The 144,179-nt window shown below is 43.3% G+C and overlaps 1 protein-coding gene across 1 annotated transcript; it reads left to right on the top strand.

Annotated features, from left to right (window-relative positions):
• Positions 1 to 32,976: 32,976 nt before the first annotated feature.
• LOC147434269 (uncharacterized) lies at positions 32,977 to 94,707 on the top strand. Its single transcript, XM_086490822.1, has 10 exons — positions 32,977 to 33,260; positions 33,330 to 33,473; positions 52,838 to 52,963; positions 53,419 to 53,701; positions 53,862 to 54,012; positions 90,859 to 91,106; positions 91,528 to 91,606; positions 91,689 to 91,824; positions 93,521 to 93,852; positions 93,932 to 94,707. The coding sequence occupies exons 1-10, from the start codon at positions 33,211 to 33,213 to the stop codon at positions 94,174 to 94,176; spliced, it is 1,794 nt and encodes a 597-aa protein (XP_086346948.1). The 5' UTR covers positions 32,977 to 33,210; the 3' UTR covers positions 94,177 to 94,707.
• Positions 94,708 to 144,179: the final 49,472 nt, after the last annotated feature.

Below are 144,179 nucleotides of genomic sequence, written 5' to 3'. Positions count from 1 at the left end.
AAGGCGACGATCATCCGTGGAACCTGTTCCTGGAAGGGCATAGAGGGATCTGATGGAATCTCCAAGATTCGCCGCCACGACATATTCTGATGGCAATGTACTCAAGACTCATGTACCTGCCGTCACATTACTTGCAGACATTGGAGGAGGCCTTCATCATAGGTTTTTTCAAAATCGACTCAAGAATCTTTCATCCTATGGCGAAGGACCTCAAGGCACGGTACATAGCATACCTGCACACATTAAGTGAAAACCCCTTCAGACACCATCAAGAAGTCTTGGAGGCTGTACTCCGCAATCGAAGCTTTTTAGCAGAATTTGCCTCCTTGGAGACCCATCAACGACCAAAGCTCTAAACATGCACGAGGACGTGCAAGGATAAGGAAGGGGGAGTGTTTGGCGGACGAAGCCGCGGTTTCCAGAGAAGGAGTCACATTTTTGTGGGAAACCCTTGTAAAAATTCTTTTGTAAGAGAGCATCTCTAAGCCGAGAACTTGTAAAAGAATTTATGATTATTTTTCTCGGAGCAATTGTATATTAGAGAGCCAGTTAGAAGTTTAGGAGCTTTTGGCCGGACAAGCCATTTGTAAAGACCTAAACTATAAAGGTCAAGTTTTGTAAGTTTGAACATTATCTTTTTTTATCACAAACTGAGAAGACAACGCACGTTTGAGAGCTTCCTCTTGCTCCAACTTGTTATCTCCGCTACTGTGGCTACGGTAATCCGAAGTCAGATTCGTTTATTGCATTGTGTTCCTCTTACTTTGCTCTTCCATTCAAGTGTAATCATTCAAGATTCAGTGTAGGTTTTCAGCTACATGTTTGGAGCCTTAAATCGCTATTTTGAGTGCTTATATGCATATTTTATGTTGTTTTGACCCTAGGAAAGGCTTTAGGGACCTTAAAACGACCCTTTGGGATCACATGTTCATTGTTTTTGCTGACTTTGGGATGAACGATTGCGATCTTTGTACCTCTCCAGAATGCTGTGACAGTGATAAGATAGGTTCTAAATAGTCCCATGTAGCTCCCCTTCAAGTTTCGTGCGAGTCTGACATGGTTTGCATGGTAAACGGGTGTGATGACTGCAGAGTTGTGTAGAAGGACATAGGCAGATTACTTGGCTTTAGTGCGCATGATTTGCTTGCAGAGTTAGTAGTTGCATCTCATTGAGTTCACTTCATTAGGAATGACAGCCTCGTGAGTTTCCATGCCTCATCCTGGTCGCTTCCCTTCTATTTGATATTTTATGTTGATGCGTGAGAGCTATGCTATGGACGTCTGTTGCGGTGACCCGCAAACAACCATCAAGGTCTCAAGGAACACAAAGCTTGTATTGTACCAAGTCTCTCTTTATGGGAGAAGCTATAATACAAAAGCCTTTTGGAGGGGGAACCGGCTCCACATAAATTCGATCCTCAAATGTTGTCAAGTTCTCTAATTCTTTCTCTTGCAAATTATTGTTCATGCCAAGTTAATCAAGTATAATGATTATGTTGCTACCTCTAATTAAGTTCTCCCTCTATTTTCTCAAAGAATTTTCAAAAAATGGCTCACTATAGTTTTCTTAATTCCGTTATTCTTAATGTTCATAGTCCATTTATGTTACAGATTATTACTTGAAGCTTTGGGACTAAGGCCTCACTCATTTGGTGGCTAAGCTGCCTGACTCTGACTCTTATGCCATGTATTTTTAATGGCGACTTGGACATACCAATTCAAGGCCAAAAACCTAATTCCATAAGTTCTTGGAGATTTGGGCCTCTTTCAATGTACTGATCTATGGATGTCACCATTTTTTCCAGTAGGTTGGCATATTTTGGCTCCTAATGCTTTGTTTGTCGAATGTCAATGCTATGTTGTGAAACAGGTCCTACGATTGTAGTAGTGACTGATGGAGCCTGTGCTTTGAGAAGCGATTGTAGATGGTTGTGGGTTCTTTGTTATTTGAGTTTCCAATATCAATTTTGGAACCCACCTTGTCTTTCGTCCCTGTGTGACCGTCTTTTGCATTTTCTCCTTTTGCTTGATGACTTGATGGACACTAGGATTTGGTATTCAGACTTGATGATTACCATCGTAAAAGCCTTACTTTTGCAGTAGATGACGAGGTATCCATCTAGAGGTCATAGCACCCTCAGCTGTGACTTGGATGTTGGCTCTTCCTTTTTATTTTTTTCCTTTGGGTGGAGCCGTTTGTTTTTTGACTGATCCTCATTGTTCCAGGTTGAGCTACAACCTTGGGTAACCATATTTGAGTGTCACCTTTCATAAAATCCTTGTGCTTCGAGTAGCTTGACCGGAATCATCCGTTGCTGCACCCTCGGGGGAGGGGGGGGGGGTCACTTGATAATTATGTGACTGTCACGTGAGTGCAGTAGAAGGGATCAATTATTTTTCCTTTTTCTCACATTTGTAAATCATGCCCACCAAATTTTGTGATGAAAATGTCTAAGACTTTAGTTCCCATGTGCATGATTAGACTTAGTTCCCATGTGCATGATTAGAGTAAATCCAAGCGGGAAACACCAACAAACCACAAAAACTGATGAGGTACAAAAAATAAAAAATGAAGTATAGTGTTCGCGTATCCATGATGAAATTTCTATCAGGGATATTACCCAAAAAGGTGATTCATACCATGCTTTGGAGCAAAACAAGGAATTAAGTGATGAATGTTACCATGACACCTATGAAACCCAAGCATACGAGGAGCTTAGCACAGATAATGAGAAATAACATGTAGTATAGGGGGTCCTTATTATTAGCTAGACAAGGCCTATATAGGGCATGGTTGGGTGGAAAGTGGCATGCTTAAAGCTCAGGGAAAAGGGGAGTTATGGAGGAGGGGGAAAGCAAGGTAGCCTTGCATGAGATTTGCATGGTGATGCATGCTCATTCTCTCTCTCTCTCAGCGGAGCCACAGGAAATAACCCTTCCATGGCGAGTCCAACCAAGGGCCAGACTCTCTAGGCACAACCTCTTGAGGGGAGAAAGGACCTCATGTTGGGGTGGGGCTGTCGATCGATCGACCTGCAAAAATTATCCACATGCAAGCTTGATGGGTTTGCTACAGCAAGCGGAGCAAAGTTTGTTTCTACAGCACCTTTGAATTATGACTCAGCAAGTGCTACCTGTTGTTGTCTTCTCCCCGCAGTCGGTGACAATATTCGCCATCGCTGTTGCAAGGCTTTTTTTCCCCAAATTACATGGGTGCCCTAAGTTGGGCACCCTATCTGCATAAGGGCCGGTTCCCTTGCAAGAAGGAGCAGTTGGGGATAGTCGGCAACAATAAGGAACCCAAGTATAGAGCTTGCCAAGGTAAGCCGGTTCAAGAACCATGGAAACTTGAACACACAAATCATGCGGCTGCCAAAAGATTGATGGAAAGCAAACCAAATTTGGAGAGGGCCAAGAACAAGGTTAGAGATTGTCTAGTTTCTTCTAAATTTCATCTAGAGTTTATTTTGCAAAAATTTTACGAGCTTGAGAGAGATAGCACGACTATCTCTATAAGTAGTTTTGGACCTTTAACTCGGTGTGGATACATGTAAGACATGTCTTTATGTTTGGATTAAGGAGCACGGCTCAAGTAGTATTTGTTGATTGTTGTTGAATACAGAAGATCAGACACACAAGCTAGGCAACCGGCAAGGCAAGTCGTTGCTGGTAATTAAGAAGTTTTTGCATACTTGTGCAATTTATGTCATCACGATCCAAGGAAGGCTTGTGAAAGTTACTATAAACAATAAATTTATGACAAAAACACCATCAACAAAGTGAAAATATGGAGTTGAAGACCACAATCAAGCAAGGATTCAATAAGACAAGCAAGGCCTATGTTTTGTACGGCAAAGGACATGACTCTTACGCAAGCTTTTCTAACGGGCTTACAAAGGTAATTGGGCAACTCAGGTGACAATTGGTGGGGTTAATTTTCTGTATGACACCGCCATACATTGCACCATGGTACATCATTTATGTTTTAACAAAGGAGCAAGGCTCCAACAAGGATAGCACATACAAAACTTTCTATCTTAAACAAGGCAAAGTTGCCTAGCAGTAAAGGCAAGCCGGGCATGGCTCGTGACTTGTAAGGCAAACTTATTCGGCAATAGGCAAGGCCAATCATTGATTGCATTTCATGAAGTCAACATGCATCTTTCTTTCTTGTTTGGAGTTTTGAATTTGCCCAAGCAGGGCTCCTCGACAATTTCTTTGACCTCGATGCGATAAAAAACGATCAAGAGCGATCTTATCTTTACAAACTCATGCCACAGGATGCTCCGACTTTTGATGCTAGGGGCAGTGGTTATAAAAATCAAGTTTGGCAATTTGATGACATTTGATAGCTAAGTTTTAGGAGCTATCTCTTTAATATTGGGTAATCTAAGAATTCTCCAATAAAATACACAATTCAGCAAGGTCGATTCTTTATGCACACTCAACAAGGTCAATTCTCTTTTGCTTTGATATTTTTATGTCAACCAAAGTACCTATTGGTTAAGAGCACCCAAGTTCCGTTCTTTTTATCTTCTAGATGCACTTTTCTGAAGCAAGGCTTCACTTTTGGACATTTGGCCTAGAAACTTCCAAAGTTTGGAATATGCTAGTAGCATACGACCTCGGGGAAACTGGGCAACTTGTCTATCTATTTTTTATTAGAGGTCGATATGAATCAAGCCCAAGGGCATACAACGTACATCTATCGACAGCTCTACATTTTTCATCATATATGGCTACGAGCTAGCTTCAAGCCAAGAAAACCTCTCTTAGAGAGGCAACAAGGTTAGTACAAATTTCATTTGCAAAAGATTTCTCTATTTTCTTAGTTGCAGCATGTGAACCCTCACACACATTCCTATCACCTACGACGGACATTGTATTATTTATTTGGTAGAGTCAGGTACCAGGCTTGTCGGTCCAATAGGAAAAGGGTAAGAGTGATTGCCGATGAGAGGTGCACTCTAACTGGAACATTCAAGGGATTAGTTGGCTAAGCATGGGCGCCCATGTGTGAATGGGGCGAGCTCATATAAAAGTCAACTAAACCTAAAATTCACTCATTCTCTCATTTGTGCAATTGAAGAGTGCTCTTGCTCCATCTCTGTCTTCTTCTTCTTCATCTCCTTGTGTGTGTGTATACGTGAGAGAGAGAGTGTGTGCGATCGAGCATTGCGGCGGCATGACAGCAGCGAGGCGGTTGAGCATGGCGTAGCGGCATCTCCCTCTTCTTCGCGGCGAGGAATCCTCCACAACGGCAAGCGTAGAGCGGTGAGTGACACACTAACACCATCTCTGAGCTTACTAGTTTAGGCTTGTTGTGTGCTTGGAGCCATTTGTGGCTCGCACACGGTGTATCGGCAAGTTCCTTGCATTGACACGTGCGACATACGTGCACATTTTTGGCGCCGATGCCGGGGAATGCCATACACTAAGCTTGAATGGCACTCTATGCTGCTTTTGTGGTGCAATTTCAATTGTAGGAAAGGTAAGGAAGGAGGGTGTGTGTGTGTGTTGAGAAGAAGGATTTTGTGTTACTACTGTGTATTTTTTTTGTTGATGGAGTTTTCAAAGGTACTGTGTTTTCTCTATGTGTAAGGTGTTAGTATTAAGGTTGTTAGTTCTGTGTAATGTAATGTACAGTAAGTAGGAAGTAGATCTGTGAGAGCTAATAGAGTGTGTTAGTGTGTAACAGTAGGTGTATTAGTTGGAAGTAGGTAGGTAGAGTGTGTGTGTGCTCTTGCGCAGGCCGCGGCGACCTTATCTTTATAAATAAATAAATAAATAAATAAATAAATAAATAAATATATATATATATATATATATATATATTAAAAAGTTAAAAAAAAATAAAGGTAGGATCGGGATCGGGAATATCTCCCAGACTCAAGCCCAAACCCAAGCCCAGGCTTAGGCATCTATTGCCCTTAAAAATTACGAATTTTAGCTTCACACGTAGCTAAAAATCAACTTTTTTGAGGACCAATGGAGCTTCACGTGACCGAACGTTGTGTTGTAGAGCACACCGCGACCCTCTGAGTGATACGCTTGTTTTGAGCTATCACACACTTTAATCAAAAAAATCTAACATTAAAAACGTAAAAAACACGAGCGAAAACGGACGCCTAAAAAAGTAAGCGATTAACCTTCAAGTTTATTCGCCGACACTTGTAGGGTGTCAAAGGCACATGCATCTGCGCTCTCATCATGTGCTAGAGACGGAGCAACTAGAGAGAATTTTGACTTATGCGAGTTCTCAATATCCACCTACTTTAGGTTTCGGGCCCTCGGCGAGGACCCAAGGCAGTACAAACCAAGACCCGAACATAGCTGCTAGTGACTCTTCCTCGAACTACGATGTCATGGAGGGTTTCCCAATGCCTAATCCCGATAGCTCAAGCCAAGACATGCATGCCATGGGTCCACGGTCCGGGACGAGCGTGCTTAGCCGCTTGAAGGAAACCTTTAGTAGAGCCACTTGCTCCGAACATGGAGCTAATGATGTAAATGAGGGGGTGGGGAAGTAAATTATCCATTCATGACCAACTAGATCCTATGCCCTTAGAGAATGTGCATGTGAATACTTCATTCACTGCACCTCCTGAATCTTCAGAGTTATTTCCCTCTGAGGTCATATTACACGATGGTAGAAGCGTTGCCGAAGTGCAAGAGGTTGAGCGATATATCATTGCGGCGAGGGAAAAGGAAATTGAGAGCTTATACAAGGCGGAGCAACAAAGAGAGTTAAAATCAAAAGCTCCTATGTCACTATCCTTGCTAAGAGAGCAATCAAGTGCTCCTGACTTAGCAACCGCTAAGGGCCAACCCCTAGAAAGCAACATTGCATCTAGCTCAAAGGACACCCCTAGCACCTCAATCCTAGATGGAGCGTTCTTAAATGAGAACTGGGAGTACGAACTACAAACAGAAACTTTGACTGACCTATACACAGGTCACACCTATCACGTGGGTTGGTTAGATGTCCTACAATCCACAATGGGTGCTACTAGTGTGGAGGATCAACAACAAAGAGTTTGTGAGGTCATCCATAGGGTCATTGAGTTAGAGAGACAGAACAAAGGGATCAACATGCCTTCAACAAGTCTCATGAGATTCTTGGATACAGGAAAGGCTAAACAACCGACCTTATCGCAAATGGAGACTCCCTCCGTAAGTCCGATGGATCCTCCATATGTTGTTTCTCTAGGGGTCTCGGTGCAATCTGAGCCCACAAGTGATAGCTTTACCTTTCCAAGTCTAGCTCATCTTTCCCTTTATGACACCACGGCTACCATGCCTACCCCAATGATGGGCATGCCGAGAAACATGCCATGGACCTCATTTGTTAGTAAAGCACCGCTACATGGTAGCTCAATGAATGCAACAGTACCTACAAGTGTCTACCAACTGTATACACCTATGGGTCATTGCACTCATGTAGTCCCTACCCCTCCCATTGTTTCAACAAGCTATGCTCCACAACCACAACACCCAAGTTCTTATTTCCATGGGACCATACCGGCTAGCATTAGCATGTCACATCCGACGTCTGCTATGCCTAGGGCCACACATATGAACTTTGGGCCACCACATGGCACAACATCGTACCCAACGTGAAACCCAAGGGCTTCCTATGCGCCAAGCCCAATGCCAATACCTACTCCACATGTAGTCTCTAGAGCGCCTTCACCCACGGTGCCTGCTCACTTAGGTGACTTGGCAATATTTTCTCAAGCTATTGGTCGATCTATTGCTGAGAATATGCGTAACACGCCTGATAGAGAACCTAGAAGTAAGGCAGTACAAATAGCCAAGCTCACACAAAAATTTAGGGGAGACGGGGATGTGAGAAAGGATATCGAAGTAATTGAACAATTGTGCAATTCTCTAGGAGAACACAATGACCTACATAAGAGCAATGCTTTAAGCCTAACCTTAAGTGGGAAGGTAGGGGATTGGTATAGAACCCTAAGGGTGGAAGAAAATACGATTTACCCTACTCTTAGGAGATTGTTCTTGAAAGAATACATACGAGAGGGAGTGCTTTGGGGTGTAGCCTCTCAGATCCAGAAAGCCCAACGAGAGAAAGGAGAGTCGGTAAGAGACTTTATAAGTCGCTTGAAGCATTTGAATTCTCGTTGCAATCCAAATGAGCGCTTCAATAATAACCAATTGCTTGATAGATTCATTAGGGGGTTACGACATGAGGATATCTACAATGGCCTAGTCATTAGAGGTATCACCACTTGGGATGCAGTCACCACCAATGCGATCCAATTGGAAGATATTTTAATGATTCAAGGAGAAAGAGTGTCTGTTGAGCCTAAATCTATTAGCTCGCAAGCATCAGGGCATCAGCCAATGACCCTAAAGCCTATTGCTAAAGAGCCAAAGATATCTGAGATGACTTTAGCAGATCTCACCAAGGCTATCTAAGAGAGTCTTAGAGACAATCGTGCTCCGCAAAACAATCATATGTATCTAAGAAGGGAGCAACAATGGTGCTCAGTACGCTATGGACCGCATAGTACCAGTGAATGCCCTACTTTTATAGTAAAATTCAATGGGAACTACAATACCTGTGGTAGGTATGGTCATCAAGCTAAGGATTGCATAGTATTTAAGCGCGAGATGGCCAATAGACCAACCTTAGCATGGACAGACACACCTCGAGTGCCTGCATTGATGCCGGCCCCACCTCTTGAACAAACATCACAACACATGGTCCCTAGGGCCCAAAATGTTGTTCAAACAACACCCTTACCACCTCCAGTGCTAGGACAGCAACCACCACATCCGAGAATCACTTCTGTGAATCAAGTGGGTTGTGAGTCATCTATTGCTTGTTTGGAAGGTTGTGAGGAAGATATCGACCCTAATATTGCCTATGGGATGGATGTGCTTGAAGAAAGTCCACAATACTACATGGAGGACTATTGGGGACAAGTCAAACCTGTATATCAGGTAGCTGCTCTTGTGGCAAGAAGCCAAAATATCAATTACACTGCTAAGAGACCACCTCTTCAATGCTATGAGTGTGGAGGTCCACATCGTGTAGCCGAGTGTCCTATTAGGCTACAAAAGAATGCCACACTAATGCAAACCAATCAAGCGAGCGCATCTACAATGCCAATACTCATGTGTAATCGATGTGGCATAGATCATTTGATTGCCCAATGTCCAAATAATCCAAATGCATCGAAGATCACGCCATTAAACTTATTGAAGTTATCAAGGAGCCATCACAAAGTACACTTGTGGTACCAGTAAATGTACTCACACGATTGATGCTCCAAAAACAAAATTATATTCTTGAGGAAAGAGACACGGCATCAATTGCCCAATCTTAGAAAAAGAAGAAAACACGAAGCAAGAGATCGCAAAAAGCAGCGAAGTCAGACCCCAGTTCAAAGACCAACATAGGGACTGGTGACAACCCCGTATATATGAACGACGCTGAAGAGGATTCTGATTCAGGTGAAACCATGGAGACCAAAATGACCACTAAGATAGAAAACAACAAGGAAGATCTTCATGAGCCACAATGGCCAGGATCCAAGAAGAAGATAGGAACTTATCCAAACCCTACAGAGGAGATCGAGCGAGTCAAGCAATTAAGGAGTTTGGTAGAAGATACCCAAAGGGATCTAGAACCAGCACCTAGGTAGATCCAGATTACAGACACCGTGTTCCCTACGCAACAACAACCTCACCAAGTCCATAGACCCTTAGCCATACCTGGTGTCATCCAAGAAGAAAGTGACTTAAAGTCATGGGAAAGTGGGCGTACTCACTTCTTGATGAAAATAATGTTTACAAAGGGACTACTTGATCCTATCGAAGAAATGGAGATCCCATCTTCCCCACGTCAAGGGATTGAAGTCCAAAAGGTGCCGTTAAACATTGCCAAATTGATGGATTTCATGTCTTCAGAAGTTAGAACCACCATCATGTCCAAACTATATAAAGACCCTGAGCTAGTCTCAGCTCTTCGAGCCTTCCTCAATGGAGAACTAAAGTTTGGGCTACCACAATTTGCACAGATGGATGGACTTGGGGAGATGCCAATAGAGGGGAAACACTTAGATCCACAACCCAACCTAGATGAGAACCTTGTTATAGAAATACCTGTTAACAAGTTGGGATAATACTTTGAGGGTGATGAATCCAATGCGACCATACCAATCACTACTAAGGGATTAACTGTGAAGGGAATCCTTGATGGTGGCGCTGGGGTTAGCATTGTGACTAAAAATTGCTGGGAAACTATGGGAAGACCTCACCTTGCGACCACAACCATAGTAGTGAATATGGCCAATGGGTCTATTGTTAAACCTATTGGGATGCTAGAAGATCTCAAGATCAAAGTCTTTGGACATAAAATAAGGATTACCTTCATTGTTATGGATTTCTCCAAACACACTATGGCATCGGAGACGATCTTAGGACGTCCTTTCATGAGGGAAGCAAAAATGGTGCATGACTGGTCTAAAAACCATGTTTACTTGCAGTTCCAAGATTCTGTTATTCGAGTGGATCTTGTAACTAGTCGAGCACATCCTCTAGGAAACAGGTTTATAATTGATCATAGATCCGACACCACAGTTCACTCGGCCCCGTTGTAGTATTGTTACACATGTAAAGCGAACACTGATGTTGCGGAAAATTCTCCTTATATGGATGTACTACCTGGGATGACTGAGTCGGACAATGTGGATTGGGTCCACCTAGCAGCAACCATAAACACTTGGGGAAATAGGGGGACGACCTGGATAACACCTGAGGGGGATGAAATACCACCTCTTGTACCCTTAAATATGCTAGAAGCAATGCATGTAGCTTCTGATGATCTACAAGATGAGAGTTTGACTGGCATTGGAACCAGTAGAGCCTCACAAGACTATAGCCCACACGATTCGGGGTCAGAATCATCAATTGAAATTGACTCTAAGGATGAAGAATCTGAGTTAAATCTTAGTGCAAATGTGGGGACAAACCATTTGGCCCAGTGGTACCCTAGATGGCAATCTATCCAAGGGAGCTGAAGACACAAGTAGTGATTCATCTAGTGACTCTTCACTATCTGTTGTAATCGAAAATTAAACAAGAAGAGTAAGAGATATAAGAGGCGACAATATCGAGCAAATGTGCGTGCTAGAATAAATGAAAAGAAATCTACCGCAGAATGGCTTAATTATATAGGGGCATGTGATGCTCATCGGAAGTTGGTAGATAACTGGGGTGAATACCTTCAAAGCGTTATGTGGTGTAGTCCACAACCCATTGACATCAGACAACTAGAGGCTACAGAGAAGCCAAAGTTGAGCCGTACCGTAAGGAGACGACAAAATCGAGAGTTAGCTCAACAACAAAATGAATCGGAAGTGAAATCACAGTCCACAGAACAACAGGACTCCACAAACTTACACCCTGCACTTGAACATTTCAAATCCTATACCACAGAGGAACGTAAGGTTGTGTATACAAAGGCTCAAAGAAAACCTATCGATGGGAGCAATGGAGTCTATGACGGTCCAGCGATAGTTAAGGAAATAGAGTTAGCAGACCCAAGAGAAGAGTCTAAACCTGTTTTCATTGCCCAAGAACTGATCGAGACTGAGGAGTGTGTACTTAAAGAACTTCTCAAGGAATTTAGGGATATATTTACCTGGACATATCATGATATGAAAGGTGTTCCACCTTCCGTGGTGCAACACACAATCCCCATAAATAGCATGGCTAAACCAGTTCAGCAACGACCCTACCCAATGAATCCTAAATATGCCAAAATCGTTCAAGAAGAGATTAAAAAGCTTGTGGAATGTGGATTCATATACCCTATTGAGCACTCAGAATGGGTGTCTCCAATAGTGATTGTGCCAAAAAAGAATTGGAAACTTAGAGTGTGCGTGGATCATGAAGGTCAATGCCGCCACTAGGAGGGACCATTACCCCTTACCATATTCAGAACATGTGCTTGAAAGAGTTGCAGGGAAGGAAGCTTATAGCTTTTCCGATGGGTACTCTGGCTACAATCAAATCACAATTGCGCTGGAGGACCAAGCTAAAACAACCTTTATAACCGAATTTGGAGTGTTCGCATTTCATGTTATGGCTTTTGGTTTAACCAATGCCCCTACTACCTTTCAAAGATTAATAAACATTGCCTTTAGCGAATATTGAGGGAGTTTTGTGAAGCTTTCTTAGATGACCTTTGTGTTTATTTCTCTTGGAAAGAACATCTATCATGCTTACATAAAGTGTTTGAGAAGTGTAGATTGTATCGCATCTCCTTAAACCCTTTCAAATGCCAATTTTGGATTAAACATGGAGTCATTTTAGGGCATATAGTGTCCAAATATGGGATTTCCACAGATGAGAGCAAAATTAAAGCCATTGTTGAATTTCCACCACCTACAAACTATAAAGGAGTTCAAAGGTTCATGGGCCATGTTGGTTATTACCGACGGTTTATTTTAAACTTTACCGAGATAGCTCGTCCTTTGTACAAGCTTCTTATTGAGTTCCAATGGACTGCAGAGTGTAACCATACTTATGAGTCATTGAAAACGACCTTGACTAGCGCTCCTATTCTACGAGTGCCCGATTGGAATGTAATTTTTCATGTGCATATTGATGCATCAAACTTTGCTATTGGGTGTGTTCTAGCTCAACTAGGAGAACATAAACTAGACTATCCCATTAGCTTTGCAAGTCATCAATTGAATGATGCCGAGAGAAACTACACCACTACAAAGCGAGAAGGTTTAGGTGTAATGTAATTAGCCTATTTAACTTGAGAGTAGCGGAAATTAATGAGAATACTTTCGAAAAATAACTTTGTGAGCATAGCGGGTAGACATAATTGAAGATAGCAACATAATCATAGCAATTAGTTAACTTGGCATGAACAATACTTTTGCAAGAGAGAGAATTTAGAGAACATGACAACAGTTGAGGACCGGATTTATGTGGAGCCGGTCTCCCCTCCAATAGGCATTTGTATTATGATTTCTCCCATTAAGAGAGACTTGTTACAATACATTCTTTGTGTTCCTTGTGACCTAGGTGATGCAATGAAGATGGAAAGCTTCATGCATCACAATCATAGCATAACATGAACTTGAAGAAAGCTTTAACTATCCCAAGCCTCAGTCCCAAGACCTCAAACACCTTCGAAGGTGGAGAGAGCTAGCAGGGAATGAGGGTAGGGAAGAGGAAGAAGAAACATTTCATAGGAGAAAGAACTAGTTCCTCACTTATCACTTGTGCTAGCATACATAATAGCATAGTAATGAAGAAGAAGGAGATGGCAAGCTTAAGCATTGAAGCATGGCTCTTGGTTGGATTTGCGCTCCATAGCCAAGAGTGTTGGTGTAGGCTCTCAACCTCTACTTGCTTGGAGAAAGAGAGGGAGCTCTTGCACTTTGCATAGTACACAATGAGAGTGTTTGTGAGTGTGTGTGGGTGAGTATAACCCTCAAGCAAGCCCCCTCCTTGCTAGGTCGACCCCTCCTTCTAGCTCATAATTGAAGCTCATTGGCTCTTGCCAAGCCTAGCCAATCACAAGCTTGGGCCATTTCTAGCATTAGGTGTAGGCTTGGGACAAGTGTCCCCCTTTCCCCTTTGAGAGAGAGGACTTGATAAATGAAAAAACAATTAGGTAATTCAAGTAATTTATCATTGGACCCCTTTGAAGCTTAGCCAATAGGCTTCAAGCAACACATGAAGGTAACATGGGTAGGGACCTGCCATGTGTCCTTCCTGCCTCTTCAAGTTGGGGCTTCCCTTGTGTGTGTGAGTGTGTGTTCTCTATCTAATCCCTAGGAAAAGGGCTCACCCTCCCTCTTGTAGGGATGATTTTGACTTTAGGTGTTCAAGCACCTTACTCACCAAGCATGACAAAGCACTTGAACTAGGGGGTATTCCCACAAGCATCGCAGGCAAGCATGTCAAGGCACCTCAAGCACCTTAATCAAGCGGCAAGTCAAGCACCTCAAGCATGGAGAAAGTCAAGCACCTCAAGCACCTTAATCAAGCACCCCAAGCACGACAAGCACCTTGAGCTTGGGCCGGGTTCCCACCTCAAGCTCAGCCCTAGCTTACTTAAGGTCAAAGGACTTTTACACACATTATTGGAGGTCTTCAAATGAAGCTAACCCTAAGGTCTTATGCTCCATTGGTTAGCCTTGCTCTTTGATAGACCATCTCCCATTTGGGCCCCTTTACCATTGGCCCCGTGTTGAGATAGATCTATAAGCACATATCTATATCTTAACACTTGTTCCCGTTTATTCTCCCACATTAAGTGATCAATTTAATATGAGAAAATCATTTGGGTTGGTTAGATATTAGATTTTATGACATTAGGTATGATTTACGCAGTGAAGAAATTTTGCTACTACCTTCTGGCCAACAAGTTTGTGTTCTATGTTGATCATCAAGCCTTGTTGTATCCAGTAAATAAACCTTGTTCCACGGGAAGAATTACACGATGGTTGTTATTTCTCCTTGAGTTTGATTTTACCGTTGTGGTGAGACCTGGTAAAAGACATGTCATGGCGGATCATTTGTCTCGCATACCCAATGGTGAAGCCTCTACTGGAGTCAATGATGAGTTGCCCGATACTTCTCTATTCCTAGTCGAAACCATACCTGAATGGAGTGAGAAGATTGTGAACTTTCTAGTTAATGGTTTTCCACCCAAAGAGCTTCATAAAGACATAGCTCGAAAACTGTTAAAAGAATGCGAACCTTACTCTCTCATTGCAGGAACTCTCTACAGGCTAGGGAAGGATGATATTCTTAGACGTTGTGCCCGTGAGGATGAGTATTTATACATACTGCAAGAAGCCCATATGGGTATAGCCGAAGGACATTTCTCAGGGGAACTAATAGCTAGAAAGGTGTTGCAATCAGGTTATTGGTGGCCAACCTTATTTAAGGATGCATCACTTTTTGCAAAAGGATGTGATGAATGCCAATGTTGCAAGATCACACAACGAAAGGATAGGATGCCCTTACATCCTATTAAAGTGACTCAACCATTTGAAAAATGGGGTTGGACTTTGTAGGCCCAATTAGTTCGGCAGCTCGTAGCACTCAATCTCGATATATTATCGTTGCCACTGACTATGTGACAAAGTGGGCGGAAGCCAGGGCGACACGTAAGGCCGATGCGAGGTCAACTGCCAAGTTTCTCTTTGAGAACATTATTACAAGATTTGGTTGTTCCTTTGAGATTGTGAGTGACAATGGTACTCATTTCATAAATGGAGTAATAAAATAACTCACTACCAACTTTATGATAGCTCACCATAAGTCCACACCTTATTATCCATCCACAAGCAAATGGCCAAGTTGAGAGCACCAACAAGACCTTAATCTCTATCTTGACCAAAACGGTGGAAGCTCATCGCACATATTGGGATTTAAAGCTTACATGAGCTCTATGGGCTTATCGTACTGCGTACAAAGTTGCCATTAACTGCACACCATTTAAGATGGTGTATGGCCAAGAAGCGGTTATGCCATGGGAGTTTGTCGTTCCTAGTCTTCGAGTAGCTTCTCAAGAAGGTTGGGATGGTAACCTCTTAGTTGAGCAATTATATATCCTTGAAAGGCTAGATGAAGAGAGGCAATTAGTTGTACAAAATGCACTTGTGGAGAAAGATAGGAGGAAGAAATGGTTTGACCGTCATCTAAAGAACAAAGATATCAATGTTGGTGATAAAGTCCTTATGTATGAAGTGCGTAACAAAAAGAAAAAGTTGAAATATGCGGGAAAAGGACCACATAGAGTATGTGAGATCACACCACAAGGAACCATTCGTGTGAAGACTCTTGATGGAGTTGAAACCATTGGATTCCACAAAGGAGCGAATTTAAAAGATACTATGATCCTTTAAGCCAAGAGGAGCTACGTGCCATCCATACAAAAAAGGCAGCCAAGGCACAAATCAAATTGAAGAAGATACAAGCTCAAGCTGAGGCTAAGGAGCAACAACAACGCATAAGACGAAAACGAGAGGCTAACCTTGGAGTCACACATGAATTCCACGTCCAAACCGACGAGGATTGGTTGGACTCTGACACACCTCTACGATACCCTATTGAGCTAAACAGCACCTATGGAAAAGTGCTATATAATGCCTTATTGGACACGGGTGCTAAATATAATATGCTATCATATGGGGTGTGGTGTTAGTTAGGGAAGCCACCTCTATCTGAGAGTATTATCCAAGTCAAGGGTGTCAACAAGAAAAAAACTTCGGTTTTTGGAATCTGGCACACTTCTGTCAGTTATGACAATGGGGTTGTAGCTCAAGACTTTTTGGTCATGCCTGTTGGAACTATGGAGGGTAATATAAACCTAGGACGCATGTGGATGATAACGACCAAATGCACTATTGATTGGGGGACAGGGGGTGTCACAACACAGAAACCAACTCTTAGCCCTGCCACTCAAGCCATAGTCCCTGAGATATTGCCTCTCAAGGAAATAAAACCCAAAACATTGCATGTCCAAGAGGTTGGACCATATGTCCCCATAGCCCAACTCTCTAGAGCTTCAACTGATGTAGTTGAAATAAAGCTTGAGACACACAAGACCCATCCCAATATAACAAAGAAAACATACAAGTGGGTCACTAAAGCTTCTTTAGCGACCATAGCCAGTGCTAAAAGACAAGAGCCTGGTAAGAGACGTCCCATTCGCCCCAAGAAATGTAAAGAAACACTACGTTGGATTCCTAAAAAACTATTGGAAGCCCAAGGCTACTAAGGAAATGATCAAATCTGGGTGCCAAAATGTAAATTGTGCTCTTACTTGTCACCGGGCCCATTTGAGCTAAATTCTGTGGCTCCAAAACGAATTCAAGATCGCGGAAAGGAAAAAATCACGGAATGTTACACACCTGCTCCAGAGCTAGTTTGGGTACCAAAGAAAGAACGATTTGTTCCACCTAGCTCAAGAACAGGGAAATCAAATGAAGCTTCTTGCTCTTCAATTAGTTCCTATACGGAAATAGAATCTTCGACACAACCTCCACCTACCATTGTACATATCCATACAAGCAAGAAAGAGTTTGCACATCCCGTTGTAAGTTCACCACCTACAACAATGTTGCAAATAAAATTATGGGAGAGTACCTTACCACCCTTGCAACTAGATGAAACGCATAGGGTGGTCAAAAACTATTGGTTAAAGCCTTCACCCATAACAACTTGGAACAATTGGTTTCAAAAGGTGACGACATCATTCCAAAAGGTATGATCTACCCAAGGAAGGGGAGAGTGTTTGCTGACATCCATCATTCACTTGCTTCCCTCTCAACCTTCCTCCTTGACCTCTTAATCTCCAATCTTAGGGAATGTATATATAAAGCCTTATACTCACAAAAACAAGATAAAAAAGTAAAAGAGCAAGAGCCATAACACAAAATCATAAAAACACATTATGCACAAGAACACGATCCTTGTAATATTTGCACTCTAACCTTCATCTATTTGTGTGTACAGATATGGCTAGTACGCTAAAGTCATCCACTCCTACCTTGGGTGAGAGGTACCCTCGTTACTTTTCACAAATGTTTCACATGGTCTTTTCGGTGCTTGCATGTGAATGGGATTTGGTAGGTACGCTAGCATGTGAGAGGAATTTTGAGGAGTTAGACTGGCTGATACGTCTCTTGACCACGACTGATCCATACTTAGTAGAGAGCGTTTCTCCCATTGCACAAGCCTACCCTTTTGACCAAGATGACTATAGGCGTCTAGTGACCTTCTTAGTAAACATGGGTACCTATGATGAAGAAGAAGATTTACATGACTACACGGATGGCACATATGGTCTCATGGATGATGACTTTGTTTATCTCGACGACGAGGATAGGAGTTTAGCCTTAGGGTTTCTCCCCAATCTCTACAATATCCTATTCCCTTGACTCTCTAGGGGGAGTGCAAATAATTAGGTTAGGGTTCCTTATGTTTTTTTTATTGTGTTCAATAAGTGTTGGTACCTTTTCCCACTGATATGCCTCCTAGAGGTATTCTTTGTGTTTCCTAGTGTGTACAGGAACGTGTTGTTGTGGTTAGGATTTGGACCTTCATGGGATCTTTCTCTCGTTCACACTTCAAATCAAGCGCGACCATCAACACAAACAGGTGTTTCTTGTCCATTAGCATTGCCCCTTATCTTTTTTGCATCCATGTTTGTCTACTTTGATTGTGATTGGTAGCATAATATTCAATGCCTTTGTTTAGTATCAAACATTAAATTCAATGTAATTTTTGTCATAATCACTTATCTAGGTTTAAAAATCAAGCAGTCTGACTAAGCTAGTTTGACCAAGCTAAGCGTTAGAGATCTTCTCCTAATACCATGGGGAATGCCTTCCTAATAATTAATGGTTACTTAGGTTCTTAATCCGATTTATGCAGCATTGTGTGAAATGTACTAGGGCGTTCTAGTGGGCTTAGTCCCTATTGACCTTTAGCTTAAGTATTATAAAGGGGGTTTACTAGTGTGATGAGCCTGGGGAGGTGTAACAGTGTTATATGACCCCCCAAAGTTACAAAATTAAAATGCTGAAAACAAACAAACAAAAAATCAAAGTGCCACAATGTAAAATCTTAAGCTGGAAGAGAAACCTCAGCTTGATTTGGTACTTCACTCACATGTATCGCCTATGGTACTAGAGCCCTAGAGGTTCCCAGTGTGGGCGCTTTTCCTTGAAAAGCAAAAAACCCAAGGCATACAAAATAAGCACACACATCAAAATTGAATCACTGTGAAAAGACTTTGGTGGGTCAAAGAAAAGGTAATCAGTCAGGCGATGATTTCATGAGAAATTCCTTTTATTGTAGCTTAACTACAAGGTCTTCGAGGTATAGCCTCTAGTCAGCCCTCGAACATGAAATACTTGGCTCTCACGATTAAACAAATTAATTGATCAGAGAAAATTAAGAAGCTTACCCATGGTATTAATAGTCGATCTTTAGTGCCTTTCGATCGTTAAATTAGCGACCGCGGAATTGTTTAATTTTTTATCTTTACAATTGCTTATGTGTTTGATTATATTGCAATTTAATGTTTATTGTTGACAAATGGTTTAAAATTTTGCTACCAATCAAATTGTCTGCCTACAACTGCATATGCTTTTTAATTGCTTATGAGAATGCAATTACTGTGCCAATGTTGTTTGATTTTGCAGTGACTGAAGAAGGCTAAGGACATTCATCTCAAAAGCTCTTCCACCTCGACGAACGAGCTTCAACTCAATAGCTTCCGAGGACGGAATCTACATCAGGAAGGGGGGCATGTTAACCTTCACGCACATTCCTATCACCTACGACGGACATTGTATTATTTATTTGGTAGAGTCAAGTACCGGGCTTGTCAGTCCAATAGGAAAAGGGTAAGAGTGATCGCCGATGAGAGGCGCACTCTAACTGTAACATTAAAGGGATTAGTTGGCTAAGCATGGGCGCCCAAGTGTGAATGGGACGAGCTCATATAAAAGTCAACTAAACCTAAAATTCACTCATTCTCTCATTTGTGTAATTGAAAAGTGCTCTTGCTCCATCTCCATCTTCTTCTTCTTCATCTCCTTGTGTGTGTGTATGCGTGAGAGAGAGAGAGAGAGAGAGAGAGAGAGAGAGAGAGAGAGTGAGAGAGTGTGTGCGATCGAGCATTGTGGCGGCACGACGGCGGCGAGGCGGTTGAGCGCAGCGTAGCGGCATCTCCCTCTTCTTCGCAGTGAGGAATCCTCGACAACGGCAAGCGTAGAGCGGCGAGTGACACACCAACGCCATGTCTGAGCTTACTAGTTTAGGCTTGTTGTGTGCTTGAAGCCATTTGTGGCTCGCACACGGTGTATCGGCAAGTTCTTTGCATTGACACGTGCGGCATACCTTCACACAACATTGATTATGTCACTAGGAGTGGTCTTTTCAGGAGTATGAGCCCACTTATACACAATCACTCCATAAGTGTTGAGCATCACAGTTTGATCTCATCACAATTCTACTTTCAAGAAAAGAAATCCACAATTACTAAGGGGCAGTGGACAATTTCAACTTCCAAAGTTTATCTCAATTAATATTGACTGCTACTTGAGCAGTTTGCTTGTAGAGTCTAACCAAGGGGTTTGACAATTTAGATTTTAACCAAGGGGTTTGAATTGCAAGGGCAATACACAGGGTGACCAGTGCAATACTTCTTGATTTTCACTACTTTTCATTTAATGTTCCTAGGCCTTTGCAGGTGAGAATTTTGGGCATGTGCATTTGACTATGGGTAAGTGAACACTATGTTCAACCTCCAAGTATGCATTTGATTTGGTTTTATCTCTCTTTCGAATATGTTTTTGTTTATTTTTCCAAGTAGGATGCATAAGCTTCTATATTTTCATCCATTTTGCTCTCTAAGAGACATGACAAAGTCATGTAGGAGCAAAGCATTTTGGGCCGTAGTGTCCAACATACATTCCTGCATTATGCAGTTATGGACCTCCATGTAGGGTTTGGTTTGGCACATGTTGTCACATGGGATACAACATGGTATAGGAACTCAAGGAGTTCAGTTTAGCTAGTGTGGAGCAAGATTAATGAGGTTCCCTCTCACTCATGTCGCTGAGTGCTTATAGTTACCTCCACACACAAGTACATCTCATACTTGAAGGACGTTCTTCTTATGGACATCCTTATATGAGACACATTCCATATGCGGAGAATATGAGTCTCTGGGACTACTATTTCAATTATGTGTTGCAACAAAGTCCTTAAGTGCTGGTCAAATTTGTTTATAAGAACATTTTGAGCACGTCGTATCAGAAATAATTTCAGTGGTAGCTAGGAATTGTTGTGTACTTAGAACGACTTGTTAAGGTTACAAGTGTTGCTAAACAACATTAACGAATGGTTGTTTATGCATATAGCAAGGCTATTTGTTGCTACTGAAAATGTTTCATTGTTTGTACCTAGAAGTGACTTATGTTTCACATTCTATTACGGTTCAAAAATTTCAGCAAGGCTTGAAAATGATTGCAATAGAAAGTATTTAGTTTCTTTTCAGACTAGGAAATGCGAGTTCGGATCTGTTTTTGCTAAATGCATGCATACTAGGTGGTATGGACCCTAGTGTTTAGCAAATGTTGATTTGGAGCGGCATGCACATTCATAACATATATCTAACAATCACCAATAGAGGTTATGGCTCGATTTCGGTGCTTGTGGATCTTTCAAGTTAAACAAGATGGGCAAGGCTTCCAAGAGCATGGCTCCATATCTATGCATAAAGGGGATAGACAGATTAGAAGTGTAATCTTATGCTAAAGGATATGCGAAGCACGTACGTTAGGACCAAACAATCCAATTAGAAAGCATGTATCGCTCTAGTTGGAGTTTGCTTACTATAAGGTAAAGCATGTTTGCAACTAAGTTTAGTCTCTTCTTTTAGTTAGATTCTCAACCTTGATCACTAGTTATGGTGGGGTTGTTTATTGATGAAAATTGGTACCAAGTCAAGGACTTGTACTTTGTTGATGAGTTACGTCAGCCAGTTACTTTTATGGAAAGTGAAAAGAGGTACTTTTTTGGGTACATCTTAGTTGTGATAACTTGTTTAGCATATTCAAGTGACTCTACATGCTACATTGGATCTGGGTTGATTACACAAGATGGTTGCAAAGGGACAACAATGTGGAAAATCAAGATGTTATTCTTGATTTCATTGAACCTCCTACTAAACCATGTTCTGGTCAAATGAACGGCTGGATCCATGCAAGATGCCAATGTGGAAACATTAGTGTTCTTATAACGATACAACCACTTTTGTTTTTGAGGATGAAAACGCTTCTCCAAGGGGGGAGTAATGTCAGACCTAGGGTTACACCGGGCAGACCAAGGGCCAGGACGGACATGCGGTACAGGGGGTCCCTATTATTAGCTAGGCATGGCCTATATAGGGCATGGTTGGGTGGAAAGTGGCATGCTCCAGTCCCCACTCTTTACACATATGTTGTGGCTGGCTACATACCTCTACGACCATCTATGGCCTCCTCAAAATCCTTTGTGGCCTACTATCCCTAGCATGGGGTTCAATCCCCAAGCTCTATGCACCTATTCATGCACACAATGTGTGCTCCATGGTCATGATGTTATAACTGACGTGGTATGTGACTAAAGGTGGTCTTAGAAAGTGCTAATGTGGTGACTCTTCCTAATCTATAAGTGACATGGACAGCACCTCAAAGGATTGAAAGTAGGGGCACAATCTATAGGTAGAATGAGATTTGGATGTTGAATCGCCGCACCAAGAGAGGGGGGGGGGGGGGGGGGGGGGGGGGGGGGGGGGTGACTTTTAAATTACTGGACACCCAATGTTTCTAAGCAATTGTGCTAGGGGAGATGGTTGGAGTGATTGCCTTGGAACAGACAGGCAAAGGGGCAACCCCTAACCTTGCCCAATAGGTTTAGTTTCTCAATCTTGGGTGGCATGTGGCATTTTTCTTTGCCATCGATCCCTCCATTTTTGCGTATCACATATAGTCGAGGGTGGCTCTTTGAGGAGTCCATGAAGTTTTCACACATGAGTGGAAGTACCAGGATTTTGCACAAACTCTGTAGCAATCATTAGGTATTGTTTTCAAATCTCTTCTTTCCCCTATCATCACCTGACTACCAGGTATACATTGATGGTGCTTGTGCCTTTGTTATGACAACAATCTTACAATGATGATGTTGAAGATGAAGCTGATGCTATAATGGACTTCTTATTTAGTATAAAGTAATCTTCATCATGAAGTACTGATGCATGATAGAAAGAAAGAAAGCGCTAGGTGGATGCTCTTAGCGAGAGACTTTTTGAGAACCCTCTAAATTTTACCACACACGGAAAAACCGTTCTCTCATACATTTGCAAACAATATAGTCTCATGACTCAAGGATGAATTTCTTATTTCTTGAGCTATAGAATTGTTCTTATATTTATTATTTTCTTGTCAATCCCCCCCCCCCCCTCTCTCTCGCTCTATTTTACAATTTTTTATTTACTTGGTAAGCCTAATGAGGTGTTGCAAAATATATCCCATAGAGAGAACCATGTGGCCCAATCTCCAACATTCACAAAAATAATCTCTACCATCAGAATTTTGGGCTACAAGTAAAAAGAAAAAAATGATGAAACCACTGATAAGAAATAATAACAATAGCATTGCTGTTATCGCTCGTGTCGCCATTCTCCGAGCGTCCTTTCCATTGCTCCCTCTGCACTATCCGCTCCCCTTTCCCTTCCCTCATTGTGCAGACTACCTCTACTAATAACCTCTCCAGGCATCAAAAGGGCAGTCTATAAGTTGCGCCTCTAGGGACTCGTGCAAAGCAGCATTCTTAGACTGCCCTTTGTCCACAACTACAATCAGCCCTCCATCTAGTACTTCATTCATATATATCGCTTGATAGACCACCAGAATAAGCTGAAGAGCTCTCCACCCACCCTTCCATCCAAAAGATCAGTTCTCACGTCACACAGCCTATGCCAAATCCATATCAAAGCCAATGTATTCCCTCGAGAATAACATAAACCATTGCATGTGCAAAGCTTGCATTGCAAGTTGTTAGTTGGCAACAAGGAAAAGTTGGCTTGCATGCGGAAACAAATGCAACAGAGCGAGACCCTATATGCCCCCAAAGTAAGAGAGCAAGAGAGCATACGATGCCTTTGAAGCTCTTACTCCACCTATGCGGGCAGAGAGAGAGAGAGAGAGAGAGAGAGAGAGAGAGAGAGAGAGAGAGAGAGAGAGAGAGAGAGAGAGAGAGAGAGAGAGAGAGAGAGAGTCCTCCCCCCTCGCGATGCTCTGGTCAATGGTGTGTGCCCTGGTCTACCAGAATCCCGAGATGATTGCATACTGAGAAATCTTTGACTTGACACATGAACTCTCTCTCTCTCTCTCTCTCTCTCTCTCTCTCTCACACACACACACACACACACACACACACACACACACACACACACACCCCTTCAACAAAAAAATAAAGCCGTTTTTTTAACCTAGTAGACATCAATTCACTCTTTTGATCATAATTTCTTCATCCGAACTCCGATTTGGGTGATCTATAGCCTTAATCAAAGAGCACGATGTCCTCTATGCATTGATGTAAAGATAAAAAATTTCAAAGTTATGGAAGGCATTTTTGTAGCAGCATTTTTGAAGTGAACAAGTTCAGGAAAGTTGACTCTCATCTCTTATTTTACATACAATGTCTTCCGGCACTCGCAAGGGTGGTCCTTCTTCAACAAGGTCCACAACCATTGTGGAAAATGATCCAAAATATCCTAAGTGTGGAGATAGCAACACAATCACCAAACCAACGACATCGGAAACCATGCAAGAGACCATAAACAAACAAGGCAAAGACTTACGAGCACTTGCAATGGAGAATGGCACACTACGGGTACTTATGGTTGAGAATGAGAATCCCAAGAGGACACTTGAGATGCAAACAATACGTTTGATGAAGCTTGAAGAGGAAGTCAAGGAATGTAAATGCTCTCTTGTGAACTTGAATGCTTTGAAGGAACGCATGAGCAAAGTAAAGCATGACCATGTATTGTGAAAGAGGAGAAATTTGACACCATGAGCAGGGATGTATGCAACATGAAAAATGTATGCACAAACAAGTCTTGGGCTGATGTATGTGGTAACAATGTGGTTCCTAATTCCTGACTCATGCAAGCTATGGTTCAAACAAAGAATATTGAGAATGTGGATGTGGAGGAGTTGAAGGAACGGGAGCGACGTTCCAAGAACAGTGTTATTTATGGAATTCTCAAAGAGAAGTTAGAGACACCTCCTTCTCTTGCCATTGTTATCGAAGATTTTTTCAAAACCCACTTTGGCATGTCGGGAGTTATGGTCTATGGAGCACATAGAGTGGGGAAGCAAGGAGCTCCTTGCTCGGGAGAACGGCCAATTGTATGTACCATGCTGGATGGGACCAACAAAAGATTATCCTTGATAATAGTTGGATCTATTTGAGAGATACAAAATGTTTTGTATGTGAAGATCGCATTATTAAGCAACAAAATATGTGTCCCAAGGCATATGATGAAAAGAATAAGAAAAACAAGGAGATCTCTCATGGAGATAGCAAGTCCCTTGAGCAAATAGGGATGCGTGCCCTATGAGACTGAGTTACAATTAAAAATATGACTTTGGAATTGTAATGGATACCATGGAATGCGAGGGTTGGCATTGATGAACTAACAAGCAAAGCCAATGTTGTACTTCTTGTTGAAACTTGGGAGCATGATATACAAAGGATTAACGGCTTGGAGGATTACAATGTACATTCATTGATGTGGTCAAAGAATCTCAAGTAACGAAGAGGGCAAGGAGGGGTAGCATGTGTGGTTAAGAAAGGATTGGAAGATTTTGTATCAATTGTGAAAGATGACAAGTACAAACGTTATGTATGGCTGAAAATTATGGCACCAAAAAGAGCATCCATTTTTATAGCCGGTTGCTACATTCCTCATCATGATTCCCCCTTTTATGCTTGCTTGGATAGAGATCAACCATTTTTTGATTTAGAAGAGGGCATTGCTTATTTCAAAGGCGAAGATTATGTTATTGTATTTGGGGATATGAATGCTCGCACAAAAACATTACAACATGATACTCAACAATTTGATATGCCATACATTTCAAGGGAGTTGGAGGAAGCTCACTTGTATGATCGTACTTCAATGGATGAGAAAGAGACGGATCACTATGGAAAGTTACTTTTACGCATGTGTAATAGCACGGTAAGCTCATTGCCAATGGTGTATCTTTGTGGAGTGGAATTAATGGATTTACATGTAGGAAACATAATGGGAACAGTGTGATTGACTATATGCTACTCTCCGAAGCCATTATGTATCGCATTAAGACTTTTATGTTTGGCTAATGGACCCCATAATCCGACCATCGGATCTTATGTATTGACCTTGCATGTGGAGAAGCAATTAAGCATGATAATCTCAGCCAAACGAAAGAGAAATTATCACTATGTATGGATTTCAAACGGGCACCAATGTACATTGAAATGGTTGAGCAAAAGTTATGGATGACAAAGCTTCAATATGATGCACCATTAGAAACTAAATGGGAAGCTTTCAAGAAAGTTATTTGTTCTTATGTCGAAGAATGCTTTGCCATAAAGCATCTACATGGTATCAATAAAGGTAGATCACGCAAAAGGTGGTTTGATAAAGATTGTCAAGATGCTCAAAAGTCCTTGATAAAGCTTGATGCAACTATGGACAAAGACAACTATCAAATTCATTTGCATACATACAAGGCATTGTTTCAAAAGAAGAGAAGAAGATGGTAAGTAAAGCAACAACTTTTTCAAGTCCAAGAAAAGGCACATGCATGTGGAAGATTTTGGAGAAACCTGAAGGACAAGCGGGTTGAGAATTTTGGTAACTTGAGTCTTGTGGATATGTACACACATTGTAGGCAATTATATGAGCAATCAAATGCTGAAAAAATGACATTCTATGGTTCACTCCCATGTATGCCCTCTTTTTTTACTATTGAGGATGTATGCAGTGGGCTTGAAAAGTTGGCCACTCGCAAAGCGGGAGATCCTCAAGGTATCAAGACGGAGATGATCAAATGGACGAGAGATTTTACCCATGAGTGGATGTGTGATATGTTCAACCTTGCACTTCAACATGGTATGCCTTATGATTAAAGCACTAATTGGGTTAAGCCTTCGCATAAAGGAGGGGATGTAAAGAATGTAAACAACTACCGGACTATAATGATTGGGTCTCTTATGGCAATGTTGTTTGGGTGAATAATGGAGATGAAATTGAGTGATTGGGCTGAAGAGAATGACAAGCGCGCAAAAGGACAAGCGATTTTTGTCAACGCCATAGCACCATTGATCATCTTGCGACTCTTCGTGTTCTCATGGAGGAAAGTCGGTTGAAATGCAAGCAATTGTATTGTTGTTTTGTGGACTTTAAGAAAGCCTTTGATATGATTCCACGTAACAATTTGTGGAGAAGAATGGAAGAACTCCAAGTGCTAAGTGAGTTTATGCTTACGGTTTCTCGAATCTATGAGAAGGTGATTTGTCAATTGCGCATGAGAAGAGAAATTTCAGAAATTTTTGTAAGCACTATTGGGGTTAAACAAGGATGCTCATTGTCACCAACTCTCTTTGGTCTATGCATCGATCAATTGAAATAAATGGTACTTGACTTTATGTAAGAAGAAGGCATTGAAGAGGTCACTATTTGCAATGCGGTAATCATGCTTTTGTTGTATGCGGATGATGTAGTGCTTCTAACACACACTTTAGAAGATGCACAAAAGATTATGGTTGTCCATGAGAACTTTTGCTTGCATAGTGGGCTGATTGTGATGAATCCAAAACAAGGTTATGCTTGTGAAAACCAACCATAAGGAGAAGCCATGCATTGTGTACAACAATGAGACACTAGAAGTTGTTGAGAGCTTTAAGTACCTTGGCCTTGAAGTTCCATCCAATCACAAGTGGCATGTATGTGCTATGCATCGTTTGGAAGCAAAAAAGAGAGAATATTATGCATTTGAGAACATGTGTAATGCAGGAAACATCAAGTGTTGAGTTCTCAAGAAGTATCTTTTTAATGCATTGGTGACACCGGTTCTTCTTTATGGAGTTGAAGTGTGGGGCGGAGCATCTCAAAGTCTACTTGGAAAGAGTTTGAGAATGTCCAAAAGCGTTTTCTTACAAACTTTATCCAAGTTAAGACACAAACACTATATACACTCCTACTTCTTGGGTCGGGATCTCTTCCAATTGAGGTTATGGACATGGAAAGGGTTGTGGAGTACATGATAAAGATGCGTCAAAACCCCTCACATCGACTTCCTACAATTGCATGGGAAGCAAGAAAAAAAGTTCAAAAGATGCATAAAAGCAAGATCTTGAGCATGGGATGGATGCAAGACATAAAGAAGTGGTTTGGGAGATGGGATGCATTACACTTGCTACATGATGCTTCAATTGACTCCCAAGTGAATGAAGCTTTTCTACAATGCCAATGTATTACGGCTTGGGAGAAATCCAATGGGTCACGCTTCATACATTACACCACCCATATTGCCCCCAACTACAAAACCATGTTCTTTGCTGCTGAAAGAGGAAACCGTACTCACACTTACATGCTTGAGCCTATCCAATCCTATCCCCTTGTCCTCGGTGATATGCACTATTGCAACCATTTAGCTTAGCTCCCATTTCCTTTGATGCGAGACAGGGCATTGGGGCAATGGAGAAGAGTCAAATTGATTGTGCACATTATACTCATTACAAGTTCGAGAGTTTGAGTACCACACACTACTCGAGTGCTTAGCTTTTGGTCATATCCGAACTTGCTTCTCTCACATTTTCAGCCATGACTTAGACCTATGACTTAGACCTATGACTTAGACCTACACACTTTCCTCTCCCAGTCACAGTGTGGTCTCCCCATTGCGACTCTCATCACCACAATTTTGGAGCATCGAGAGTCACTCATCAGTTGTACACATACTACATCACATGTAACTTTGGTCCCATAGGTCATATTTGACCTTCGAGGACAATAATAAAATCTATATATCTATCTATCTCCCCCCCCCCCCCCCCCCCCCCCCCCCCCCCCCCCCCCCCCCCTTCCACGTGCCATCTGCTCCCTTTTTACTTGGTAATCCTAAGGCAATTTTTTTGAGACAAGCCCTCATTGTCATCCACATAGCCCAATCACAATGTTGGACTCTACAAAGCTTCAGATGCTTGAGATGCTCTGATCACAGCAGAGCTGCCGCCTACCTTGACTAATGTTCAGACATTTCTTGCATTGCCCAAGGCTTTTCAAAGCTTACGCTTTTTTTGAGAGCAATGTAAGCAACATCAAGTAAGGCATGAGAGCAACTTAAGCAGCATGCATCACACACAACTTGCATCACACAAAAGCCTACGTCTATCGTATAAGACTTTTTAGAGCCTCTGTACTTGAGCGACGTACACAATCGTCGTCTACATACACTGCTCCATACCTTGCCATGCCACACAGACAATGAATGATGACCTTCCTTTGATACGGCATTGTAGTCTTTTCACACTACAAGAGCCTCTTAAGCTTAGCGATGCTCACTGTGCAACGCTCAAAACTAACAGTGTCGCTATATAGTGACGTCAATAGTAGGTAAAAAATACCCGAGAACGCCAAAACTTAGATTTGGATCTAAGTTTTGGCGCTCTTGAGCAAGCGACAAAGAAGAAAGTAACGCCTTCACCTTCCCCTCACACACACACACACACACACACACACACGCGCGTGCAAGGAGAGAAGGGAGAGCCAGGTATGCTCCCTCCCTCTCCTCTCTCTCTCTCTCTCTCTCTCTCTCTCTCACACACACACACACACACACACACACACGCGCGCGTGCAAGGAGAGAAGGGAGAGCCAGGTATGCTCCCTCCCTCTCCTCTCTCTCATGCTCCCTTCCCCTCTTTTCAAAGTACGAGGATGCAAAGCAAGAGCGATAAGCTGCACAACTTGATTGGAGACGGGGAAGAAGACCACCGATGCATTATCCGACGGGTCTTGAGATCCTACCAACATTCATGAGCTTAAGATGGTTACAATAATGCCTTGAAAAGCGCACAACAACGCGACAAACAAAAGCGCACAACAACCCACCACGGCATCGGTGTGTCCTCCCACTTCTTCATCTTCTCCATTTACTTTGGAGCGAGCAACGCGCTCCGAGAGCTCTGTGTCAACTAGACGGTCTACACACTCCTCTAGGCACCGACGCTCTAGTGGTGGAGCCGAAGGCTGATGTGGAGGAGGTGCCATTGATGCTTCCACACCGCCTCGTAGTCGTTGAGGCTCCTTACCTCCCCCTTCTTTGCCCGCCCCCACACCGACCACGATGTCGCCCTCTACTCTGACTTTTGCGTGACTTTTTGGCACTCTTGGCTACACACCACTAGCTACTCCTTCGGGATTCACCCCACTCGACACTCCTTGCTATACACCACTAGCTACTCCTCCGGGGCTCACCCCACTCAACACTCCTCGCTTCAGAGCCCAGACTCCCATGGAGACACCTGCAAATCGCGGCCCCTCTCGAGACACCACTCGAGACCCCTGCCAAGACGCCTGTAGTGAAACCTAGGTTCAGGCGGCCTAGGTGAGAGGCTTGCCATACTCGATCAACGTCAACAGAGGATTGATCTTGGATGAGGATGGCAAGAAGGTGATTACGTGTATGCGCGGCTTGTGCTCTTAGGTTTTTCGGCACTACATATTAAATAAATGGTTAGAAGTGCCTGATGAATTCAAAGACAGAATCGTTAGCATGCTACAAGACGAGTTCCCCATGGGAAATCAGGATGAGCACTTAAATGAAGACTTAATGAGGGTGTGGATGCGCGAGTACTAGAAGCACAAGTGCTCCGAAGTGAAGAAAGAAATCAAGCATGGGCGGAGCAGACCAGCTTGGCTAAGTAAAGAAGATTGGGAGATTGCAAAGAGGGAAGACCGCGAGAATCTTGACAAGTGGAAGCAACAAAAAGGAGGCGGCCAGAGCGCGAGTAGAGGCAGGGAGCTCGCACCACTTCAAACTAGCCTTAGCTAGGACTAGCTTGTCTTACTTCTATACATCATGTGTATTAGGAGATGAAGTATATACATCAATTTTGTAGATTGTGCATACACTGTAAATTGGTTCTACAATTTTTCATAATGACTTTTGGTCCTATAATTTTGTAGATTGTGAACAACATTGTAATTTGGTCCCGCATTAATTTTCTGTAAATTGTGAACAACAACGTAATGCAATTTGGTGCCATACTGCTGTAGTCAATTCACTATGCTTTTGCCAATTCTACGTTTTTTTTCAATTAACATTGCTTTTGTCAATTCTATGTTTTTATCAATTCACACTGCTTTGGTCAATTCTATGTTTTTGTTTTATGTTCAATATATATGGTTGATTGGGTGGCAGGGCATTGTTTGCCTTGCCATCAATTTGTTTTTTTGAATTGGGCATCTCTATTTTAGGGCCTTGCCACGTCCTGTTTATGTCGCAATTATGGCTTGCAGCATCGCTATTTGCCTCGCTATATAGCGACACAAATAGCGACGCCTATAGTGGCGTTTTCTTTTCAACGCTCTTATCGACGCTTTTAGCGACACCGGGGATAAATTTGTTCTAATTCATTTCCGTCGCTACAGCCATCACAAGGCTTCAACACCTCTTGTATGTCATACACAATAGAGGGCAAGTCTTGTACTGAACACTCTACAAAATGTGTCTCCTAAGTTAATTCTTTGCTCCACAATTTCCTCAAGCTTCTCTTGGCTTTCTATCCTTGATCATAGAAGGAGAAGCAACGATTTGCAAAAAGGAGCTTAAGGTGAAAGAAGAGCAACAACATAGAAGCAGCAATGATGGTAGTCATGGTAGCAAGAGTGACCATGACAATGAACACGATCAACATGATGATGGAGATTAAGGTAGACATGATAGACATGAGAGAAGACGTGAAAGACTAAAAGACCATCACATAGAGGAGGGATTTGTAGCCACATGGATGGTGAACGAAGAGCTCAAAGAGTGCATGATGATTGCAGGGATAAATACAAAGGATATTTTGGCAATGAAAAAGATGCGAGGAGGAGGGATCAAGATGATAGAAACTCTTGCTCTTTGAAAGGGAATCAATCACAGGAACTTGGAGTTGTTCAATGTTTAACCAGTAGGGTTTCACATGTCAAGCATGGATGCTTTGTGGAGCTTATAATGGGCTTTTGTGAATGAAAGGAGCATGTGTCACAAATTGCCACACGTATGATCAAGACATATGGGTTGAGGTTGTTTCAGAAAGCCTTTCCATGAAGGAGGTGGACCAAAATACAGGGCAAGATCATCTAATCCCTCTTGTATGCTAGCCTTCAATAGGTCACAAAGGGATTTTTGGGATCATTATCATAGAGGAGGATGAAAATGATCATAGAGGAGGATTTGGGAGGAGGATGAAAATGGCTTTTATAGGCAACCATTGAACAGGACGAGTTCACCAAAAGACGGGAAGTAGGAAAAACAACATACAAGGAGCGTGTTGGAACTTAGACCAGGCAAGGTTACTCGAAGCAAGAGTGGGTTGTTGCCCAACACCTCCGACATTCGATACACCAACTTAGAAGACTATCTTATGTCTGCCCCACTGTCACATCCGCCTTAGCTTAATAGGTTTTAGTAGAATAAAAGTTAATATTGCTTTAAACGATTTGAGTTTTTTATTTGAACAGTATACTGTAGAGTCCAAACAACAAAATGAGGCACCCCCGAGCGTAGTATCCATGGCCTATTGATTGAGGGCTTCTACTTTAGAGATTGCTCCGGAGCTTATGAACTGAGAACTCATCAGTAGAGTAAACTCTACATTGTCTATGACATAAAATATAATCTTACCTCTGCTTCTGTTTAACTTAAATCTATCTCTTGCATATTGTATTTTTGTGTTAACTCCTGTTTTGTGTGTCACAGAAAGCACATATATTCACAACAATGGACATTCCAACTATAGAACCACGAATTCATCGTTATCCGCATTCAATTCCCCATGCCTATGCATTTGCTTGGTCCACACATAAAGCCTACAAGGTAGGGCACGACTTCCATTTCTTATAATTTTTGGAGAGACCACAATGCCAACTTTCCACCATACTTTTGTATGGCACTTCTGCATGACATGCACATTTATTTAGCATTTTCCCTTTGACCCTAACTGCAAGACGAAATGTTTTAAATATTCACATTGCTTTTTTTGTAGCTTGGCACAAACATTGTCCTTTGGGTTACACAATTGGGCGACACCCATACACGATTATCAGGTCAATAGTGTAGTTTAATTCTCTCTCCTGCAGTGCTAGATGCTTGATGTCAATGTGCATATGTTATGCTCTGTAGATGTTCTATAGCTAGCCTTTGCCCTTTTGTTTTGGGGGTATAGGCAAACAATTTTGTAAGCCGTGAGAGAGGAATTGCCTTCGTTAGCCGTTGCACACGCCACGGTCATCAGCAGGCTCATCCTCCATTCCAGGCTAAAACATTGCAGCATGATTAAGCTGGGGAATGCTACGCCCTGAGCCTTGCGTGGACCTCCATGGAGCTTTCTCAATGCTACCAGCCACACAGCAACATTGCCCATTCCAGGTAAGCCTCTTATTTTTGTGACCTCTCCCTATCGCTTTCCTATTGATGCATATCTCGTGAACACAGCAGGGCATCATACCTTCCGTGCTACTGGACTCGCCTTTCTCGCCCTCGCCCATGCTCTTCGAATCACCTCAAGAGTTGTCGGCTTCCACATACGCAACCCAATGGCAGCTTCACCTCTTTGACTTCTCAAGCTTCCATCAGGCCAAGGTAATTCATGTAGATGAAGGAAAATTTTATTCATGCTAGTCTTGTTTGTGTTTATTTTGAAGTTGAAAAGATTGCATCAATACCTTTGGAAGGCTGAACCAACCTACGAGACCAAATTATTAGACCCTATTGGGGACTCCCACTGCTCAAAAAGGAATATTTTGCCAATAGTGATTTTGACATTCGAGTAGAAAATTCTAGCGTCATTTGTGTATTTCAAAGGTTTCAAGTTTTGATCTCTGATTCTTTCAGGTTTATCAGCTGTGAAGTTTTGTGGGCATATTTTGAAATGTGTACATGGAGTCACACTATACCTAGATTTTGATTTGAGCAAAAGGAGGAAGTGAAATAAAGTCAAGGTTTAGGCTAGGTGGTCTCATGTATCGAGGATTGGCATCCCACAACTCTATCCACAGGTTGATGAACACGTCCACATGGCATACAAAGCGAGTGTGCTTGATGCTTCGTTGAGTTGTTGCCCCTCCATCCTGTAGGTAGCCACTTCACTTTCTTCCACGAGCCATAATTCTTACAATCTTTCTCTATTTGCAATCGCAGACATCATCTATGGGTTGTCGATCATCATCTTGAATGCGCCTTTGCAGAGCTTCCAAAGTTCCCCAATGAGAGCTTGGCGTAAGTTCCCCAATGAGAGCTTGGCGTAGACTCGTACTTGAGATACATAGAGACACGGTGTAAGTGAATGGTTCTTAGGCACAATCAAGTGAGAAGTATAGGGAAAAGAGAGTGTGAATTGATCAAACCAGCTATCACTTAACTTACGTGTTTCAAAATTAGGTGCTTCTTGGATTTCTCGAGACAAAGGATCAAAAGATGTACTTAACTGAGTTGCCTTGAGGACATCTATGGCCTGTTCTTGAGGTGGTTCATGGGGATATGTGTCATCACATCGAGCATCATGTTAGTGTCACCTGTGCAACTTGCTTTGGACGTGCATGTCATGTAAAGCAATATGCCCAACCATGGTGCCAATAACAATGGGTCAAATCCATTGCAATCAGGTTTCGACACGAAAAAAAGATGTACAAAGTTGCCTGTGGTTTTAAGAATCGCAAATATAGTCTTAGCCTCGCTTTTTGCATTCCTTGCAACATTATGCTCACTATTGAGCTTAGTAACACGACAATTCGTTGACCAATCACATGAGCAAAACGCTAGTATTACCATCATTGCTACCATGAAGTGTTTGTAGTGGGTATGTTGATATAGAAACTAGCCATCGTAGCTGTGTATATTATAAAAGACTTATAGCACAAAACAACTTGCACAACCACAACTTGAGAACTTGAAGGAAAACATCTCAACACACGAGCAATAGAAGATTAAGGTGGAGTTTCCTTCTAGAGAATATTGCCCCTAAAATCTGTATTCCTGTAGAAAATTCTGTTGCCATACATGTTGATTTAAGGATTGCTAATATAGTATTAGACTTGCCCTTTGCATGTTGTAAGTGTTAAAGTTAGTAGCATCTCAAGCGAATAGCCCAGTGTGATCCCAATATTTATTTTGACTTTAGATATTTATTTTAGTTATTTGTCAAAGTCTGGATAGGGCAATTTACTGAGGTGGGTATATAAACAACCCACTGCCCCCGTCGTATCACAATGAGTTATTCATTGCTTGGTTGGTTCAGAAGTCTCTCTCTCTCTCTCTCTCTCTCTCTCTCTCTCTCTCTCTCTCTCTCTCTCTCTCAGGTGCATCGGAGGTGTTTTAGGGTTTAGCTCGTATCTAGTACTTCATGTCAAGTTTGGATCTTTGCTCTACATAGGTTTGTAGTAGTATTCATTTTTCGATTTCGTATTTAGCTTACCTGAGGACTTAAGAATGTGTTCTTTTAGAAGTTGTTGTGTGAAGTTTGATTTCTAGGATTAAGTTTTTAAGATGTCTTATCCTTTTTTGCTTAAAGTTGAGTACTTGTTTTAAGCCAAGTAAGTTGTGTCAACTTATTTTACGCATGCCTTTTCTAAAAACATTTTAAGTTAATAATGTTCTGTTTCGTAGCAAACAAAGTGATTTAGTTTGTATGTTTGTTTGTTTTTGTCTTTGTTTTTTCTTTTCTTTTCTTGTGTCCCTTGCTATTATAGTTTTATGAGTGCTTTATTCACTCTTATTATTCGTGAGTTCAGACTATTCTGAACTTATGAAGGTATATACAAGGTTACTTTACTTCACTTGAAAAAGGGAACTGAGCTGAAGATAATGAGAGAGAGAGAGAGAGAGAGAGAGAGAGAGAGAGAGAGAGAGAGAGAGAGAGAGAGAGAGAGAGAGAGAGAGAGAGCATGTCGGGTCCCAACCGCCCTCAGGCCCCCCCCTTGCTCTGTTGCCAGAGCAAGTACTTGATTCATTTCTTGCACAAATGCTGATACAATGTTGCTAAATTATGAGATGCTGAGATGCTAATGAGTGCTTGATGCTACTGATGTGGGGTACTGAAGGATACTGCGTAGATACTTGATACTGCGAGGCTAAGGACTATGTGCTGCGATGTATGTGCATATCTAACCCTATGTGCACATGGACAAGCTATCTCGGTTCTAGGGTTTAGGTCAGCATAGGAAGTGTTCTGGCACCTTTGTGAGCCTCTGCACTGGTCTTGCATGTCCAGGCACTTAAGAGTAGTTGCATATCCTCTAGTTGCACACAGCATGATCATTAGCATGACATTCAGTACCCATCATGAGCATTTTACAGTGCATAGAACCCATTTTCCCAATTTACTCATTTTTCACTTATTTATTAACAAGTGACTTTGTTGGAAAAGTGAGTAGGGCAAATTTGCTAAGTCACTATAAGAGAAACTTAGCGCTAGCACTTTCTGGCAGAAGAAGCAGAAGAAGTTCCAGCAACTTGCAGTGCACCTTCTCAGCAAGACCGGTAGGAGGCCTAGCGTTTCCAGCCAACAGAGCAGATAACGTTTTTAGCTATAGATCAAGCCTAGCGATTTTGCTACGGATCAGCCTGGCGTTTTCAGTTTGCAGATTCAGCCTAGCGTTTGCAGATTTCGGCGTCAGATCAGCGTTTTCAGTTATCAGCACTTAGACACAGCAGATTCAGCCCTTAGCCTCACAGATCTCACCTACCCGCAACAGATCCTTGCCGTACCGTCGAGTCAGCCAACATTTTCAGATTCAGCCCGCTATCCGCAGATTTCACCATATGCGTTTTCAGCGCATCGTCGTTGTGTTGTCGCCATCGCACTCCTGGCCGACACAGTATCAATATTCAGCAGATTGTCAGCGTTTTGCAGATTTCAGCAATTCAGCCCTAGCGTTCCCAGATTTCAGCCCGTCCTTGTCGTCGTCATCATTGTTGTCGACATCGTCGGCAAGTCCATTGCATCTAGACCGTTGTACGAGATTTGTGCAATCAATAGCATAGACCTCTCTCGCCATAGAGAGGGGGGCCCTTGAAGGAGGGTTTGAGAACGGTCTGGTGTCGTATCTCTCTCTCTCTCTCTCTTTCTGTCACAAGACGGGCACCACGTGCGAATAGAAAAGAACTGACTGAACAGACTTTTAGCACTTCAATAACAACTGAATTGAAAGAGAGACGACACCGACACGGAGTGGCGGAATTCCACCCCAGAGAGTATTGGCCCCAAACCTTGGCGCCCCTTTTGGTATTTCTTTATATTGCATCAACACAGTACAAGCCGGTACTCCAGACTTTGCACCTTCTCCAGGAAGCATGCCAGAGAATGAGCCCTAACCTCATATTTAAAGGCCCTTGGCCTGAAAAGTAGTTACAGTGAAAAGCCTTCAAAACTTAAAAGCTTCTTGTTCAAAAAGCAATGCCAAAAGCTACCAGCATAAATCACGGAAATCTGTACAACCTGCCACGTCATTAGCCAACGCAAAACGCGGAAATCCGTACAGCATGCCACATCATCAGTCAACGTGATTTTTGGAAATCTGCCACGTCATCAGTTTTTTTTGTGTATGTCCTGCTTTATTTTTATCCCTTATGTCACTTGGGGCCCCACTGAACGGGGTCCCGATAAGTTGGTAGGACTTTTTCTTCCGTAACTTGTTCTTCTTAGGGTTTAGGCCCCTCGGCCGACATCTGCAAGTTGGCCCCCTTCTTCGGGGCTTTGACACATCAGCAGTTTGTTACTCTCTCTCTCTCTCTCTCTCTCTCTCTCTCTCTCTCTCAATCTCAACACCTTCATTCACAGTATTCACTTTGTTTGTGATCATTGCACTCTCTCACTAAAGGAACGGATGGGCTCTCCCTTGAGCACAGTTCGGAGCACTCATCTTGAGCAAGATTAATATTCACTTCCGCTGCACCTTATATTCGAGTACTTGGTTCTGCAGGTACTTTGGGTATTGAAGGTGCTTCATATTGATGGTGCTAATGGGTGCTGTTGGAGATGCTTGGTGTTCCGTCGACGACGACGACGACAACGAGGGTACTTCGACGACGATACTTGGTAGAGATGCTTGTACGGCGAGGCTATGGCTGAATGCTAAAAACGCTAAGGAATGCCGAGGCTGAAATCTGCAACTGCGTCGAGGTCATGGGCTGAATGCTGAAAATGCTGAGAGGTTGGCTGAGGGTCCTGGTGCTGCGGGTTCTTCTGCTTCCCCTTCCTTTGCTCTTCAAGTGTTTGGCATCTCAAGCAAACTGCCCAATGTGGTCCCATTATTTATTTTGGCTTTTAGGTTTTTATTTTACTTATTTGTCAGGAGACTCTCTCTCTCTCTCTCTCTCTCCCTCTCGGTCTCTACGCTTTCGCATCGTTGACTTTGACATGGTATCAGAGCCGTGTCGTTGAACCTTGGTGAAGGCCGAGTTGCACAGTCACGTGCACATCTAACCCTATGTGCATGTGGACAAGCTACTTCATGACTAGGGTTGAGTTAGCTTAGGAAGTGTTCTAGCACCTTTGTGAGTCTGTTCGCAGGCCGTGCATGTCCAGACACTTAGAGTAGTTGCATTTCCTCTGGTTGCACACAACATGATCATCAAATTACAGTCAGTACCCATCAACAGCATTTTACAGTGCATAGAACCCATTTTTCCTATTTTAGCCATTTTTCACTTATTATTATTAAGTGACTTTGTTCAGAAACTAGGTAGGGCAATTTTGACAAGCTAACATATATGGAAACTTAGCGCTAGCACTTTCTAGCAGAAGAGGCAGCAGATAGCATTTGGCAGTGCACCTTCTCAGCAAGACCGGCAAGGAAACCTAGTGTTTTCAGCCACAAGAACCAGCCAGCGTTTTTCCTTGCAGATCAGCCTGGTGTTTTCATGTCACGTGACACATCCAACCCTATGTGTTCGTGGACAAGCTACAACACAACAAGGGTTCAGTCAGTCCAGTCAGTCTAGATTTAGAAGTGTTCTAGCACTTTTGTGAGTCTGTTCGCAGACCGTGCATGACCAGTCACTTAGAGTAGACGCATATCCTCTGGTTGCACACAGCATGATCATAAGCATTCCCATCAGAATCCATCAGAATCCTTCAGGGAAAAATCTAGTGCATTTAGCCTATTTTCCCTATTTTTGACATTTTTCACTTATTATTTTTAAGTGACTTTTGTTGGAAAGTAGGTAGGGCAAATTGGGTAAGTTTGTATATAAGCAAACCTAAGCTAGCACTAATTGGCAGAAGAGGCAACAGGAGCACCATTGCTCAATAGGCAACTTCTCAGCAAGAACCCTTGGTGGCGTTTTTCCCTCCAAGCAAGCATCGCCAAGATCCCCCATCTTCTAGCGTTTTCATCAGCAAGAGTCTCATCGCCAAGACCTCCAGTACCTAGCGTTTTTCATCAAGCATCCCTCACCAGGACAACCTCAGCCTAGTGTTTTTCCAGATTCCAGAAGCCCAGATCACCCCCATTTGCATGGCGTTTTCAGCAAATATCAGCAGATTTCAGCCTTTGAACCCCTAAAGACCAGCAAATTTCAGCCCGCAAAGACGAGCCCACATCAACGTTTTTGGTGCCAGACAATTTCAGCCATTAGCGTTTTTGGGACAACAACAAATAAGCCTCAGGTTTCAGCCAGTAGCGTTTTTGGACAGCAGTACAAAAGCATCAGTTTTCAGCCCTTAGATCGGTCGGTCTCGCCGTCCCCGTCGTCGTCATCGATCTAGCCTAGACTTGCATTAGTCACATGCATCCACTTTGTACCAGTTTGTGCAATCAATAGTAGACCACTCTCGCCAACGAGAGTGGGGCCTTCGGAGGAGGGTTTTACATCTCTGATGTCGTATTCTCTTCTTCTCTCTCTCTCAATCTCATACACTTGCACGCACAGTGTCCATTCACTTTGTTAGTGATCATTGCACTCTCTCATTAAGAACGGAAGGCTCTCCCTTCCATAAGAACAAAAAGGAACCTTGAGCACAATACAGAGCACTCATCTTGAGAAAAGTACAACATTCTTTCCGCTGCACCTTACATTTCAATAACAACAGATCAGCCTAGCGTTTTTGCATTTGCAGATTTCCCTCAGCGTTTGCAGATTCCTGGCGACAGTTCAGCCCATAGCATCAACGTTTTTGAGTTTTCAGCAGTTAGATTCCGTACCTCAGTCCCCAAACCTTGCAGTTCTCACCTTCTCGCAACAGATCCTCGCCACATGGTCAGATCAGCCAGCGTTTGCAGATTCAGCCCGCTATTCGCAGATTTCAACATTTGCGTTTTCAGCGCATCGTCGTCATCGCCGTCGTCACCGACATAGAGTCAGAATTCAGCAGATACAAGATTTGCAGATTTCAGCCCTTAGTGTTTTCAGTTTTCAGCCCGTCTCCTCGTCGTTATCATCGTTGGCAAGTCCATTGCATTTAGACCGTTGTACAAGATTTGTGCAATCAATAGCATAGACCTCTCTCGCAACAGAGAGTGGGGCCCTTGGAGAAGGGTTTGACAACATTCTGGTGTCGTATTCTTCTCTCTCTATCTCTCAGTCTTAGCACCTTCATTCACAGCATTTATCCACTTTGTTTGTGATCATTTGCACTCTCTTATTAAGGAATGGAAGGCTCTCCCTTCCGCAAGTAAAAGGAACCCTTGAGCAGCACAGTTCGGAGCACTCATCTTGAGCAAAGTTCAACATTCACTTCCGCTGCACCTCACATTGATATCAGAGCTTTGGCAGTGTTCTGTATCACTCAAGGAAAGAACCACAAGAATTTTTTTTGCTTGTTGTGGTCGCACGTAACCTAAGTCCACTTGGGCGTGTCGATTCCTAATCATGTTTTTGAAGAGTGACAGGAAACCCAAGAAAGAAGGGCTTGTCCAGCCTCCCCTTGTTTCTCTTTTCACTCATTGAGAGCGGACCGTGCACCTAGCAGCCGGCCAATCGACGTGAGGTGGGAAAAAGCAACCTTGGTGTGAGCGCAAGGCCGCCAAGTGGTGCGCCCGCAGGAAAGAGAAGAGCTCAGGTAAGAGAAGATCCTTCTCTAACATAGATTGCAAGCTAAAGAAGAATCTCAAGAACCTCAATAACTCAAGACCCTCAAGAACCTCAAGAACCCAAGAACCCATGACTCACAAGAACCCAAGTTCCTCGTGAACTTAAGAACCCAAGGCTTCAATGTATGTAGTGGATACCTCGCATGGAGGTGATGAGCATGGAAGTGGCGAAGAAGAATTTTCCTCACTAGGAGGTTTTTCTGGCCCTCCCCCCTCCGCATCTACGCCAAGGATTGCACCAAATCTATGGAGGCATTGGTCAAGACGATGATGGACATGATGTTACAACAAGAAGCGCAACGCGCTACCTTGGAGCGTGAGCGCGAAGAAAGAAAGGCAACCTTGGATCGTGAGCGCCGAAGAAAGAAAAGCAGAATTGGATCGTGAGCGCAAAGAAAGAAAGGCCGACTTGGAGCGTGACCGCGAGCAAGCACGCTTGGCGGCCGAAGAGAAAAGGGTAGCCTTGGAGCGTGAGCGTGAGCAAGCGTGCTTGGCGGCCGAAGAAAGAAAGGCAGCTATTGAGCTTGAGCGTGAGCAAACACGCGAAGCCCAATGGGTAGCGGCCGAAGACAGACGAGCGGCCTTGGAGTTAGAGCGTGAGGCGCAAAGAGACCAACGCATGCAAGAGTTGGTCCTACAGGTACTCACCTCGAAATCCGAGCCGGTCAAAGATGTTGGTAGTTCATCAAGTAGCAGAGTGTCACATGGCACATCCAATCCTATGTGTCCGTGGACAAGCTACATCATGACCAGGGTTCAGTTCAGTCAAGTCAGTCTAGAATAGGAAGTGATCTGGCACGTTTGTGAGTCTGTTCGCAGACTGTGCATGTCCAAACACTTAGAATAGATGCATATCCTCTAGTTGCACACTGCACGATCATCAGCATTACCATCAGAATCCATCAGGAGCATTTTCCAGTGCATTAAATCTATTTTCCCTATTTTTGACATTTTTCACTTATTATTTTTAAGTGATTTTTGTTGGGAATTGGGTAGGGCAATTTACATTAGATAATATATAAGGAAACTAGAGCTAGCACTTTCTGGCAGAAGAGGCAACAGGAGCACCTTGCTCAACTGGCAACTTCTCAGCAAGAAACCCCCCCCCCCCCCCCCCCCCCCCCCCAGCAAGGCCTGGCGTTTTTGCAACACAGCATCAACATTGGTGTTTTTTGCACCATAGACCAGCCTTGGCGTTTTTGCACAGCAGATCAGCTCGACGACAACAAGACATGCAGCTCGGGCACCCAACTACGCAAATTGGATGATGAGCGCAAGGAGGCTTCTATTTTCGGGTTGAACGACTATATCAGGTTTGATGTCGAAGTCCTCGACCCAGTAGATCTCAACAAGGCGGTAGCGATTGCTCTCGCACAAGAGATGAAGCACAATAAGGGATAGCCTAAGGAAAACAAGACTTTTCCAAGTACCACTCAGACTTCTCAGAACCCTCAGAACGGTAAGAATGGTAACTCTTCTAACCAATCTTCATCTAGTCTCTCAAAAAAGAACTCACAAAATGAATCTAAGGGTAAAGCTAACACAATTGCTAAACCTAAGCTCACCCCAGATGAAAAAGCCGCACAAGGGATTTTAGGAGGATACATCACGTCAGTAGAACAAAGCATTTATTCTAAGGAAGGTCGATGTTGTCATTGTCACATCAAGGGTCATATAAAGAAAATGTGTCCTAAGATTGAATCTAGCGAATCTAAAGAACCCACAGAACCCATGTAAGGTGTAGCGGAATGAATGTTGAACTTTGCTCAAGATGAGTGCTCCGAACTGTGCAATGGACACAAACAAAGTGAATGAACACTGTGCGTGAAGGTGCATGAGACTGAGAGATAGAGAGAGAGAAGAGAATACGACACCAGGGAGTTGTAAACCTGTCACGTGACGCATCCAACCCTATGTGTCCGTGGACAAGCTACTTCATAACAAGGGTTCCGTCAGTCCAGTCAGTCTAGATTAGAAGTGATGTGTCACTTTTTGTGAGTCAACTCGCAGACCGTGCATGCCCAGACACTTAGTGTAGATGCATATCCTCTGGTTGCACACAACATGATCATAAGCATTCCCATCAGAATCCTTCAGGGGAACTGAATTCCCTATATTCCCTATTTTTGACAATTTTCACTTATTATTTATAGTGACTTTTGTTGGGAACTGAGTAGGGAAAATTGGGTAAGATAATATATAAGCAAACCAAGGCTAGCACTGTTTGGCAGAAGAGCAAGGAGAACACAGGCCATAGGCAGCAGGTTCCCCCTCTCTCTCAGCAAGACTTCCACCCCTTGGGGCGAGTCCTTCACAGCAGGCGATCTCCCATATCTAGCGTTTCCATCAGCAAGCATCATCGCCATGATCCTCCATCTCTAGCGTTTCCATCAGCAAGTATCACCGCCATAAGACTCCCACACTTTGCGCTTTTCAAGCAAATCTTCATCGCCACAGAGGGCAGCACAATCATCGCCCCCTTTCCTAGGGTTTTTAGCGGTGCCATAACCTCAGAATATCAGCAGTCAAGATCAGCCCCAAACCAGCGAATTGGACAGCAGAGCAAACATGCAGATTTCCAGCCATCAAGTTGGTCTCGTCATCCCCGTCGTCGACATCGACATAGCCTAGACTTGCATCAGTCACATGCATCCACTTTGTACGAGTTTGTGCAATTAATAGTAGACCACTCTCCCCAACGAGAGTGGGGCCTTCGGAGGAGGGTTTTACAACGTCTCTAGTGCCGTATTCTCTTCTCTCTATATCTTTCAGTCTCATACACTTGCACGCACAATGTCCATTCACTTTGTTGTGATCATTGCAATCTCTCATTAAGAACGGAAGGCTCTCTCTTCCATAAGAACAAAAAAGGAACCTTGAGCACATTATGGAGCACTCATCTTGAGAAAGAACAACATTCATTCCGCTGCACCTTACATTAGACCCTCCTCCGAAGGCCCCACTCGATGGCGAGAGTGATCTACTATTGATTGCACAATCTGATACAATGATGTTGATGTAAGTCTAATGGCTATGTCGATGTCGACGGTGTGGACGACGAGGACGAGACTACGGCTGAAAACTGGGTGCTTCGATGCTGACTATGGCTGGATTCTGCTACCTTCAAACTCTGTTGTACTGCTGAATTTGCCTTGCTGAAAACGCAGCTTTGGCCATGCAAAAACACTGATGCAAGCTGGCAAAACGCTGAAGTTGTCACGTGACACATCCCAACCCTATGTGTCCGTGGACAAGCTACACCATAGCAGGGTTCCCGTCAGTCAAGTCAAGTTTAGATTAGCAGTGATTTGGCACTTTTGTGAGTCTATTCGTAGACCGTGCATGCCCAGCAAAACACTGAAGTTGTCACGTGACACATCCCAACCCTATGTGTCCGTGGACAAGCTACACCATAGCAGGGTTCCCATCAGTCAAGTCAAGTTTATATTAGCCGTGATTTGGCACTTTTGTGAGTCTATTCGTAGACCGTGCATGCCCAGTCACTTAGCATAGATGCATATCCTCCGGTTGCACACAGCATGATCATCGAAATTCCCATCAGAATCCATTAGCATCAGTTAGGGGAATTTTCCAGTGCATTTAGCCTATTTTTCCTATTTATTGGTTATTTTCACTTATTATTTTTAAGTGACTTTCCAACAAAAGTAGGTAGGGCAATTTTACTAAGTTAATATATAAGCAAACCCAAGTTAGCACTTTCGGGCAGAAGAGGCAGCAGGAGCTTCCCGCTCAACAGGCAACTTCTCAGCAGTACCCCCCCCCCTCAGCACCCCCAGCAGATTACCATCGCCATCCTCTTCCAGACTTTGGCGTTTTCCCCCACAGCATTCAGCCATCGCCAGCAAGTGACCATCCCTGGCGTTTTTCCCGCGACCCACACACCTCAGCCCTTAGCGTTTTTACTAACGCCAGCCCCAACCTTTTCCAGCGTTTTCAACCAACCACTAACGCTAGGAGAATCCTGCCATTTCAGCGTTTTTTCAGCATGGAAAGCACTGCCACAGCCAGCGTTTGTTCAGCCTTCAGCAAGAGCAGCAAAACGCAGCAAGAAAGAGACTTAGCATCAGCATTTTGGTCTTCAGCATGACCCTCGACACACCCATCATTTTCAGCCATAAGGACAGCAGTAAAACAATCAATTTCAGCCCCGAAACAGTCCACGAAATTCAGCCAATAGAAGATCACAGATTTCAGCCCAAGTCGTCGTCATCATCACCGTCGTCGTCATCGGCGTAGTCCAAGTTGCATCAGTCCATTGCATACACATTGTACCACTTGTGCAATCATTAAGTAGACCACTCTTGCCGACGAGAGTGGGGCCTTCGGAGGAGGGTTTTACAACCTCTCGGGTGTCGTATCTCTTCTCTCTCCTTCTCTTAGTCTCATTCACTTGCACGCACAATATCCACTCACTTTGTTCGTGATCATGGCACTCTCCATAAAGACGGAAGGCTCTCTCCTTCCCTAAGAACTAAAAGGAACCTTGAGCAAATATAGATCACTAATCTTGAGAAAATACAACATTCATTCCGCTGCACCTTACATTGGTATCAGAGCTTTGGAAGTGTTCTGCATTACTCAAGGAAAGAACCACAAGAAATTTTTTTGCTTGTTGCGATCACACGAACCCAAGTTTACTTTGGCCTGGCGATTCCTAATCGTGTTTTGTTGAAGAGTGACAGGAATCCCAAGAAAGAAGGGCTTGTCCAGCCTCCCCTTGTGTCTCTTTTCACTCATTGAGAGCGGACCGTGCACTTAGTGGCCGGCCAATCGACGTGAGGTGGGAAAAAACAACCTTGGTGTGAGGGCAAGGCCGCCAAGGGGTGCGCCCGCAGAAAAGGATAGAACTCGGGTGAAGAGAAGATCCTTCTCCAACGCGATTTGCAAGGGAAAGAAACCCTCAAGATCCTCAAGAACCCAAGCACTCAAGAACCTCAAGAACCTCAAGAACCAAGTTCCTTGTGAACTTAAGAACCAAAGATCCTAGTGCATGGTCGTCACCCGAAGCGGCATGGATACTTCGCATTCAGGTGATGAGCATGAGAGAGGCGACAAAGGATTCTCCCCACCAGGAGATTTTTCCAACCCTCCCCCTTCGCCATCTACGCCACGAGTTGTCCTCACTCCTATGGAGATGATGGTCAAGTCGATGTTGGACATGATGTCACAACAACAAGTGACGAATCGAGTTGCATTGGCACAACTCGCAAGCAAAGCAGAAGAACAAGCAGCAAAGGACCGTCCACAAGAAGCCAAGGACCGCGAGCGCGATGAAAGAAACGCCACACTTGCTGCGAAACAAGAAGAATATCGACTTGCTCAGGAATTGAGCGCCTTGCTCAGGAACGTGAGCGCATTGCTCTTGCCGCAAAACAAGAAGAAAATCGACTTGCTCTCGAACGCGAGCGCGATGAACGAAATGCACGAAAAGCAGAAAAGGACGCCGAGCGTGAAGCTCAAAGGGAGCTTCGCAATCAAGAATTTATTGCCAAAGTCCTAGCCTCGAAGACCGAACCACCCAAAGATCGTGGGAGTTCGTCAAGTGGCGCAAGCCACGATGTGGATTCCAACCATCCAGTTACAGAAAAGTTGATTTTCAGTAAGTATGATGGTAAGATGGATGCTACTGTTATTCATTCTTGGTTGCATCAATTTAATGCTTATTTTGCGACAACTAAGAAGACAATAGCAAAGTTTTGACGGCAGCTATGTACCTTGCCGGTGATGCCATTAATTTGTACCACGCATGGCAAGAGGCACAGCTAGCCGCGCACCTAGAGGCAGCCGACAATTTCACGCCTCTCTTTTAGTTGGGCTGATTTCCAAGACCAGCTCAAGGTGCGGTTTATGCCACCTCAGTACCTGGCATGATTGAAGGACGATTGGCGCGCTCTCAAGCAAAATGGTATGCCGGTTTTGTCTTTCTCTAATCGTATTTTGCAGCTAGGCACTCAATTACGCATGTCGGATGAAGAGCGCAAAGAGGCTTTTCTCTTTGGAGTGGACGAGTATATCAAGTACGATGTCGAGGTATTCGAGCCAATCGATCGGAACAAGGCGGTAGCTATTGCTCTCGCACAGGAGATGAAGCACAACAAGGGAAAGCCTAAGGAGAACAAGACTTCCACAAGTACCTCGCAGACTTCTTAGAACCCTCAGAACGGTAAGAATGGTAAGAATGATAACTCTTCTAACCAATCTACCAACAATATCTCATCAAAGAATTCTTCCAATGAATCTAAGGGTAAGGCTAACACAACTGCTAAACCTAAGCTTACTCCAGATGAAAAGGTAGCACAAGGAATTATAGGAGGTTACATCACTTCGGAAGAACAAAGCACGTATTCTAAGGAAGGTCGTTGTTTTCATTGTCACATTAAGGGTCACATAAAAAGAACATGTCCTAAGCTTGAATCGAATGAATCTAAAGAACCCACAACACCCACTACATCTGTCAATGCAATGAATGATAACACGATTGTGCCCAAGGTTTCTCAGGACCCTCCCATTGATGATTCTCTCATTAAATGTTATGGTCGTACGTCGGGGCACCGTTTTGTCATATTGTTTGACCCAGGTAGTATGCATGATGTGATCAGTTCCTCTTGTTGAGAGAGCCCGCCTAGAAGTTAGTCTGAGATCTCCTATCGAGGTCTCTGGCTTTCGTCCCGGTATGGACGCTCTCATCACGGAGTAGTGCCTTGATGTGTTGTTTGCAATTCAACAGACTGCCTTCACTAGAAGATTTGTTGTTTCTCCTCCCTCAAGATGTGATATGATTTTAGGCATTAAGTGGTTTCGTGAAACTGATGCTGTCATAAAATTTGCGGCTAACACTATAACTCTCAATGCCGACAATGATTCTCCTAATGTCTTTGATGGAGTGGATACTTCTCCTTCTCCATCTCTCATTGTTAATATGCAGGACAAGGTTGAAAAGATTCGAGATATGGAGATTCTCTCAGTCTCTTTTTCTCCACAGCATGACACACAGGACTTGCATGAGTATGAGAAGCATGATGATTTGAATGATAATGATTTGGATGACAAAGACAAGGATGATGAATTGCATAAAGATGATGTGATTGTTCACAAGGATGATGTGTTAGTTGATGCTTTTTCTAGCGAAGCTAACCTCGTTGTAGAATCGATCAAACACCAAGAATCGATCTTGGCTTTCGAGTCGAGGTCCAAAGAACCCCCACAGGACGATTCGATCATTCAGGACGAACCGATCTTGGCTCTCGAGCCTTGGTCCAAAGAACCATCACAGGAAGTATTACGTGTTCGCATGATTGATACGCACGCATTGTTCGAATGTTTCATTCGTGATCGTTTCCTGTATTTTAGTCAGCATCGTTATGTGATCCCTTTTCCTAGGCATGACATATTGCATGTTGAGCACGTTTCTCTCATGGATGAGCATGAATGTATGTGGATTGTTCATGAAAAGTTGAGAAGTTTGTACGTCAGGAAGTCACATTCCATGTCTCTTCCTTGGCATGACACAATTTTCGAAAGATCACATGATAGTGTGAGCACCAAGCATGGGCATTTCCATTGTGATTTGCCACAGTTGATTGATTTCGATCAAACAGAAAAGATTCGAGCGCATTGTTTGCATGTGTTTGATGAACGGGTTGTCACTCCGTCTCTATGTTCATCTACATTGCATACACAGTCTTTAGAGAATACATTTTTTTTCCTTCGCTTTACATGGAATGGGTATGTTCATGGTTTTGTGTTGGAGATGGTTTCAGGAATTTTCAGCCATGGAGATTCTTGAAGACGAAAGAAGCAGGACTCTAGACGAAGTTGAAACATCAAAGGAGCCACAGAAGACTTTGAGTCGCTTTCGGCGCGGCCCAAAGAAGAAAGCGTTGCAGACCTTTATGAAGTTCAAGTACCGCACGACCCACACATCAGAGTGGGCCGGCGAAGAGTCCCTTCCAGGATTCCGGATGCTTTTGGCGATCTCCCTCGATGCCATACAGTTCGGTACCAATACCTCACTTTGAAAAGGAGGGGATGTCACGTGACACATCCCAACCCTATGTGTCCGTGGACAAGCTACACCATAGCAGGGTTCCCATCAGTCAAGTCAAGTTTAGATTAGCAGTGATCTGGCACTTTTGTGAGTCTATTCGTAGACCGTGCATGCCCAGTCACTTAGCATAGATGCATATCCTCCGGTTGCACACAACATGATCATCGGAATTCCCATTAGAATCCATTAGCATCAGTTAGGGGAATTTTCCAGTGCATTTAGCCTATTTTTCCTATTTATTGGTTATTTTCACTTATTATTTTTAAGTGACTTTCCAACAAAAGTATGCACGGCAATTTTGCTAAGTTAATATATAAGCAAACCCGACTTAGCACTTTCGGGTAGAAGAGGCAGCAGGAGCTTCCCGCTCAACAGGCAACTTCTCAGCAGTACCTCCCCCACTCAGCACCCCCAGCAGATTACCATCGCCATCCTCTTCCAGACTTTGGCGTTTTCCCCCACAGTATTCAGCCATCGCCAGCAAGTGACCATCCCTGGCGTTTTTCCCGCGACCACACACCTCAGCCCTTAGCGTTTTTACTAACGCCAGTCCCAACCTTTTCCGCATTTTCAGCCAACCACTAACACTAGGAGAATCCTGCCATTTCAGCGTTTTTTCAGCATGGAAAGCACTGCCACAGCCAGCGTTTGTTCAGCCTTCAGCAAGAGCAGCAAAACGCAGCAAGAAAGAGACTTAGCATCAGCGTTTTGGTCTTCAGTAGGACCCTCGACACACCCATCATTTTCAGCCATAAGGACAGCAGTAAAACAATCAATTTCAGCCCCGAAACAGTCCACGAAATTCAGCCAATAGAAGATCACAGATTTCAGCCTAAGTCGTCGTCATCATCACCGTCGTCGTCATCGGCATAGTCCAAGTTGTATCAGTCCATTGCATACGCATTGTACCACTTGCGCAATCATTAAGTAGACCACTCTTGCCGACGAGAGTGGGGCCTTCGGAGGAGGGTTTTACAACCTCTCGGGTGTCGTATCTCTTCTCTCTCCTTCTCTCAGTTTCATTCACTTGCACGCACAATATCCACTCACTTTGTTCGTGATCATAGCACTCTCCATAAAGATGGAAGGTTCTCTTCTTCCCTAAGAACTAAAAGGAACCTTGAGCAAATATAGATCACTAATCTTGAGAAAATACAACATTCATTCCGCTGCACCTCACAGAAGTGGCTTTGACGGTGGCTGCAATTCTTTCTTGGTGTCTGTGCTCCATTTTTGCTTTTCTTTCTGCTCTTCTTTTTGCGTTTCTTGCTTCGCGTTCTAAATTCCTTTTCATAAACATCTGGTCCAACTCCTTTATAGAAGTTAGTGCAATCTTTGTCGTAGATGGGGAAGGGTTAGAAAAACCTCCTGGTGGGGAAAATTCTTCTTCGCCTCTCTCATGCTCATCACCTCCAAGCGAAGTATCCATTCCGCTTTGAGTGATGACCATTTCGTGGGTTCTTGTGGGTTCTTGTGGTCTTGGGTTCTGAAGTTCACGAGGAACTTGGGTTCTTGCGGGTCTTGAGGTTCTTGAGGTTTTCTTTCGCTTGCAAACCGCGTTTGAGAGGGATGTTCTCTTCACCCGAGTTCTACGCTTTTCCGTGGGCGCACCTCTTGGCGGCCTTGCGCTCACACCAAGGTTGCTTTTTCCCACCTCACGTCGATTGGCCGGCCGCTAAGTGCACGGTCCGCTCTCAATGAGTGAAAAGAGACACAAGGGGAGGCTGGACAAGCTCTTCTTTCCTGGGATTCCTGTCACTCTTCAAAAACACGATCAGGAATCGACATGCCCAAGCTAACTTAGGTTCGTGCGATCGCAACAAGCAAAAAAAATTCTTGTGATTCTTGTGGTTCTTCCCTTGAGTGATACAGAACACCGCCAAAGCTCTGATACCAATGTTAGGTGCAACGGAATGAATCTTTGCGCTTTGCTCAAGATGAGTGCTCCGAACTGTGCTCAAGGTTCCTTTTGTTCTTATGGAAGGGAGAGCCTTCCGTTCTTAATGAGAGAGTGCTATGATCACAAACAAAGTGAATGGACACTGTTGCGTGCAAGTGAATGAGACTGAGAGATAGAGAGAGAAGAGAGATACGACACCAGAGAGGTTGTAAAACCCTCCTCCGAAGGCCTCACTCTCGTCGACGAGAGTGGTCTACTTATGATTGCACAATCTGGTACAAATGGGATGCATGAGACTGATGCAAGTCTAGGCTATGTCGGCGATGACGACGACGACAGCGACCTAAGGGCTGAAATCTGCAATCTTATATCTGCTGTCCAAAAACTCTATGGGCTGAAATCTGGCCTGCTTGAAAACACTTGGGAAAACGCTGGTTCTTGGTGTCTTTAAGGCTGAAAAACTTCGTCTACTGTAGGGCTGAAAACCAATGATCTTTGGGCTGAATCTGCTACTCTTTTAGGGCTGAATTTGCAGGTCTTCTTATGGCTGAAAATCGCTGTATGCTGAAAAACAAAAACGCCAGGGGATCTGATGCACAAACGCTATCTTGCTGGTTCTTCCGGCGATAATCTCTTGATGAGAAAAACCTAGGGAGAGAGACTGCTTGGCGATGGTGCTTGATGCAAAAACACCAAGGTTGGGATCTGACTTGGAGGGATTCCACCAAGGTTCTGCTGAGAAGTTGCATGCTGAGCTTGGCTCCTGTTGCCTCTTTTGCCATTTAGTGCTAACTTTGATTTGCTTATATATTTTCTTACCCAAATTGCCCTACCTACTTTTGTTGGGAAGGCACTTAAATTAATAAGTGAAAAATGTCAAAAATAGGAAAAATAGGCTAAAATCACTGGAAAATTCCCCTGACTGTTTCTGATGAAAATGCTTATGATCATGCTGTGTGCAACCAGAGGATATGCATCTACACTAAGTGACTGGGCATGCACGGTCTACGAATAGACTCACAAAAGTGCTAGACTACTTCTAATCTAGACTGACTGGACTGAACTGAACCCCGATCATGCTGTAGCTTGTCCACGGACACATAGGGTTGGATGTGTCACGTGACACATAATCTCTTCATCATGAACAAAGATCGGCATCGGATACACGAAGATTCAGATCTTGAGTCCAAGACCTACTTTTTTTGTATAAGGATACAGAAGGAGTTGGAGAAAGGATCCTAACCCTCTTTCGCATTTGCATTCTTATGTAGCATGCATCCAATTCTGTCGACTTGGAACCATTGTAAATACCTCTGAGCACCCTTACCTTTCATCTTCACTTGCAAGGTTTTCACGACAGGACTTTTTGGGTGGCAATACTTGCTCACACGACAGAGTCATCATCAAGGCCGATATTCTGCGATAGTAGTAAGGGTGCCTAGTAACTCGTATGGTAGGTTTACATCATAGTAGTACCTACATCCAAGTGGAGAGAGATTACCAGATCTCCCCCTCTTCCTGGAAATTTGGCCGTTCTAGTGTCCTCGCTTACCTTTAGTTTAGGATGTTATTTTGATGAGATCACATCAGACATGGATGTAATTTGGTAATTGTCTCATAGACCAGATTGGCCTTTTTTTTAAAATTTTTATTTTGTTACTCAGACTTTGTATCAGATCCACCACATTGTAACTTTCTGGTCTCATAGGTCACTTTGGCCTTTTGAGATGTTAATATAACATTTCATTTCATTCTCTCTCTCTCTCTCTCTCTCTCTCTCTCACACACACACACACACACACACACACACACACACACACACACACACTGGCTTGCCTCCATGCGTCTTGTTGAGCTTTGTGCTTAGATGTTTTGAGTTATGTCAAATTGAGTTATTCCACTCTCCAACTCTTGGTACTTTCTTGGTGATTTTTTGTTTTGTGCACAGATGGGGTGGACGTGCAACCACCAGAAGAGTCAGCAGTAACAGCGTGGCTACAACTGAAGGACAAAATGTAGAGTTAGAGGATGTGATTTTTGACAAAACTGCAGGCGGATTGGTTGAAATTACTGGGTGTGTTTCAGTACTCTTCTCAACCTATTTATAATCATTTTCTTTCAAGACTACATGTGCATGGCTCCATCATTTTTTTGAATAACTGGGCACCCAAACAAAAAACCTGTTATCCAAAGGCAATGGTGAAAGGACCATGTATCAGTACATGGGAGCAGATGCGCACTCATATCCACCATGTGAATTAGAACTCATGATTCAATACTGAATATGTCTACATGAACACTGAAACGAGGGAGAGTAAATTTGCAAGTTTATAAGTAGAGGTGAGAAGCTAAATCAATGTATCTCTTTTTGTGTTTGTACTAAGGGTGCTCGTACAAATTCCATACACGTGTGGTATGCACCTGTTAGGGGCTGTGACTAGAGCATTCAATGCTTTTCCTGCTTCCATGACAAATGGAGAAAGTAGACACGGCAGTCTTGTTTTCTAAGAGCTTTGACTGTGATTACAGACGTACTTGGCAGGAGAATGCACTATCAGAACATGCAAATGATTTTGGTGATTATCTGAATGAATTGAGAGATTTTCAGAGGAAATTGGAAAGCATGATTGAAAACGGAGATAGAGAGATACCTGCTGCTCTTGTCAAAGCAAATTTTAAGACACTTGTAGAACAATTGAACCAAGGAAACAAGGGTCTTGAACAGGCAGCCATGCTGGAAGTTCTCTTACAGCTGTCTCTGATGTTGCAGGATTTAGAAGCTGCTAGACAAATGCTTAATCAGCTTGAGTTGGCTTTCTGCTCAATCATCAGATTTTGAACTAGCTTCTTCTGAATAATTATTGTTGAAGGATTTCAATTTCGAAAAAATCCCCCCCCCCCCCCCCCACCCCCCACAAAAAAAAAAAAAAAACAGAAAGAGAGAAAAAACCACCCTGCTTTTTTGTTTCCAGATGAAGGATGTCTTAGCAAACATGGAAGTGCACGAACCTTTTCTTGATGCCTTCTTAGAGCACATGGGCAATGTGTACTTGGCACTTGGAAACAAACAGGAGGCTCTTGCCTGTTATAATAGAAGTATTACCATACAGGAATCGCTCGTGGGTAAGCTGCTTTTTTGCTAAGTAGCTCTTGTTTCATTCTTGAACTTCATATTAGGGTTGTTATTAAAAAACACCTTGCCACAAGCATTGTTGAGTATCCGTTAGAGGTATTATCATTTTTCAGCTTCGTTTTGGCCTTCATTTTTGCACATGTTTTGAGGATGCTTTATTTTCGTTTTGGTAGAAGAATTTGTTACATAGTGTTACCAGTGTGGTTTCAGTATATAACTTCTATATCTATAAATGCAAATTATAAACATGTAAATAAAGAAATGAATGCATATTGAGGGAGGGAGAGATTTGTTAGAATAGGCAGCGGAAGATGCAATGAAGACAAGAACTGGCCTCTGATCCAATGGACACCTTGACCCGGATCTGGCCCGACTCCTTTAAGATCCTTTGACACAAGAGAACACGTGCAATGCCACATACATGAACAAGGCAACTGTGGAGAAGAGAGATTACTGAAGTAGAAAGAGACACGACCTCTCAGAATGAGGGAGAAACAGAGCTCGGGGAAAGGCTCCCCATGCTGATAACAAACTGCTCATACAAGTGACCTGACGGGCCTGACGTGATGCCCAAAGTCTCACCCAGAAATCCTTTAGGAAGGCCTGTGAGAGGCCCCGTCGTCTCCAATGCTCTGTTGCAGCTCGGATGGTTGCCTGCCATGACGTCAAAATGTATCTCCCCAGTCGCACTGTGTATTGAAAGAAGGAGATATCAGGAGCCCCTGGTGAAGCGAAAGGGTCCTCCCACATCCACTTGCCTGGGTCCCAGTGAAGTTGTGCCAGCGGTCGAGAGCCATAGACCGATAATCGCCAAGTCGTGTCAAGCTCTCCTGGATCCGGGTCTATGTGCCACTTCCCGTGAAGCAGCACCCACAACTCTGATCCTCTGAAAAGTACATCCCTCAATCGATGGAGACTCCTCCTCCATTCTCTGCAGCCTCCCGTCATCCCCTACCTCAAAGAAGAGACAAATTCCCTCCTCGGTAGATGCTCTGACTGCAATCAAAGTCTCTAGCTGCGTGAAAGCCCCCATCCATCGAGGGGCCGTCGGATCAAGTGGCTCCTCCCACTGTGCTGTAATGGCTGTCTGAATCTCCTCTCTCGTAGTCTGTCCGCCCCGAAAGTGGCTCAGCCTCTCCATCTGTATCTCCTCTGGAAGTTTGCAGAAAGCGTGCCAATCCCCAAAGCTGCGTGCAGGGCCATCAGCCATGGGTCCCCATGCTAGTCTCGTCGTGGATCCCAACATATGTCCCTGCTCTGTGCGCATAGAGGGACTCCATATCAAAGGCTACCGCGCTCTCTCCTCTATACAAGATGGCTGTCGCTGCTGTAGGCCAAGGCGAAGCAACTCCCAAGCCCGTAATATGCTCAAAGCAAAACGATCCTCCCAGTCTCTGCTCAGGCTTGTCCTCCTCATCTCAGTGAAGATCCATCTGGTCTCTTGTGCCCAAATACCTCCTGCTAGGGGAGCTCGGGCCTGAATCCGCCTAAGGAAGAACTCCTTCCACAGCTCGGCACCGGGAAGAAGCCTTCGCACAATGAGCTTCCCTAGCAGTGCTCTGCTCTGATCTGTGGGATCAATGATGCCAAGACCCCCCTTTGCCAGGGGTAAAGTGATGACCGACCAAGCTACTTTGGCCTGGGCAGAGTGACCGTCTCGCCCTGACCAAAGGAAGTTCCCGATCAGCCTCTGGATCTGTCTGATACAAGAACTATAGACATCCTTTTACTTTACGAGTTCCAGTGCCGACCAACTTCCCGTCTGCGGGTGAAACTACCGTTCATATTGGCCATACAATGTCCGACCATTTGCAACTTCAAAAAGAGGGTCTCAAAAATTAAGCAAAAATCATTGGAAAGAAACCAACAACTAAGGTGAGCAGTTCCCACGTCCTCGTGATAGAAAGCCTCTACGTAGGCCTGGTCCCAAGATACCCCAGTGCCGCCTATAAAATGCAGGTGTCAAACCATCCTCTCCTAGGCAGCTTCTACGTGGGAGTACCCTCAAAGCCTCAATAAGCTCATCCTTAGACAATGGCTGTGCCAATGTATGCCTCATACAATCTGTAACTCTCCTCTGGATATGAGCCCAAACAAGCTCTCTACACCTATCTCTCTCCTTAGACGGAGGTGTAGCATTGAGTAAATCTCTGTAGAAATCGGTAGCAATCCCTCTCAGCTCCTCAGGCTCAGTTGCTAGTGATCCATCTTGATGTCTCAGCTGTCTAATCCCTGTACGTGCATGGCGGGGTCCGGTAATCTCAAAAAACTCTCTAGAGACGAGGTCCCCAAGCTGTGTCCGATGTGAGTCTGGCCTACCGCAACTGACCCTCTAGCCAGGTGCACTCAGGCTGTTGCTCCTGTAACCTCTGAATGGCTGCTAGGCTGCGCCTGAATCTCCTCTCTCTCTCGCGAGTCTCTCAAAATCTAGTCAAAGCTGTCTCATGTAAAAAAGTGTTGAGGGCCGCAATCCCCTGGGCACATTGCTCTGTTGCATTCACATCTGAGTTCTAGCTAGATTGCCAGATACGTTTTATCTCATCAACAAGGCTCGGGTCTGTGAGCACTCTCTGGAATCCGTAGCTGCATGCTAGGTGCTCGTCGCTGCTCCTCAAAAGTAAGAATCACCGGGGCATGATCCGAAAATGCAGTGTCAGCCAGGATCCCTATGGTCCCACCCATCTCCCCAACAAAGTCGCCTACATAGAATTGATCAATCCTAGACAGGTTAGTTCCTCCCTGTCAACGGTCCGACTGAGAAATTCAGACTGTCTAGAGATCGTACCAAAGCCTCATGCTGCCATACATTCGAGATCTGCAAAGTCAAACACAATCTTCCCATGCTGCTAGCTCATGCCCATGCACTGTCACATGACTGCCCCCAATCCTATCTGCCAGATTCTCTAGCATGTTGAAGTCCCCTCCAACACACCAGTGGTCCACCTCAGGTAAATGTATCCAAAATCTGTGCCCAGAAATCTGCTCTAGCACTCGCTTGATTAGGCGCATATACATTGAGAAGCCCCATGAGCTCCCCATGCATCCTCAACGTCATAAACTGGGCTCTGCCCGGCACAATCACCCCTCTGTCCACAATGGCCTGCCGCCAAGCATCGGCAATAAACATACATACCCCTCCCTGCCCACTCATGGGTCCAAAACCTGCTGATCAAAATGGCTCACATCGGCCTGGCAACACTGAGCAATATCTGCAAATCCGGCTCACTCAGATGGTGCTCTTGTAGCATCAAGATATCAATGGAACTGCCTACCAAGCATCGCTGAATCTCCTGACGAAGCCTGCCTCTATAGCGGAGATACTGGGAGCCTCCAAGACCTTGCACATTCCACGAGATGATCCTCATGGTCTGCCAATATATGAAGTAGCTGCGTCAGCAGTCCGGTGAGCCTTCGCAATCGGCTTGGAGGGAGAATAATCTCCATCCGAGCGACTGTGGATCTAACCCCCTGAGCGTCGCACGCGTTGCGCAATATCCCCCAGTGGGTATATGCCATAGCTAAGGCCGATGCCTCCACGATCTCATCTTCATGAATGCATACATAGAGTGGAGGCCTCGCGAGGTTCGCTACAATGCGAATCACCAAGTGTCTGACCCCGTGAGCATCAATCCTGCTTGTAACTGCGTAATGGGCGAGCTTCCCAAATACGCGCAAGCATATCTGTCACATCCAGGTCTGCCAAGTGATGAGAGAACTCTATACCGTATGTGTGCAGGCACTCTGATGCCAAGTCCATGGACCACTCTGTCACTCGCTCCACACAACGGGAAGGAGAAGGCTATTGAGGAATCCAGTGCCTCCTCTCCCCGTGCTGGGAGGATAACCACGTGAATCCGCACAGGTGCCGGCTCATGTGTCTCCTCACTACCAAACAAGCGCATGAAAGAGTAGTTAAACCATGCAGTTCTGTGGTGCGAATCAAAGTTGAGTAGCTGACTCCGTATCGTTGACATGCGTGAAGCTCTAATCGGCATCATAGCTCTCTCCACTGGCCCACGAGCAAAATCGCTACTCAGTGAGCGTTGCACTGCTGGAGAGTGCCAAGTAAGTGGTGGTTCCTCTATAGAAAGCAAAGACGAAGGCGACAAAATGGCAGTGGGGGCGAGGTGCCGAGAGGGAGCAGCTGGTGCGAAAATGGGAGGTGGAGAGGCGGGAGGAGGCGAAGGCGAGGATTGCAGAGGCAGGCTCTATCTCCACAAGGGGGAGATAAAACCAGCTACTCATGCACTGAGGGCATAATGGGCGGGGCAGAGGGCGGTGTAGGAGGGGTGGGGAGAGGTGCTGCCATCTCTTGGTCCATAGGCTGCTCTCTTGAGCTCTCTGTCTGTAAAACCTCAAACCGGTTCTGCACCGGCACCCACTGCTGCTGCTGACCCACTGCTGCTGCTGACCCTGCCACTGGATCGGCTGCTCAAGCTGGCACCCTTGATGCCGACCCTGCACCTGCTGCCACTTTGATGTAGCAACAGGTGGGGGAGGTCTCTCTGCAACCGACTGAGATGTGGCTCCAATGGTTGGCTGTGTCGTTGAAGCTCTAGGCGTTGGAGGTTGTGTCTATGCCGGTGGTGGGGCTCGAGGTCTTCGACGAGGACAGGCCTTGGCCAAGTGGCCAACCTGTTGACAGATACAGCACTGGTTCGGGAGCCCCGAATACTCTACTCGTTGATCAAACCATCCCCCGCCAACCTTAGGTAGCTAAACTACCTTTGGCAAGCAAGAGACATTTGGTACCAGAACTCTGATTGAAGGCATACTAGCTGCTCTGGCAACAACCGACGCTAATGTACGTGCTGTCTCTAGGACCAACCTCACTAGAGAGCCAATCTGGGAAAGTAGGGGCAAGTACTCCCGACGGAGGCTCAGGAAGCACACTGTCACTGGGAAAAGACGCTCAGCCCTCTTTGCCGCCTCTATCGGATCAAAACCGTGATGCCACTGGCTAAAGAAGGCTCAAGCTCCTCGCATATCCAAGGGGCTCATCCCAATGACCTGTAAGACACTCTGTGCTGTCTCGAACTCGATCTGGTATTGTCCGCGTCCCAGTAGCTGGATATCCTGAATCTTACCCATATCTGCAAGCAAGAGGGCCTGTAGTAAGTCTCGAAGCTCACCATGACTGGGATGGGTGCCAACAATGCGGCAGATCGTAGAGGTGGCCTGGAGCCTCTCCACCTCTGCTACTAAGCTCGCTGCCTCTTCTGGCGAAAGAGAGCCTGAGGGGGTATCCTCGAGGGCGGTCGAGGGGGTTGCATGTGAGTCCCTCTGAGGTGGAGCCGGAGGAGCCTCTATCAGAGTCTAAAGCTGGAATGAAGGCGGAAAGACGTCGATGAAGAGGAAAGGGGCTATCGAAGTCATGTTGCTACTGATTCTCTAACACTCTCTCTCTGCTCGTCACATCAGCAGTAGGGGCAGCACCTGGCGAGGGGGGGGGGGGGGAGATGACGTAGTTTCCTGGCGAGGGCGATTGGCTTCAGCGAGCGCTTTCGGGACTTTTAAATGAAATGTTATATTAATGTTTCAAAAGGCCAAAATGACCTCAGAGTACCAAAAATAAAAAAAGTTAAAGTTACTGAAAAAGGGGTACCTAAACTGTTAGATGTGAACTAAGCAGCTAACTGGAACTGTGTAGGATATGAGTAAGGGGGTGAAAGCAGTGATTGAGGGCTAATACAACACAATGTGGGTGTGTGTGTGGGGATAGAAGGGGTAGGAGCTGATACAAAGGTTGGTACAAGATGGGTAGGGTGTACAATCCTCCAAAGAGCTAAATCACAAGAGATCCATCATCGGTCATTGACGGATCCCGTCAATCTCCTCCATGGTCAATAGTTTGACCGGACATCTTGCTTGTCGGGCCAAAGTGATCCTGTCACAAACTGCTGACGTATCAAGCCACTGAAAAACGGAGCCAACTTGCAGATCCTGACCGAGGAGCCTAAACCCTAAGAAGAAGCAGCAAAAGAAGAAGAAGCAACAAAAGAAGTTTTTACCAACTTCTAGGACCCAATCCGACAAGGGCCCAAGTAACCCAAGTGACCTAAATAAAGCAGGAACCACACAGAAGCCAGGCGTAAAGACCGATGACGTGGCAACAGCTGCACGGAATCCCGCATTTTATGATGGCTGTGTAGACGTGGCACCTGTATGGATTTTCGCGTTTTACGTTGAATACGTGGCAGGTATACGGATTCCCTAAAATCGCACTAGCTTTTTGACCGGTTGCTTTTGAGTTTGAATGCTTTCCATGTAAACTGCTTTTAGAGGCCAAGTGCCTTTAAATATGACCCATGGGGAGTCTACCCGTGGGAGATGCTGAGTAGAGCCATGGGAGTTGTACTCAGTTGAAGCAATATAAAGAAATACTGAAAGGGGCGCCAAGGTTTGGGGCTAGTGCTCTCTTGGGGTGGAACTCCGCCACTCCCCGTCTCCTGTGTCAAGCACTCTCTATCTCTTTCAATTCAAATGTTATTTGAAGTGCTTAAAGTTGATCAGTCTGTTCTTTTCTGTTGGCACGTGGTGCCGATCCCCGTGACAATGGTATCAGAGCTTCAAACATGTGCTTTTTTGAAAGCATACCGATCCTTTCAAAGAGCAGACAGAGCAAGATGGCGCTTCCAAGTTTTACCGGAAAATTTACTAAAGAACCTTTGTGTCCTGACCCTCGACTTATTAGCCACTTCCACCCTTACTCCATTGTGCATCGGTCGCGCTCCCGTCTTCATTGTTTCGTCTTACATGGCGTAAGCCATAAGGAATTTAAGATTACTTGCAAGAGAAAGATCAAATTTTTTTTTTCAAGCCGCCATTTTTTTTTCTCAGAGGCAGTGCCATGCAATGGTGGATGTCTATAGCACCCAAGCCGCACACTCCAAGGACTTGGCAAGCTTTCAAGAAAATTTTTACCTGAATGTTATTGTTTATGGTAGCTGCTGCCAGAGTGAGGTATCCTAAAATGCTTGCCATGGAAACCCTTGCAGATTACAACTTGAAATTTCTCGACATCTCTCATCAGGTGTCTCTTCCCGAGCTAAAAACCTTGGATGTCTAGTGTGATTGCGAGGTCTTGGGACTACCATCACCGCCACATGAACATTGCTTGTCGAGGCTTGTTTTGACTATTCAAGAGTTAATGGACCATGTCGTGGATGGCTACAACCTTATAAAAGAAATCTAACCCTAATCTTGCTATAGGTTTCAGGATGGAAAGTCAGTCGTCTTTTCGAGCTCGACTGATGTCGAGATGTCTTTTTGAGTTCTGTTGAAAACTTGTTTTGTGATCTTGTTTGAAATTTGTTTGAAATGAATGGTATCTGTTTTGGACCTGTCTTGGTGCCCCTTTGAATTGTTTGACTTTGCTTTCAATATCAGTTTCAATGCTTGGTGATTTACTCTCGCGTGTAGTAGTGAGAAATGCTGTTTTGGTATTGTTTGAACCTTGGAACGACGCAGATAGGATGTCTGGGGAGCGTTTTGTTGTATACTTGAAAACCTCGGAACGACGCAGATAGGATGTCTGGGCAACGTTTCTTTGTATGCTGGAAAACCTCTGAATGACGTAGACGGGATGTCTGGGGAGCGTTTGGTTATATGCTTGAACCTCCAAGCGACGTAGGCTGTGGTCTGGGGAGCGTCTGGTTGTATCAGTCTTGTGAGCTCATGGCCGGGATCTTTTTAGGTTATTTGGAGGGGGAGTGACGAGGTAGTCGTTGAGTAGCTTCATACCGCAGATTGTTTGCCTCGGGGGAGTGCTCAACGGCGCTGTTCGTTATGTCTTGTAACATGCATATGTGAGCATTTGTGTTGCATTGTGATGTGCCAACGAGTGAATATTCCTTATTGGATGAGATTTTTCTGGAAGTCAATGACCTAGAATATCAAGAGCTCCAATCTGGAAACTGATTGTCCCTCGGATTTTCCCTCGGAATGTCCCTCGAAATGACCCTTGGAAATTTTTGAGCTAACTTGAGTTGTTTTGCAGATATGCAGAGGGGATGTCAAAAACTACTGACGTGGCAAGCCATTGAAAAACGGAGCCAACTTGTAGAGCCCGACCGAGGAGCCTAAACCCTAAGAAGAAGCAGATGCAGCAGAAGAAGAAGCAATAGAAGAAGTTTTTACCAACTTTTGCTACCCCGTCCGACGGAGGCTCAAGTGACCCAAGTGACCTAAATAAAGCAGGACCCACACAAAAGCCAGGCGTAAAGACTGATGACGTGGCAAGAGTTGTACGGAATCCCGCATTTTATGATGGCTGTGTAGACGTGGCACATGTATGGATTTTCGCGTTTTACGTTGATTACGTGGAAGGTGTACGGATTCCCTAAAATTGCACTGGCAGCTTTTTGACCGGTTGCTTTTGAGTTTGAATGCTTTTCATGTAAACTGCTTTTAGAGGCCAAGTGCCTCTAAATATGATCCATGGGGAGTCTACCCGTGGGGGATCCAGAGTAGAGCCATGGGAGTTGTACTCAGTTGAAGCAATATAAAGAAATACTGAAAGGGGCGCCAAGGTTTGGGGCTAGTGCTCTCTTGGGGTGGAACTCCGCCACTCCCCGTCTCGTGTGTCATGCACTCTCTATCTCTTTCAGTTCAGTTGTTATTTGAAGTGCTTAAAGTCGATCAGTTTGTTCTTTTCCGTTGGCACGTGGTGCTCGTCCCCGTGACAGATCCGAATCCTTTGATTCAGTCTCTTTCGATGCTGTGTAGTCCTCCACAGTCGTGGGTGCTTGGATCTCCCTAGCTTGGTCGCTCGATTGATTAGCGTGCCTTTGGTGTGAGGAGAATGTGAGCACTACTGTGGTAGCTGCTCCTTTGACTGCCCAATGTTCGCTCTCAAGAAGTCTATGATCTGTCTCTGAGGCTGGTTAGCCTCTCCTCTCATCAGGCTCTCTCTGTGTCTGCGCAACTCGAGCAAAAAGAGTCCAAGACATCTCTGGTCCTTGTACCTCATGACTCTAGAGAGTGGTCCAAAGCCCTCTCTGAACAGGCAGTGGAAGCAGCCTTCTCATAGTAAACTGGGCAGTGGCATGTGTAATGCAACTTTGTCTCAGGCTCCACGTGACATAGGGAGAAACTGGGATTAATCGGACGAAACTAGAGAGATGCCATAACTCTTTAACACTCCCCCTCAACTCCTGGAAAGGAAGATGGACCAGGAAGCTGGAGTAAGCAATTTGCAACAAAGAGAGCGTTTTCTGGACGAGGATATTTGCACAATACATGGCCGTTGTACCATCCTACCATTACCCTCGAAAGACGTCCGGGAAGTAAAATGCTCTCTGCTGGTGAAGAACCCAGCTCTAACAAGAATCTCCTCAACTCAACCGACTCACAAGTCACACAACCAACATCTACAGAAGGTACTATTGCTGATTGCTCCAAGAGAATGCATAAAAAATGAGGGTAAAGGCTCAATTATTGGTATCCGGATGGGAGGCTGAAAACGTTGGCCTTGTCTTTTGAGAAAACGATGGGCTGCTCGCTGTCTTGCTGTACGATCTGGTGCACCGCCACTTTCCTAGGTTCTCTGCTTCTCCAAGCGTTGTTCCTAGCTGCCCTTTATACCCTTCAAAGGCTGGGTCGAGCAGACAAAAGGAAGCCCCACGATTCCATTTAAATGGCTAAAAGTCACTTATTAATTAAGTGATTAAAATAAGAGGTGGTTCATGCAGTGAAAAGCCTATATGCTGAAAATGCTGTCTTGTGAAAGAGAGGGTATGCAACTGTGACCGGCCTGGACATGCACATCTTGCTAGAGGCTCACAAAGGTGCCAGTCTCAGTCCTAAGCTACTGGATCATGCTAGATTGTGGCACCACGTAGTGCAAGTGAAGTGCGCACGTCACACATGATCATTTCTCAGCTCTTAAGTGCTCCACTCTTGAGGAAAGAGTTGAAATCCTACACTTGCGGTCACATACCACACACAAGAAACTTCAAGCTCCTACGGGAAGTCCAAAGAATGCAGACAACCGAGGCTACTGAGAAATCGATTGTTTGATGATGAAGAACCAAAGACATGCACTTGCACTAACCACCATAGATCATGAGTGAACTGCAAACCACATCTGAAGAAACTTCATCAGACCTGAGAGTGAAAACTGCTATTGATTTTCATTTGTCTGGAACACATCTCGATAGAATATCACCCCACTCTTAGAGTGATTTGGAATGGAAACAAACATCCAGCTGAAAGGCACGCACATCAATATTGAGAATACGAGTCATATGCCAAGCTCAAGAGACCTTGCAACCAAGCTGTGCAAGAGTGCTATAGAAAGCCACCAAATAGACTAAAATTCTGTTCGCTGCACATGAAATCACTTGAAGTAGTCCATGAAATGTGACTCCCAAGATGACTCCACATCCCCCTTTGAAGGGAGAGCACCCGAACCATGGATAACTACCACGACTCTCTAACAGTCTATACTTGTGTAAGTGGATCACCCAAGGTAGGTGAATCTGAAGGAAAATATACCTGCCATGTTAGTTGGATTCCTGGGTGGGCAGATGTAAGATAGTTTCACCCAGAAACTAATCCCTTGGTCAAACTTATTAATAAATCATTCTTTGTAGTTGAGGTCTGTGTTTTCAGCCCTTCATTCCTCTCACATTAGGAGCGCGATTCAACTCTAGATCTACCCCTTGGTGGCCATCCGCAATCCCACATTGAGAAGAATCCAAAGGTGCATCAAATCAGCTCGGAGGTGCCTCGTCTTGAGTTACCGCTGGGCGACATCCTCCATTCGGGTCAGTAGAGTCTGCATTTGAGGTATTGCATGTGTGTACGTTCCATTTATGCAATCTAAAGCAAATATCACATCGGCAACGGTGTAGGGAGCCCTTGAGAAGGGTTGGTTGGGACCCCATTGGGTATCATTCTCCTCCTCTCTCTCTCTCTCTCTTTCTTTCTCTCTCTACACATCTCTACCTCCCTCTCTCATTCCTCTCTTCAAGGAAAGTAAAAGGAACCATCATTCAAGATAAAAGCAATCACTTACGCAAGGAAAAGAGGTAAAAGATTTGTAAAAGTGTAATGCCTAGATCACCATTTCAATTTTGTTGCACCTGACATTGTTATTAGAGATTTGAAGATTTTGCACTAATTTGCTAATCCTATTTTTTTTTTCTCTATTGTGTTTTTGGTTGTGTTGGCAGTCCCTGTTGTATATCCTCCCTCTCTTGGAGCAACAGGCGTGCCATTGCGTGTAGGACCATGCGCCTTGAGCGTGGGATTATAGCAACCAATTATGTATCGGGTGTTGCATGCGGGGTGCGTTGATGGGGGGGTAGATAGTCTGCCGAAGATTAGTCTACGACCTTCCTTGAACAAAGAGCGGAAATCCTTGCATGGTTAAGACTCGTAGAGTTATGGAGGCCTCCACCAATCAAGAAGGCGAGCAAGTTCCACCTATGGATCTTCCCATGAATCCTCCCCCTACCCCTCCATCCTTGCCACCAAATCCCATGGATTTCATGATGCGGATGATGATGTAGCAAGATGAAGCGCGACGACAAGAGCGTGTGGATGCAGAGGAGGCATGCCGATTAGAGTGTGCGCAAGCGGCAGAGCGAGAGGAACGTCAATTGGTGGCGGAAGCAGAAGCTCGTAGACGGGCAAACGTAGATGCTTGAAGCCAGGAAAGGGAAGCCATGCGTGATCTCATCACCTCTTTGGTGGTGCGATGCAATACCTTTTCTTTAGAGCCGGACTATGAAAAGCTTACCAAGACTAATGCGGAGGCGACCAATGCTGCACAGATGGCCAATGAACCAATTCTCGAGAAGATTACGTTCAATAAGTATGACGGTAAGATGGAAACTATTGTCATTTATTCTTGGTTGCATCGATTTACATCTGTTTTGCTGCTGTTAAAAAGTTTGACAATCACAAAGTTCTCTCGGTTTCCATGCATCTTATGCATTAGTTCTTGTAACTAGTGCTTTTCAAATTCAGAACCCATATAATTGACTTTGAGATCATTAAAACCAACACCTTGAATAGAGAGAAAAGAATTAGACTCTAAAGAGAGAATTTGACCTTTCTTACACAATGCATCTGCCACAAGGCTAGCTTTGCCAGGGACATAATCAACCATACCAAATTGTTCAAAAAATTGAGACCATGTTGCTTGCCTATCACTCCAATGTGCACTAGGCAAAGATTGAAGCCATTTAAGTGCTTGTTGATGTGTTTGAACGACAAACTCACGCCCATACATGAAACGATTCCAATCCTTTAATACATGAATGACAGAGAGAAGTTCCTTATCATAGACAGAATAATTTTTCTCAGCACTATTTAGTTTACAAGAGAGAAATACCACTGGATGGTTATTTTGTTGTAACATCGCGCCAATAACAATGTTACCAACGTCAGTCCAAACCTCCAAAGGCTCATCACAAGAGGCAAGGACGAGGCATGGTGTCTCAATGACTGTTACTTTGAGCGCTTCAAAAGCACTCTTATCGGCATCGATCATGACAACGCGCTGATGGCGAGTCTAAAACCCTTTAACAACTCAGACGATGGTGCGGCAATATGTGCAACGCGCTTGACGTGAGAATTGTATGATGACACAAATCCAAAAATGAGCGAAACATCATATTCTGTCTCAAACATAGGCCACTCTGTCTCCTCACTTACCTTCGTGGGATCAAGTCGAATGCCCTCGGGAGAGATGAGATAGCCCAAGCACACAATAGTCATAAAAAATTCCGTCTACAACGTAAAGATATTTAGCATCGAATCGGGCCTAAACTTTCCCCACATCAATAGCATGTTGCTCCTAGGAAGAGGAGAAAATGAGAATGCCATCCAAATAAATAAACACGCACTGCGTTTGCAAAAATCTGATATGGTTGCTTCTTTGCCGCCTCTTGAAGCACCTATGAAGCATGTTTGTGAATGCTGTATTTTGGGTAAGATGCAGCGTCCGAAGTTTCCAAAGGATGGTTCAGTTAGGGCTACATGCAAGTTGCAGCTTGTGCATAGTGATGTTTGTGGGCCCATGCAAACTCCGTCCTTGGGCAATTACCTTTACTTTGTGACTTTCATTGATGATTACCCCACGCATGCATGGGTGTATCCGCGTAAAGCTAAGTCCAAAGTGTTTTCAAGCTTAAGCAATTTTTGGCTATGGCTGAAAATGTCTCTAAATGTACTATTGGCACCCTCCGTTCCGATCGAGGGGGAGAGTATATCTCTCATGAATTTAATGCATTTCTGGCTAGTCGTGGGATAAAACACCAATGTATGTCGTATATACCTCAACAAAATGGTGTTTCTGAGAGGAAAAACAGGTCGCTTCCGGAGATGACACGATGTATGGTCAAGAGTCAAGCTTTGCCACATTCATTTTTGCTTGGGGCCATGATGTGTGCTGCTTATGTACTTAACAGGTGTCCTACGAAAGCTTTGCAATTTATGACTATTTATGAAGCATGGCATGATCGAAAACCATCTATTGATCACATGCATGTTTTTGGCTGTTTGGCTTATACTTTGGTGCCACAAATGTAGGGCAAAAAATTGGATGATAAGGCTGTTAAATGCATTTTTGTTGGTTATAGTACTGAAAGCAAAGGTTATAGGTTGTACAATCTACAAACAAAGCGTATCTTGGTTTCAGGGGATGTTGTGTTTGTGGAAGATTCTGTTCAGCCCTTACTGTCATGGACTAGAGATTGTGTTGTAAGCTCACATGACATTTATGACAGTTTGTTGCCTCTTTTCAGTGTTTGAAATTTGAATGAGGCAAATGTACAGGTACATGAAACTGTTACAGATCAGTCTATTACTCATGCAGATATACATGATGTACTTGATGTGGAAATGGCTTAGAATGAGCAGGCTACAGGTATGCCAAAATGGCTGGTGCATACTTTGCATGATAATAAATTGGATGCACCTTTGTCTAGTCATACTCGTTCAGGTTCTCGCCTTGCACCGGATTGTTATGATTTGGCTATTTTTAGCTTATGTGATAGTGAGGAACTTTTGTCTTTTGATGAAGCACAGAATTCAGAAAATTGGATGGCTGCCATGCAATCACAAAAGATGCACTTATGGAAAATGATACATGGGCTTTATGTGATTTGCCTCTTGGTAAAAAGGCCATTGGTACAAAGTGGGTTTACAAGTTGAAACGTAAGCTGGATGGTGGGATTGATTGCTATAAGGCTCGACTTGTTGCAAAAGGTTATGCACAACAGAAAGGCATAGATTATGAAGAGACTTTTGCTCCGACCTATGACTACTATGCATTTTCTATGTACATTGGCAACTCATTTTAGGATGGGATGTACACCAATCAAATATTGTTACTGCTTTCTTGAATGGTGACATATTTGAGGAAGTTTATGTAACGTAGCCTCATGGTTCTGCCATTAAAGGGCAGGAATATAAAGTGTGTAAATGTAAGAAAGCTTTGTATGGGTTGAATCAATATCCTCGTGCTTGGTATGAGAAAGCTTACACTCATTCGGTTAAATGAGGTGTTTGTAACAATCCAACAAAAAGCACTTTATATGTAAAACGTGAGGGCGATGTACTGTCACAAAGTGATGACGTGGCACGCGTACCTGGACGTCAAATAAAAATGCTTTTTAAAGTTGTTCCAACTTATGGTTTCTTTTCGACAGGCCCAAGGAACACAAGGCCATGAAAATATGCCAAAAGATTAAATCGTGTGGAGTGCTGACGTGGACAGTTGTACGGAAATTCCGCGTTTTGGGCTAGCTGTGCCATGTGGCAAACTTTACAGATTTCCGTGATTCACGTTGGCAGCTTTTGAGAGCAGATGCTTTTAAACTGACTTCTTTTTGGGCTCTGCTTTTCGGCAATTAAAAGGCCCCAAGCTACAGAGTGTGAGAGCAGAGGTCCTTGGGAGTTGTACTTTGCAATGATTAATGATAAAGAGATATCGAAAGGGGCGCCAGACTTTGGGGCCAATACCTCTAAGATGGAACTTTGTCCGCCCGTGTCGACTCTTTCTCTTTCTCTCTATTGAAGTTCAGTAATTTTGAAGCTTCTGTTTGTGTGTTGCTATTGATTTCTCGCTTGGAGTGTCCATGCCTGTTACAGTGGTATTAGAGCTCAAAATGATTCTTCTTCTACGAAGGATCCAATCTTTTTTGTAGCACAGGTAGTTTTTTTTGAAAGAATCTTCGTGTCCCGACCCTAGACTTATTAGCCACTCCACCCTTACTTCATCTCGCTCTGGGCACGCTCCCCTCTTCATCACTCTGACTTAAAAGGCATAAGCCATAAAGAACCCAAGAGTACACATGGGTTTTTGCGGAGAATCTGACGGAGATAACACCTCTCGGTGGGCAAGCAAAGAAAAGTTGAAATCTGGCGGGGGAACTGAAGAAAAGAATGAAGATTTGGGCAAATTTTCAGCAGAAAAGTTTGCCAGAGCGGAGTACAAACATCAACTGCAGGTTGATACCTTTGTGAAAAGATTGATTAAGTACTCTAGAGACCGAAGATTTGAGAAACACCTGAAGGATTACTCGATTGATGAGATTTACTCGAGATGGCGTGAGGCCATTGATTCTCCTCGTAGGTCAGAGGAAGATGAAAGGACAGACGAGTGCAGAAAAGCGAAACCTGTACTTGCAAAAAGAGTTGGACAGAATTCTTGAAAAGAAGAACCAAAGGATCACAAGAAGACAAACTAGGGACTTCTCGAGAAGCTGAAGAGCGTGGAAGAAAACGAAAGATGAAAGCAAGACTGGTACCTGACTTTGTGAGGATCGACCCTGCTCAGATGGACGAAAGTACCGAACTTTGCGTTTCTGCTCCTATTATCGGCGATTCATTCGAAATTTTGTAGAGATGGCTTCTCCTTTGCATGGATTGATTCAGAAAGGGGTTCCTTTTACTTGGGGACCGTTAGAGATTGTAGCCTTTCAGGCTCTCAAGGAAAAGTTGACAATTGGACCAGTATTGGCTTTATCAGACTTGCAAAATCCCTTTGACGTTTACGGTGATGCATGTGGTTGCAGTTTGAGAGTAGTCTAGATGCAAGAAGGCCATGTCATAACTTACGAGAGCAAGATGTTTTCACCTCCTTAACGGGTTGTACAGATGCGGAAAACGATGTTGTGTGTTACAGCCTTTGAGGAAAAAGGTTTTGATAGAGTGCCATTGTCCACCTTTTTCAAGCCACCGCGACACAGATACCACCTTGAAGGGTGTTGAGGGTTACTTTTCTTGGCCGAGGCTCAAAAAGGATGTGGACGAGTTTGTTCGCAGTTGTTTAGTAGACTAAAAGGTCAAGTTTGACAGGCATAAGGCACCGAGACTTCTACAGCCTTTTACCCATACCCTCCCGTCCCTCGGAAAGCATTGCCAGATATATCAATTTTTGATCTCCCCAAGACTCAAAGTGGGTATGATGGTTTTTGGACAGTCATTGTTAGATTCAGTAAACAAACCCACTTCATTCCAGTAAAGAAGACAATCAAGCTTGATCATTTGGCGAAACTGTTTGTTTCAAAGATTTTCTGATTACATGGCATGCCTGAGTCCATTGTTTCGAACAGAAATCCCTGGTTTACTAGTTTGTTTTGGAGGGCAATCTGGGAGAATGTTGGCACGCGGTTGCAGTTCTCGTCCTCATCTCACCCGTAGATAGATGGGCAATTTGAGATAGCCAAATTCAATGGTTTTGGATTTGTTGAAGTCTTGTATTTCGGATTAGAAGAAAGTATTTGCCCTTGGTGGAGTTTGCCTACAACAACATTGTTCGATGGGGAAGGTGCCATTTGAGGTAATTGAGAATGACTAAGAAAGATACATTGGATGACTACTGCCAGAGGTTTTGGGATATTTATTAACGAGAAAGACCAGATTGAGCGGTTTTGCTGTGGTTTGCAAAAAGAGATTCGAGACTATTGTCTGAACCAAAAGTCTGACTCCATTCAGAGACTCATGGGACATGTTAAGCAACAATTTGGAACACATGCCGGCTCATTGACTTATCTTACGTACAGGATAGTATCCAACTCAACAGGGCAAGAGTCCGCCAGATTGAAGAGAATGAATCAAGGGAACCGGATGACAGCTCATCACAGGATTCTGGAAAAATCAGATGGTAGCACATCCGAACGTTCCGACGAACTAAGGGAACCAAATGCAAGTTCATCAAAGGAATCCGGAGCAAGGGGATCAGATGATAATGCATCTCAGGGTTCCGATGATTGAGACTGACCTGCCAACGGACAGGGGAAGCTAACGAAGCTACCCACACGTCTCAAGGTAGAAAAGAGAATTGTAAGGTGCAGCGGAATGTGAATGTTGAGCTTTGCTCAAGATGAGTGCTCCGAACTGTGCTCAAGGGTTCCTTATACTTACGGAAGGGAGAGCCTTCCGTTCCTTTAGTGAGAGAGTGCAATGGACACAAACAAAGTGAATGGACATTGTGAATGGAAGTGCATGAGACTGAGAGATAGAGAGAAGAATACGATACCAAAATGTTGTCAAACCCTTCTCCAAAGGCCCCATTCTCTATGGCGAGAGCGGTCTACTTATGATTGCACAAATCTCTAATGCTTGGACTTGCCGACGATGAGGACGACGACGCGGGCTGAAATCTGAAAATGCTAAGGCTGAAATCTGCAAATCTTGTATCTGCTGAATTCTGACTCTATGTCGATGACGATGATGCAACGACGACGCGCTGAAAACGCAGATGCTGAAATCTGCGTTTTCCGGGCTGAATCTGCAAACTGCGTGGGATCTGACCGTGCGGCGAGGAACTACTGCGGGAAGGTGAGATCTGCGAGGTTCGGGACTTCTTCCGTGGGTTCTAAATGGTGAAAACTGAAAATGCTGATGCTTGTGGGGATTCCGTCGCGAAGGTCTGCAAAAACACTGAAGTGTCTTGCAGATGCAAAAACGCTAGGGCTGAAAATGGTCTTGCTGTGGAGAATCTGCTAACGCTGGGAGTCTTCTGCTTCTTGCTGTCGCCAAGAATCTGCAATTGCAAAAACGCTGGCTGATCTGATGCAAAAACGCGTGAGAGAAAACGCCGGAGTTGTCGCTGGGGTTGGTCTTGCTGAGAAGTTGCCTGTTGAGCAAGGTGCTCCTGCAGCCTCTTCTGCTAGAAAGTGCTAGCTCTGGTTTGCTTATATATTATCTTAGCAAAATTACCCTACCTACTTTCCAACATAAGTCACTTAAAAATAATAAGTGAAAAATGTCAAAAATAGGGAAAATAGGTTTAATGCACTGGAAAATTCCCCTGATGGATTCTTGGCGATGCTTGCTTGGAGGGAAAAACGCCACCAAGGGTTCTTGTTGAGAAGTTGCCTGTTGAGCAATGGTGCTCCTGCTGGCTCTTTTGAATTAGTGCTAGGTTTGCTTATATACAAACTTATTCAATTTGCCCTACCTACTTTCCAACAATAGTCACTTAAAAATAATAAGTTAAAAATGTCAAAAATAGGGAAAATAGGCTAAATGCACTGGAAAATTCCCTTGAAAGATTTTGATGGGAATGCTTATGATCATGCTGTGTGCAGCCGGAGGATATGCATCTACTCCAAGTGTGTGGTCATGCACGGTCTTCGAACAGACTCACAAAAGTGTCAGATCACCTTCTATTCTAGACTGACTTGATTGAACTGAACCCTGGTCATGCTGTAGCTTGTCCACGGACACATAGGGTTGGATGTGTCACGTGACATCCCCTCCTTTTCAAAGTGAGGTATTGGTACCAAACTGTATGGCGTCAAGGGAGATCGCCAATAGCATCCGGAATCCTGGAAAGGACTCGTCGCCGGCCCACTCTGATGCGTGGGTCATGCGATACTCGAACTTCATAAAGGTGTGCAACGCTTGCTTCTTTGGGCCGCGCCGAAAGCGACACAAAGTCATCTTCAATGCTCCACTTCGTCTAGAGCCATACGTCTACCTTCTTCAAAAATCTCCGAGGCTAAAAATTCCTGAAACCACTTCTAACACAAAAACATGAACATACCCATTCCATGTAAAGTGACTGGAAAAAATCTTGTCTTCCTAAAAGACTCTACATGCAATGTAGATGAAACAAGAGACGGAGTGCCACACCGTTCATCAAACACATGCAAAACATGGAATCCAATCTCATCTTTCTGATCTAAATCAATCAATTGTGGCAAATCACAATGGACATGCCGAGGCTTGATACTCAATTCTTCTTGTGCTCTTTCTACTACTGTGTCATGCCAAGGAAGAGACATGGAATGTGACTTCCTTGAATGCATACTTTTTAGCTTTTCATGAGAAATCAACATACATCCGTGCTCATTTATGAGTGAAGTGCTCAACGTACAATATGGCATGCCTATGAAAAGGGATCACATAAAGACGCTGATTAAAATACAGGAAACGATTATGAATGAAACACTCGAACAATGTGTGCTGACGAATCAGTCGAACACATAGTACTTCCTGTAAGGGTTCTTTGGACCTAGGCTCGAGAGCCAAGATCGGTTGGTACTGTTTGATCAAATCTGCATGGGGGGGTGCTGTGGACCTCGACTCGAAAGCCAAGATCAATTCTTCATGATTGATCGACTCTGCAACGAGGTTAGCTTCACTAGGAAAAAAATCAACTAAACCATCATCCTTGTGAACAATCACGTCATCTTCATGCAAATCATCATGCTAGCGTGAGAAATCACATCTTGATCATCATGCAAATCATCATGTTGGTGAGAAATCAGATCTTGATCATCATATAAATCATCATGCTTGTCATTCAAATCATCATGCAAATCCTGTGTATCATGCTTTGAAGAAGACAAGACCGAGAGAGTCTCCTTCTCCTGAATCCGTTCAATCTTTGCCTGCACATTAGAAATGAGAGATGGAGAATGAACAACTTGCTCTCCACGAATGACAATGGGAGAGTCACTTTTGGCATTGAAAGTGAACGTATTTTCCACCCAATCAATGAGAGGGCTATGCTCACGAAACCATCGAATGCCCATTATTATATCACATACTGAGAGAGGAGAGACTAAAATTTTTCTTCGGAAAGCAGCTTGTTGAATTGTAAACAACACATCAAGGCACTCCTTCGTGATGAGAGAGTCCATACCGGGAGCAAAGTGAGAGACCTCGAGAGGAGATTTCTCCCTAACCTCTAGGCGGGCTCTCTCAACAAGAGAGGGACTGATCACATCATGCATACTGCTTGGGTCAAACAATATGACAAAACGCTACCCCGTCATATGACCATAACATTTAATGAGAGACTCATCAATGGGAGGGTCATGAGAAACTTGGGGCACACTCGTGTTGTCATTGATTGCATTGACAGAGGAAGTGGGTTCTGTGGATTTTTTAGATTCATTAGAGTCAAGCTTAGGACATGTTCTTTTTATGTGGCCCTTAATGTGACAATGAAAACAACGACCTTTCTTAGAATAAGTGCTTTGCTCTTCCGACTTGATGTATCCTCCTAAAATTCCTCGTGCTACCTTTTCATATAGAGTAAGCTTAGGTTTAGCAATTGTGTTAGCTTTACCCTTAGGTTTACTTTGAGAGTTCTTTTCTGAGAGACTATTGGAAGATTGGTTAGAAGAGTTACCGTTCTTACCATTCTTACCGTTCTGAGGGTTCTGAGAAGTCTGAGAGGTACTTGTCGAAGTCTTGTTTTCCTTAGGCTTTCCCTTGTTGTGCTTTATCTCGTGTGCGAGAGCAACCGCTACCGCCTTGTTGAGATCGATTGGATCGAGCACCTCGACATCATACTTGATATACTCGTCCAATCCATAAAGGAATGCCTCTTTGCACTCATCATCCGACTTGCGTAATTGGGTACCTAGCTGCAAAACACGATTAGAGAAAGACATAACTGGCATATCATTTTGCTTGAGAGCTTGCCAATCGTTCTTCAATCGTGCCAGGTACTGAGGTGGCATGAACCGCGCCTTGAGTTTGTCTTGGAAATTAGCCGAATTGAAGGAAAGAGGCGCGAATTTGTCGGCTTCCTCTAGGTGCGTGGCTAACTGTGCCTCTTGCCATGTGTGGTACCAATTTATGGCATCACCGGCAAGGTACATAGCTGCCGTCAAAACCTTGCTATTTCCTGTCTTCTTAGTTGTCGCATTATAATCATTAAATTGATGCAACCAAGAATGAATAACCGTAGCATCCATCTTGCGATCATACTTACTGAAAGTCAACTTCTCTGTGACTGGGTGGTTGGAGTCCGACTCTCAGCTTGCGCCACTTGAGGAACTCCCAACATCTTTGGCTGGTTCGGACTTCGAGGCAAGAACCTGTCGAACCAATTCTTGAGTGCGGAGGTCCCTTTGAACCTCTCGATCGGCCTCGAAGGCCACTCATCTTGCTTCGGCTTCCAAGCGCATTTGCTCACGCTCACGCTCTATAGCCGCTTTTCTGTCTGCTTTTCTTTCTTTTCGTGCATCGCGCTCGCGTTCCAAAGCAATGTGAGTCGCTTCTTGTTGTGCCATCTTGTCCATCATCGATTTCATCAAAGCCTCCATAGGATTTGGTGCAATCCCTGGCGTAGATGGCGAAGGGGGAGGGTTAGGAAAACCTCCATGGTGAGGAAATTCTTCTTCACTACTTTCATGCCCATCACCTCCATGCGAAGTATCCATTCCGCTTCGGGTGATGACCATACACTGTGATCTTTGGTTCTTAAGTTCACGAGGAACTTAGGGCTCTTGTGGGTCTTGGGTTCTTGGGTTCTTGGGGGGTCTTGAGTTCTTGAGTTCTTGAGGTTCTTGAGGGTCTTGAGGTTCTTCTTTCGCTTGCAATCTGTGTTAGAGAAGGATCTTCTCTTCACCCGAGTTGTGCTCTTTTCCGCGGGCGCACCCCTTGGCGGCCTTGCGCTCACACCAAGGTTGCTTTTTTCCACTTCATGTCGATTGGCCGCTAAGTGCACGGTCCGCTCTCAATGAGTGAAAAGAGGCACAAGGGGAGGCTGGACAAGCCCTTCTTTCTTGGGTTTCCTGTCACTCTTCAAAAACACGATTAGGAAGATACCCCCAAGAAGTCTTGGGTTCGTGCGACCGCAACAAGCAAAAAAAATTCCTGTGGTTCTTGTGGTTCTTTCCTTGAGTGATACAGAACACTGCCAAAGCTCTGATACCAATGTAAGGTGCAACGGAATGTGAATGTTGAACTTTGCTCAAGATGAGTGCTCCGAACTGTCCTTAAGAGTTCCTTTACTTACGGAAGGGAGAGCCTTCCGTTCCTTTAGTGAGAGTGTGCAATGGACACAAACAAAGTGAATGGACACTATGAATGGAAGTGCATGAGACTGAGAGATAGAGAGGGAAGAATACGACACCAGAATTTTGTCAAACCCTCCTCCGAAGGCCCCACTCTCTAGGGCGAGAGTGGTCTACTTATGATATGCACAAATCTCTACAATGCTTGGACTCGACGACGATGAGGATGACGACGAGACGGGCTGAAATCTGAAAACGCTAAGGCTAAAATCTGCAAATCTTGTATCTGATGAATTCTGACTCTATGTCGATGACAATGTCGACGACGACAGTACGACGATGATGCACTGAAAACGCAGATGCTGAAATCTGCGTTTTCCGGGTTGAATCTGTAAACTGTGCGGGATCTGACCGTCTGGCGAGGAACTACTGCGGGAAGGTGAGATCTGCGAGGTTCGGGACTTCTTCTGCGGGTTCTAAATGGTGAAAACTGAAAACGCTGATGCTTGTGGGGATTCCGTCGCGAAGGTCTGCAAAAACGCTGAAGTGTCTTGCAGATGCAAAAACGCTAGGGCTGAAAATGGCCTTGCTATGGCGAATTTGCTAATGCTGGGAGTCTTCTGCTTCTTGCTCTAGCCAAGAATCTGCAATTGCAAAAACGCTGGCTGATCTGATGCAAAAAGCAAGGCCTTCTGGTGGGAGAAAGCGCCAGAGTTGTCGCGGGGGTTGGTCTTGCTGAGAAGTTGTCTGTTGAGCAAGGTGCTCTTGCTGCCTCTTCTGCCAGAAAGTGCTAGCTCTGGTTTGCTTATATATTATCTTAGCAAAATTGCCCTACCTACTTTCCAACAAAAGTCACTTAAAAATAATAAGTGAAAAATGTCAAAATAGGGAAAATAGGTTTAATGCAACCGGAGGATATGCATCTACTCTAAGTGTCTGGTCATGCACGGTCTGCGAACAGACTCACAAAAGTGCCAGATCACTTCCTATTCTAGACTGACTTGACTGAACTGAACCTTGGTCATGCTGTAGCTTGTCCATGGACAGATAGGGTTGGATGTGTCACGTGACAGGAATCAACTAGGAATCAGCTGGTAGATTAGAGAATTCCCCAGATCCAGGATAAGATTCTTAAAACAGATTAGTATATGAGAGACTTCGACGCTACTTTTGCGAAGGTTCACGAGGCTCTTGGTCTTTGTGCAAGTGTTGGATTTGTGTTCTCTAGCACGTAAGTACTGAGAGTCGGTGTCTACTGCATTGGTTTATGGCTTATGTCTGATTTTGCAGGTGTAATCGAGGACGATTACAATTCTTTCAAGAGGGGGGTATGTCACAAAGTGATGACGTGGCACGACTAGCAGGACATCGGATAAAAATGTTTTCAAAGTTATTCTAACTTATGCTTCCTTTCCGACGGGGCCCAAGGGGACACAATGTCATTAAAATATGCCAAAAGATTAAATCGCGTGGAGTGCTGACATGGACAACTGTACGAAAATTCCGTGTTTTGCGCTAGCTGTGCTATGTGGCAGACTGTACGGATTTCCGCGATTCATGCTGGTGCAGATGCTTTTGGATCTAGCGCTTTTGAACTGAATGCTTTTGGGGCTCTGCTTTTGGGCATCCCTTGTAAAATTAAAAGAGCCCTTGGAGCCTCACTCTGCACAGCATCTGAACGTAGAGTCGGAGAGTAGAGGTCCCTTGGGAGTTGTACTTTGCAATGATTAATGATAAAGAAATACTTAAAGGGGTGGTAGACTTTGGGGCCAATGCCTTTGGGCACAGAACTCCGCCGGACCGTGTCGACTCTCTCTCTCTCTCTCTATTGAAGTTCAGTGATTTTGAAGTTTTTGTTCGTGTGTGGCTATTGATTTCTTGCTTGGAGTGTCTAAGCCTACTACATGTACTTCTCATCATTCTTCTATATGTGTATGATTTGCTGATCACTGGTCCAAATGAGGCACATATTACTGAATTTAAGGTTGATTTGAATGCTACTTTCAAGATAAAAGATTTGCGGCTGTTGCATCATTACTTGGGTATACAGTTTAAGCAGTGTGATGGTGGTATTGCCTTGTGTCAAACAAGTTCCATAGAGACATTGCTATGTAAGTTTGGACTTGAGGATTGCAAACCTATTGCCACTCCCATGAAAACAAGTTTGAAATTGAGTCTTCATGATGCTGGTGATCCTGCCGATGTCATTCTTTACCAAACTGTTGTTGGATGCCTTATTTATGTATGCAACAAAAGGCTAGATATTCAGTTTGTACTCTCACATGCCAGCAGATTTATGCATAGCCTAGGGTCTAAGCATTGGCAGGCTATCAAGCGGGTCTTTCGCTACTTGAGTGACACTTTACATCTTGGGTTGTGTTTTCCCAAGGAGAGATCATTACCGTCAGATTTACATGCTTTTTTGGACTCAGATTGGGCTCGTTGTTTTGACACACGAGTGTCCACAAGTGGTTTCTGTTTCATGCTTGGCAGTTCATGCATATCATGGTTGAGAAAGAAGCAACCTATTGTGGCCACTTCCAGTTGTGAGGTTGAGTGCAGGACAGTCTTCACAGCTATGGCTGAGTGTGTATGGCTCAGACGCCTTATGGTTGATTTGAGTGTTGGACAGGACACTGCCAACATTACCTACACTGACAATCAGAGCGTATTGGCAAGTGCGAGGAACCCAATTTTTCATGCTTGCACAAATCACATTAAGGTGCATTACCACTATGTCAGGGAAGACTCTCAAGAGGAGAGATCAACTTGGCTTATGTGCCAACATAGGACAACCTCGCAGATCTTTTCACAAAGGCATTCCTTTTACTTTTCCTTGAAGAGAGGGAATGAGAGAGTGCTGTAGAGATGTCTAGAGCGAGAGAGAAAGACACCCGATGGGGTCCCAACCCTCTCAAGGGCCCCCCACACCATTGCTGATGTGGTATTTGCTTTTGATTGCGTAAATGGAATGCACACACAATGCAATACCTCAAGTGCAGACTCTACTGACTGGAATGATGAGTATCACCGTGGTAACTCTTCAAGATGAGCCACCTCCGGAGCTGGTTTGATGCACCTTAGGATCCTTCCCGACGTGGGATCGCGGATGGCCACCAAGGGGAAGATACGGGGCTGATTTGCTCTCCCGATGTGAGAGGAATGAAGGGCTGAAAGTTGGCTGCAAAGACGCATATCGTAAAATGCAGCAGACCTCTCGCGTAGAGCAAGGCTGCAAACACAGATCTCGATGACGGTGATGATGGGTAGCAATGGAGCACTCGATGCTGGCGAGGGAATGGCTGAGGGGAGGCTCGATGGGCTACCGAAGTACTGGACCACAACAGGATGCTAATGAAGATAGATGCAAGCCGTTTTGTCGCGGGAAATGGGTTGAAAGCTGAAAACGCTGGACTGATCTGATGCTAACTGCAGCGCTAGGGCTGAAAACCAGAACACTGGCTGGATCTGCAAGAGGAGGTAGCGCTAGGGCTGATCTGGCATCTCCAAGCAAAAATGCTAACCCTTTTGCTGCTGGCTGAAAACGCTAGGCTGATCTTGAGCAAACGCTGGGACTGGCTCTGCTCCTTGCTAGCGCTATCTGCATCTGATTGCAAACACTAGCTCCCTTAGCTCCTTTATAGGGCTGAAAATTGACTCATGAATCTCCTTAGGCTGAGGTAGGGCAATTTATCCACCACACCCAACAAATAAAATCATTAAAATGATTTATTAAAAAGTTAATCTAGGGGGGGTTAGTTTGGGTGAAACTGTCGCACCAATGCGCACTCGGGAATCCAATTGACGGGGGGAATGACTCATTGGATTCCTCTAACCTAGAACTACATGCTCGTCATGCCAAATGCCCACTGTAGTGTAATAACATCTGTCATAACGCCTATACAAACCATTTATGCAAGAGGGTTCCAAACTGGAAAAGCTAATCTAATGGACTTGTTCGGACCTGTAGGTCCTGCGAATAGGCTCACAAAATTGCCGATACTAATCCTCCGAAGATTCTAGACACTCCTATCTAGGAAGAAGGGGAAAACCGACTCTAGTAGTCTATGAAGCATGTCCACGTGGCACACAGAGCCATGTGCATGTGACACTAATAGATGGCAAAGATATCTAGGTGTGTATTGTTTCACAAATTGCTACGTCACTGAAGAATGGAGCCAACCTGTAGAACCCGGCCGAGAGATATAAATCCTAAGCAGCAGCAACAACTGAAGAAGAAGCAGAAGAAGTTCCCACCAATTTATGGGACCCCGTCCGATGGGACGCAAGTGACCTAAAGATAAAGCAAGATCCACTCTCTCTCTCTCTCTCTCTCTCTCTCTCTCTCACACACACACACACACACACACACACACACACACACACACACACACACACAGAGAGAAGAATCGCGTGGAGCATGATGACGTGGCAGTTGTAGGCATAGCCTGCAAAACGCGTTGACATGCTGACGTGGCACCTATACGGATTTTTGTGTTTTACGTTGATGAGTGGCAGCTTTACGGATTTTCGCAAAATGCGCTGGCAGCTTTTGGACCATTTGCTTTTGAGTTTGAATCTTTTCATGTAAGTGCTTTTCATAGGCCGAGGGCCTTTAAATTTGTGCCATGGGCTCACTCTCAGGCACGCTTCCGGGTGAAGGTGCCGAGCATGGAGTATCCGCTTGTAGTGAGTTGAAGCAATATAAAGAAATACCGATGGGGCGCCAAGGTTTGGAGCCAGTGCTCTCTCGTGGTGGAACTCCATCACTCCTTGTCTTGTGTCGTGCATTAAAGTTGTTTAGTCTGTTCTTTTTCGTTGGCACGTGGTGTCACGAGCCGGGCACCACGTGCTAATAGAAAAGAACAGAGTGAACAGACTTTTAGCAGTTCAATAGCAACTGAACCGAAAGAGAGAGAGCACACGTGACATGAGGGATGTAATTCCACCCCAGAGAGTACTGGCCCCAAACCTTGGCGCCTCTTTAGGTATTTCTTTATATTACTTGGAACTCAGTACAATGCCGGTACTCGCGCTTTGCACCTTCACCCAGAAGAGTGCCAGAGACTGAGGCGTTTGCACATATTTAAATACCCTTGGCCTTAAAGCAGTTACATGAAAAGCAATAAACTCAAAAGCATCTGGTCCAAAATCTACCAGTGCAAAAGCAAGAAAATCCGTACAGCTTTGCCACATCAGTAGCCAACGTAAAATCCGGAAATCCGTACAATCTGCCACATCATCAAGCTAGTGCAAAGTGTGGAGTACTGTACAGGATGCCATGTCATCAGCTTCTACGCTTTTTGTATTTGTGTGCGTGGGTTGCTTTACTTTAGGCCCCTTCGGACGTGAACCTTAAGTTGGTTGGATCTTCTCTTGCTGCTTCTGTTGTTCTCTTAGGGATCTTTAAGTCGGCTCCGTTCTATTGTGGCTTGACACGTCATCAATTTGTGACACGTGGTGCCCGTTCCCGTTACAGTGGTATCAAAGCTTCAAGCGTGTGGTTTTTTGGAAGCATACCGGTCCTACCAAAGAGTAGACCGAGCAACACAGCGCTTGCAAGATTTTCAGGAAAATTTTATGAAAAAATCTTTGTGTCCCGACCCCAGACTTATTAGCCACTCCACCCTTACTCCATTGTGCATGGAGTGTGTTCCCGTCTTCATCAATCTTACAGGGCATAATTCATAAGGAATTCAAGATCACTTACACTGTTTTTTTTTTTCAAACCACTGTTTTTCTCTCAGAGGCAATGCCATGCAGTGGTGGAAGTCTATAGCTACCAAGCCGCCCCCTCCAAGGACTTGGCAAGCTTTGAAGAAAGGTTTTGCCCAAAGTTACATGCCTTCGGACATCTCCCTTGGGATTGCAGCTTCTGGATGAGTGGGGTATCTTGAAAGGCTTGCCACAAAAACCTTAGCAGATTACAACTTGAAATTTTTCGGCATCTTTTAGCATGTGTCTCTTCATAAGATGATAACCTTGGAGGCCCAATGTGATTGCTATATCTTGGGGCTACCATCACCGCCACAGGAACACTATCTATCGAGGCTTGCTTCGACTATCCAAGAGCTTATGGACCATGTTGCGGTGGGCTACAACCTTGTGGAAGCATATGTAAGCATTTATGTTGCATTCTGATGTGCCAATCATTGAAATATCCCTAATTGTATGAGATTGCCTGGGTATGTAATTTTAGTCCATCAAGACACTTGTTGGAGATCAACACGGTTTGGGTGTGATGGCTAATTTTACTACGTCAGAATATCAAGAGCTCCGATCTAGAATGAGACTCCTTATTAAATGAGATTTTTCTGGAAGGCAACGACCCAAGATATCAAGAGCTCCAATCTGGAATACGGTAATCGCGGACGGTCACTTTCTTTCAAGAAGGGGAGATTTCGCAAACTGTTGACTTGTTAAGCCACTGAAGAACGGAGCCAGCCTACAGATCTCGGTCGAGAGATCTAAACCCTAAGAAGAAGAAGGGGCAGAAGAAGAAGAAGCAGAAGAAGTTCCCACCAACTTATGGGACCCCGTTCGATGGGGCCCAAGTGATCTAAAGATAAAGCAAGATTCTCTCTCTCTCTCTCTCTCTCTCTCTCTCACACACACACACACACACACACACACACACACACACACACACACACACAGAAGAATCGTGTGGAGCATGATGACGTGGCAGTTGTATGGAAAGTCCGCAAAACGCGCTGACATGATGACGTGGCACCTGTATGGATTTTCGTGTTTTACGTTGATGACGTGGTAGCTGTACGGATTTCCGCAAAATGCGCTGGCAACTTTTGGACCAATTGCTTTTGAGTTTGAAGCTTTTCATGTAACTTTTCTCATAAGCCAAGGGCCTTCAAATGTGTGCCATTGGCTCATTCTTTGGCACGTTTCCGGGTGAAGGTGCATAGCGTGGAGTGTCACAAAGTGATGACGTGGCGGACAGCAGAAACCCTAATTTCTGCCAGAAACCCTAAAATTCCTGCAAACCCTAATTTTTGCCAAAAACCCTAAATTCCGGAAATCGCGGAGGTGGATTATTAAATTATTATTTTTTTTTTTTTTTGGAAAATGATGAGCGACGCGAATTTTGCTTTTTCTTTTTTTTTAATAAAAAAAAAAGAGAAAAGACTCTCTAAGAGAGAGAGAGAACTGATGCTTTTGATTTTAAAAGCTTTTGGGGCTCTGCTTTTGGGCATCCCTTGTAACCTTTAAATTAGTGGTGAGGGCCTCACTTCTCAGGGCATCTGGACGCAGAGTCTGAGAGTGAAACCCTAACCGCTCTCTTGTACTTTGATGATTGATTAATACAAAAAGAAATACCGAAAGGGGCGCCAGTCTTTGGGGCCAATATCTCTAGGCACGGAACTCCGCCGGGCCAGTGCAAATCTATTGTGATCTGTGAATTGTTTTGAAGTGGTTATTTGGTGCTGTCGCGGTTGATTCTTGACTTGGAGTGTCCAAGTTTGTTACAGTGGTATCAGAGCACGGCCGATTTCTCTTCTACGGGAAATCCGATCCCCGATTTTTTTTTTTTCCGCGGCACCTATGGCTTCAGGCAATGATCAGTCGACTCCCTCTGCATCTGGAGATGCGGGCTGGGATCACAACGAAGATTCAGACAGAGAGTATGGCCCGCCTCGGCCTACGCAGGCGGAGCAAACAGAGATGGAGCGTCGTCAATTGATTGGCGATGCAACAAAGATGATGCTCAATTTTGCCAAGGACCCGAAGATGGTAAAATATATGAACCAGACCTCTTTGAAAGAGGTACAGATGGAGTGGCAGAGAACCACAACACCACTCCCGAAACCCGCTCTCAAGAAACCTTCTACCTCCAAGAAATATACGGAGAAGGAACTGGAGAACGTGGTTGATGCACGGATTGCTCAGCTTTTCGACATGCAAAAGAAAGGCAAAAAGCACGGCAAAAAGCAGAACAAAGGTACTGACTTCCCGGGATATTTGGGTCGTCAGTCGACATTCGACAAAGCAAAGAAACGGAAGAAGCGTGTTCGATTTGAAGGAGTACCCAGTTCTTCTTCTTCTTCTTCTGACAGTTCTTCTAGCTCCTCGGATTAGAGCGAAGAAGACAGAAAAAAAGCAAAAAGCGAAGCAAAACACAAAGCTTCGGAACGGGCAAGAAAAAGGCAAAGAAGGCTACATCTCGCCCAGAGATTGACAGTTCTACTGAGGACTCGTCTACAGACAGCTCAGATTCCGATGACGGAAAGTTTTATGCGAACAAGAAGAATTTTTACAAAGCCAACCAGTATGACTTTCTCGAAGATAACAGCAAGAAAGTCCGAGAGTTTAAGGAAGGTGGCCACTCGATCAAGTTTGATACTTTTCAGGATACTCAGATGCTTCGAAGGCTTTGTCTCTTATACAGCAGTTTGACATCGCTTTCGCGGGAGGACGCTATTCAGAGCACTCCAAGATTCGGAGAGCTGCCTCTTACTCTGAGGGGAATGCTCGTACTTGGTGGTCCACGCTTCTATTAAGCAAGACTGTGCCAGTTACATGGCTGAAATTCAAGAGGCTTTTTATTTCTTCTTGGTTGACTCAAGAGTTTGAGCGAGATATACGAGCTGCTTGGAACCATCTCCGGATGACCAAGAGCGATACAGTGAATTCTTACTGTGAAAGATTCTGGAACTCTTTTCTACCTGCCTCTTCATTCAAGAAGATCTCGTTCAGAGAACAAATTGAGCGGTTTACATTGGGTCTACCTACAGAGATCCGAGACCACTGCTTGGAACAGAAGTCAGCTTCTATTCAGGAGTTGATGAGTCATGCGAAGCGGGGCTTTGCAATTCACTCTGGCAGTCTGACCTACCCCACAGATGAGGTCATGACACAACGAACCGGACAGACTTCTGGGAATGAAAGTAGAAAACGAAAGAGCAACCCAGAGAAAAAGGATGCACGACCCAGACTTACTCATCAGGAGCGGACTCGCTACATCAGGGAGGGGAAGTGCTTTGGATGCGGGGAAACTGGACATATCCCCGCGAAGTGCCCTAAAAAGGCACAGAAAGAACAGAATGACAAGGACGACGAAAGGCCTGAGAGTTCGAGAGCAGCTGAGGACCGTGTACGAAAAGGCAAGATGAAAACAGGACTGGTTCCAGATTGTGTGGGTACTGATCCCGACACCATGGATGAGAGTACAGAACTTTGCCGAGCTTGGGGCAAAGTGAAAGATCAAGAGGCCCTGATTTTCTTTGATGGAGGAGCCAAGGCCAACTTCATTTCACCGGAATTGGCGGCGCGGCTCGAGATTACTCCCGATCGGATGGGACCATTTGCAGAGGCAGTTCTAGCGGCACCCGGCAGGGACATAGCCATTACACCTGTCATTGGCAAACTTCGGTTGCATTGTCAGGGGTATTTGGGGCATGAGGACTTCTTCATAATGCCTTTGGAGGGTTGTGATGTTCTCTTAGGGATTCCCTGGTACCACAAGAACAATGCCGTGGTCGATTATCGGGCGAGAAAAGCGACTTTGACTACAGAAAAGGGCAGAACAATTGTACTTGATATTAAACTAAAGGGCGAGTCTGTCCCTATTGTATCGGCTTCGGCTATTTCAAAATTAATGAAATCCAGTCTGTTTGTTTACTCGATCTTTATGAAAGAGTTGAGTGGTGATGATAGGACAAATATGTCTAAACTTGATAAAGAACGCCAAGATTTTCTACACTCTCACGCCGATTGCTTCTCAGAAGGCTTGCCAGGAGAGTTACCACCTGCTCGTCCTGAAGATCATACCATTGATCTGATACATGGTAGTACACCACCGAACCGGCCACCCTACCGTGTGAGCCGAGCACAGAATGAAGAGATTATGAACCAAGTGAAAGACCTCTTGGAAAAGGGTCTTGTCCAGCCTAGTACTTCACCGTATTGCTCTCCAGTATTGTTGGTTTTGAAGAAAGACGGATCTTGGAGAATGTGCATCGATTATAGAGCTCTCAACAAAATCACCATCAAGAACAGATTTCCAATTCCTAGGATCGATGATATACTCGATAGGTTACAGGGATCCTCATGCTTTAGCAGGATTGACTTGAAGAGTGGATATCATCAGATCAGAATAGCACCGGGAGACGTCTACAAGACAGCTTTTCGGACGACTTTTGGGTTATTTGAGTTTTTGGTGATGCCTTTTGGCTTAACCAATGCTCCTGCGACATTTAACCGGATGATGGACAGGATTTTTCGAGAGTACAGGCTATTTGTTGGCACTTTCTTTGACGACATCATTGTTTTCTTGAAGAATGAGGCAGAACACAGAGATCATCTGCTTCAAGTCTTTCAGGCATTACGAGATCACAAGTTAGTGATCAATGCAAAGAAAAGTGAATTTTTCCTACCAGAGATACACTTTTTGGGGCACATTGTGTCAGCAGCAGGAGTGCAAATGGATCCGGCCAAGATAGAGACTATCCGTGATTGGCCCGACTTGAAGAATGTCCATGAAGTTAGAAGCTTCTTGGGACTATGTTCGTACTACAGGCGGTTCATACGAAAGTTTGCAGAGGTTGCTTCCCCTTTGCATATCTTGACACAGAAAGGAGTACCTTTTTCGTGGGGACCCACAGAGGTGACTGCCTTTCAGACATTGAAAGAGAAATTGACTACGGGACCTATTTTGACTTTGCCGGACTTGCAAAAGTCATTCAAAGTATATTGTGATGCTTGTGGTCGTAGTCTGGGTGCGGTCTTGATGCAAGAAGGCCATGTCATAGCTTACGAGAGCCGTTTGTTCTCTAGGCCGGAGATGACAGCACAGATTTATGAGAAAGAGCTTTTGGCGGTTATCCATGCTCTTACTCAGTGGCGGCATTACCTACTCGGAGCGGATTTTATTGTCTTTACAGACCATCAGAGTTTGCGCTACTTCTTGTCACAGAAGCAGCTTTCGGAAAAGCAGATGCGGTGGGCGAACATCTTGTCACAGTTTCACTTCCAGATTGTCCATGTGCAGGGACAGAAGAATGTGGTGGCAGATGCTTTGTCTCGGAAACCGTTGGTTCTGGCTATTTCCGCGATACATCATAGGAGCTTCGAGGATATGGTCGATCAGTGTGCCACAGATACAGATTTTGCAGATATTTTCACACGGATACGGGATGGGGAGACAGTAGCTGGATACTCCCTTCGGGAAGGCTACTTGATGAAAAAGACTATGTTGTGCGTTACACAGCCGTTGAGGGAAAAGGTTATGACTGATTGCCACTGTCCACCTTTTACGGGTCACCGCAGCATTGCTACCACCATGAAAGGGGTAGAGAGAGATTTCTTTTGGCGGAGACTGAAGAAGGATGTGGAAGAGTTTGTGCGCAGTTGCTTGGTATGCTAGAAGGTCAAGTTTGACAGGCATAAGGCACAGGGATTGTTACAGCCTTTACCCATACCCACCCACCCGCCCCTGGGAAAATATTGAAATGGATTTCATTTTTTTTAATCTCCCGAGAATACAGAATGATCACGATGATTTTCCGATTACATGGCACGCCTGAGACGATTGTCTCCGACAGAGACCCCAGATTTATGAGTTTGTTTTGGAAGGCAATTTGGGAGAACATTGGGACGCGGTTGCAGTTCTCGTCATCGTTCCACTTGCAGACTGACGGGCAATTTGAGATTGCCAATTCAGTGATTTTAGATTTATTGAAGTCTTGTATCTCGCATCAGAAGACTCAATGGGAAAAGAACTTACCTTTGGTGGAATTTGCCTACAATAACACGATACACTCTTCGACGGGGAAGACGCCATGAGAGATTGTTGAAACTGCTGCGAAGGTTCCATCCTTCCTGAGCACGAAAGATTAGAAATTTGAAGCGGATGAATATTCGCGAGATTTGGATACGGCTTTTGCCAAGGTTCACGAGACTTTACAGAAGTCTCAAGAACGACAGAAAAAGGCAGCGGATCGCCATCGTCGCGACTGGAAACTGAAGGAGGATGATTGGGTGCTCTTACTTTTGAGAAGGCACGCCTAAGAAAAAAAAAAGGGAAAGGAGAGGCTTTTTCCAAAGCTTAGTATGTGATACTACGGACCTTTCCAGATTACTGACAAGATAAATGATGTCTCCTTCCAATTGGACCTGCCAAATACTTGGAGGATTCACAATGCATTTCATGTGAATCTCTTGAAACCTTTTAAAGGTGATGTGCCTGATGATGGGGAGCCTGATGAGCAACCCGAAGTGGAAGAAAACGAGGAGATCCTTGTTCCTGAACAGATTTTGGCACATAATGATACGAAGAAAGGTAAAGTCCGAAGGCGGTTCTTGGTTAAGTTCAAGAACTTTCCTGCATTTGATGCGAAGTGGATGGAGGAGGAGGACCTAGCAGATACTCCTCGGATTGTGAAACTTTACCTCGATGTTTTGGTTTAGCATAGTCTACTCCAAACGGAACCCAGAAACTCAGCTTGGCCGAAGATCTGGTGCAGTGGGATGCACAAGAGGGGAGTCGCTCCACTCCTTTGTCAACAGATGCCTCGATTTTGATACTAAAGTCACTGATGTCTCTTTGAGCTTCAGGGATACTGAGAGCTGACAGTATTCTGCTGGATGACTTTATGAAATGGAATTCCTGATTATGATACTGATTTGTTCTTGACTTCTTGTGAGTGCAGGAACTGATAGCCGAAATGACTGCAGCATTTTGGTCTGATTGATCTCGAATAGACATGGTTGCAATAGGGGTTAGTCAATCGGACATCGATGAGGTCCCGATTGGACCTAGATGTGATTGCTAGCTACATTGCCGATAAATCATGGTCTAAGATCCGAATGAATGTTGAATGTCATGTGATGTCCTGTGATGTCTGGTGATGTCCTGTGATGTCGTGTGATGTGACTGTCGATTTTGTACATGTGCTAGATGTGTGTTCCTAGTACGTAGGTACTAACAGTCAGTGTCTGCTAAGACGGTTTATGGCTTTTGTCGGTTTTGCAGGCGTAATCGTGGTCGATTACAATGCTTTCAAGAGGGGGGTATGTCACAAAGTGATGACGTGGCGGACAACAGAAACCCTAATTTCTGCCAAAAACCCTAAAATTCCTGCAAACCCTAATTTTTGCCAAAAACCCTAAATTCCGGAAATCGCGGAGGCGGATTATTATTATTATTATTATTATTTTTTTTTTTTTTTTGGAAAATGATGAGCGACGCGAATTTTGCTTTTGCTTTTTTTTTATAAAAAAAAAAGAGAAACGACTCTCTAAGAGAGAGAGAGAACTGATGCTTTTGATTTTAAAAGCTTTTGGGGCTCTGCTTTTGGGCATCCCTTGTAACCTTTAAATTAGTGGTGAGGGCCTCACTTCTCAGGGCATCTGGACGCAGAGTCTGAGAGTGAAACCCTAACCGCTCTCTTGTACTTTGATGATTGATTAATACAAAAAGAAATACCGAAAGGGGCGCCAGTCTTTGGGGCCAATATCTCTAGGCACGGAACTCCGCCGGGCCAGTGCAAATCTATTGTGATCTGTGAATTGTTTTGAAGTGGTTATTTGGTGCTGTCGCGGTTGATTCTTGACTTGGAGTGTCCAAGTTTGTTACATGGAGTACTGGCTTGTACTTAGTCGAAGCTATATAAAGAAATACCGAAAAGGGTGCCAAGGTTTGGGGCCAGTGCTCTCTCGGGGTGGAACTCCGCCAGTCTTCGTCGTTTTGTGCATTAAAGTTGTTCAATCTGTTCGTTCTGTTGGCACATGGTGCCTGTCCACGTTACAATTGAGCACATAATGGTATGCCAAAATTAGAACCCATCTTCCTCAACATGTCGGGCAACCAAAACTGTGCAAGTAGCTCTAGAAAGCAATTTTTTTAGGATACTTATTACTTTGGGACCTGATATCTGTCCTCAAAAGAAGTTAAAGTAAAATCCTCATATCACAGATGTAGGAAAATCAATCTGTCTCCAAAAGTGAGAGGAGTGCGAGTGACGGTCCTCGAGGCAAGCTTTTGTGATGAGAAAATAGCAATGAAAGCTCGTGTGCACAAAAGGATAATGTCCTTCAAAACGCCTTCGTACGTAGCAACTAAACAACACGTAATCCAAACTTCTCATGCATTGTAGCCCACTTAGAGACAAAACATGGAATGTGACGACTATAAGTGATTCGATGCAGAATGTTAATAATGTAAGTGTATGTAAAGTGAGAAGTTGAGCCTTTTCAATTGAAGGTGCCGATGTGCATTGATGAGAGACGCATGGGTTGGACTTGAATCAAACTTCGGCTGGAGTGGTAGCAAGCTCTGACGGAGTTTCCAAAAGTTGTTTGGAGCTTCAGTCAATTTTTTTCTCCATTTGGTCATCAAAGGCACAAAACTGATCGATAATGGGTTGAATTCACAGTGACAGTGTTGGCTGCCGTTAATGTTTTTTGTGACCAGGGGAGAGCATTGTAGGTGAAGGTCCCTTTATCAAGGGGCTTGTTGTTGTACCATAGACTGACGTAAGACCTTTTCTTGTTTCTCATAATTGCATTCCCCTGAAAATCAGAAGGAAGAGAAAAGATGTGACCTACAAAGCTACAGTTTTAGTTCTTAAACTTCAGCTTTCCTGGTTGCATTGTAGTCAGGTGAGAATAGTGCAGAGTTGGTGGCTAGTCTGCTTGCTGTTGCTGGAGCATATACAGAACCAGAGGAAAGAGATAAGGCAAAATCTATATACACTCGGATTGTACATATACTGGAGAATTCAGAAGGAGTCGTTTGTGCGGAGTTAGGGCCGCCTTTGCTGCACCTTGGTTATATGTTTCTTGAAGAAGAGAATTCAGAGGAAGCTGAGCACTGTATGAGAAGGTACTTGATTTTGGAAAATGCAAATGTCACGACAGTTTTTGTAATCTCTGAAGGATGCATTACCTGCGTCAATCTATACATGGGATCCAAATCTTGCAATTCTGTGGTTTATGGAGGACAGAATGTTACTTCCCGTTCAAATGATATAGAGAAAGAATAGTTTTGTGCTTGCTTTTCTCTTCAGTATGGCAAGAGAAACAACTGTTAGTAGTAGGTACTGATCATGTTTGAAAGAGAAAATGCTTCTTGAACCAGAACATGGTGTTTTTTGAAGAGTCATATGACATGAATTTTTTGTTGCCTAGCCAATAAAATTGTCCGTCTCATGTGCACATTCATTCATAGCAGTGCCTTCTTGTAATGCATCATCCTTTCCAGCTCGTACATGTTGGAGCTACATACTTTACCTGATTACCTCACGAATTTAAAGGCGGGTGTCTATGCAGAGCTTTGAATATAGCAGAGAAAAAGGTGGCAGCCTTGGTGTTGCTACTTGTGGGCTTGCCAGGGTCAAGTATGTCAAAGGTAAATATTTGATAGCTCGATTTTGTTTTCTTATTCTTTCTCTTTTGTCTAATGCCTGGCCATCAATTGTGTATGGTAATAGGTGATTATAGCAAGGCGGCAGAACTTTATCAAAGTGGGTTGGAGATTTTAAAGAATTCGGGTCTCTGGTCAAGTGGAGATCTTGCCATCGAAAGCATTCAAATGGAAGCTGCAGAGTTTTTCAGTGTTGTTGGGAGGTAACATTTGATGTGAGGAATTGGTTTCAGCGTTTCATAAATTTCCTACAAGACCTGCTTCATGGACGATAAGCTGCGAAACGTAGTGTCCCAACCTCAACGAGGCTTGTATTTTTTTTGATAGCAATAGGCATGAGGGCATATTAGAACCATAGTCTTTTCCATATGGAAAATGCATATCGGTATGGAATACATTGTAAGCACGCATAGCACTATAGAAATATGAAACTTTCCAAATCTTACTTTATTCTTGAAGCCACTATGAGTTTCAATCATCATCGATGCCTGCATCAACCTCATCATTTTGAAGTTTTCGTTGCCCATTTTGGCCACGTATGAATCATTTTTCCTACGGGTGTGGTTGAGCTAAACATATGAGTATGGTTCCAACTATATTTAGAGTCTCGGGGTTTCTTAATGCCTGTAATGGCATAGGGTAGTTAGCAGTATTGCTCTAAAGTAGCTTTGGTGCAGTTATATTCTCATGTAAATAGCATTGATAATAAAAGCATTGGCTTTTCATTGCTGCATCCTTCGTCTACTTGCATCATAGAAACAGGGAACGGCTGTTTCGACACCTCGAAACGCCGGTTTGACTGGCTCGGATCCATCAAACCCCTGTCTGGCCAGGCTGTTTAAAACAGACCGAACCCTATTTTCAACAAAAACCAATGTTCTTTTTAGGCTTCAAGAGCCACAATTTTGAAGCCTCTTCTCTTCGAAACTTGAAAAGATTGAAAGGCTCTTTGTGTAAGAGAGATCCTTCCCTCTCGTCTTCTCATAATCTTCCTCTTTTTTATGAGTCGTGAGCCTTGGCACCTTTAAGTCTCAAGTCAGGCTTCTACCCTCTCCCACCACTTGCAATTTGCAAGAGGAAAACCACCGGTACTCTCTCCCACCTCCTCCAAGATGATCTCTATATAACATTGAGGGCATGTGGATGTTGCACATTTTTTGGTTGTACACATCATTGCATTGCATTATTTCTTTGTGCCCTCTTGTTACTTGTAACTTTGTAGTTTCAAGATTGTAGTCTGTTTTCGTTAACATGAATCCCAATGTCCATGACAAATTTTGCTTTGTTAATTGAGTCAAAACTTGCAATGAGTAAAGTGGCATTACTGAGCACGCAGCAAATTGAAGTATGAACACTTACATACGTTCCGATGAATGCTGTGCCGGAAACATGAGACTCGAGTAGGTTTCTTTGCAATATTATGCTTCTACAGGCTCAAAGTGTCTTGTGCATCTAATATTTTGTAGAGTACAGCTGAAAATTGTGTATTTTAAGTGTCCCCACTCCACTCCCTCGTTTGCGTTCCGCCCCTTGTGGCCATTCTCATTGGTGTTCCACGTTGCCATTCAGTGTCCTGTGTTTACTGCACTTAGACTGGCAGTTCAGAAAGGGGATGCTGCTGAGGTTGTGTACGTGGCCTTTTCAGGGATTTATTGTTGAGTTATAGTGACGTTTTTACAGATGTAAAGAGTTTTAATGGGAATCTGCTTCCATGAAGAAGCATGGAAAAATGGTAATAAAGGTTCTGGAGTTGAGGAAGCCTTCAAACATGAGCTGAGACATGTGATTCATGTCATGTGTTGTGTCAGGATGAGAAAACAAGCTGTCTTAACCTACTGATTTCATGTGTAGTTAAGTATGGGTTGTTGGTCTCAAGATTATGTTCTGGATTTTTAACAGGACTGAAGAAGCTCAGGATCTGTGGGAAGAGATCTTACATGAAAAAGAGAGAATCGTAGGCATCAACAGTCCAAGGCTGGTGGTTCACCTTCACAATCTTGCAACATCTTATGCTCAAATTGGGAGGTTTGATAGGTGCGAGCCACTACTGCGGCGTAGCCTAAAGCTCGTCACTACCACTTTGGGGCCAACTGCACCTCAGGTGTCTGTCCCTTTGGAGTTTTTGGCAACGACGTTACATCACTTGGATAAAAACAAGGAAGCAGAATCTCTTGCACGCCAGGCCCTCAGCATCCGCGAGAAGAATTTTCCAGACGACCATCTTTTAATTGGTGAGCTTCATGCTTAACATTTTGTATTACCATCGATCTCCTCTCGTTGCCAGCCTAACTTACGGATTGTGTTGTACAGGAGAAGCTTGCTATATACTGGCTTCCATTTTACATGAAAACAGTAGACATGATGAAGCTTTGAAGCTTGCACGGAGAGCGTTGCGTATAAAAGAGAAGCAGCTGGGAAAGGACAGCAAGGAGCTTGGGCTAGTGCTGGATTTGCTGCTGGAGATAATGGATGTACTTGGGAAAGCAGCAGAGGCAGCACCACTCTTGGAAAGGTTGGAGAGGCTTGTCGGGGGATCAAGCAAAGCAGCACCGTAGGTTTACGTTTACCTATGCTGCTCTATGAGGGATGTTGGGAAGTTCCTGCCTGAATATCGAAAGGAAGATATGCTAGATTAAGGGTGTCATCAGCCATATATGAGCGCATTCTTGGCATTGCACACTGTATCATAGTTTCCTGTATATCTTACAAAAGATGGATAGTACAGTGTATGGCATACAAGAATGGACTGTACAATGGAAGCATTGTATATAATGTCTTCCACAGTTTTGTAGCTTAGATTTAATGATTCTCGAGTTTCAGGAGTTTTTGTGTTCTCAAGGTCAACCCTATATCATGGAGTTAAGATAAGAAAAAGCAACACATTCTGACAAATCTGAATACAAAATCGTCAGCAAATCCCACAAAAAGCTACTTCCATGTCCCTCAAAAGTTGGTATTTTTATTTAGAGTCTACCTACCTTCTCAGTTGCATGCTCCAACCAATGTGGGTGGGGTCCAGAGGGATCAAACTAAAATTTGTGATATGCTTTTTAGCAGCAATAGATTGACAGGGACTTTTCACGTTCTATCCCGGTCTATATGTCTCTCTTGTTCTTGCTCATGCTCTAAATATGGATGCTGTCAGGCCTTTCACAGAGTTTGCAACTGGCTGGCATCTACAAAGACAAGCACACGGTGCTGGTAACTACCTTGCAAAAATTAGCAAGGGATTTGTCCTGCTTTTTGTAGCTGCTTTTGAAAGGTGTCTTAAGGCTTTAAATGTGGGTAGGTAGCTGAAATGTGTGAATCTTTGCTCAGAATGTTGTGTATTCTTGGGACAGTCCAAAAAAGGGTAAAGGAGATAATTTTGAGGAGCAATGTACTTTTCATAATTGTCTCTGAGAGTAAAACAATCCCCAAGGTAGGATATTACTGTGAAGGAGAAGATTGAAATGCCCATTGATTGCAAAGGTGCTAAGACTCTAGCCATACTTGATAACGGCGCTGGAGTAGCTATAGCTACCAAGGAAGCAACCACCAGAAAACTTACGTTACCACAACTATGGAGACCTCAGCAAAACTCCTTGGAAGATTTTGACTCAACCATGGCTAATTCAGAAGTGCTTGTTTGATTGCAATTTAAAGCATGCTTCTAGATGTGTGGAGCTTCTAATTGTGGAAGCTGTTTATGTGATAACCTTGAGATTGTCCATGACTAGGGTATATCTATCTACGTTGGATGAAAGCAACCACTACAGTATATTGATGATATCACAGCTATAAAGACATAACTTTTTGGTTGCTATCAAAGTACTCTTAATGGATGTGTGGAGCTTCTAATTGTGGAAGCATAGGAAAGGAAGAATGTGTCTTAGAGAGAAACCTAGCTGATGAAGCTTGCATTTTTGAGCCATTTCTTGATCACATATCTTAGTCGCTTTGGGTTATGTCTTTGGTTCCCCAAGGTCTCCTTTGACTCACATCATTTCGAGCTTTTGTTTTCACTTTTTGGTCCCAAGTGCTCTCCTAGTTGTTAGAAACTTGTTGGTATCTTTGTATTGCCTTTTCCTCCTTCAATTGTTATAAAACAATTCAAATCATTTCCAAACTTATCTATTCAGATATCGGCTTCTTGGAGGAAGTTAAGTCCCTAGCATCTTTTTTGGTCCATCATGCTCTTGATTTGAAGTTTCATAGCCTAAGTTATAGCTCTAGTTTCTCCCTTTATGACATAATATGGCTTTGCAATGCTCTGACCATCTATCTATGTTTATTTCCTTACCATCTTGTCTTTTTGTTTTCTCCCCATGTTCAAAGGAGGTGTAGTCCCTACAGCAATAAGAAGGGCAAACCCAAAGTGCATGGGTGGGGAAGAGACTTATAAAGTAGTAACCACAAAATATAGATCTCTCCTTTGCATGTAGATATTAGGATTTGCAAAACAAGAGACAACGTCCTTAAGGAGGTGTCAATTTTGATGTACCAAGCACAGAAGGCTTGTTTGAGTCCATAAAGTGCTATGTGAAGACGATAAACAAGATGCTCTTGTCCTTGAATTTCAAATCCAAGTGGTTGTTCCATATGGATCTCTTCTTCAAATCTCCATTTAGACAAGTTGTTTTAACATCCATTTAATGAGTAACAAGAGCTTAAAGTACATGAATGAGAAGAAAGTATAATGGTAATCAACACTAGCAGTTTGAGAGTAATTGGCTACAAGAAAATTTTAAACATATCAACGTACTACTAGCCTTCAATTTGGTCTTATATAGTCACTTATATTTAATAGGTGTGTAGCTAGGTGGAAGATAAGAATCGAAATACCTGAAGAGATGAGAGAATTATACTTAGCTTGCAATTTAACTCTTGTAAGGTGAGGATATGGCTTGCTCATATGTATTTGGATCTTTAGTAATGATCATAGCAAGCTTTTCGTGATTATCGAGAAAATAATAGAAACCATGCTCATTATCGATAGGAATATCAACATAGACCTCAACTTCAGAATCATTACTTGCTATAGAAGAGGTCTGAGGTTGTGAAGGACTTAAGACATCCACTTGAGTAGTGCTAGAGTTCAAACAAGGCACTCAATCATCAAGAAGAAATGCAAAGGCAGTTAAAAGAGATTTTGGACCATCACAATAATTTGAAGACCATGCACCACCTATTATAAGCTCATAAAAAATACCACCACCACTGCACATAGCTTTCTTGGAAGCAAAGTGCTTCTCTAATATTTTTTACAGGCATTTCTACCAAGGGAAATCTTTCATTGATTTTTTTTTACTGAAGATCAGGATCCCTTAACATCATGAGGATAACAATATAGATAACCTTTTTTTGAGGGGGATCCAGCTTGCATTGTGTCTCTTTGGAAACATGTATATGAGCAATACAACCAAAGGTTCGAAAACAAGACATCAAAAGTTTTACTTGTCCATGTCATATAAATCTTTTTCCTACTGTTATTGGAAGAAAATTCTATACATGAACTGATGTGAGAGCTGCATTTGCTTAGAATTGCTTGAAAAGATCGAAGTGTAAAAGCATGCATCGTAAATAACTTATTTATTTATTTTTGTTATGACGCTCTACAATACCATTTTTTTGAGGAGAATATGGAATAGCTACTTCACGTCGAATACCTCCAAACCTATCATTATCATCAAAGACATTTGATAGATATTTACCCTAATTATCACTGTGAAGTACCTTCAATTAACAACTTGTATGAAGCCGCACATGCTTGCAATATTACTTAAATATTGAGAAATTTTTGATTTGTGTATAAAAGAATACATGAGTGTATAAAGAAAAAAACATCTGTAAACGTCAAGATATTTATAAAAAGAATGATTGGGAGAAAATGGTCCACATAGGTCTTTATGTACAAGTTCCAAGTGTATAATATTGGGCAAAGAAAATGGTTTTTTGTGATGTTTTCCAAGAGTACAATGTTCACAGATTCCCATGTTGCACTAAAATTTTAGCTTTATGCCTTGAATCCAATCATGTCGATATAGTCAAGAGTCTTAGATAAATCAGAGTGTACAAAGTGATGATGCCATAATTTTCAATCATGATATTTACAAGATGTAAACATATGAGCAAAATCATCAGCTAAAGAAAGCTCAAATAGATTACCATGGCAAGGAGCCACTGTAATAGTCTTATCAACTAAAATTCAACAATAGCTATAATCAAACCCAACAAAGAGTTCAAGATCGACTGAGTGTGCAATCAAAAGTAGATTACACTATAGGTCGGGAACATAAAGCACACCTTTGAGTTTTCTTGTAGAAGAAAAAGTCCCCAAGTAAAAATCACCAATACCCTTAACCTCACAAGGTGTATCATTAGTAGCAAGATAAACAAGCTTCTGACTAAGTAAAGTACAATAGTTATGCATCCATTGTGATTGAAAAATCATATTTTTGATGAATCTAGAATCCACAATAGATGATGCACCATTTTTGACAAGAAAACTCTACCCACATAGATGTGAGAATTAACATAGTTTACCTTATTATCCACCCTTTTTTTTTGCAAACGTTCAACAACATAGTCTTGGCAACTTCTAGAGATACTTTGGGGGGTAAGAGACACACCATGATTTTCATCATATTGTTTTGCCCAACAATTTGATTCAATGTGATAATCTCTTTTGCAACAGAAACAAAATTTGGATGATCTAAAATGGTTATTGAACTGTCCACCTTGAGCAAAACAGTTGCCACCATTTTCTCTTTTGAAAGGACGCTTTCGGGTAAGAAAAGAAACATCCAAATATTCTGTTGAATAATTGAGCAAAGTAGTATCCACAAAGTCTACGTGATAATCATGATGTTGATGATACTCAATGAGAAACATATAAGCACTATCAAAGGCAAGGCCACTTGTCATATTTCTCATTTTGAATAACATGAAAAAAAAAACTGTGTCTACAATGAGACTATAACAGAAGAGTACAAATTTTATGAAACAATGCTGTGACATTTCTCAGTTTGAATAACATGAAAAAAAAATTGTTCTAAAATGAAAGAATATAACAAAAGAGTACAAAATTTATGAAAAATGAAGAATGTTTTTTAGTTAATCATAAAAATAAATATGGCTCATAATGATAACTCCATAAAAAATGGAAGAAAATCAATGAAGTACAATCTTTATCGAAAGGAAGACTATCTTGGTGCATGAAAAACATAACAATATTAATGAACCTTGATAGTGTGGAGTAGATGCACAATTAATTGATCTTGCTCAATGCGGACACCATCAGTGCTCTTGAAAGCTTCAATATGAGAAAAAATAAACGTAGACGACGTATACTCCAAATTGTCCAATTGATGCTTGAGATCTCCGTACCATACTTCTTCTCATAAGTAGAAACAAGATATTTCCAAATGTCATTAGACTTGGAAAGATGACGCACACTTAGCATAAAGGAATCATGAAGAGCTGAAAGAAGACATCGATGAGCATCGTCATCTCCACGTGCCTAATCCGCATGAGTAGCTTGCCAATGATGAAACAAAGGACCAATAAGAATCAAAGTGTTATCATTACAGGGCTTAAGAGATTGACGAGGACACAATAAATCACTTAAAATCTTAGCAAATCATCGACTTCAAGGGTAAGAATGAATTTGGACTTCCATCCAAAAAACCCAGATCCTTGAAGGGGAGGTATATGAATGTCTAGTAGAAAAGTCATGGATACTAAGAGAGGTTGCTGTAAGTGTAGATGTCACAAAATCAAAACATCAAGAAGAAGCTCATGAAAGAATATTGGTCTCTTTCACACAGTCTCAAAACACATAACTAACAAGCATCACCAAAATAAGCATGGCAAGTGCTTTTTGGAAGTCAAAGAATAGAGAATTATTGGACCATTTATTTTAAAGAAAGATGTCTAGAACAGTAACCATGCAAATGAGCACATTTAGTGCTTTTAGGTGCACAAACAAAAAAGAAGCCACCCTTTCAGTAAATAAAAATATAGTGGACCACATTAAAAAGAAACATAACCACGTGTTTCATTAGGAAGGGAATGGGGTGTAGGAGGGCCTCTTTATTTGCCATGGGATTAAAAATGAGATTAAGGAATGAGCAAATGGGGGACTACCATGTGGACTAAAATGGTGGATGTGGTAGGTCTTAAAAGTGAGTGGTAAAACTTATAGTCCTAGAGGTGGAGGGGTGTTTTATTTTATTAATAAAATGAGAAAATTGTTAGGCTTAGGGTAAAACGGGCCAAAGCCAAGGGCCACGGCACACATGTTGGTACAAGGGGCCTATACTTAGCAGGCCAATGGCCTATATTAGGTATGACTGGGTGGAGATGTGCATGTGTGAGTCCCCAATCTCTTATATAGGTATTAGAGCTCGAGGGAGAAGGGCAGTCATGGAGGAGGGAAGGATGTGGTGCATGGGTTCTCTCTCTCTCTCTCTCTCTCTCTCTCTCTCACACACACACACACACACACACACACACACACACACACACACACACACACACACACACACACACACACACACACACACACACACACCCCAATCCCTCACGCTTTCATGACGTTCTACAACATGGGCATGGCCCCTTGGATACATCGAAGTCGGTCGACGAGTGTTGACAAGCGATGGTTGTGGGAGCGATCGCATGCACACAAGGAGAGCATGTTTTTGACCTACCTCAAACTACATGATATTGGTCTTGATAGGATTGCCATGGTCTGGGGAGATGTTTTTGCTTCTGAAGGGAATCGATTTGCACCCTCTGGTGCTTGATATACAGAAGCTTGAGAAGACCTCTCTATTTCGCTCACCTCTCTACAAGAGCAAGCGATTGGTTTCATATTAAAAAAAGAAGTTTGGGCATCTTTTGGGGCATGGATTGTTGGTTGGTCCCTTTCAAGGGGGGAGTTTCCCACCTCGCATGCAAGGAGGACCTGCAAAATAGGCTTTGAGAAGCTATTGCAAGGAGAAACCGCACCAGGATTTGAGAAGCTTAGGGAAGGAGGACCTAATTTGGAATACATCCCAACACTTTTTTAAACTATAGCTAGTAAAAAGTGTTGGGAGAACTCGCTTTATGGAAGTGAATAACATCCAATGAGCTCTAGGATGGGTGAAAGTTTATGGCATCATACAAATGTATCAACAACTTAATTACCATAAGGTTTGTAGTTTTGAACATCATATCAGTCATGGTACATCAGACTAAGAAGGATCGCTGACATCCAACACAAGCAAGACGCACATGCACAACATGTGATTAGGTTCCAACTACAAAGAAATTTTCCTTAGAGGGCTACTCAAGCACAAGAATCGTGCATTAGGTAGCCATGGATTTTATTGCAATCATTATTGAGCACATAATCGGGCATTGAATAGGGAAGGGTAACAATCCCAATCTGTCGATACGATCGCGGTTAAGCAAGTATATTTATTTTTTACCTTGATCTCGAGTTTGTTTTGTAGAGGTATGTCATGAGCTTGACAAACATAGCAAGGCCTGGTCATGTTCATGCTTGGATAAAGGAGCAAGGCTCCATACGGGACTACGCTCACAAGCAAGGCTTGTGCAAGATGTAATGGTACAAGGTGAAGAGGTTTCTTCACATGTGAGGTATCCTGCATACATGATCGCACCAGGGGGTGCTACGAATTCCACTGCCAAGGGTGGTTATTTATGCAAAATCGATAAGCCAATAAAATTTAAGGTTTATAGTTTTGAATATTCTCAATTTCTCCAAAGTCAGCTTGGACATCAACATTTGCTTCGGCCAATAAATTTTTTGTATTTATATGAATTGGATAGTTTAGTTTCCTCAGCTATCTACTATCCACATTGGGCAATCTAAGGTACTTTAAGCTATTTAATTTGACACGTCGATTGTTTGTGAATGATCGGCAAGAGCAATTTTATTTTTCCATGATGTCTGTACATAGATAGGAGCACCCGTTGGCTATGAGCACACAAGCTACATCTTTATCTTTGGCCTACCTAAGTCTCTTCATGGCAACAATGCTATTTGGACAATAGTGGAGAGGCTTAGTAAGCAGACACATTTTATACATGTTAAGAAGATTATTAGGCCTCCTCATCCTTTCATTCCTCATATCTTCAAGTATCATGGCTTGCCAAAAGCAATTGTTTGTGATAGAGACCCACATATGAAACGTTTTGGAGAGGACTATTCAAAAACTTTAGGTACAAAGTAAAACTTTTCCTTTGCTTATCACCCATTAAAGGGACGAGCAAAGTGAAATCTGGCAGGTATGGTTCAAATGTTTTATATACTGTAAAATTGAATGATGCCGGTCCATTTTTTAATCCAAAATTCATCACTGTAGATACATAAGCTCCCCATTCTGTGATAAAAGTTGTTTTATGTTGATCCTCTTCAGAACCATAATCTAATTATAACCTGAAAAACCATCTAGAAAGCTATACATTTCGTCCCCAGCTACTGCATCTAATATGGCATCACAAAATGGCATTGGAAATAAATCAGTGACAGTGGATGCATTCAATTTTATGTAATCAACACATACTATGATCTTCCCATTTTTCTTGGGTACCACAATGATTGGTGACAACCATGTAAATTCACGAATTGGTTTGATAAACCCAACAACTAACAACTTATCGATCTCCTTCTTAACCTGTGCTGCAAAGTTTGGATTCATTCTATACCTCTATTGCACAATCGGAATTGCATCCTCTTTCAGATTAATATGATGTTGATCCAAATTAGGATCTATACCCTTAAGCTCAGAGTAGTCCCATGAAAACACATCTTTATACTCCTTCAACAACTGAAACAGATCATGCAAAAAGTGCCCATCCACATGAATGCTAATCTTGAATATCTTGGACTCGTCTTCAGTACCTAAATTGAGGTCCTTGAGCTCATCTTGCTTGACCCTAGTTGATCCTCCAAACCTTTTATTATAGATCTTCTCAGCCAGTTCCCTTGCTTCCTTCTCCTCGTGTTGTAAAGCTTCCTTTGGATTAGGAAGCAAGTTTCGATCCACCATCTGCACCAACTCTGATCCCTGAATTTCTTACCCATGTAGCAAGTCTAAATTTTCCTCTTTTGCTTCTTCTTCCTTCTGCAAGATTCCCTCAACATCAACTTCAAATATTGGTACAATGGTTGGATTAGCTCTTAAAAATGCTTCTTCCTCATCATCTTCCACTTCTCCTACCAAATTAATTGTTTGAGCATACAATGGTCTTTCGTTACAAGGAATGTTCTTTCTTCCCATCATAGGAATTACAACTATCTGCGTCCCTTTCTTTAAAACAACTTCATTCTCACCCCAATCCTGCTTGACTTTAGCCAATCTAAATGAAGGCCTTCCCAATAACATATCATATGAGGAATTTCCCTTCTCCATCTTCAAAACAACAAAATTCACCTGGAATTTGATACTTGCAATCTGAATAGACTGTTGTCTCAGAATACCTGAAGGTTGAACTCTCCTCTGATTTGTCATCTTCACCTGAAATGGTGCTGGCTCTAATTTTCCCAGCTTCATCTTATGATATACAGACTCAGCCAATAGGTTGACTCTAGATCCTCCATCCAACAACACTTCATCAAACAAAGTATCTTGAAACACCACCTTTATAATTGGAACTACAAAGTCCACATCTGCTGGATCAACATTGTTCACCACTGGTTCCACTGTGTGATTTGTCTGAATTGGGTACTCCTTTAATAACAATCTGTTCAACAATCTTTCTTTGAAGGCTGGAACCATAGATAATAATTGATCTAAGGATAACTGCAATGGAGAGTTGATAGATACCTCAAACCAATCATTGTTTCCCTTGTTCCTTAAGGGTCTCTCAGAATGTTGCTCTGCAACTGATCCTCTTGAGTGTCTGAAGTAATGTCATCCACATTTTGATTCCTCTGCTCCTTTTGAATATGTTTTTGGACCTGGTGTCTTATTCCTCTTTGCTCCTTCTAATCAATATGTCCCTAAAATTTAGACCTAGTAACAACCATGACATCTATCTCCTGATTTCCCAACATTGGTTACAATCACATGCCCATTCATCACAATACTCTTTAGTTTGTTGCTCCAGATTTTCTTCAGATAACTCCTCTAGTGCTTGTTGCTTAATGATGTCAATTATGGTGACATTTGCCTCATCTTGTGGCTGATTTTGCTGCTGTAGCTATGGGTTAGCTTGCTGGTTATCCTGATTGTATGTTACCACTAGCATTCCTCTTTCCTCTCTATGCTTAACCCCCAATGCACAATTCAGACCAACCTAAGGATCTGGTGCATTACAATAAACACATGACATTATACATGGTGGTCTTCTCTGATTGCTGTCTTGATTTCTCCAAGGTGGTCTTGGAGGTCTCTAAAATGGTGGTTTCCCTCTGAATGGAGCTACTTGATTGGTTTTAGCATCATTTCTTCCTCTTCCTGCATTTGAAGTTGGTCTACTTCTATTGTTAGGATTGTACCAACACTGAGCTATGCTATGTCCTTCCCTTTCACAAATATGACAATACTGCTTCTCAATGGGAGCTACCACATAATATCCAATCTTCTTCAATTGACTTATCAAATCCTCGTCTTTATCCTTCTTATCCTTTCTCTTCTTTTGACTATATTTATTCTTCTTCCTTCCTTTGCTATTGTCAACCTCACTTTCTAATGACCTATCTGAATCACCATGACTGTCGGATTCCGACTCAGCTTCAGATCCTTCTTCTGAGCCTGAACTATCTTTGTTTTTACTTCTGGTATTCGTCATGCCAAGCCTTTTTTCAACTCTAGCTGTAGCGGCAACCAAATTGCTGAATCCACTTGCAATATCAATAATAGCCACATCATTCTTCAAACTCTTTCTCAAACCTTGCAAAAAATATCCAGCTAACATCTCATTTGTGGGCCTCTCATTTCCCTATAATCTCGCCACCAAAATTCTGAATTTTTGAGCATAGTCTTCCATCGACATAGTCCTTTGTTTGCTGTCCGTGATTCTCTTTAAGATATCTGTTGGGGTTTTCTCCTTTCTAAACCTTTGTAAGATTTCTAATCTTAATGCATCATATGATGCAAAATGTGCCATGCCATACTTGCTAAACCAGCTCATAGCTCTCCCTTCAAAACTTGTTGCAAATTGATGTATCTTAATATTATCAGGGTACAAAGCCTGATATCCACTTGCTTGCCACTTGGTCTCAAATTGAGCCAGATGACAATCAACATCTTCACTTGACTTGCCTATGAATTTAGCTGCTTTCACCTTAGCGTTAGGAGGTTGTTGAGCCATTGGGATAGACTGGGCTACTCTCCTAGGTCTTTGACTAGTAGATGCCTGTAGTCGGTCAAATAGGAGTCTTCTTCTACTTCTTGTAGACCTTGCTGTCAAGAATAAAGATCCTACCAATTGCCTCACCTTCCTTCCTTCTGCTGCTCCTAAACCTTGCCCTTGCTCATTTTCTAGTTGGACTTCAGAGACAGTTGCTTCCCCTGCTCCATTTACAGGTTCTTCTGTTGCCTGCTTGATCTTGAGCCGTTATGTAGTAAACTCTTGAAACTTGTCTTGGTTTGTCTGACATACATTATACCTCAATGGAACAACAGAACCAACTCACCCAATGTAGACACAAAAATGAATCAGACATAGGAGTGAATACATCATATATAGTAGTGCAACGGGCACAACAAGATCACCAAATGTGTTAGGGTTTTGTAACACATGGATCTAACTTCCACACAAACTTCTAACCAAGATTAGACAAAGCTCCATACTCAGATTTATCAAAAAAGATAGGTAAACACATTCAGAATCATCACAAAAATGCTATGACAGAACTCATAAAGAAAAAACCCCATAGCAAACGCTTCTCTACATCTTTCTCAGAACTCGTAACACATACAAATACCAACTAGTGGTTATAACTATCCAACCCACAAAATGTTCTTCATATTACATAATCTGAGTCGGCAAATATCCGATTAAGAATATTCCGACCTACCAAACTCTGACTAAGAAATATTTTGACTGAGCGATATTCCAATTGAGCATTACTAAGCAATACCCCTTTTAACAACTGGCAAAGTCTATAGCCACACAAGCATATGCAACTCTCACTCTTGCGAGAGTGTGTACAAGACTGACAAAACCTGTCAAAGTGAGAGTGAACACTCGATCACTGTCAAAGTGGGAATCAAAATCGACCACTAAACCATCAAAGAGAAAAATTGTAGATACGCATAAAACATGGCAAGAATCTGGGAAAAATCCCACAAAGTTTCCCTTGAAAACTAAGTGAAAACTCAAAAAAATCTCATCAAAACCACATGAAGCATTGACAAACACTCAGTGTCTCATAAATAGATTTACGAATGGTATACATGCACTGCCAAACCTTGGCAAACTGGCTCACCCCTGTATGAGTGGCTGTATGGACGTGTACATATCCAAAAATGTTGTAAACCTCTGAAGATGGTATCTACGTGCTATACCTAGCTCAAGATGTATTCGTAAATGCATACTTAGCATCAGACTACACAAAATCGTGCTAAAAACTGCTCTATGGAATGCCCCCCGCGAGGAGTCCACTATGCAAAAATCGCATATAGCACGTACAAACAAGAGGTATTTAAATAATCCCTTACCTGTATATTTTCAAGGATTATATGTACCCCTTATGTGTGCATTTTTGTGTAAAAAACCTAGCCCTTATGTATGAAAGTTTTCACTTTCGGTAAATGTACCTAATTATAAATCCCTTATTTTGTTCGCACGTGATATCTTACATATTTCCCAGTGGACGCCCCGCAATGCAAAAAAGCACAAACTGTGAGCAAAACCGCCGGGAATCTGGCACACTACCTCATTGGTTAGAAAAACAAGTCGATCGCAAACCAAGTGCAAAGCACAATCAACCAACTGTATGTGGTTGAAATTGTTGTCTGAGAGCCACGCTCATGGGAAAAACTACTTCAGAATGGTCCATTAGAGCCGTTATGCATCAGTGTGTGCTGGCAAAGGGAAAACTAGGGAACCGTGGAAGCTGAAATGCCATCAAGGGAAGGGGGGGGGGGGGGGGGGGGGGCAATGCGGAGCCGAGCCGCTCCGAATGTGGGCTCTCGCTCATTTGTCTCCTGCCAAGTCAAAGCCAAAATGCCAAGGATGCCGGGGGAATTGTCGAAGCCAAATATCTCTGGATAAGCACGTGGGAGGGTAGTCGATGGTGAAGGCTAGGCCGAAGGAGAGCCTGATTGCTCTCGCTCAAGGCTGGAAAGATGCCGCCTTCCAACGCATACGGAAGTGCCAATGCCATAGGTGCCAAAATCGGTGTCAAAACAAATGCGCCGAACCGATGCCAATCGCTAATGCTTGAAATCGATATCGTATGCATGCCAGAGGAGATCCTATGCGCTCTCTCTCCCTCCCTCGCTCTATGCCAAAGCCATTAGGGTGGCGAGCTGATGCCGGGTGATGCTCGGGCTTATTTGCTCGCAGATGCTTCTTGTGTGCGTGCACATCTACACACCGAGCATTACTTTCTTCCTCTCTAAACGATTTTTCTCTTTCGCTCGAATTGCCTGTGAGCCGAGAATCTCGTGTGTCTGTGTGTTTTCTGTCTGTGTGTGAAAACACACGCTTAGATGAAAAAGCAAAAAATTATTTTTCTTTGTCTGAGCGCTATTCAAATTGTACCGTGTGTGTGAGTGTGTGTGTGTGTGAGAGAGAGAGAGAGAGAGAGAGAGAGAGAGAGAAACACACACACTCACTCCCTTGCCTCAGCTTTAATGCAAGCTTTTGCCTGCTCACGAGTTGTTGATCTGCTTCTGCTTGCTTGATTGCTTTGAAGCTTCAAGAACTTCAAACTAATTGTGTCTGTGTGTATACACACACACACACACTTTTCCCAATGCTACCTTGTTTTTGTGCTTGCTACCCGATTGGTTGCAATTGCTCGGATTCAGCTTGATTCTACTCCTTGCTGCTCAATTCCCACACGCAAGCACTGCAGAATACTCTAATGCTTTCTTCCACGTCCCGATTGGACTGCTCAATTCTCCCCCAATTTTCTTGATTTTCCTTCGATTTGGCCTCAAGCTGCTCAAAGCCCAATTTTGGCTAGTGTGTGTGTGTGTGTGTGTGTGTGTGTGTGTACACACACATACCCACACACACACACTTCCTACCGAATTCAGCTTCCCTTCCTTCTTTCTTTATCAAAAACTGCAGATTGTTCCTGAGATGCTCCTTTACCTGTTGCCCGCAAGCTCCTGCTTGCTTTCAAGCCTGCTCACTGTTGATTCATCGAGCTGCTCTCTAACCTCAAAATCTCTGCTCTCCACAAAGATCCCCAATTCTCCAAGCCCAAGAGGGGATGCACACGCTGGGAGTCTGAGATCCTTGTCATCGGGTCCTCATCGAGAGGCACTGATCCACGCCTCCATGTCTAATCTGCTACCGCCAAGCTCATGTTTGAGCTCCATCGCTCCCGTGAAGATCGATGGGAAGCTGTTGCACGCATACGTAATCATCGTCGTGACTCTGATACTAGTTGAAGAGTGTCGTGCAGTGCAAAATGCATGCAGTGTGGTGCGAGAAGGAATGCAAGGTGTGTGGGTGGAGTTAACCTCTCAAATGAGGAGCTCCTTATTCTTGGTATATGTACAAGAATAAGGTGATTGTAAGTGGGCAAGCACCCATAGCCTGAGCGTTTGGGCAAGGCATAGAGACCTTCACCCCAACAATCTCCCACTTTGACAATGATTGAGTGTTCACTCTCACTTTGACACGTTTTATTAGTCTTTACACACTCTTGCAAGAGTGAGAGTTGCATATGCTTATGTGGCTACAGACTTTGCCAGTCAGGTTTCATAGATTTTTTTGCACGTACACGTCCATACACCCACTCGTTCAAGAGTGAACCAGTTTGCCAGGGTTTTGATGGCAGTGCATGGATACCATTTGTGGATCTGTTTACTGAGACATTGAGTGTTTGTCTATGCTTCATGTGGTTTTTGTGAGGTTTTTTTTTGAGTTTTCACTCAGTTTTTAAGGGGAACTCTGTTTTATTTTTCTCAGATTCTTGCCATATTTTATGCATATCTGTAGTTTTTCTCTCTGACTTTGACAATGATCAAGGCTAGGAAGCAAGGGTGCCGAGGAATGTCTGTTAGAGCAAATCCGCTCTGGAATGGTCGAGGGAAGAAAGCCAATGGCGAGGCTATGCAAGGTGTGTGGGTGGAGTCAACCTCTCAAATGAGGAGCTCCTTATTCTTGGTATATGTACAAGAATAAGGTGATGGTAAGTGGACATGCGCCCATAGCTTGGGCAGCCGGGTAAGGCACAGAGGCCTTTACCCCAACACCACAAGCCTTGCTTGTGCCTTCAATACTTAAAATTGAAGCCTTGTTTTGCATAAGTTTGTCCAAAGAATAAACAGGATGGAACCAATATGGTCATAACCAACGGATGTCCTGCTAACTATAGAATATGCTTTGTAAACCATTCATAGCCCAACTGTTACAAATTTAAGATATGCTTGCTTATGTAGAGATGCTGCAATAATTGCGTATCAATTTTCGCATCAATTGAGGAACATCTTGATGGGTTGATAGCCTTGCTGCTGTAACTTAACACATGCCATGCTTGTTTGAAATGATGTGCAAACATATTGTATATGCACAAGTCATATGCACGTGCAATTCTAGATGAACGGTCACCATACTTGCCAATCCATGCGGAGAAAGAAAATTGACTAAGTCTACTAATAGCCTTGCTGTAATGACAATCGATCCATGCTTGATAAATTCCAACAAAGCTCTTGAGCGAAAATGAGTGCACAAATTGGAATTCACAAACCCAAACAAAAATGCAAATGATTGCATAACCGATACAAAATTGAAGCGGAAACTTAAAATGAGTACCTAGAGTCTTGTTGGATGTACTATTATGTCGTGCAATACACCGAAGAATCCTCAACAGATACCCACTTTCATTAGGAATCCTTGATTGCTCTATCCCATGGATAGCCGTGCATACAGATAGGGAGAATTTTCCCCGATTGTCTCTTATACGGTCTTCAGGTCCATTCCCAAAGTTATGCATGCTTCACAAACTTATAACCATCTTTGGAGAATACCTTAGGAAAAATGTGGACTCTCTTTGGGCCATATAGGATTAAGGTTAATTAGGCTCCAGCCAATAGGAAGAGAGCAATATATACAAGTCTAGAACCTAAGAAAGTAGAGAGAATAATAGGGTTGTCCACTCATTTATTGCTTTGTATCCTAGAGGGAGGTGGATGGGTAAAAGAGGGAGGGGGAAAAAGGGAGGGGGGGGAGTGGTGGGTCCACAGATACGTTTTTGCAAAAACCCTAAAATTTCAAAATTAAAAAAAAGATTAAATTCAAAATATTCCATCCAAACCTACCCTATGATCAAAAAGTCATTTTCTCACTCTAGAACCTTTTTTCCAAGACTCTCTTCCTCCTTAGCCCCTTTCCATAACACAAAGCTCTCACTCTCTCTCTAAACTCTTACACCTTCCTCCTTCTTCAAGCTCTCCATTGCAACTTTAAGCTCCCACTCTCTCTCTAAACTGTCTCCCTCCTCCTTCCTCAAGCTCTCCATTGCAACTTTAAGCTCCCACTCTCTCTCTAAACTCTGTTTCCCTCCTCCTTCCTCAAGCTCTCCATTGCAACTGTAAGCTCCCACTCTCTCTCTAAACTTTGTCTCCCTCCTCCTTCCCCAAGCTCTTCATTGCAATTTCAAGCTCCCACTTAAGCATCCATGGCAAACAATGGTCAAAATAGACGCCCCAAACCCATCATTCAAAGTATGGTTCTCCCCCACTCGAAGAATGAGGAGTAACAATGGGAACCTCAGCTTTTTCAAGAAGGTGCGTGGGTCTACATGCAACCTTCCGTAATCGGTCCCCATCGTGTTCGTGAAAGAACAAACGTTGATCTCCATTGGAAGGGAAGACTACTAGGCTTCAAGCAAGTAAGAGACAAGGGTACGGTGGCAATCGTTCAACATGTTTTCATGTTTGGACACATGCGTCTACGAGGGATCACCAACCCAAGGGATTTTCCTTGTAATTGTATGTCCCTTGCACTTTAATGGTTTTGGTGGTAACAAAAAAATGGACTTTTTACATCTCACGGACTGTTTTGTTTCTATGTAGATGTTTTTCCTTCTAGCCTTGTAGAGGAGCAACCACTCTCGTGCCTTTCAGGCACATTTACGACCATGCATGCAAGTCTTGGGGATATGCTCTTCTCCAACACAACTTCATCAAACCTTGCACGACAGAGGGTGTTCTTCTACACCCACAAGTACATTGTACCTACAGATGAGGAAGGCTACGGAGAGCTACAACCTTTGGAGGCTACAACCTTGCGTAGCATGGAGTGGCCAAAGCCAGATGCATTCACTGTAATGTCTTTGAAAGCCAAGATTGTAGCTGATGTGAGAGCATCATTAAAATTTGGAAAAGTCTCGCATTCCGTTGGGCTTGGATGGTGTTATCCTGCTCATGTCTTCGCTAGCATCTTTGGATCTTTTCCTTTCCATCATACAAATACTATGTATGTTTGCAAAGATCTACAATACGATACATTGGAAGCCATCCTTGGGGAGAAGTGGGGGTATCTTAAAGGACTTCACAACGGAGATCGCTTTCGGTGTCAGGTTGGAAGTTTCGGCATTGCTATCCGTTTCATCAAGGTGCGCTCCACTCTTTACGTGCGGTACTTCTATGAAAGGTGGATGTGCAAGCTTGGTGAATGGATTCCATTGCAATCCACCGATGCTACAATTGAGGTATTTGATATTGCAATCAAATTGTCGAGTGGTGCCGTTGAAACTGTCCAAGTGAACAAGCATTGGATATTGGCCAATGTGCGGGAGCACTTAGTGATAATGGGTTTAGAGCATGGAGAAGATACAAAATTTTGCATCGGACGACGTAAGGTGAATGATTTTTCTCTCTTAATTATGTTATATTTATGTTTTTTTGATTATTCCCTGCTCTAAGTTGGGTATGCTAATTTATTTTTTTTATGCTAGATTGGTAGCCGCATGGAGAGCACGATTCAAATTGATAAGGCGTGGACGACGGAAGAGAATTTGATTTTATCATTAGAGTAGTTATGTTTTGTACTTAAATTTTTTATAATATCACAATTGTAAGTTCAAGCAGATGGTTGTATCAAATTTTGACAATGCACATTATCTTAAAGTTGTAGTGATGTGTTTTTTGAGTTAAATGATTGTAATTTATTTTGTAAGTTTTTTACAACTTCTTGTTATTTGTGTTACTTTATGAAAATTGTTTAATATTTTAATTATTGTTTTTTTTTTTTGGGGGGGGGGGGGGGGAGGGGGCACGTGCTATATAAAGCCTCCTAAACCCTACCATTTTCACACTCTTTGCCTGTTCACACTCTCATTTGAGCTCCAACACTCTTTGCATTCCTACTTTAAGAGCTAGCATTATGGCATCCTCCTCCACCCCTCCCGAAGCCACGGCGTTACAACGCTTCCAAGCGTTTTTACAAACAACCGAGTGGCAAGATCGTGACGATCTTCACAATTTCTTCACCCAATTCCTTGATGTGAATGCAACTATTCACCTAAACAGCCAATCTTTTCATCCTATCTTAGAATTTTTTGAATTTTATATCGACAAGTATGCTGTACCAATTGTCGGACAAGGGGAATTGTGGATTCCATGCGATTTGCTTCGGTACATACACAAAGGCGATCGGCCTTTCACCCAACGACTTCAACGATTTTGTGTAATTGCGGGTGAGGCAGGTCAGTACATTGAAGATTCACGTTTGAAAAAGAAGAATGTCGGCACCCAGTTTCTAAGTCGCTTGGCGACTTTTGTGTTTCTTCTTGCGGAGGAGCCTGAAAGATCTGAGGTGAGTTTGCCTCATTTGCGCCTTGGGGGTGTCGTCAAGGACACAAAGGAGCCCATTACAGCGCCCTGGGATGCAAGCAAAGGGGGCAATGTTGAAGATGATGAAACAGGAAACAGAAGGAAGATAGCAACTCAGAGTAGGAAGAAGACGGAGAAGGAGAAGACACAGAGCTTGCGTACGAGATCTCTGTAGTCTATCTCTCTGTATTGGAATAATAGAGTATGTACAAACTCAGAGCTACAAAGCTTATATGAGACCCTAAGAGATAAGGTGTCCTTTCACACCAGATGTCCAGAGGGAAAAACCCAGTGGGAGAAAAGTGCCCTGGTGAAGCGCGTATACACACTAACACTACTACATGTCTACAAATCCCCATCTGTAGTGATAATGTGAATCCGTACAAGGTAGCAGATCATCATGTGTATGAGAGTAAGCCCAAAGCTTTTTGGAAAGCTTCAAACTTTTCTCGTGATAACGCCTTCGTAAATAGATCTGCAATGTTATCCTGTGTAGGACAGTAAGTTAGTGTGATCTCCCCTGCATGTAGCCTTTCCCTGACATAGTGGTAGTGAACCTCTATGTGCTTTGTTCTTGCATGAAATACTGGATTCCTTGCAACTGCTATAGCACTCTGACTGTCAGTGAAAATGGTAGTGAGTGCCTGTTGACACTCACAAAGATTTGCCAATAACCTGCGTATCCATACACAATCAACTGTTGCCATGAAAGCTGCCCTGTTTCCAACCATGATGAGCAGCAATTGCAACTAGCGATCTAACCGTGGACGCACGAGAAGTAGGAGCAAAGGTTTCATCATAATCTATGCCTTTCTATTGTGCATAGCCTTTTGCCACAAGCCTTGCTTTGTACCTGTCAACAGTACCATCTTGTTTCCTTTTTACCTTAAAAACCCACTTTGTACCAATAGGCTTTTTACCTGTAGGCAAGTCCACTAGATCCCATGTATGATTCTTATGAATAGAATCAATTTCTTGCTGCATAGCATCTTTCCACTGAACACACTCTAAAGCTTGTACAAATGAATCAGACTCATCTGCATCACAAAGAGTGCTAAAGCAAGCCAAATCTACTTGCTCTCTGCCAAAAGTAGTACCAGCACGTGTTTTTCATGGCAGCGGTGCATCCAACTTGCTATCGTGCAAAGTTTTTGAACCCATTTAGGCAAGGTTCTTTCTTCCCTGAGAACTTCTTGCTCTTCACGCACAATTTCCTCTACATCATGAGGTGTCACATGCTGATCAAAAGATTGATCAAGATTATCAACCTATTGTGAATCTTGATTCTCCACAAAAGAAGGAAGCAAACCTTCAAATACATCATGTGTCTGCATATGAGGTACATCAAAAGCAACCATAGGTTGAGCAGTAGTTTCTGCAAAAATTACATCACGACTTTCAAAAATCTTGTTTGTAGCAGGATTGTAAAGTCTATAACCGTTACTTCCACTAATGTACCCCACAAATATACATTTGATTGCCTTATCATCAAGCTTCCCACGTAACTGCTGAGGGATGTGAGCATAAGCAAGACAACTAAAAACACGAAGATAACTGACTGAAGGTTTTCTGTCATACCAAGCTTCATATGGAGTAATGGTCTTCAAGGCACGAGTAGGACACCTGTTCAAAACATGTGCTGCACAAGCAACTGCCTCCATCTATAGCTTATGAGGCAAACTCTTAGCCTTGAGCATACATCTAGCCGTCTCCATTAAAGACCCGTTCTTCCTTTCTGCAACACCATTCTGTTGTGGTGTGTATGGCATAGTGCATTGGTGTTTAATGCCTTTCTTTCCCAAAAAATCCTTAAATGCACCTGACATGTATTCACCTCCTCGATCGGTACGAAGAGTCTGTACTTTGCAACCTGTTTCATTTTCAACCATGGCGACATAATGTTGAAAAATTGCAAACACATCTGACTTTGCTTTGAGTGGATACACCCAAAAAAACCTGGAAAAGTCATCAATGAAGGTCACAAAATAAAGGCTGTTTCCAATAGATGGCGTCCTCATAGGACCACATACATCATTGTGTACAAGCTGCAACTTTTGTGTCCCTTTAACTGAACCATCCTGCGGAAATGCAAATCTGTGCATCTTTCCAAGAACGCAACCTTCACATACATGTCTTGGTGGCATCTCCAATAAAGACAAATCATGCACCATATTATGACGTTGTAAAGTCATCAAACTGCCATAACCAACATGCCCAAATCTAGCATGCCACAACTCAGCATCCTGCATGACCTGAGTCTTTGTTTCTGCAATACATACCTGAATCTGCTTTTCATAACGATCTAGTACAAATAGTCCATTTTCTAGGATACCTGTAGTGATAAGAGAATAACCATTCTCTCGATCTCGTACAACACATCTGTCATCCTCAAAAATGACCCGAAGACCATTTTTTGCAAGAGAGGATACAGACAACAAATTCTTCTTGATCCCTGGAACATATAAGACATCTGGCATGCATAAATGTGAACCATCTGAAATGGTAATCAAAATCTTACCAACGCCTTTGATTGGATAAGAAGCATTATTTGCACATGTCACCTTCTTTCCTACTGGAGCTGCATCCAATGAACAAAACAAATCCTTCCTTGAAGTAATATGCCTGGATGCACCACTATCAAAGTACCAAATCATTTGTGTCTCGTCAACACTGTAAGCAGAAAAATCTGAACATACTAAAAAAGCATAAGAATCCTGCAGAAAGTTTGCAGACGCTTCTTTAGCTGTAGAAGAATCACCAGAAGCTGAAACAACCAAACTTGACTCTTTGTTCTTTTCTTTAGCAATTCGCTTTTTACACTCACTAATGTAGTGACCAGGTTTCTTGCAGTAGTGACATTTACCTTTCTTCTTGGACTTGTCGGAATCGCCTTTAGACTTTTCTGAAGACTGTCGTGCACCAGACTTGGAGTGATGAGCACTCTCTTTACCCTTGTTTTTGTTCTGTACAACAAGAGCATGATCCATACCATCCACCTGTAAAGACTTGTTCTTACGTGATTGATCCTCCTGCAATAGCAAAGCCACTAACTCTTCAAAACGAAGAGGCTCAGGATTAGCTCGCAAAGACAGAGTCAAAGAAGTCTGAAAAGTCAAATAAGATGGTGGTAGTGAATTGAGTGTTTTGGAAACCAAGTCCTTCTCTGAAATCACTTCATCAATGCTAAGCAACTGCTCTTTAAGATCCCTCATTTTTGTAAGATGATCGACAATATCGTCACCTTCGTCCATCTGTATTTTGTCAAGTTGTTTCTTCAAAAACTGTATTCTGACAGCGTTTCTTCCTCCAAACATATCTTGCAGAGTGTCCCAAGCATCCTTAGTAGTTCTGCAAGATCTGATATGTGGTGTGATTGTCCTCTTTATGGTTAAGGCAATCACAGCCATAGCTTGTGCATCTTTAGTATCCCATCTCTTTTGCTCTGGAGTGACTTGTGAGGGTCCTGCACCAACAGCTGCACCACGACCAGGCGTGGCAGGTGCAATGCTACCTGGACGAACTTCATCTCCAGATACATAATCCCACAATACTTTACCAACCAAAACATTTTTGGCCATAAAAGACCAAAGAGAATAGTTAGTACCATCCAATTTGTCTTCGGATGTAAACGCACCAAAAATCTCTTTCTCTGTAGATTGAGCCATATTGTAGATGCACACAAGAGAGAAAAAGAACCTCCAAGAGATTCACAAATCTCCTCTCCAATGCAAGCAAAACTCTACACAAAATCTCAGCACAAAGCTAAGACAAGCTGCTTCCCAAAAGAACTGTTTACCTGAAGAAAATCTGTCAAAAAGCACACCCTCTTAATCTAAACGCCTCCGAAAAGTAACTTCTGCTACGCTGCTCAGAACAAAATTCTGAGGGCTCGAACGGCCTCAAAACGGGGGTAAAACCCTAGGTCACCTGCTGAGAATACTCCCGGAACGTCGAGGATGCTCCCACGAACAAATTTTTCAAAAACTGCCTGAAAACTACGATTGCACGCGCGGACGCGAAAACGCAAGTAGAGGCTCTGGAAATCACCTTGCTCTGTTACCAATTGTTGAAGATGATAAAACAGAAAACAGAAGGAAGATAGCAACTCAGAGTAGGAAGAAGATGGAGGAGGAGAAGACACACAGCTTGCGTACGAGATCTTTGTAGTCTATCTCTCTGTATTGGAATAATAGAGTATGTACAAACTCAGAGCTACAAAGCTTATATGAGACCCTAAGAGATAAGGTGTCCTTTCACACCAGATGTCCAGAGGGAAAAACCCAGTGGGAGAAAAGTGCCCCTGGTGAAGCGCGTATACACACTAACACTACTACATGTCTACAGGCAATATTCTTGCCCTAACCTACCCAGGAGGTATCATGGATGCCGCCAAATCCATGGGTGATGAGGGTGCAGAAGCATCCTTTAAGCCCGCTGCAGATGCGCCGGAGGAGACATTAACTCCGGAGGTTTTTTTTGAACACCTCTCCCCAATTGTGATAGATGGGGAGGAATATTTATTTTTACATGATCTTGAAAAGACTTTTGACATCCGCATGGATGAGTGTCTGCCCATCCTCTGTGCCACTGTAGAGTCCTCTGCCATTGACTCCTCTTTCGATCCTTTGGATCGAAGCCTCTGGAGAGAGTGTGGTAGATACAATGGAGTTGGCAATGGTGGCGGTGACAGATGCACCGCACTCATCTGTGTCGGAGGATGAGTTTGTAGCTACACGCGCATTGCTTGAAGCCCAACGCACTCCTATTCTTGTTCATATAGATGAACTTGAGAGTGTCGCTATGGCTCCCGATTCATCTATTTCTCTTGACAGCAAAGGCATAAATGATGAAGACGACGAAAAACAAGAGGTATTAATTGATTTTTGTTTTGTGATTACGTTAATTTTCATTGTTGCATTCTGAAATCTTATTTACCTATTGATTTCTTTGTAGAATGTTGTGGAGCTGGATGAGCATGCAGGTCGGGGAGGAGATGGTAGGCGCCAAGCTTTTGGATGGCAGTCGTCTCTTGCACATTACCTTGGCAAGCTCCCCCAGGATGGCTTTGCGATAATCCACAAGGAGTACACTCCTTGTGGTCAATTTTGGGTGTCAATGATGAAAGCAATGAGCCGCATCCTATGCCTGTCAACCATATCTCAATCCTCCCAAGTTATATATCTTGTAAATAAATCTCTGGCCAGTGCTGCATTTGCAACACACATTCGTGGTCGTGTGCTTTGTAACGTGGCCTTAAGCCAAGCTGTAGGTCTAAGCAATGTGGAACAAATTGCTTGGGATGTGCTGCACAAACAGCTTCCTTGCGCCCAAGAGCGCCGAGAAAACATTGCTCGCCATATCTTAGATGGCTCAAGCAGTCAATAGATGCATAAATCTTGTAATTAACTCCTTCAAATATGTAATGAGATGTATCACATCTTTGTACTTTGTTATTTCAAAATTCGAATGGAAATTGATTTTAATTGGTACTTTTCAACTTCTATATTGAGTTTATTGTACGATAGATAGTATATGAATGGTTCTATCTTGTGATACACTTGTGTAATTCTCTGAATCAAAACATAGAGTTTTTTTCAGTCCAATCTCCATCAATAAAAACATAATCAGTGTATTCTTATAATTTTGGCATAAAAAAGCTTTAATTAGGCTGTCTAGAGGCCTGCCGCAGAGGCGCGCGAGAAGTCAAAAGTAACAGTTACTTTTGGCTTCTCGCGCGTCTCTGCGGCAAGCCTTTAGAGAGCCTAATTAAAGGTTTTTTATGCCAAAATTGTAAGAATACAATGGTTTTTTGGTTATTTAATCAACCAAAATTGGTTGACAGTTTTTTAATCCAGATCTCTCTCTCTCTCTCTCTCTCTCTCTCTCTCTCTCTTTTCCTCTCTCTACTTAGTTTTACTTATCACTTAAAACAAATGTACACGACTCGTTATATTTGAAAAAGCCACGACTCGTTATATTTCAAAAAGATATCTTTACATTGGCAAAATTGCCTAAAAGTAAAATTCAATCTCTTTGTCCTCTGATTCGATGCGCAAGAGCTAAATCTTTGGGCATTATTATCACCCGTTTTGCATGAATAGCACACAAGTTGCTGTCTTCAAAAATACAAATTAGATGATATTCTGCCGCTTCTTGCAGAGCTTCTACGGCGATACCTTGAACTCGAAACGCCATTCTATAACTTTGCATGATCTCTTTTACCAAATGTGCGAATGGTGCCTTGTGTATGAGAAGGTCTGAAGTTTTTTGATAGTGACGAATCTCTTGCAACGCTTTTGGAATGCGTCGCTTCACCGCAGGAGCCCGTTGTTGAGGGATGGTAGGATCTGGGACATGGGACTTGCGTGGGCAAACCTTGAAAACCTTTTTCTTTTTACGGGAGGGCTTGCGAAGGGGAGCTTGTGCATCTTCAAGGCTACCATGCGCTCCGACTGGCTCTTCCTCTCCACCCTGCGCTCCAACTGGCTCGTCTGCTACATCCTCAAAATCCTCTTCATTTAGTAACCCATGATCACCTCTAGGCTGATCTGACGGCAGAGCACCGAAGCCACGTGGCAATGTCTTCCCGGCTGGAACTCGATGATTGCTTGGGATCTCATGTCCGCTCCATGGTGGGCTTTGTGCTTCGTTGTCCGTTTCGGTTTCTGTGTCTGATGTCACTACCCGTTTCTTCTTGCGTGAAGGTTGTCCATCTTGTTGCTCTTCACCTGACCATTCTCTCTCCATCTCTTCTAAAAGCTCTTGTTCGTGTATCCAAGGTGGTTTTTGAGCACCTTGGACGGTTGAGTGAGGGTGAACAAAAAAAGGTTGATCTTTTCTTGCTGTTTTCTTTGTGCGTGCCATGGTGTAAGAAGGGGCAAGATTGAAATGAGACTCCTTCTTCTCTAAAAGCCCTCTATTTAAAAAAAAAAAGGTCTCTTGACACTTGACCAGGCCACTTAATAAAACTCTTAATATCATCAAAATATAAAAAACAAAAAATAGATAAATGGAGAAGTATTACATGCAACTCAACAAAGACATCCACAAACATAAACATTACATTGCATAGCATCATTTGTTTTATATGTTGGGTAACCAACGTTTGCCTACTCTATGGCGATTTTCACGCCACCTAGCATGATTAAGGGGTCCAGTGGAGTTTCTCCATTTCTCTTTAGCAGTAAGTCGACATTGTCTCCTAACCTCCTTGGCAAGACTTGACTTTCGCGCTCGCTCTATGGCATGACATCTCCCCAAAGAACAACGAAAGAACCAATCAAACATCTCCTTCATGTAGTTGGATCTCGTAGTTCCACCACCGTGACGTGTATTTTTAAAGTAAACACCTTTGGCTCGATAATGTGATTTTTCCATTCCTTGAGTGCTCCACATGTCTAATGAACCATATTTTGACATAAAGAATGCTCCATGCGAATACAAAATATGCTGCATCAAGAAAAAATGCTTAGATCAAATAAATATTTATGTATAGCATCAAAATTTGAACTGAACAAAGTAACTTACCATGTAGTGTGTGATATTGCTCTCTCCCCACGCTTGCACAAATGCTTTAGTGAAATTTGAAATGTGATCTTTGAACAAATTTTGTTGCTCGCTCGTGGTTTGGGGTTTCACATGATTTGAAGCACTAACTCCAAGTGGTGCCACACTTACCTACGCAGATTTACAAGCACGGGATTTGAATCTTGATTGGTCGTACACTTGCAAAGCGCTTTCCATAGCTCCCATGGAGCATCCTCTTCACCCCTCTCCTTTCGCATCTCTGGTTTCTTGAAAAACCTACGTGCTTTCACACCATTCATAGATACTTTTTGTGGCACTTCATGCATATTATCCACCTCACCGATGATAGAAACATTGCCACCATGACATCCAATCGAATTTAGAACTGTTTCAACTATTCCAATGGCTTCCACGGATCTGGAAAGTGGTTTCATTGTGAAAGCGTACTCTATGTGAAGCTTTAACAAGCGATCAAATATACGCATAAAGGCATGAAAAGTGCAAAAGTGTACATTTGTAAGTGGAAAATTGATAATGGGATGCCATGTTTTATCTTTTGTCAATCGATTGGGGACCTCCATGATAGGACACTTTAACACCGAGCACACCCAATCCCTTGCATCATCATCCATTGACCCTGTTGCCTGACTTCCTTTGACATCTTTCTTTGAAGACGTGGAGCCACGAGTACTCTCCTTGTATCCTCGTACACAATATGGACAAGGAAGAAGTGATGAAGCACCTTGTTTACACCCAAGTATACATTTCATTGTTTTTAGATCACCTCCTAAGTGCCACTCAACATCAAATGTACCTACTCCATCTACTTCTAGCTTTTCTCCCTCTAGTTGTGCCTTAATAACCTTTGTAATCCACGGGATCATAGAGAAGACCCATGCCAACACCTCATGAGTCTCCTTCGGAACTTCAAAAGCTCCTAACCACCATATTTCTTTTTCTGATTGTACACTAAATGATGGTTTCTGAGAATGATCACCGATAGCATCGACTTTTGCAAAAAACATTGCCTCATTCATGAGTGTCACACTCATACGTTCCAATCTCCGTCCTTTGACAATTTGACATTCATCTAGCTTAAGAATAAATATGAGCTTCTCTCCAAGTACTGAAACAACACAAGAATTGAATTGTTATACTAAATGATATTCAATACAAATAAAAAACGACATTACAATTTGTATTACCTTGTGGAGACAAAGCATAAAATTTAACCATAGCTCATTGTAGTCGTTTCAAGTCAACAAAAATATTGTTGAATTGATGATAACTAAAAGACTTTGTCCCATTAGGAATAGTATTGCCTCCCTTTATATTACCACGTGATTTGGGACTCGTGGAAGAGTACACCATGGATCCTTCAATGTGTTTGTATTCGCCAAGGGATTCCCGAACGAGATCATTGTTTACTTTTTTTGCAAGTCGGACCCTATGTGGAATAGGAAATAAATTCTCGGTGATACCTTGCTCTCGTAATGCATCTTTCATCAATCCATGAAGTGCATGGTATGCATTTGTGCTGATCCCAACCTCATCACAAGCTCTCTGGACATCATCCTCAGACACAAGGTTAGAGATCTTTTTTAGGATCTCCTTTGTGATGGCATCTTTCATGTGTTTGGCCTTTTCACAACCTATGATGTAAAGTATATCTTCCTTTGAGATGCATCCTAGGAGAAGATTGCAACGGTCCTCTTGTCTAAAACTTCCACACACATTTTGTATATATGTCCTATTTCAAAAGGTGAACCGAGTTACAAATTGATGAAAATTATTTGAGAGTTATGAACACTGTGAATTTAAAAAAATACCTGGTTGCCGTGATTCGCTTCTTACGTGCCCCTCCATTAGATGCTAAGTTTTCAATGGAAGAGAACTCCCTCTTATGCTCACGCATGTCAAATGGAGTGGCTTTTAGGTGCATCATTGCAATCTGTAGCTTAGTTACCTCTGTTTCTGTACCTTTCATCTCTCTTTAAGATCTTTGAGTTGTTTCTCTGTGGAATGTAGTTGTTGTTGGAGATTTGTGGAATGATTGTGTAACACTTGACATTGTTGTCGGAAATATGCCGACACAACTGCGTGATTGGAGTCCAATCTCTTACAATACCCAAGAAGACCACGTTCTCCTTCTCCCACATATTTGATTAAGCTTGGGAGTGTACGGAATGTCGGATGACAACCCACGAGCGGATCTTTTGGATACAACCCTCCATCAAGCCACAAGTCAACATTGGTTTCTCCTCGAAACCGTCGTACGGATGCCGGTTGAGATGCTTTCTTGTCATTTTTTTTTGTGGGAGCAAATTCGATCGGTAGACGCAGACTGACATTAGTTGACCTAGTAGATGACGGCGCATGTGATTCATTGGTTATGTCGCGAAGAGACATGGTGAAAAGTTATGATGGGAAAAAAATTTGATAAGATATACTTTTTGGGATAAACAGACAATTTTTGGGAAAAAAAGACTTAAAAATATATTTTTTCATTTATAGGTTCAATTTTTGAGCTCAAAGGAGGGAAATTGTAAAATTTTAAAAATTTCAATTTTTAAGCTTTATTAGATGGACGTTTTGATGATGTGGCATTGTCTATTTATTCTTGGAGTTAATGTAGAGAGGGACCCAAGGAATTTTAGATTTGGAGCTTATAAAAGCTAGATTCTTCTAAAAAACTATTGTTTTATATATATATATATATGTAGGGACCTTTTGAAAGCTTAAAAGATCCATTTTGAAGATTTTATAAAAAATTCATTTTTTGGGGGTAAATTGATGCACAAACTGAAAAGTGGCTTTTGTCATAACTACTTACTCTCTTTGTTTGGTGATAGGTAGAGAGAGAATGGTTCTTCTCTCTACCTTTACTCCTATATCTCTTTTTACTCCCCTCTCTCTCCTACTTTATCCCCCCTATTCCTCCTACTTTACCACCCTCATTCTCTACTTTCCCCCCCTCTCCTATCTAGAGAGAAGTTAGAGAGAGAGCTACAAAAGTAGCCCTATTTATTGTCTTTGTTCCCTCCATCCCCTAAAAAATTAGCTTTAATCCCTTAAAATTAGGGAACCTTACATGGCCCCAAGGGGGTCCAATTTTTTCCTAATGATAAGTTATACAAGAAGTCCTTCGTTTGTCGTTTCATGACTATTCAAATATGGATGTATTCATCATGTTGCCTTGCATGCGATGTACTTTTGCCAATACTTTGATCATCAAAAATTGCCAAGTGTTGCCTGACACGCCCATCCATTATGCCTTGCATGGATGATTTTGTCGTTACTTGTTCCATCCATGGCCTCCAACCTCGACCCCTTTAGGGAGCAACCCCTTGGGTGGGACGGCCCCTTGGGTGGCCCCTTGGGCACACCCTTGGGAGCCCTTGTGGTGAGATGGGGCTCTTGGGTGACCCCGTGGGCACCCTAGGGTCCGTGACCCCTTGGGTTGCCCTTGGCATGACGCTTGCGACTTAGTACCTCTAAAAGAGGGCATGGAATTTGTTCCTTATAAATGGGTCTACAAAATGAAGACCAGTTCCATTGATGATAAGCCAAAGTACAAGTCTAGACTGGTTGCCAAGGGTTTTAAGTAGCAAAAGGATGTTGGTTTTGATGAAATATTTTCATGAGTGGTGAAGATGACCACTCTTCACTTAGCGCTTGCATTGGTAGCCATTGAGGGTATGGAACTTGTTCACTTACATGGGGATCTTCATGAAGACATTTATATGCAACAACCAAGAGGGTTTATTATTGAAGGCAAGGAAAATATGGTCTGCAAACTTAGAAAGGCTCTGTATGGGACAAAACAAGAATCTCGTCAATGGTATCATAAGTCTGATGCTTCTATGATGTCTCAAGGTTTTAGGAGTGGTGAAGATCATTGCCTCTACACTAAAAAGGCTATTGATGGTAGCCTTTTAGTATTGATCTTGTATGTAAATGACATGCTTATCATCGAAAAAAGTACCAGTGAGATAGATGCACTGGAATCAAAGCTACACAAGAACTTTGATATGAAGGATTTAGGAAAAGATAATCACTTTCTTGGTATGCAGATTGTCAGAGATAGGAGCAAGAAAATGCTTTACTTATCTCAGACTTAGTACAATTCCAAGATACTTCAACATTTTAATATGGAGAGGGGGAAGGTATCCAATAGCCCAATAGCTCCAAATGTAAAACTTAGTCAAATTCATTGTCCCAAATTAGAGGAGGAAAATACTAAAATGGCCAAGGTTCCTTATGCATCTACTAATGTTAGCTTGATGTATGACATGGTTGCAGTGGGAGTAGTTAGTAAATACATGTCCAATATTGGTAAGAAGCATTGGGAGGCAGTGAAAGGAGTGATGAGATGTTTTCATGGTACAAAGGATAAATGCTTATGGTTTGAAAGGATACACAAATGCTAATTAGGCAGGGAATGTGGACAATAGAAGGTCCACTAGTGACTATGTTTTCACATTTTCTGGGGGTGCAATATCATGGAGATCTCATTTGCAAGATTGCATCACTAAATTAGCCAGTGAGGTAGAATATGTAGACACCTCCAAAAGAAGCTATTTGGCTTGCTCGTCTAGTGGGAGATTCGTGTGTTAATTTTGAGATTCCAATATTGCATTGTGATAGTCAAACTATTATTCAACTAGCACAAAATCCTACGTTTGTTGCAAAGACAAAGCACATTGAGATCAAGTATCATTTCATTCAAGAAATACAAGTGCATCATTTGAGTACAAGTGCATCTGGCTTGTCAAGGTGCACACACATGACAACCCTGCTGACCTTCTCACAAAGGGTTTCCCTCTTGAGCGTTTTGAATTCTATCATGACTTGATGGGTATTGGGTAGACCATCATATTCTACTTACCCCTTTCTCCGCTCATCGGCACATTGGCATTTACGTGGGAGGTTGTTGGGGATAAAGGCCATTAGGCCCATACCATAACAGACTAACATCTACTAACCCTAATCTCATTCTTTTTTATTGATAATTAATATAGAACAATAAGGAGCTCACACATAGAGTGAAACGAAGCTCCACCTAAACCTTTCTCTCTCAACCTCTTCTCTCAAAACCCTAATCTCTTAGACCTTGCATCCCTTCTAAATCGCACAATCATCAACATGAATCTACCACCTGCAAACTGTAACTAGCTCACTCTATATCTACATATGTGTACATAGAAAAAACGCACAAAAAATGTGCTGAAAAACTCTTTGAAGTGACCCACACAGTCATACATGAGCACAATACCTGTGCCGCATAATCTACACTGAAAATAATGCAACCGATGAGAAAAATATTGAAATATGAAACGCTATCTTATCGATCAAAAAGCGCGTCGACCAGAAAGCAAAGACATTTATGACAATCACCACCTCTAGTAGTGGTCAAAGTCGCCATCCAAGAGACAATGCCGTTATGTTGGAGCCACTATGTGTCTAAATTGTGTGACCAAAGGAGGAAACCAAGTCATTGCTGAGGAGACTATGCCAAAGCTGCTCCGGATGTGGGCTAGAGGAGAGCAGATGCCGCGCTCTCTCGATCTGTCTCTTGCTAAGCCAAGGCCGGCATGCCAGAGAGAGTCCGTCGGAGCAAAAACTCTCCAGAATGAGATGTCAAAGCTATGTTAGAGGAAGGTAGCCGATGTCAGGCTACACCGGAGAAGTGTCAAACCGCTCTCTCTCACTCTTGCTATGCCAAATTCAAGAAGAATTCTCAATCGGTATGTCCTAGCTCTTCGACGTCGAGAGTTAATGTTGAGATCCATAAAAGTCAATGCCAAAATCAAAAGAACTGGATGTCGAAATCCACTGCGGATGTCCCAATCCAAACGTTGGACTTGTCGATGCTCAAAGATGCCGAAGGAGACTTGATGTGCTCTCTCTCCCTCCCTTGTTCAGATTTGCTATAATCAACCTTGATCTTCTTGCCCTCATTGGGGATATCTTGCAATCAATGCATTCCATGAAACGATGTCTCGAATAAGCACCTCATGTGCTTCTGCTACCCTTTTGCCTATGCTTCATCTTCAAGCTTCATACTTTCTTGCAATCCCCCTCCTAGCATGACATGCACCATGCAGTTAACTCATCGAGATACCCTTGCTTGCAAATCATTGAGAGATGAAACGTGGCAAGGCCACCTAACTTTCCGAGTTTACAAAAGGACTTGCCATTTAACTCAACGAGTTGAGTGTCCACTCCACATTTGCAGTCCCCCCACTAGCATGACATTCACCATGCGGCTAACTCATCGAGATAACGTTGCTTTTGAAACATTGGGAGGTGCACGTGGCAAGGTCATGTAACTCGTCGAGTTACCGGAAGGACTTGCCACGTAACTCAGCGAGTTGAGTGGCCACTCCACATTGGCAGGAAAGAAATTCCCGTTCTCTGCCAGGATGGAAAATCCATGTAACTTGCCGGGTTATGCGGTGAGCCATGGCTATGTTTCATGGCCACGTAACTTGTCGAGTTACACTTGTGGCAAGCGTGGCAAGTCGATGATGACCAACATGGTGATACAGTCAGCAGGCCCACATAACTCAAGAAGTTACATGGCATGACACGCTTGCCATGTAACCCTCATTGAGTTACGTGGCGGATGTCGGCCACGTAACTCAGCGAGTTATGTGGCTTAATCTGCTGGAAAGGGGAAAAGGGAAACACACCCGACACCCAAACAATCTGCCTCTCTATAGCCTAGGATAATCACTACACCCAATCCACTAGAGTTCACATTCAAAACTCACACAATTGACAACACGCCACACCAATTTTTTCATGTTTACAATTGTGCCACATCACACACTGTTCTCTCTTTCTCTCTCTCATACACATAGAGGCCCGGGGAGGCACACACATCTCACAAAACAGGCACTTGATGGTTGGAATAGAGCAAAGATGAGAAGGGGGGACATGGGGAAGAAAGGGCAATAAATTTTGATACGGTTTGCTTCAATTGTGCAAAAATCACCATCTACAAACACCATGTAACTCTGCTATCATAGACTTCATCCTCGACACAACATCGACGAGCAACCAAAAAAAACTTTGGACAACCTCTGGCTTCACCATTGTATGGATCTCCTCACTGAAAGCAGCAAGAAAAACCCTTCAATGGCACCCTTGTTGGTGCAAAAATACGGTCCAAAAGCTCTTCCTTTGAGCTTCAAAAGATGCCATGCAAGCTCCTCTTTGAGCTCTGAGGACTCTCCCATGAGAGCTCCCTTCTTAAGCTCTCCAAAATCTCCCCCAACACTCCAAAAATTGCCCCCCCATAGGGCATGTACCACTTGCTAATTTAGTTAAGCCCTTGTGCTGTTTTTGGCACATCTTTTTGCATGAGAATCCGTGCTCTATTTTTGGCACTTCTTGAGACCCAAGGCATTGCATGAACCACCCCTTCTTAAGCGTTCAAGCCTCAGAGTCATGATGCCATGACTGTGGGCATCTTCCCATGCTAAAAAAGTTGAGGGCCGTTTTAGGTGCACGAGCACCCGCCCTCATGACTTGCCACATCAGCAACCGTTGGCACCACCACCGACGGCAATGGACAACCCCGAAAACAACCACGTCCTCAACCTCGGCACACGTAGAGCCATCAACTAACAACTTCATCCTGCAGTATCTCCCTGCTCGAGCTCCAATTGTTGTGCCGTCACTTCCTATGGCCTTCATACACCTTATACTTTGCATGGAAACCCCGGAAAGGCTTAGAAAACCTCAGATGGAACATCGAATGAGGCAACAAGACTGACATAGAATTGGTCCCCCGATAAATCTTCATTTGGCAATAACTTGGCATCCAAGATTCCAATCATCAATTCAAAAAGGCTGACATGCTCCAAATGATGAGCACTTCACATCCATATGCTACAACCAGCTCTAAACACCTTGCATCACCTGCCCTGCCCATCTCAGATTTGCAATACACTCCAACTTTGACTAGCCATATCTTGCACACCGTGGCACCGCTTGACGAGCCGTTTAGACCAGCTGACTTAGCACTTCAAGCAGTACCTTTCTGAGCAAAAACTCTGCCCTTGGGACTTCCTTCACCTGTAGCCCCATCTGGATCACTCTAAAACCTTTTTGGTCTAAAAAACCACATAAAGCATACATCACAACTGTCACTTGCCTGCCCAAGTTCTTTCCATCTGCTCTAGCCCTTTGCCATGCACCTATAAGCATACACATCACTGCCTATGCCCTTTGCTAGAGTTGACACACTTTGGTTGCACCATCGTCACATAACTCAACGAGTTACGTGGTGAACAATCACATAGATTTAAATGATCATACGTCCAAGTTTGAAAAAATTAGTTTATTTAGTTTTTAAGTTCTAATTTTTGACCAGTTTCGACAGCTCGTAGCTCCCAATCAACTTCAAATCTATTGGGGCTTATCTCACGTAAATTTGTTCGCCTTATCATGCTCTTCAATAGTGGTGTGATGCAAAAAAGTCACATCCTGCTTGGATTCTCCAAAAAATAACCTAGCAAGTTGGCAGTTTCTATAAGAACGGTGTAAAATAGCATTTTCTCTCTCTTTTTTTTAATCTATGGGTTGAAATGAGCATGAAAACAATGAAATCTAAAAATACTCAAAGAACTAATATCTTTCCTTGTGTTTAGGACTATGTTTTCTTTTCTAGTACATACAAAACTTTTTCAAAATTTGACCTTAATACCCAAAAAAAGGCCCCCCAAAGTATGCCCTAAGTCAAAATTTGAAACTGAGAAGAAATTATCAAAATGAACTAGACTGCGCACAAACAATTTGAAACTAAACAAAAACAATTAGAATGAAAGTGAAGCAAACTTTAAAACGACCAAATTTTGCTTCAAACAATTGCTAAAACTTTGAGAAACAAGTTCTTTTGACACATGAAGTCGACTCGAGTCATCGAGCTCGAGCTAGAGAGAGAGAGAGAGAGAGAGAGAGAGAGAGAGAGAGAGTGAGCGTTGTAGAGACAATGTGATGCACATGACCAAGGACCATATCAAAGTTTGATGGCCATAGGTTACCATCCTGTCAATTTGGAACTATGAAAACACCAATTTTTTTCCATAGGGTCTTAGCGAGCCCTATGGCCAAAAATTGACATTTGCACAGTCCCAGAATGACAAGACGGTAATCTATGACCATCAAACTTTGTAGGGGCGGCACCCTACTCCCTACCCTTGCAAAGTGTATGGCCATTGCTTACCATCTCTCCGATCTGGAACTACACAAACACCAATTTTTTGCCAGAGGGCCCTCAACAAACCTTATGGAAAAAATTTGCGATTGTGCAATCCCATACCAAGAAGACGGTAACCAAAGGCCATCAAACTTTGTAGGGGTGGATAATGCACCATACTCACCATCCTGCAAAGTTTCATGGCCAACGGTTACCATCTTGTCGATTTGGAATTGCGCAATCGCCATTTTCTTGCCATAAGGTTGGCTTAGGGTCCTATGGAAAAAAATTGGTGCAGTCTCAGACCAACGAGACGGTAAGCGATGACCATGAAAATTTGAAGGGGTGGGGAGTAGGATGTATTATTTGCTCCCACAAAGTTTCATGGGCATTGGTTACCATCTCATTGGTATGGAGCTACACAATCGCACATTTCTTACCACAAGGCTCGCTTAGGACCCTATGGCAAAAAAATAGTGTTTGCGCAATCTCACACCGACAATGAAACTTTGCAGGGGTTGAGAATAGGGTGGGAATATGAGGATGTATTGTAATGGGTTTTAGAAACTACCCCAAACCCAAAGTTTGGAGGTAAGACCTACCCCTTTTGGCATCAGATTCCATATTTATGAGCCCCATCTAGTACCCAATGTAGCCCATGTTAAATTCCTTGATTGGAATCCATGCTCATTCGTGTAAGCTTTAGCTTACATGGACATCTATTGGGGTGAGCTGTTCCAACTCCTAAAACCAATAATACCAACCATGCACCATTACGTGCATGTATGCATCTCACTATATAAATTATGCTTCTTTATAGTCACATGCTATTCACTATAGTCACATGGTATTTGACCCTTTTCCCACACGTGATGAACATCACTTTCTAGCATTAATTTTCACCTTTCACTTGGAGCCTATATAAGGCCATAATGTTTGGATTGTAATTTTCTCTTTCAATCCATTCAATCAAGCAAATCTATTTTCATTGAGTGCACTCTCTCTAATTTGTTTGCTCCTAATTTTTATGAAACTCTCACTATGATGAATGCCTCATTGGTCTATCTACCATAGGCATTATAGATAGGGTGCATTCTCCCCCGGTGTATGTTTTCATGGCCATCGGCTACTATCTTGTCGATATGGAGCTCCACAATTGCCAATTTCTTAACATAGGGCTTGCTGAGGGCCTTATGGAAAAAAATAACTTTTAGACAGTCCTAGACTGACGAGACAATAAGCGATGTCCATGATACTTTGCAAGGCTAGGGAGTAGGGTGCATTACCTACCCTTGAAAAGTTTAATGGACATCAATTAATGTCTTATTGCTCACAAAAAAATTGGATTTTGTGTAGCCCCAGACCAACAAGACGATAAGCGATGACCATGGAACTTTGTAGGGACAAGAAGTACAATGCATTACCTATGCTTGAAAAGTTTCATGGCCATAAGTTACCATCTCATCGGTCTAAGTCTACACAAAACATCAATTTCTTACCACAAGGCTCGTTGACGGCCCTATGGCAAAAAATGGCATTTTCACAATTCTAGACCTGCAAGACGGTAAGTGATGGCCATGAAACTTTGCAAAAGCAGGTGGTAGGGTGCATTACTTATTGAAAAAAAGTTTCATAACCCTCTCTTACCATCTCATTGATATGGAGCTACAAGGCTCACTGAGAGCCCTATGGCCGTGTTTTCACAATCCCAGACTGACAATACAATAAGCCATGGCCATGAAACTTTGTAGGGGTAAGGACTAGGATACATTCTCTACCCATGTAGATTTTCATGGCCATAGGTTATCCTCTTGTTGGCATGGAGCTACAAAATGGCCAATTTTTTACCATAGGACTCACTGAGTGGGCTACGGCAAAAAATAAGCAATACAATAAGCAATGGCCATGATACTTTGCACAAGCAAAAACTAGGGTACATTACCTACCCTTGCAAAGTTTCATGGCCATCACTTACCGTCTCATGGATCTGGGGCTGCGCAAAATCCATTTTTGTGCCATAGGGCTTGTTGAGGGCCCTATGACAAAAAAATTGGCATTTGTCAACGAGCCTTGTGGAATTTTTTTTGGATTTTGCACAGCCCTAGGCTGACGATACGGTAAGTGATGACTATGAAAATTTGTAGGGGTGGTAAGTACAATGCATTACCTACCCCTGCAAAGTTTCATGGTCATAGGTTACGGACTCATTGATCTGGGGATACAAAAACATCAATGTCTTATCACAAGGCTTGCTGAGGGTCCTATTATAAAAACAAATGGCCTTTGCACAATCCCAGACCTACAAGACAATAAGAGATGGCCATGAAACTTTGTAAGGGTAGGTGGTAGGGTGCATTACCCATCCCTAAAAAGTTTCATAACCATCTATTAAAATCTAGTTGATATGAAGCTACACAATAACCAATTTCTTACCACAAGGCTTATTGAGGGCCCTATGGAAAAACATTAGTGTTTGCGCAATCTTAGACAAATAAGACGATATCAATCGCCATGACAATTTTTAGGGGCAAGGAGTAGGGTGTATTACCTACCCATGCAAAGTTTCATGGCCATTGGTTACCATCTCATAGGTATGGGGCTACACAATTGCCAATTTCTTACCACAATGTATGCTTAGGGTCGTATGGAAAAAAATGGTGTTTGTGCAATCTCACATGAACAACTTGGTAAGCGATGGTCATGAAACTTTGTTGGGGCAAGGACTTGGGTGTATTATCCATCCGTGCATAGTTTCAAAGCCATCGGTTATGGTCTCATTGGTATGGAGCTACACAATCGCCAATTTCTTACCACAGGACTCGTTGAGGGCCCTATGGCAAAAAATTAGCATCAAATAGGTGTAGTACATGTCCCAACAAAGTTTCATGGCCATCGGTTAGGGTCTCACTATTCAAGGGCTTCACAAACACCAATTTTTTGCCATAGGGTCCTCAATGAGCTTGTGGAAAAAAATTGGCTTTTCCATAGTCCTATATCGACGAGATGATAAGCAATGTCCATGAAACTTTGCGAGGGTCAGGGATAGGATGATTACCAACACTTGCAAATTTTCATGGTCATAGGTCACCATCTTGTTAGTACGGGAGTGCTCAAATGCTTATTTTTTGCCATAGGACCCTCAACAAGCCTTATGGCAAAAAATTGCCGATTGTGCAGTCCCATACGAACAAGACGATAATCGAAGGCCATGAAATTTTGTATGGGTGTGTAATACATCCTACTCCCTACCCTTGCAAAGTTTCATGGCCATCGCTTATTGTCTCACCTCTATGGGATCGCGACAAAAATGCTAATTTTTTTGTTATAGGGCTCGTAAAAAATTTGCAATTGTGCAGCCCCATAATGACGAGAGGATAAACAAAGGATTTGATACTTTGGATGGGTAAATAATGTACCCCAATTACCACTCCTGCAAAGGTTCATGGCCATCGCTTACCGTCTTGCCGGTCTAGGACTACACAAATGTCAAATTTTTTGCAATAGGGCTCATTGTGTCTTGCTGGTATATGACTACACAAATGTCCAATTTTTTTTGCCATAGGACCCTCAATGAGCCCTATGGGAAAAAAAATGATGTTTGCGCAGTCCAATACCAATGAGACGGTAAATGAAACTTTTTCACACTCTACTCCCTGCCCTTGCAAAGTTTCATTGCCATCGCTTATTATCTCGCTAGTCTGGGACTACGCAAACGTTATTCTTTTGTCGCCATAGGCCCTTATTGAGCCCATTAGAAAGAGGATGGGGTGTAGGAGGGCCTCTTTATTTGCCATGAGCTTATGGAGGTGATCAACATTTTGATCAATAGGTGTATGCCATGTGTGCAAGAATGGTGGGTGTATAAGAGATGTGAAAGAGTGGTCAAAGGATACACTTTCCTCCCAAAAAAGGAGGTGGTCAATTTTATGCTTTTCTGTCTTCCATAACTCCCACATATGACCTGCGATTTGAGCGGAGATCATAGATCTGCAATCTACACAACAAGCTCTTTCCATAGATATTCTACATGATATGGTTTTACTCGCTAGATTTAAAATTCCATTTTGGAGGGAAACTTTGAATTCAAATAAACTAGCCGTTTTGCCTGTTTGAATTCAAAAGCTGTCCTTTGATTACTTTCTTAATACTAAAATTTTGACTTCCTTACACTACCAAATAAAGAGGCCCTCCTAGACCCCATTCTCTTCCTAATGCATGGGATAAGAAATTGGCAATTGTACAATTCCATACCAACGAGATTGTATCTGATGGCCATGGCCATGCAACTTTGCAAGGGTAGTTAATGCGCCCTACTCCCTACCCCTTCAAAGCTTCATGGCCATCTTATCATCTCACCAGTCGGGATAGCACAAATATCAACTTTTTGCCATAGTGCCCTCAACGAACCCTATGACAAAAAAATGGTGATTGTAAATTTGTATGTAGTCTTGCTCTCAAGCATTGCTTGTGCTCCCAATCTTTTTATCTATTTTCTTCCACAAGATCAATCTCTTTCATGCTTCGAACTTTGCGAATGGGATCATTGTGTTGTCTATCTTATTTTCAAGACCTTTGTGACTGAGAACGCGTGCTTGATAGGAAAATGATTGTGAATCCATGCTAGTTAGGGAAATGACTCTTAGAATAGTTAGTGATTGAATCAAGAACGCATGAAGGGCTCCAAAACTCACTCACGCACAAATAAAGTAAACTTTTGAAAAAAGGGTTTATATACATTTGCTCCCTAATGTAATCTAAAAAAGTAAATCTTGGTAAAAATACACCAATCCTATTTTATAAAACTAAATTATATAAATTACTAATTACTTATGAATCTTATGATATAAGTAAACAAAAAATAAAAAATTGGCTAAATGTCTTTTTATCATTCAATAATATTTCAAATAAATAGAATTTTAATTTTAATTTATATTAATTTTATTTTTATTGATACATAAATTATTAGATGGAATCATAAATAATTAGATTATTTATTTCATTAAATTATTTTTTAAAAGTAAAAAAAAATGACGTGGCTATTGAGGTGGCCATGCATAGATGACATGGTCATCTATGTGAGGAGGTGGTGTGAATGATTGATGACATGTATTGCACAGATGGAAATATGATATGGCAAATGGGATCCTCTCATTTTTCATGTCAAAAATGATGATATGGATTGATTAGGTGGCAAAAAGATAGATGATGAGTTGGAGACATGGTGATGTGGCATGCTCGGTGGCTTCTGAGGTGGCAAGTGACGTAGAAATCCATGCAAGCACCACACACAAGTGACACATGAGGAGATGGATGACATGACATTTAAAGTGAAGTGGCATGCAAGGTTGCACTTGAGTGTGGTGGATGAGTTGGCAGTTAGCATGACATGGCAAGCCAAGTGTTGAGGTCAAATGGTTGACTGTGGTGATGTGGAAGGTAAGATGGTGTGATGAAATGGACTTTTGGTGATGTGGTGGTCTCCTTGTAGGAGGTGGTTGAGTGAACTAAGATTGGGAGAGTGGGACCAAACCATGGTATATGGACAAGTGTCAAAAATTCTAGGCTTGGAGGCACACTTCAAGTGAATGGTGCAAGTGAAATGAATTAAAACAACAAAAAAGTGCATTTTCCTAACTCAAATTGACTCAGATTTTTTTCCATGAGGACCTTATAGTAAAATTTGGAAGATACATGATAATCAAAATGAGTGGAAATTCACATTATTTATTGGAATTGTTTGAAAAGCTCGCTCAAGATTTTATAAGTACTCTTTGTTATTTTTTGAGCTAGATCTAAAAAAAATGAACCATTAAAGATTTAACTTTTTTGCATGGATACATTCTTTGGGTCATAATCTATCAAATGACCGTTGGATCTTGCAATATAAATTCTACATCATTAAACATTTGATGTAAAAAATTGAGGTTTTTATAAATAGAAATCCTAACAAAGAAAAATGAGTAATAATTACGCAAAGATGAATTTTTTTTAATCAATAAATCAAGTAGTATTTCTTATCAAGTGAACAATTGATGTGCAAAAGGGCAAGTTAAGCAAAGAAGCTCATATAAAGTTATATTCATTTGTTCATCAAGGTCACAATGTTGTGACACGTTGAACCAAAGTAGTCCTTTCACACTAAAATTTCCATTTAGGTTTGAAAGTCGAAGATATAAACTTTCCATTGTGTTTAACATATGTGTTTAATGAGGCCATCATATCTTGCCTCTTCAAAGTAAGTGCAAGTAAGTCATTTATTACATAGTAGTGTTAAAAACCAGACTCTTTTTTAGCAGTCCTTGGTGAAGGGGATCGAAGAGCACCACAGACGCAGAGCGAGAGAGAAGGAGACACACGACACATAGATATGGGTGGGGAGACTCAAAAGAGTGAGCACCCCCCTATACACTTATGCTATGTATAAGGTATACAAGTCAGTGGGCGCCCAACACTTAAAGGTGACTGTGCCTTTAAGCAAGGGAACCTAGTCTAAAGACTACAAAAGGCGAGAGAAAATCGCTCTCAACCGATGCCCACTGGCTGGCTGTGTGTGCATCCGGCTGTCCTGCTCCCGTATAAGTCCATACACCACCAGACGTACCGCACACGTACTGCAAGTATGTACGCAATACCTGCATATCTCCCTCGTGCACTATGCCATCATCAGTCAACAAATGACTGACAACCCCAACTGCAAATGATCCCACTGCAGCTGCGATATCCGTTCTCAAGATCAGCATCTCATACATGAGACCACCGAATGCCGATGCAATGCTAGCGGGCCTTGCTAGCTCTACGGAGCATGCATCAACATATATATCCCTGGCAATAGGCATCTCTGACTGACAAGGCATGTCAGCCACATGCATCTCCTGACTGTCCGCAAAAGACGCATCAACCTGTCGTGCAACCTCAGAGCAAACCAGCTGCTCTAGGTGTCTGCTGGAAGACATATCCTGCACAACTATATCCCCATGCTCACTATCGAGCATAGAAAGGAATGACTGCATAATCGCTGACATCTCAGCCTCCTCTGCAATCATCCACTGCAAACATGACCACTCAATCTGCTGTGACTCACTAGAGCTCTCATGCTCTAACTCCGTATGCATAGACTCTTGCACAACGTCCTCCTGTCGTGACTCACTAGAGCAAGACCGCTCTACCTGTCTATCCTGCATAGAAGTATCTCACACAACTGACTCTTTGCTTTGCTCAGTCACTAGCAAAGCATGCATGTCTGACTATGTCACCTCTCTGTGTGACTGCTCAAATCGTGCCCCAGCTGTGTGCACAACGAGCTCACTACTCGACACTCCATGCAAAGCACCCTGCAACCCATGATCAAAAGAGACTGTCCAGGTCTCCCACTCTCTGCATGGCTGTAACAAGATTGAGACTCGACCATCTTCCACCAGTACTACGTGCAATGGGTACCATGTGCCAACTCTAGCACCTCTCGCAATCACTAGCGAACCCAAATGCAACGCAAAAGATCGCTCAAGCAACGATACCCGACATCCACTATCCCGTAACTGTCTGACTGAGATTAAATCCCGTCTCAGATCTGGCACATAACGCACATGACGCAGGGTAAATCTCATACCACTAGGCAAGGACAAACATACATCTCCTGCACCCTCAATGTCATACACAACACCATCAGCCATGTGCACACAACCAAGTATCCTACTAGAAAATGTGCTAAACCACTCACTATGTGACGTGACATGGAAAGTAGCATCTGAATCTAGTAACCAATGTGAAGACAATGTGCAATCCGATATGCAATCCGTAGACATAAGATCGTCTAAAGACAAGCTAGATGTAAATGTGACATCGCCGTCACAAGCATACTCAGTAACCACCGTACTGATCTCACTAGCATCTGTCATGCCCAAATATGCATCACGCATCTGTCGCCTCCGTTGTCTCAAACGCCTAAAACATCGATGCCTAATGTGCCCTCTATGTCCACAATGCCAACATGTCAAGTCTCTATGCCGTCGAGACTTGCGTGTGGGACCAATCTCTCCCATGGACATAGAAGTGGGACTAGACTCCCCTGTAGACATGGATGTCGCATACATAGCATGTAAACTCTGCCATAAAGCATGAGTTGTAGTCTCCCTTGAGACCTGCCAGTAAACAGACTCAACTAGATGCAAACGAATCGTAGACATGGCTAACTCATCAAGATCCTGCCAATCATCATCACGCATAGACTTGGGCTTCGCCGATAAACCACGCAAGGGTTTATCCTGCCCCAAATCCACCAATGCAATAACCATATGCTCCTTCCAAGCAACAAAATCTGCACCATCAAACTGTGTCAGACCATAACGCTGGAAGTCAAATGAAAAATCAGCCATAATGCTCGCAAAAGAGCAACCAACAATGAGTAGCAAATGTCAACCAAATCAGCCCTAAACTGGCTCGAATCGCATCAACAAAAGTCTGCAAATATGACTCAAAACCTGATGCAAAATTGCAACAATAACCGTGCAAAACCTTGCACAAAATCACAAGTCAATATGACTCGAATCCGGCTACCTAGCTCGTAGCCACACAAGCATACATCACTATATTCACTCCTGTGAGTGTGCCAAGATAACTGTACGCCTGTCAAACTGTGAGCTAATCACCAAGCCCACACTGTGCAGTATCGATGCATACACACGCACAAATCTCCCACCTGCAGAGAACACCGCACGCAAATGCTGAGTGCAACCCGCAATCTCTACCTAGATCGCGTAATTGATGCGCATAAAACTCCTGGGAAAATTTCGTCAGAGTTTCGACGCACAATGGCTATCAACACAAAATAACCATTGTCCTGCAAGCTCAATACAATGAGCAATCAATGCGCATCAAACTACACTCAACATACATGCATAAGCTCTGCAAACCTGTGTCCAACAAATGCTCACAAAGAGTACCATAGGTGACCATACATGTCATCCACAACCAACCTCTGTACTTGCTCACAAGATCTATTGCTCACCACATAAGCATACACAGAGCATTACCCGCTCAAAGACCATGTATGCAAGCCACAACACTGCAGAAGAACCACTCAACTGCAACTGACAACACCTGTGGGAGTATTAGACTCAACCTATACTTGGGAGTCAAACCCGATCTTGTAACACTTCATATGTGCCTGCTACCTGCACTGTGCACGGGTAAGCTGTCTGCAGCAAAGAAAACAACAGAGCCCAAAACTGTCCCGAAAAACAGTCTCTGTGTTTTTAATTTCAGACCCACCTGCACTCCGAATCAGAAAATGATTCCTTCTACAAAGTCGTAGAGCTTGAAGCCAGCACCATTTTGAACCAAAAAGTTTTGGATTTGGAGCTTTGTAGCTCAAGTTATGAGCAAAATAGTAGACTGCTGTCAAACTGCCAAAAACTGAACGCCTTTCTTCTGTGCTTCTTTGAGCTCATAGAAAAGCTCAAACTCACTTCCCACCTTGATGCGTGAGCTGAATGCATCAATCTCACAATGCTTCCATGTCTATGGAAACTCCAAGCTCCAATCTGTCGCCGATGTAGCCGTTGGTGCAGCCAAAGTATGTCGGCGCTAGAAGATGGCATGGACAGGTGTGTGCAGGCAAGCAGAAGCATGGCAAAGGACTGGTGCAGCTAGGAAGTTCATGGGGTGACAGGTAGCAGCGGAAGTGTATGCACGATGCGGCTTATAGGCCAAGGAATGCTCCATAATGGGCTAATTGGGGTAGCAGGTGAAAGAGATGCAAAGTGCAGCCTTTGGATCCAGAAATGAAGAGCTTGAAATGATGAAGGAGCAGGTCCAGACGGCTCATCAAACCGAGCTACGGAGCCCAAGTTATTGAAGGTTGAAGTTTTGATGGTTTGTAGATTCTTGCCGGACAGGGCAGCTCGAGACAGGTGGTCCAAGTGGAGCTTAAGGTACATGTGTGTAGAGCTCGATTTGTGGAGCCTACCCGTCTTTTCGGATTGCGGATCGGAGCCACGGTTTGCAAGATATGGTCATTTGAAGTCTTTCCGGGGGTTGGGTCTGAGCCCACTTGGCCGCATTGGAGAATGTGCCATCTGGCATCTTCTAGGCCTCGACAAAGTTCTAGAGCAGGGTGTACATTATACGGAGCCAGAAGGAAGTGACTGCATGCCAAACGGAATCCGGAGCGAGAAGATATGGTCGTCGGAAAATTGGGTGTCTTTGCCCGAAGTTGTTGGCAGATGAATTGGTCGTGTTTTGGTGGCCTCGGATCTCGGGCCTGGAGAAGTCGAATAGCGGTGTGGATCATGGAGAAGCAGGGCGGCAGTGCACGATTTTACTCGGGCTTTGCGGCTCGGCAACAGAAGGTGGGAGCACAGAATGGGGGCCAGGCCAAGGCAGGTTGCAAAGGTTTTTGGTTAAGAAAAAATATAATGGGTTTTTGTTGTTCTTTTGAAATCTTAAGAGGATATGGCCTTCTGGGCCTGCCATGTGGCGCTCTTATAACCCACATGTGAGGAAAGGAGGCAGGAGCTCGTGGTTTATAAGATGGGCCGTGGCCCTCCCACTAGCATCCAAAGGAGGAGTGGAGAGCTCTTGGATCTCCATGGCTATGGCACGGCCCAGTGGGCGCTGCGCAGGCGGAATTTCGGGCCTGTTTTGGCGGCGGCAGTTGGCGAGCAAGGTGGCGACGCGGTGGCGCGCGCCAGGAGCAGCGACGGAGTCCGACGGTGACAGTGATGACGTGGCAGGCCTTGCTAAAGGCGGGTCCCGCGGCCCTTGGGGCACCAAATTTTTGAGAGGAAAAGGGAGGGGGCAATAGAGATATCGCTATTTCCTTCCCCCCTCAGGTAAGAGGCAAATCCCGCAGGGGGTCAAGCATGCAAGGAGAGCAAGAAGGGAAGTCCGGGAGCAAAGAGGTGGACAAAGCCAAATGCAAGGGCACCAAAGTGGGAAATCCGGCCGGTCAAGGTGGAAGGTGCAAAGGACAAGTGTGCACATCAAGCAAATGCTTCCAAAAATACACTAGGCCAAGTGTTGGCAATGCATAAAACTTCTAAATAGAACTCCAAAGGGAGTGCACGACATGGAATCACACCACATTTTTCTTTTTTGGGACTCCTATGCACACCCCTATAAAAGAGTTCTTATGTTCATTTGTAAGGGTCTTTTGGACTAGTGTCTTTTGGCCAAAGAGCGTCTTTCGACCAAGGTTTTATTTTTTGGCAGGAGGTTTTTTGCCAAGGCTTTTGACCCATTGTTTTGATTGCCGAGGTTCATGCCGGCGGGGTGTTGGATGTACATGTTATTGCCTATGCTAGAAGACTATTCCCTACTGTTTCGAGGCGTCATCCCCCCTTCCCCCCTCTCTTCTCTGCTCTTGTGCGTGTGTTTCCGAGCGTGTGTCGGCGTGTGTGCCTCCCCAAAGTTGGTCGTGCAAAGAGAGATAGAGAGAGGTTGTGTGAGTGTGGAAGGCTATGAATTGAGTGGAGCGGAGTGATTGAGTCTGTCTGGGGCATTGCAAGGCGTGTGTGCGTATGGTTGTGTGAAAGCAGTGGTTTGCTTGCGGGTAGTGTTGAGTTTTGAAGGTGAACTCTAGTGGATTGGGGCACTGTGTATACCCTGGGCTATAGTGAGGCATTGTGTTGTGTGTTGGGTGTGTTCCCCTTTCCCCCTCTCCATCTTCTGGTGCCCCCACTGAGGAGCTATCTGGTGCTCCAATTTGCAGTTGAAAGTGGTTTTTTTAAAGCCGACGAAGCGGTTGGTTGTTGGTCGAGATGTTTGATGCTCGAGTTTGAAGCTGACAGAGATGGTGGAGCCAGGTTTTGGCCCCATATTTACGGGCGTCGAAGATCCCGATGATTGGTTAGCAGATTTCGAATTATGGTTGCTGTCGATGCGTATGTCGACGGATGCAAAAAGGTTACAGACGGTGCGGTTGTTGATGCGAGGACGAGCCAAGGTGTGGTTCGATGGCTTAGAGAATAGTGATCGAAAATCATGGCAAAGGTTGCAGAGTCAGTTTCTGGAGCGGTTTCGAGAGGTGATTACGGTAGAAAAAGCTGGTGCAAGGCTGAAGGCGGTACACCAGGATGTAAGTAAAGATTTCTCTATTTTCATTGAGCAGTTTGAAGCTTGTTGAAAGCAGTTAGAGATTGCGACTGGGGTCAAAAGCAATCAATCTTTGAAGCTGTCAAAGCTGTTAGAGTGCTTGCATCCGAGGATTAGGGAAAAGGTCGAAGATGGTACCGATACCTATGAAGGCATGGTCTATCTGGCAAAGATAAAGAGCAGAAAGGTGAAGCGGAAGCTGGAGGTGGGTATGCTAAAGCCAGCAAATTATATACCTGTTGCAGAGGTAGCAGAGTGCTTTTGGGTCAAACCAAAGGTGATTCCAGTTGTGCAAAATGCAAAGCCTGTAGAGGTAAGGCCTACTATTGGTTATGTTCCTTGGAGGTTTCTGGTTTGTGATGTGCCTGTGCCGAGGGTGGAAGAGCTTGTCAACGAGGAGAAGCTCCATGTCGAGGTGAACCAAGATGCAAAAGTGGTAGCAGATGTGGAGGTTCCAGTACGGATTGAAGAGGTAAAGAATGGTCTTGTTGAAAGTTTGCATGAAAAGGTAGCAGAATGTGATCCAGATGCAGATACCGAGGGTTCAGAAGCTGGTGAAGAATGTTTGCAAAGTGGTGAAGATGGTCAGGCTTTTGTGGAGCAGCAAGTGGATGTAGATGCTGATACGGAGTCGGTATATGATGCCGATGCCGATGATGATACAAGCTCCATTTGCTGAGAGACAAGCGAGGAGGATAGAGTGGATGAGTCCACATCCTATGACGGAGAGGCAGAATCTGATGAACCCAAATTGGTAAAGGTAAAGCTGCCCTCTTATATGTTTGATGATATGGTAATAGCACATGTGCAAGAAGAGCAGGGAACAGAGCAAGCCGAGGTGCTTGATGAAAGCCAAAGGGTGCGGTCTAGACCTAAAGATGATGGAATGCAGGTGAAGGTGGTGTGTGGTTCCATGCTAATGGCAGTGCTAATGAAAGTAGCGGTGGAATGTGCCATGGTGGCGCAGCAGATGCACCATTTTGCCAAGAGAGATAAAGCGGCCGTGTCTATGGCGGAACTGGAGATGAATGCGGTAGAGGATGAGTTTATCTCTTCCATGGAGGAGCATGATGCAGCGGTAGAAGAGGTAATTGAAGAGTAGGTGACTGAAGCTGGACAGAAGGAAGTGCTGAGCGACCTTGAAGGGCCAATCGATGATGAAGGGCTTGATGACAGTATAAGTGAGTTCGAAGAGGAGGTGCAAGAGAGCATGAAGCAAGTGCAAGAGATGTGTTCTATGGCATATGGAGGAGGATCCCAGGATGTGTCCCAGCTTTCAAAAAAGATATGCAATCCATGGTTGAAAGGTATGCTTGTAAGTGCAACAGTGCAGTATGTTATCCGTCAGATACGGGGTTCCTTTGAGAGGAGCTCTACTTTACATGGCTGGGAGGGAGGGTCAAAAGTGTTGGTTCATACAGATGATGTGTTTGAGCCATATAGGCTGATGAGGCAAGATGATGTTCGAAGCGGTGCTAAAGTGCTATGGGCCTTTTGTGTGCATGGATGGCTATGTGCTGGGGTAGGGCACTATTGGAGGTTATTGAAGATGGATGAAAGTGAACAGAGTCAGGTGTTTGATCCCGGTGGAAGCTATGGGATGCAGGGGGTGGGGCAACCCACTTGAAGGTTTGATAATAGGGTGCAATAAAACTATGTAAATATGGTTTTAGTTTTCTCATAGTGTGCGACAGGTTTTTGTAGTTTATAGTGGAATAAAGCTTTTATGTGGTTGAGCATAAATGCTCAACAGGGGGGTGGGCAATGATGGTGCAGCCAAAGTATGTTGACGCTAGAAGATGGCATGGACAGGTGTGTGCAGGCAAGTAGAAGCATGGCAAAGGACTGGTGCAGCTAGGAAGTTCATGGGGTGACAGGTAGCAGCGGAAGTGTATGCACGATGCGGCTTATAGGCCAAGGAATGCTCCATAATGGGTTAATTGGGGTAGCAGGTGAAAGAGATGCAAAGTGCAGCCTTTGGATCCAGAAATGAAGAGCTTGAAGTGCTGAAGGAGCAGGTCCAGACGGCTCATCAAACTGAGTCACGGAGCCCAAGTTATTGAAGGTTGAAGTTTTGATGGTTTGTAGATTCTTGCCGGACAGGGCAGTTGGAGATAGGTGGTCCAAGTGGAGCTTAAGGTACATGTGTGTAGAGCTCGATTTGTGGAGCCTACCCGTCTTTTCGGATTGCGGATCGGAGCCACGGTTTGCAAGATATGGTCATTTGAAGTTTTTCCGGGGGTCGGGTCTGAGCCCACTTGGCCGCATTGGAGAATGTACCATCTGGCATCTTCTGGGCCTCAACGAAGTTCTAGAGCAGGGTGTACATTATACGGAGCTAGCAGGAAGTGACTGCATGCCAAACGGAATCCGGAGCGAGAAGATATGGTCGTCGGAAAATTGGGTGTCTTTGCCTGAAGTTGTTGGCAGATGAATTGGTCGTGTTTTGGTGGCCTCGGATCTCGGGCCTGGAGAAGTCGAATAGCGGTGCGGATCATGGAGAAGAAGGGTGGCAGTGCACGATTTTACTCGGGCTTTGTGGCTCGGCAATAGAAGGTGGGAGCACAGAATGGGGGCTAGGCCAAGGCAGGTTGCAAAGTTTTTTGGTTAAGAAAAAATAATGGGTTTTTGTTGTTCTTTTGAAATCTTAAGAGGATATGACCTTCTGGGCCTGCCACGTGGCGCTCTTATAACCCACATGTGAGGAAAGGAGGCAGGAGCTCGTAGTTTATAAGATGGGCCGTGGCCCTCCCACTAGCATCCAAAGGAG

The sequence above is a fragment of the Adiantum capillus-veneris genome, chromosome 19 (genome assembly GCF_014529385.1).
Source record: "Adiantum capillus-veneris isolate H3 chromosome 19, ASM1452938v2, whole genome shotgun sequence".
Lineage (NCBI taxonomy): Eukaryota > Viridiplantae > Streptophyta > Polypodiopsida > Polypodiales > Pteridaceae > Adiantum > Adiantum capillus-veneris.
This window is presented reverse-complemented; position numbering and strand designations above follow the sequence as displayed.

Coding starts and splice junctions, on each gene's coding strand:
- LOC147434269 (XM_086490822.1), top strand. CDS start 33,211: ATGGAGCTTTCTCAATGCTACCAGCCACACAGCAACATTGCCCATTCC. Junction 53,702..53,861: donor TGCTTAATCAGCTTGAGTTG/GCTTTCTGCTCA, acceptor TTTTGTTTCCAG/ATGAAGGATGTCTTAGCAAA. Junction 93,853..93,931: donor AGACGACCATCTTTTAATTG/GTGAGCTTCATG, acceptor TGTGTTGTACAG/GAGAAGCTTGCTATATACTG.